The sequence below is a fragment of the Ranitomeya variabilis genome, chromosome 1 (genome assembly GCF_051348905.1).
Source record: "Ranitomeya variabilis isolate aRanVar5 chromosome 1, aRanVar5.hap1, whole genome shotgun sequence".
Lineage (NCBI taxonomy): Eukaryota > Metazoa > Chordata > Amphibia > Anura > Dendrobatidae > Ranitomeya > Ranitomeya variabilis.
The window spans coordinates 108209405-108335234 of record NC_135232.1 but is presented as its reverse complement, the minus strand read 5'-3'; the positions used below and the strand labels follow the sequence as shown (position 1 = coordinate 108335234).

At 44.3% G+C, this 125830-nt stretch overlaps 1 protein-coding gene across 3 annotated transcripts; it reads left to right on the top strand.

Annotated features, from left to right (window-relative positions):
• Positions 1–10833: 10833 nt before the first annotated feature.
• On the top strand, positions 10834–123994 carry POLK (DNA polymerase kappa). 3 transcript variants are annotated; one of them, XM_077287383.1, is made up of 16 exons: positions 10834–10960; positions 13879–13955; positions 45642–45808; positions 49451–49570; positions 53109–53261; positions 53504–53635; positions 57583–57748; positions 61121–61357; positions 70488–70612; positions 73051–73217; positions 74067–74099; positions 76220–76316; positions 78327–78498; positions 83111–84037; positions 114177–114228; positions 121953–123994. In XM_077287383.1, the coding sequence occupies exons 3-16, from the start codon at positions 45671–45673 to the stop codon at positions 122035–122037; spliced, it is 2604 nt and encodes an 867-aa protein (XP_077143498.1). In that variant the 5' UTR covers positions 10834–10960; positions 13879–13955; positions 45642–45670; the 3' UTR covers positions 122038–123994. The 3 variants fall into 3 exon arrangements, with proteins under 3 accessions (XP_077143498.1, XP_077143492.1, XP_077143507.1); XM_077287377.1 differs by lacking the exon at positions 13879–13955; XM_077287392.1 differs by lacking the exons at positions 10834–10960; positions 13879–13955 and adding an exon at positions 27872–27959.
• The last annotated feature ends 1836 nt before the right edge of the window (positions 123995–125830 follow it).

Below are 125830 nucleotides of genomic sequence, written 5' to 3'. Positions count from 1 at the left end.
GCTAAACGAGTGTGATCGACAATACTGAAGTCATTTGACGCTTGTTTCCCGGCCTCTTTACACCAACTGTGGAAGAGTGACAGGCACAGAACGATCACTAATAGATCAGTCTGTCCGCATACAGTACCATGTTATCAGTAGCATATCTGCAGTTTACACCGGCGATGTGATGCTGAGAACAAGGATTTCTGTTCCCACATAAAGAATCCAATCACTCGATGAATAGGCAGCATTTTGGTTGTTTAGCCTTCCATATATTATATTGTTATTCATAGTCTTCCATATATTATAATGTGCACCACAGTCCTCCATATTGTAAAATGCACACCCCATAGTCCTCCATAAAATATAAGGTGTCCCATAATCCTTCATATGGTATAATACACTCTCCATAGTCCTCCATATAATACACTACCCATAGTCCTCCATATAGTATAATACACTCTCCGTAGCCCTCCATATATTAAAATACACTCCTCAGTCCTCTATATAGAATTATACACTGCCCATAGTCCTCCATATAGTATAATACACTCCTCATAGTCCTCCATATACTAAAATACACTGCTCCAACCCCAACCTAGCTCTAACCGTAGCCCCAATTCCAATCCTAGCCCAACCTTAACCCTAGCTCTAACTCCAACCCTAACCCTAATGGAAAAATGGAAATAATTTTTTTTATTTTATTATTTTTCCCTAACTAACGGGATGATAAAGGGAGGTTTGATTTACTATTATTTTGATTATGATCACTGTGATAGGGTCTATCACAGTGATCAAAATTAACCAATAGGAGAAATCCAGCCAGCAGATCTCGGCGAACGCACTACACATGCGCCCGCCATTTTCATCCCGGACGAAGATGTCGGGGACACAGCCGGAGGGACCTGAATAACGGTGATCGCAACACTGGGGTTGGTAAAAACCATCCCGAATAATTTTCTCCAGGGTCTCAGCTACCCCCGATAGCCGAGACCTCGGAGATTTTCCAACACTGGGGGGGCTTTCCACTTATTTCTCAGCGCCGTTAAAAAGTGGCGCTGAGAAATAAGTACCCTTAACGGCGTATCAGTGGTCATTAAGTGGTTAAACTTAGTTACAAGTGTATGTGAGGGAAAAGCTGTGAGACGCACTGTGCATGAGGATAAAGTCATGAGGTGCAGTAGTGTGCGTGAAGGTAAAGCCATGAGGTGCGGTATTGTGCATGAAGGTAAAGCCGGGAGGTGCAGTGTACATGAGGGTAAAGTTGCGAGGTGTAGTAGTGTGCATGAGGGTAAAGCTGTGAGGTGCAGTAGTGTGCATGAGGGTAAAGCCGTGAGGTGCAGTAGTGTGCATGAGGGTACAACTGTGAGGTGCTGTAGTGTGCATAAAGGTAAAGCTGTGAGGTGCAGTGTGCATGAGGGTAAAGCTGTGAGGTGCAGTATTGTGCGTGAGGGTAAAGCTGTGAGGTGCAGTAGTGTGCATGAGAGTAAAGCCGTGAGGTGCAGTAGTGTGCATGAGGGTAAAGCCGTGAGGTGCAGTAGTGCACATGAGGGTAAAGCTGTTAGGTGCAGTAGTGTGCATGAGTGTAAAGCTGTGAGGTGCAGTGTGCATGAGGATAAAGCCATGAGGTGCAGTAGTGTGCGTGAAGGCAAAGCCATGAGGTGCCATAGTGTGCATGAGGGTAAAGCTGTGAGGTGCAGTAGTGTACATGAGGGTAAAGCCGTGAAGAGCAGTAGTGTGCATGAAGGTAAAGCCGTGAGGTGCAGTAGTGTGAATGAGGGTACAGCTGTGAGGTGCTGTAGTGTGCATAAGGGTAAAGCTATGAGGTGCAGTGTGCATGAGGGTAAAGCTGTGAGGTGCAGTATTGTGCGTGAGGGTAAAGCTGTGAGGTGCAGTAGTGTGCATGAGGGTAAAGCCGTAAGGTGCAGTAGTGTGCATGAGGGTAAAGCCATGAGGTGCAATAGTGCACATGAGGGTAAAGCTGTGAGGTGCAGTAGTGGGCATGAGGGTAAAACTGTGAGGTGCAGTGTGCATGAGGGTAAAGCTGTGAGGTGCAGTAGAGTGTGTGAGGGTAAAGCTGTGAGGTTCAGTAGTGTGAATTAGGGTAAAGCCATGAGGTGCAGTGTGCATGAGGGTAAAGCTGTGAGGTACAGTAGTGTGGGTGAGGGTAAAGCTGTGAGGTGCAGTAGTGTGAATGAGGGTAAAGCCGTGAGGTGCAGTGTGCCTGAGGGTAAAGCTGTGAGGTGCAGAAGTGTGCGTGGTGGTAAAGCCATCAGGTGCAGTAGTGTGCATGAGGGTAAAGCCGAGAGGCGCAGTGTGCATTATTATTATTTATTGTTATAGCGCCATTTATTCCATGGCGCTTTACATGTGAGGAGGAGTATACATAATAAAAATAAGTACAATAATCTTAAACAATACAAGTCATAACTGGTACAGGAGGAGAGAGGACCCTGCCCAAGAAGGCTCACAATCTACAAGGGATGGGTGAGAATACAGTAGGCGAGGGTAGAGCTGGTCATGCAGTGGTTTGGTCGATCGGTGGTTACTGCAGGTTGTAGGCTTGTCGGAAGAGGTTCAGGTTCTTTTTGAAGGTTTCGATGGTAGGTGAGAGTCTGATGTGTTGTGGTAGAGGGTTCCAGAGTAGGGGTGATACGAGAGAGAAATCTTGTATACGATTGTGGGAAAAGGAGATAAGAGGGGAGTAGAGAAGGAGATCTTGTGAGGATCGGAGGTTGCGTGTAGGTAAGTACCGGGAGACGAGGTCACAGATGTATGGAGCAGACAGGTTGTGGATGGCTTTGTACGTCATGGTTAGGGTTTTGTACTGGAGTCTCTGGACAATGGGGAGCAAATGAAGGGATTGACAGAGGGGAGAGGCCGGGGAATAGCGGGGGGGACAGGTGGATTAGTCGGGCAGCAGAGTTTAGAATAGATTGGAGGGGTGTGAGAGTGTTAGGGGGAGGCCACAGAGCAGGAGGTTGCAGTAGTCAAGGCGAGAGATGATGAGGGCATGGACTAGGGTTTTTGCAGATTCTTTGTTGAGGAATGTACGGATTCGTGAAATATTTTTGAGTTGAAGTCGGCAGGAAGTGGAAAGGGCTTGGATATGTGGTTTGAAGGAGAGATCAGCGTCAAGGATTACCCCAATGCAGCGAGCTTCTGGGACTGGGGAGAGTGGGCAGCCATTTACTGTAATGTATAGGTTCGCTGGGGGGGGGTCGCGTGAGATGGGGGAAAGATGATGAATTCTGTTTTGTCCATGTTAAGTTTCTGAAATCTAGCGGAGAAGAAGGATGAAATAGTGGACAGGCATTGAGGGATTCTAGTTAGTAGGGAGGTGATAGCTGGTCCAGAGATGTAGATCTGTGTGTCATCAGCATAGAGGTGATACTGAAAGCCATGAGACTCTATGAGCTGTCCCAGGCCAAAGGTGTAAATGGAGAAGAGCAGGGGCCCTAGGACTGAACCTTGTGGGACTCCGACAGATAGGGGGCGAGGTGAGGAGGTGGTGTGTGAGTGGGAGACGCTGAATGTCCGGTCCATTAGGTATGATGAGATCCAGGATAGGGCCAAGTCTGTGATGCCAAGGGATTAGAGGGTCTGTAATAATAGGGAATGGTCCACTGTGTCAAAGGCAGCCGACAGGTCGAGGAGGAGGAGGACAGAGTAGTGTCGCTTGCTCTTGGCGGTTAAGAGGTCATTGGTGACCTTAGTTAGGGCAGTTTCAGTGGAATGGTGTGACCGGAAGCCAGATTGTAAGCGGTCAAAGAGGGAGCAAGAAGAGAGATGGAGGTGCATGAGGGTAAAGCTGGAAGGTGCAGTAATGTGGAGCGGTTAAGACCAGGAGGTGCAGTAGTGGGGCGAGGGTAAAGCCGTGACGTGCAGTATTGTGCATCAGGGTAAAGCCATGAGGTACAGTAGTGTGCGTCAGGGTAAAGCTTTGAAGTGCAGTGTACGTGAGTGTAAAGCTGTGAGGTGCAGTAGTGTGCATGAGAGTAACAGCGTGAGATGCATTAGTGTGCATGAGGGTAAAGCCGTGAGGTACAGTGTACGAGAGGGTAAAACTATGAGTTACAGTGCACGTGAGAGTAAAGCTGTGAGGCGCAGTAGTGTGCGTCAGGGTAAAGCTCTCAGGTGCAGTGTACGTGAAGGAAAAACTATGAGGTGCAGTGTGGCGCTGCCTCCTGGTGTTCACTGCTTGACCTTGTTTCAGAGTGGCTATTCTGGGACACTGGGGTGAGAATTTTCCCACGCAGCAGTGCCGCAAGTGACAGGACGAACTCCAGTGACTTCTAGGCGGCGGAGTGATACAGTGGGGGAATATTATCTCCTGTCACTGTACACCGGAGGCCACTTCGTTATTACATGGATTGCATCAGAACAGGGAGTATACTGTTGGGTTTTTTTTGCAGGTGATCAAGGGCGTCGGGCATTAGCTGTATGGTGAGTATGTGTACTGTATGTGTGTATGTGTTTTTTTTATATATTCCACACAGTAGCCGGATGATGGGACTACTACTGTCCCATTATTGGCTAATGCTGTCACTGCAGCAGACATAGCCAGATGGGACTAGTAGTCCCATCGGACGATGCATGCCTACACACAGACACCCACACACACACACAGACAAGCACATCTTCTCCACTCACACATAGTCTCCGCCCACACGCATAGTCTCCACACACAAACTCTTCCTCTTCCCGGTCTGCAGCATTTCTCGCTCGCACATCCGCAGCAAATCCGCAGATCTTTTTTAACCTGCGGTTTCGCTGTGGATTTGCCTGACTCAATGGTAGTCAATGGGTGCAAAAACGCTGCAGATCCACAAAAAGAATTGACATGCTGCAAATCCGCACATATTTTTCCACAGCATGTGCACATCAATTCTGAATTTCCCATTGACTAACATTGGTTGTGCACCAAACTGCGGATCTGATGCAATTCCGTGCATCCAAAAACGCTTCGGATCCGCATCAAAATCTGCAACGTGTCCACATAGCCTTATAGTTTTATCTGACCACAGGACATGTCTCCAAAAATGAATGTTTTTGTTCCTGTGTTCATTTGAAAACATTAATCTTGCTCTTTTATGTTTCTTTTGGAGTAATGGCAGAGTGGCCTTTCAGCCCATGTTAATACAGTACTTATTTCATTATGGGTATTGACACAATTTTACCAGCTTCCGCCATCATCTTCACAAGGTCTTTTCCTTTTGTCCTTGATATGCACATGATGAACCAAAGCACTTTCATTTCTGGGACACAGAACCAGTCTCCTTCCTGAGAGGTATGATAGCTGGACATTCCCATCTTATTTGTACTTGCGGTATAATTGTTTGTACAGATGAATGAAGCACCTTCAGGTATCTTGAAATTGTAACCAAGGATGAGCCAGACTTGTGCAAGTCTACAATTCTCTTCCTGATATGTTGGCTGATTTCTTGAGACTTTCCCATGATGCTACACAAATAAGCAGTGTGTTTCAGGTGTGCATTAAAATACATCCACGGGTGTGTCTCTAATTAACTTAGATGTTGCAAAAAAAAACTATCAGAAGCTTCCAAACACATGACTTCATCATATGGGCAGTCAAGAATTGTTTAAATGGCATAGTAATCTTAGTGTATGTAAACGTTTGACTTTGCAGTAAGTAATTAAAATGCATTAAAACATTCTCTCATTATTCTGGCATTGGGCAAATATTAATAATTATGGTAATCCTAATTGACCTAAAACGGGAAAGGCTTATTCTGATTTCATGTAAGATATTGAGAAAAACATGCATATGTGTCTTTTTCTATAGTGTATGTAAAGTTCTGATTTCAACTGTACATACACACAATATATATGATGTAACAATGCTACTCACTTCTGAGCGATATGAGGTGTCACAGTAACTGTTTCTATTTAAAGTCTTGCTGGTTTATTGCATTCCTCATAAACCACATCACAGGAAGCTTAAATACAGCCATTGTCCAGCTCAAAGTATAATGGAGCGCCCCCAGACGCAGGGCCGCGGGGTACTCGGTACCGGGCCTCTCTCTCTCAGTTCTGGGGTTGTCACGGTGGCTAGACCCAGTCCGTGACCCTGCTAAGGGGCGTCCAATGAAAGGTGTGATGATGGTGCGTGGTGCAAGTCGCGATAAATAACGAGGACACAGGGTTGCAGTCTCTTTACCTCTTTACTGAAGGCTTCAGGATCCGCAATCCAGAGTACTGCTAACAGGGCTGGCCGAGACCGGCCAGTCCGAAGGCACATCCAGAGTTTCCTTTGCAGGTGGAAATCAGTGCCTACCTTCTAGCGCCTGTGTGTTGTAGTACCTCCCGTGTAGTATCCACCACGGGATAGTCCTCACAACTGTTGTGTCTGTTTCTGATGTTCTTCTCTCACAACTCGTATCTGTTCTGATGTTCTTCTCCGTCCCCCAGATGATATGGATAGGACGCACCCGTATGACGGGTAGGCCTGGAGTTCTTCCGGGACCCTAGCGTCGCCCCTCTCCCACAATTGCCCCCTATGTCTGCTTAGGTGATTTAGGTGAGACAGCCAACCTAAAATTAACTGTCCTGCCGTTGGTTTGAAGTATTGCTTGGAGCCTAATACTTCCTCGGCGTTCCGGCCACCGGCTACGCGCCTCAGTAGGATGTTGCCACGATCTTACGGCACGACTCCTACTGGCTTTATCTCCTTTTTGCTGCGATCTCGTTTCTCACTTCTCCACAATAAACCTCGCTTTGTTTCCTTTCTTAGGATGCCGCCGCAACGGGTGCAGGCGCGGCTCTGTAACGCTCTGTTCTGTTCGCTAGGTCACTGTCAGGATCCCACCCCTGACAGAGACCCCCCTGAATCTTCCCCTGCAACACCCTCTGCCACAGGATGTTGCCTGGATCCAACCCAGTCAGCTTCTCACTAACTTCCTATCCGGCCCCCAGTTTTACCAGATTGTGAGGAGTGGCCTAATGCATAGAACCCTTTGCTCCCCCTGGTGGCCAGAATGTGAAGTGTAATGTGTGACTGTGATACCTGGTCAGGTGAACTCCTTAAGTGCCATCAGACGTACCATCACTCCCCTTAGCGGCGGAGCGTCAGTACTGCAACGACCAGGACTCTGGGGCGCTGCAATAACATAAGGCAAAAAGTCCATATAATAGTACTGGTTAGCCTGCCTGGCTTAGAGTCCAGCTTCTTAGTCCTTTAGCAAAGTCACTCAATCCAAGAGATCTGCACACCTCCATGCACACAGCCATGTGTGAGACAAATAGGTCTCAATTTACAAAGTCAGCCACACACAAGGGTGGAGATATGGTGAGCAGCAGTCTCTCTCAACTCTTCAGGTGCTTATAATCAAACTGTCATGGCCAATAAACCCCTTTTAGTCCTATATGTGCTAAAGCATTTCTCCAGGTTTATCTCCCATCCACTAGGTGTCCTTCAGCCACCTTATATACCTCCCCCTCTGCCTAAAGACATGGGCTTGGCACTTCTAATCATGGTATTCTCCAGTGTTGCCCAAACTCCAGTCCTCACTTCAGGATTTTCATAGTGTTGCACAGGTGAGAGAATCCCTGATGCCTTGATGATACTTCCACCATCTGTGCAACACTAATGAAATCCTGAAAACATGACCTGTGGGGGGCGTGAGAACTGGAGTTTGGGAAACACTGCAAGTCTAGAGTAATGAGGTATTACCATGTCACTCCCGGCTCTATGTTCCACATGGAAGCGGAAACCCTGCAGGGCTAGAGGGGTAACCTAAGCATTTTTCCCCTTTTCTCTCTCATCCACCTGAATGGGGTATGGTCTGGCACAAATTAAAATGTTCACCCTAATAGATTGTAATAGAAAAACAAAAACATTCCAGCTCCTTAAATAAAATGCAAATCGTTTATTGTAAAAAAAAAATTTAGAATTAAAGTGCTCCGGGAAGGATCGGATGGCAAGAGATGACTAGTGATGAGTTTCGATCACATCTGTAATCTTTGTCAAAGCTTATAAAACACCAATACCCCCACAACTTTAAATAAACCAAGGACCAATTAAAATACAACATCAAATCATGTGATAAACTTCAGGTCCCAACAGGTGAAAGAAGTTCTTCAATCACATAAAAAATATTGTCGTAATACAAAAACATGGCTACATTAATGACAGACATAAAAAAATAAAAAACAATATGACAATGAAATAGCAAAATCATAAATACTAATAATGCAACATAACTTCATTTCGTTTGTTTAGACCATCAGGAAATCTTGTGCCCAAATGGTAAATCCAATACTCCTCATGAGTAAGGGGACGCCGCTACATGTCTCCACCATGCGGCGATTTCTCAATTTTCTCAATACCATAAGTACGAAAAGAGAAAATTGAGAAATCACCGCGTGGTGGAGACATGTAGCGGCGTCTGCTGAAAATTCAAGGACATTAGCATGGACAAAGAGAAAAAAAAAAACGCAGCAAAATTCGCACCAAAAACACACCTAAACCTGCGTTTTTGACGCAGCTTCTTTCCTGCCAAGAAGATCAGGTTTTGCTGCAGAAAAAAAAGCAGCAAAAAAGCCCTGTGTGAACTTACCCTTAAAGTCGGGGGGCAACCCGGACCAGCTGCTTACACAGAGCTACTCTCAGTTCTTGAAAGGCCGTTTCCCCCTTTGACGACCCTTTGGCCATGACTGATTTTGTTCCCTTAAGGAGGTTTGTCATGGGTGCGGCCACCATGGCAAAGTTTGGAGTGAACTTCCTATAGTACCCGATTTCCAGAAAGCCACTAACTTGCTTTTTTGAGAGTGATTTCATCCTGTTCTGGATTGCATCCACTTTATTGATCCGGCGTTTGATTTGCCTCTATCCACTACACATCCAAGGTATTTGGTCTCCTGTTTCCCCATAGCACATTTTTTTTTAATTTATAAAGAACCCCACATTCGTGAGAGCATCAAACACCACCTAGACCTTTCCCAGATGACTTCCCAAATCTGGGCTGAAGATTCCGATATCGTCCAGGCATGCCGCAGCGTAATCCTTATGGGGTGCGATGATCGGGTCCATGGCCCTCTAGAAGGTGGCCGGAGCTCCCTGCAGTCTGAACAGCATACAGACATATTGGAAACAACCATCGGGCGTAGAGAAAGCTGTCTTCTCATTGGCTTTTTGTGGAATGGAAATTTGGCAATATCCCTGTTAGATCCAAGGTGGTTAGCTACCTTGCCGGCCCAAGTCTCTCGATCAGCTCATCGACATGCGGCATCTGATATGCATCAAACTTGGAGACTTCGTTCAGCTTTCGATATCATTACAGAATCTCAATTCTCTGTCTGGTTTTGGATCAAGGACAATCAGGTTAGACCACGTGATTCCTCAGTGACTCCAAGATTCAGTATACGCTTCATTTCCTTGGAGATCAGTTCTTGACGAGTCTCTGGAATTCAGTAGGGCTTCGAATTCACTCACACATGGAATATATACATAGATCTTATATATAAAATAGTGCTGATTTCTGCCTGAACGGTCGGGTCACATCATTTAGCGGCTTTCAAAGCCTGATGCTGTTCAAAGAAGTTACAAAAGACATCGGAACATATGACAGCAAGTCACTTAGATATTCCTGTGCATGCATGCATTATTTTTAACGTTTATAGATCACTTCTTCATGCAGGTTTCAGGCGGATTCGGCCTGAAAAAGATGTTGTGTGCGCACCCTAACACCAACTTCTGCCTTTGCTCCCGCTATATCTGCATCCCTGTATTCATTCTCTATGTCCATACAGTACATTATTGGTGTGTACATTCATGACACGATTGTCCAAAAATATATCAACGTTTTTTGCCTTTTGGAATAAGCTGTTGGACAATGTTCTAAAAATAAAGAGCTGTATTAGTGTTCTATTGATTTACAATGTCTGTGTAAATGTCTGCTGGTTCAGAACAACATACCTTAAAGAAGCACTGCCATCAAAATTGCTATCCTCTTAATTAGAGATTAACCCGAACAGTAAATTAATCCCATAGCTGCAGGTTAACAGTGCTTTTCCACGTCACAGGCAACATCACAGTCACTCATTAAATAAGAGACATGGAGCACAATGAAGTGAGCCTGCACAGCTGCTTCTGTGTATCCCATCGACTTCCAAGGGAACCTGTCTCGTTGTACACACAGGATGATCTGTGCACGGCACGGTGTAGAGGAGGAGAAGCTGAGCAGAATGATATACGTTTGTTGGGAAAGATTCAGTATACGGGAAGAGTCACAGTTTCCTTTTAATGGAAAGTGACTAGTGATGAGTGAATATACTCGTTACTCGAGATTTCTCGAGCATGCTCGGGGGTCCTCCGAGTATTTTTTAGTGCTCGCAGATTTAGTGTTTCTTGCCGCAGCTGAATGATTTACATCTGATAGCCAGCATAAGTACATGTGGGGGTTGCCTGGTTGCTAGGGAATCCCCACATCTACTTATGCTGCTCATTGCTAAAAGTGACAAAACAAGTGTGCCCACAGAGCCCTCCTATTCAAGAGAAAAGGGTTCTACTACTACCCACCACCAGACACCTACGCCTCTAGCACTGGTATCACACTATAGTTACAGCTCAGTTACTGCCATATAAGCAATTGCCCGATACACTGATCATGGACTCCTCTAAAGGAGGCTACACCAGAAACAACACACAAAAAAGTCTATACAGTGAGATAGAGGAACAGAAATGGTCAGAATGCCAACACTGTACTACAGCTCCAGCCTCACAGTGAACCCATAGGCCTCCATCTACCTGGCCTACTGTGCTCCCTATCATCCCCAACCAGCTAATCAGGTCAGCCTCCCTTATCAAAGATGGCGGCCATGGCTTCCTGTGTGGGAGGGGCTGCAATCTTCCAGGAAGAGAAGGAGCACACAGTGTTCTGTATAGGAGGAAGCTGCGGGCACTGTGAATGGAGGGAAAAATAAAACTGAAGCTGCAGCTTATACCACCCACACCCTGGTAAGTGATCCGATGAGTGGGGGGCGCCATCATTACAGGCTGGCACGGATGGTCCTTGTATGACTGCCTGGGCTCTGTATATATTGCTGCCTCCATCTGTAGAGATGTCCAGACTTGTCCATGCCCCATACCTGTAACGTCAGGGATCAATGACAGCTTAGCTCAGATGCGGGGGCCTTTCAGAAACTACAACTCCCAGCATGCTGCAGCTATCATGGGTTGCTGGGACCTGTAGTTCCACAACCACACACACTATATGATTACTGATTATATACGTCTGAGTGTGGAGGAGACTGCAGTGCAGCAGCTCAATATTACATCCTAGGATCCTATTCACATGTGGCGGAAGTTGTATCGCAGAAAAATGGACTTTTCAGAAATCCCTGCGCAGGTTGCAGATACGACCCCATTCAGGAAGGGACTGGTGTTCTATGGCAGGAAAGTCTGCAACAAATCTTCTGTGTGTGAATTGTTTCCTTGGGGGCTTTGTTTCATGAGGGTGTTTGGGCTCATGCAAATGCCAGTGAAACTCAGTCCGTGCAGGGACCGTCCTCGGGTCTCCCCAGCAGGACGCGGCGACCTTACAGGCGTATATGAGGCTAGCTCCGGAGACATGTGGACCGTCCATTATGGGACTGAGTTTCACGACCGACTGTAAGAACTCTGTGTCTTGTGGCTTTTTAAACTGTATGTCGCCCAAATGATCCATTTATCCACTCATATAGGGGATTTCGCTTAAATCGTTTTTTAAAATAAGCACACTATTACAAATGTAAATGAGGGGTCCTCAGTGCACTGTTCCCCCTCAGTTACCATCCTCCACACCTCCCCTTATGGTGATGGACAGCACTCGCTTTTGAGCTCTGCGCACACTGACACTACAGGAGACGAGAGCGCGCACAAACAGGGTCAGTACAGACATGTTCTCATCCTTCCTGTCTGCGGTGGTTACTCGCTGCACACAGTATCAGTACAGACGTGCTCTCATCCCTCTCTCCTGTTTGTTGTGGTCGCTCGCTGCACACAATATCAGTACAGACGTGCTCTCATCCCTCTCTCCTGTCTGTTGTGGTCGCTTGCTGCACACAGTGTCAGTACAGATGTGCTCTCATCCCTCTCTCCTGTCTGTTGTGGTCGCTCACTGCACACAGTGTCAGTACAGATGTGCTCTCATCCCTCTCCTGTCTGCAGTGGTCGCTCACTGCACACAGTGTCAGTACAGACATGCTCTCATCCCTCTCCTGTCTGCAGTGGTCGCTCACTGCACACAGTATCAGTACAGACGTGCTCTCATCCCTCTCTCCTGTTTGTTGTGGTCGCTCGCTGCACACAGTATCAGTACAGACGTGCTCTCATCCCTCTCTCCTGTCTGCTGTGGTCGCTCGCTGCACACAGTATCAGTACAGACGTGCTCTCATCCCTCTCTCCTGTCTGTTGTGGTCGCTCGCTGCACACAGTATCAGTACAGACGTGCTCTCATCCCTCTCTCCTGTCTGTTTTGGTCGCTCGCTGCACACAGTATCAGTATAGACGTGCTCTCATCCCTCTCTCCTGTCTGTTGTGGTCGCTCGCTGCACACAGTAGCAGTACAGACGTGCTCTCATCCCTCTCCTGTCTGTTGTGGTCGCTCGCTGCACACAGTAGCAGTACAGACGTGCTCTCATCCCTCTCCTGTCTGCAGTGGTCGCTCGCTGCACACAGTATCAGTACAGACGTGCTCTCATCCCTCTCTCCTGTCTGTTGTGGTCGCTCGCTGCACACAGTATCAGTACAGACGTGCTCTCATCCCTCTCCTGTCTGCAGTGGTCGCTCTCTGCACACAGTATCAGCACAGACGTGCTCTCATCCCTCTCTCCTGTATGTTGTGGTCGCTCGCTGCACACAGTATCAGTACAGACGTGCTCTCATCCCTGTCTCCTGTCTGTTGTGGTCGCTCGCTGCACACAGTGTCAGTACAGATGTGCTCTCATCCCTCTCCTGTCTGCTGTGGTCGCTCGCTGCACACAGTGTCAGTACAGATGTGCTCTCATCCCTCTCTCCTGTATGTTGTGGTCGCTCGCTGCACACAGTATCAGTACAGACGTGCTTTCATCCCTCTCCTGTCTGCAGTGGTCGCTCGCTGCACACAGTATCAGTACAGACATGCTCTCATCCCTCTCTCCTGTTTGTTGTGGTCGCTCGCTGCATACAGTATCAGTACAGACGTGCTCTCATCTCTCTCTTGTCTGTGGTGGTCGCTCGCTGCGCACAGTATCAGTACAGACGTGCTCTCATCCCTCTCTCCTGTCTGTTGTGGTCGCTCGCTGCACACAGTATCAGAACAGATGTGCTCTCATCCCTCTCTCCTGTCTGTGGTGGTCGCTCCCTGCACAGAGTAGCTGGCGGCCAATGCTGATGGGAAAGGGAGATAAGCAGAGTGCACAAGCACACCGTGTCAGAGCGCACGCTCTTCGCTCTCTTCTGTCAGCCTTGTTCACTTGTTGTTGTTGTTGTTGTTTGTTCAGTGAGCGGCCGCTGCAGACAGGAGAGCAATGAGAACACTCCTGTACTGACACTGTGTGCTCTGGGCTCCTGCATTGTCAGTTTGTGCAGGGCTGAGTATTCAATTCACATCTAGCAACGTAGCGGGAGCAGGATAGTGATTGAGGGGTGAGCTCTTGGTCGCACAACAGGTGCACTGAGGACCCCAGAATTACATTTTATTTAAAATAAGTAAAATCTACAATTATCATTTGTTTAGGGGTGAAGTCTCTAAAATGAATGTATAACGGTCCTATTTGCATTTTGGGGGGTGACAGGCTCCTTTTGATGTTGTATTTGAGAGAAATTGACGCAACACTGATGGTAAAAACTGACATTGACCAAACACTGATGGAAATCGTTTTCGCTTTTTTTTTTTTTTTTTAAATATGTATAAGAAAAATCAGTGACGTCTGAGGCCTAACACTGCCAGCAATGTCTGGATGAGCAGGCATTTACTTTCCCTAAAACATAGGTATGTAATAATATGTGAAATATCCTCCTGGACAATTGAGGGAGGTGGGAACAAGGGAAGGAAATAGATCCACCAGATTGTGGTTTGATAAAATAGGGTGTAATTACAGGAGATGTGAGATGCTCATTATGCAGCTCTATGTAACAATGCAAAGAGATCCAGGTGAATGGGACGTGTCGCAATACTGTACAAATAGTACACAGTGTGCAGTGCCGCCAATGTAAAGAATGAAGAGGCCCGATCACACAGCTGATCGTCGGGATTGCCTGGAGTCTGACCCCACCCATCTAATATTGGGTAGGACATCAGTAGTAAAAACCTTGGTGACCCCCTTTAACTAGTAAGATATGCAAACAGTCTGCAGTTATCTCAATGAAACAGATATTCAAGCAATTATATTTATTGCTATCCATAAGATCACTTGGATATCATCAGCAGGGAGAAAGGAAAGGGTTTAATACCTGCCTTGAAGGGGTTGTCTATGACTTTGATATTGATGGCCTAGCCTTATGTTATCAGTGTCACATTTGTGGGGGGCTGACACCTGACATCCCCACCGATCAGCTGTGTCCACCTCCTGCTGCGGTAATGTACAACACCGCTCCATCCACTGTGCAGTGGTTGTTCTCTGGTACTTCAGTCCCCAATCACATCTACCAGGCTTGATTACTGTAGGTATGCTTTATCATGTTTTTTGTAGCCATTGAAAAATAAAAATGGCAAAAAAAGCAAACTTTTTTTTTTTACACGCTCTTACCGTTGATCTTCCATTAATACTAAATCAATGATTATTCTTGTACACTTTGATTTGTGTGGATGGTATGGGGCTATTCTTACTATCAGATTGACGACAAGCTCATGAGCCTTTTCCAGTAAAGACTTAATATAGACATGAAGCTGAAAAATATAGATTTACCATCAAGATTTCAACTTAAAAAGGACGTATTGGCAGTGCTCAGTCATGTTCAAAAGTAGAAACAAGAGTATCATTGACATACTTTACCTATGATAGAATATTTGCTTTGATTTTCCTGGATGTTTAAAAATAGAAATATAGAAACCATCAGAAAAAAAAAAGTAATCCAACCATGTTTTTCATAAGTAAATGTTAAGAGGGTTTTGACTGCAGACTTGTGAATCCTCACATCGTGCACATTGTGCACTGTAAGGCTTCTCTGGTGGCCTGCATTTATGCGTAGGTACATTGGCTATCTGACCGAGCACTCCACCCATCGGCCGTACCCATAAATGCAGGCTTCAGCCTTACAGAGGATTCACATTGGCTCCTGGCCCTTACTTCATCCTTTGGACTCAGTGGTGCTCCACAGCCACCCACACAGACGGACATACACTAGACCTCATCTTCACCTGCCTCTGTTCCTTATTTAATCTCACAACCTCTCCCTTCCCCCTATCTGACCACATCTACTCATCTTCTCATCCTTGCCCTCCTCACCCGCCCTCCATGTCCAGCCATTACCACATCCTCGCATAAACCTCGCACACCTAGACACTCTCAGACTCTCTTCTACCCGTCCTCCATATCTTCACTCCATGACACTGCTTTCTATAACTCCACCCTCACATAAGCCATAGACTCAGTCGCCCCTCTCATGCATGGGAAAGTGCGACAAATCAATAGGCAACCTTGGCATATCAATCTCACCAAAAACTTCGACAAGCATTAGGGTCGTGGAGCGGCGTTGGAAGAAAACACGCCAGCCAGACGACTTCACTGCTGTCAAACAAGCTACACTTGCCTTCAAATTAGCCCTCACCTTTCTTCCCTTGGCATCAAAGACCTTGCCCTGTCCTGGATTGCCTCATACCTTTCCGACCGCACATTTAGCGTTTCCCACTCCCACACTACCTCCTCATCCCGCCCTCTCTCTGTTGGAGTCCCTCAAGTCTCTGGCCCAGGGCCTCTACTTTTTTTCCATCTATACCCTTGGCCTAGGACAACTCATAAAGTCCCATGGCTTCTAGTACCACCTGTATGCGGACAACACTCAGATCTACCTCTCTGGCCCAGATGTCACTTCTCTGCTGTCCAGAATCCCGGGGTGTGGTCAGCCATATCCTCCTTCTTCACGTCTCGCTTCCTAAAACTCAATGTAGACAAAACTGAACTCATCATCTTTCCCCCATCTCGAGTATCCCCCCTACCTGATCTATCTATTGTAAACAGCATCACGCTCTCTCCCGCATCTGAAATCCGCTGCCTCTGGGTTACTCTCGACTCTGCCCTGTCCTTCAAACCACACGTCCAAACTCTTGCCACCTCCTGTCGCCTCCAACTCAAAAATATTGCCAGAATCCATCCCTTCCTCAGCCCACAATCTACCAAATCTCTTGTGCATACCCTCATCATCTCCCGCCTCGATTACTGCAACACCCTCTTCTGTGGCCTCCCCGCTAACTCTCTTACACCACTCCAGTCTGTCCTCAACTCTGCTGCCCGGCTAATCCACCTCTCTCCTCGCTACTCCCCTGCTTCTGCCCTCTGCAAATCCCTTCACTGGCTCCCAATTCCCCAACGAATCCAGTTCAAACTACTAACACTGATCTACAAAGCCATCCACAACCTGTCCCCTCCCTATATCTCTGAACTAATCTCCCAATATCTTCCCTCACGTAATCTCCGATCCCCCCAAGACTTAGTTCCTACTCTCCTTCACACTTATTTGTTCCTCACACAACCGCCTCCAAGATTTCTCCCGAATATCCCCCATCCTCTGGATTGCCACGCCTCAACACGTTCGATTATCCACCACCATTGGATCCTTCAGACTGAACCTGAAAACCCACCTCTTCAGGAAAGCCTAGAGCCTTAAATAACCATTCTGCTGCCTCACCACCACCCGAGCTGCGCCTCACCACCACCCGAGCTGCCGCCTCACCACCACCAGAGCTGCCGCCTCACCACCACCAGAGCTGCCGCCTCACCACCACCAGAGCTGCAGCCTCACCACCACCAGAGCTGCAGCCTCACCACCACCAGAGCTGCAGCCTCACCACCACCAGAGCTGCAGCCTCACCACCACCAGAGCTGCCGCCTCACCACCACCAGAGCTGCCGCCTCACCACCACCAGAGCTGCAGCACCCCTGACCTTCTGTCTCTTCCCCATTATCCCATAGATTGTAAATCTGCAAGGATAGGGTCCTCTCCCCTCTGTACCAGTCTGTCATTGTAAATTTGTTTACTGTAAACGAAATCTATAACTCTGTACGTAACCCCTTTCTCATGTACAGCACCATGGAATTAATGGTGCTATATAAATTAATAATAATAGGTTCCCGGCAACCGGAGATCGCCTTGTCGTTGGCTGCTGGGCATGCATGAATTACTCAAATTATGTGCCAAGCATCTCCATTTTTTTCTTATTTTCTAGAGCAGTAATGCAATTCATATGCCTTATATTTCATGTTTACATGTTATAGCTAGTGATGAGCGAATATACTCGTTACTCGAGATTTCCCGAGCACGCTCGGGTGTCCTCCGAGTATTTTTTAGTGCTGGGAAAATTAGTTTTTATTGCCGCAGCTGAATGATTTACATCTGATAGCCAGCATAAGTACATGTGGGGATTGCCTGGTTGCTAGGGAATCCCCACATGTACTTATGCTGGCTAACAGATGTAAATCATCCAGCTGAGGTGAGGAAAACTAAATCTCCGAACACTAGGGTTGAGCGACCTTGACCTTTTTAGGGTCGAGTCATGTTTTGTGAAACCCGACTTTTTGAAAAGTCGAGTCGGGCGAAATCGGCCGATTACTGCGAAAAGTCGAGGATCGGCCGGAACACGAAACCCTATGCACGTCAATTGGGAATTTTTTTTTTCTCTCTCTCTCTCTCTCTGTCTCTGTCTCTCTCTCTCTCTCTCTCTCTCTCTCTCTCTCTCTCTCTCTCTCTCTCTCTCTCTCTCTCTCTCTCTCTCTCTCTCTCTCTCTCTCTCTCTCTCTCGTCTCTCGTTACACATTGCAAATCCCTACTGCGCACAAGCGATAAAATGATGGTAGCCGTGCACGCCCCTAACCCCTATGTCATCACTCTGCCCACACTCCTTCATTGGCTGAAAAAATGGCACTAAACGCGTCATGCAGCATCTATAGTAAAAGATAGAATGTTTAAAAATAATAAAAAAAATGCTTATACTCACCTGCAGACAGCTGATCTCCTCAGCAGCGTCCGTTCCTATAGCTGGTGTGTGTGCGCAGGACCTTCCATGACGTCGCGGTCACGTGAGTGGTCTCGCGACCAATCACAGGACCGCGACGTCATCGCAGGTCCTTCACCGCACACCAGCTATAGGAACCGAAGCGGCAGCATGCACCTGAGGCGGGAAGACATCGAAGGTGAGTATATCACTATTTTTTATTTTAATTCTTTTTTTTTGACCAATTATATGGTGCCCAGTCTGTGGAGGAGAGTCTCCTCTCCTCCACCCTGGGTACCAACCGCATGGTGTGCACAGCCCCGTGCGGGAAGTAAGCAGATCAATGCACTCCTAGGTGTGCGGAATCCCCGCAATTCCGCATTTTTAATGAACATGTTGCTTTTTTTTCCGCGATGCGATTTTTTCGCGGAAAAAAATGCAACATTTGCACAAGAAATGCGGAATACACTGTAAATAATAGGAGGCATATGTTAGCGTTTTTTTCACGTTTTTATCACGTTTTTATAGCGAAAAACGCAAAAAAAACGCAAAAAATACTGAACGTGTGCACATGGCCTTACAAGCTGGCAGTATTAATGTTTCTGCCACAGTGTGTGACTTTTTTGATTTAGCTATGAGTTCAGCAACAATGTAGCTAGCTTTGAGGGCTCTCTCATTTACCTTTGTGCTTTTTCTCAAAAAAGTTGCCCCTTTCTCATTGTTTGTACGTAAGGCTACTTTCACACTAGCGTTAACTGCATTACGTTTCAAAACGTCTTTTTTCAGAAAAAACGCATCCAGCAAAAGTTTTTGCTGGATGCGTTTTTTCCCCATAGACTTGTATTGGCGACGTATTGCGACGGATTGGCATACGTCGTGTGCGTCGTACGACGGATGCGTCGAAATTTGGCGACACGTCGTCGGCAAAAAACGTTGCTTGTAGCGTTTTTTGTCTCCGCCTAAAAAACGTGTCGTGACGCATCCTGCGGCATGCGTCGTTGGCTACAATGGAAGCCTATGAGCGACGGATGCGTCGGGACACGTCGTACGACGCAATGCAGCGCTGCAATACGTTTTTTTACACTGAGCATGCTCAGAAGCTGGATTTTGTTGCCAATTGGCCAGACACCCCCAAATCTATATAAACCTGGCCTGGGCCTTCAACCCCACATATATGGCCACGTACTTAAGTGCCATGTATATAAGTGCCACGTATATAGGTGCCACGTATTTCAGTGCCACGTATTTAAGTGCCACGTACTATAAATACTATAACCACGTGGTTATACGTGGCACTGAAATATCGTGGCACGTAAATACGTGGCACTTAAATGCGTGGCACTGAAATATCGTGGCATTTACGTGAAGTACGTGGCACTTCTGTACGTGGCACTTCTGTACGTGGCACTTCTGTACGTGGCACTTCTGTACGTGGCACTTCTGTACGTGGCACTTCTGTACGTGGCACTTCTGTACGTGGCACTTCTGTACGTGGCACTTCTGTACGTGGCACTTCTGTACGTGGCACTTCTGTACGTGGCACTTCTGTACGTGGCACTTCTGTACGTGGCACCTATATGTACGTGGCACCTATATGTACGTGGCACCTATATATACGTGGCACCTATATACACGTGGCACCTATATATACACGTGGCACCTATATATACACGTGGCACCTATATATACACGTGGCACCTATATATAAGTGCCACGTACATAGGTGCCACGTACATAGGTGCCACGTATTTCACGTAAATGCCACAATATTTCAGTGCCATGTATTTCAGTGCCACGCATTTAAGTGCCACGTATTTACGTGCCACGATATTTCAGTGCCACGTATAACCACGTAGTTATAGTATTTATAGTACGTGGCACTTAAATACGTGGCACTGAAATACGTGGCACTATGACTGTCAGAAAATGTTCATTAAACGGTTAGGTGTGAGGTTAGGGGTAGGGTTAGGGTTTGGATCCCTTTATCATCATCCGTAGTTCATTAATCTGATGTATCCAGAGTCGCCTCCGTCTCCGTTGCTGCAGAAGCATCCTACGTCTTTCCGCTGCTGCCTCCTTCTCCCGCACTATGATATCCAGGCGATTCGTCTCAAAGATAACGTCGGTAACCAAGCTAGCAATCCTCACAAGAACACCTTCCATCGCTGCCACAAAACTAAAACCCTCAAAGATGGGCTGTAAAAACAGTAACTATATAGTTTTCCATATTTTCCAGTAGCCAATCAAATTTGGGAGCCTCCCATTTTAAAAACGGATCCGTCGTAAAAACGGATGCAACGGATGGTAAAAACGGATGCAACGTATGCAACGCATCCAGTATTTCGACGGAAACGTTTAGCGGATTTGCGACGGATCCGTCGAAATGCTGTATGCGTTGCATACGTTTTTCACTTTTTTTGACGCATCCGTTTTTTCGGTAAAAAACGGATTTGCGACGTAATGCAGTTAACGCTAGTGTGAAACTAGCCTAAGCGTACAAAATACTCCATCAGCTTGTTTTGAACGGAAGGGTGTTTCGTTTGGAGATGGCGTTTAAGCTTGCTTGGCACCATGGCGCTATTGGATAGCTTCTCACCACACACCAAGCACAGTGGTGTTGGTGCTGTCGCATCCCCAGTGAAAGTAAATCCAAATGAAAGATAGCTTTCACTGTATTGCCTTGAGCTCACCGTCTTGTCTTTTTTTCTTTTGTCGACCTCTCATACTAGGGCCTTCATCTGGGTTAGAATTGTGTCCAGGGTCCTGTTCGGCATTTGCCTTTTCCATTCTCAAATACTTCTCCATCACTGCTGAGATAGTGTGCGCAGCCACACACTAAAATAGAAGAGTATTACATTATCTGCCACACTTAAAGGACCTCTGCCAGGTACTAAAAGTACCAGCTCATATGCTGAGTATTCTGCCAACAGTTCATATACTCAGGCAAAAGCTCATATAGTCAGCAACAGCTGATTAACTGTTAACCCCTTCGTGACCCAGCCTATTTTGACCTTAATGACCTGGCCGTTTTTTGCAATTCTGACCAGTGTCCCTTTATGAGGTAATAACTCCGGAACGCTTCAACGGATCCTAGCGGTTCTGAGATTGTTTTTTCGTGACATATTGGGCTTCATGTTAGTGGTAAATTTAGGTCGATAATTTCTGCGTTTATTTGTGAAAAAAAACGGAAATTTGGTGAAAATTTTGAGGATTTCACCTGCGGATTCCTATTATGGAGCAGGTGTAAAACGCTGCGGAATCCGCACAAAGAATTGACATGCTGCGGAAAATACAACGCAACGTTTCCGCGCTGTATTTTCCGCACCGTGGGCACAGCGGATTTGGTTTTCCATAGGTTTACGTGATACTGTAAACGTGATGGAAAACTGCTACGAATCCGCAGCGACCAATCCGCTGCGGATCCGCAGCCAAATCTGCACCATGTGCACATAGCCTAATTCTAACCCTAATTCCAACCCTAGCCCTAATTCTAACCCTAACTCTAACCCTAATTGTAACCCTAACCCTAATTCTAACCCTATCCCTAAGTGCAGCCCTATCCCTAAGTGCAGCCCTATCCCTAAGTGCAGCCCTATCCCTAAGTGCAGCCCTATCCCTAAGTGCAGCCCTATCCCTAAGTGCAGCCCTATCCCTAAGTGCAACCCTATCCCGAACCCTACCCCTAATCCTAACAGAAAAACAAAAATAAATATATTTTCAGTATTTTATTATTGTTTCTACCTATGGGGGTGATAAAGGGGGGGTTTATTTACTATTTTTTTATTTTGATCGCTGTGATAGAACCTATCACAGCGATCAAAATGTGCAAGGAACGAATCTGCCGGCCGGCAGATTCGGCCGGCGCACTGCGCATGCGCCCGCCATTTTCCAAGATGGCGGCACCCATGCGAGAAGACCGAGGACACCGGGAGGGACACCGGGACTAGGTAAGTATGGGGGGGTGCGATCGGACAGTGGGGGGGGGGGGGCAGAGGGGAGGACGGGCGCATGTGTTATTCCGTGACTGCGCATCGCTGCGCATTGCCAGGGAACAAAACAAAGGGGGCACCATAGTTTGGGGGACTTTCCCCGCGGCACACCCGACCATGTGTCGTGGCACATTAGTGTGCCGCGGAACACTGGTTGAAAATCACTGCATTAGCCTACACCTGCTGCCACTAATAACAGTGAGAACAGGCGGCGGCTGATGGGAGTATTCATCATACACTGCCTGCTCTATAAATATGTAAATAAAAAATCCAGCGTGGGTTCGCCCTCTATTTTTTATAACCAGTCAGGCAAAACTGAATCTGGAGGCTCAGCTGTCAGGGTTAGCAAGGCTGGTTATAGTGAATATAGGGGTCCTCACGCTGTGTTTTTTTTTTTTTTTTTTTAATTATTGAAATAAATAATAAAAAAAAAAACGGTGTGGTGTCCCTCCCATTTATGACAACCAGACTTGCTAAAGCAGACATTTTGAGGTTGGTATTCTAAGGCTGGTAAGCGGCCATGGATAATGACTTCTGCAGCGTAAAAATAGCAGCCCACAGCTGCCCAGAAAAGGCACATCTATTAGATGCATCAATTCTGGCGCTTTGTCTCACTCTTCCCACTTGCCCTGTAGCGGTGGCAAGTGGGGTAATATTTGTAGAGTATTAGATATTGTCTGGTGACATCAAGCCCATGGTTTAGTAATAGGACAGGCGTCTATAAGACACCTGTCCACGGTGGCTCAGTGGTTAGCCCTTCAGTCTTGCAGTGCTGAGTCCAAGGACAACATCTGCAAGGTGTTTGTATGTTGCGTGGGTTTTCTCCGGTTTCCTCCCACATTTCAAAGACATACTGATAGGGATTCTAGATTGTGAGCCCCATCGGGGACAGCGATGATAATGTGTGCAAACTGTAAAGCGCTGCGGAATATGTTAGCGCTATATAAAAATAAAGATTATTATTCATTATATAGTTATATGGTAAAGACACAGCATGAATAAAGTATTTTATTTGAAATAAAAACAAAACATACTTTTCAATTTTTATTTAAAAATAGCAAACAGCTATACTCACCTAATGACCATTCCAGTATAATATTATATTATAGCTCCATTTATTCCATGCTGCTTTACATGTGAGGAGGGGTATGCATAATAAAAAAAAACAAGTACAATAATCATGAACAATACAAGTCACGACTGGTACAGGAGGAGAGAGGACCCTGCCCGCGAGGGCTCACAATCTACAAGGGATGGGTGAGGATACAGTAGGTGAGGGTAGAACTGGTCGTGCAGTGGTTTGGTCATCGGTGGTTACTGCAGGTTGTAGGCTTGTCGGAAGAGGTCAGTCTTCAAGTTCCAGAGTAGGGGGGATGCGCGGGAGAAATCTTGTATGTGATTGTGGGAAGAGGAGATAAGTGGGGAGTCGAGAAGGAGATCTTGTGAGGATCGGAGGTTGCATGCAGGCAAGTACCAGGAAACTAGGTCACAGATGTATGGAGGAGACAGATATGGCTTTGTGTGCCATGTTTAGGGTTTTAAACTGGAGTCTCTAGGCATACCCAGATCCCACATAGCCCTCCATATAGCATACTGCACCCTATAGTCCTCCATACAGTATCATGCACTCCCCCATGAACTATAATGCACTCCCCATAGCCCTCCATACAGTATCTTGCACTCCCCATAGTCCTCTATACAGTATCATGCACACCCTATAGTCCTCCATACATTATAATGCACTCCCCATAGCCCTCCATACAGTATAATGCACCCCATAGCCCTCCATACAGGATCATGCACTCCCCATAGCCCTCCATACAGTATAATTCACCTCCTATTCATCTCTCCTCTTCGTTCCTCCTCTGTTCTGGTTCATCTCAGTGCAGTGTCAGACGTTATCTGTATCGGCATCAGGGATTTAGATACAGTTGAATGTGCGATGACAGGTGGGGGTTCCGGTGGCAGCACTTGTACTGGGGCTGTCTTGGCTCATGGGCCCCATAGCAGCTGCGTGGCCTGCCACCATTGTCGATATGCCACTAGAATTGGAAGAAGGGGAGGAAAAACAAAAGGACCAAAACAGAAAATCACCCAGTCATGAAGAGGTTAAGCCAGACTACTCCTTTAACATTCCAGTGAAACTATTATGTTTTTACTCCTATAATTCTTTCCCCCTGAGATCGAGGCAGGTCAGGCACCTTTTAGACTTTAATGAGTCCACAGCTTTTACCTTTTTAAAGGGGTTTTCTGCAATGAGGCATTAGAGCTGGAAATATATTAAACATTGCTCTCCGACTCCATCCCCCACAGTTATGCCCTGCTGCTCTGGTGGTCGCCGCCAGTCCACCAGCAATGACGACATTTTCATTTTCTTCACGGTATCTCTGCAGCCATCAATTAAAATGTCCTAGTGCAGGGGTGGGGGGTTATTTAGATAAGTAATCATTATTATATGTTTCCAGTTGTTAGCCCTTTCTTTTTAAAGAAAATCCCGACAACCCCGTTAATATTTTTTGTGCTAGGGCTGGACAAAAGGAGTTTTTTTCAGGATGGCCGGAAACAGGAATAGATGTTCATGGATGTTTGTAGCGGTGTATCGCTTCTGAGTAAATGGATAGTCTGGAACTCTTTAATCTTAAGTGGACCATTAATCTTCCAGGACTGAGATATGGCAGGATTGCATCAGTAGTAATGTGTAGTTAAAGGCTACCACTAAAAGGGCACTTCCAGTTACATCCAATATTGACATAATTGCAATGGTAAATATTCTGAAGGGTTAAGATGTATTAAGAAATAGGTTTTGGTTAAAAAAAATAATATAAAATTTTTGCATTTCTAAATCTTCATGACATACGTTTCTAAACACACATTTGGCCACATCCTTGTTGATATTGATCCTCGACTTAATAATACGGGACATGAAACGCGCCATCCTCCAAGACCGTCTTACACCAATATCTGACCACACCACCACTGTTTCATGACCTCCTAGTCATTGATATGCCCCCTTTGCAGTTATAACAGCTTCCGATGTTCTGAGATTGTTTTCTACAACAGTTTTGAGGTGTCTGTGGAATTTTTGGCCATTCATCCACAAGAGAATTTGTGAGGCCAGGCACAGAAGAGAGGGTCTGGTCTGCAATTTCCATTCTAGTTCATCCCAAAGGTGTTCAATGGGGAGGAGACCATGGCTTTGTGCAGAAGGTCAGGTTCTTCTCCAAACCTTGTCTTTATGGACCTTGCTTGGGGCACAGTCATGCTGGAACGGAAGAGGGCTTCCCCCAAACTGTTCCCACATATTGGAAGCTACAATTTGTCCAAAATGTCTTCACAGGAACTGAAGGTCCAAGGCCGACTCCTGAAATACAACCCCAGAGCATTATTCCTCCTCCAGCAAAATTTACACAAATTTACTAAATTTACACTGCTGGCACAATGCAGTGAGACAGTTAACCTTATACTGGGATTCGCCATACCCTGACTCGTCCATCAAATGTCAGATAGAGAATCAAAGTGTGATCCTTCCACCCAGAGGTCACTGGTGGTGGCTCCATCCTATGCTTGGTGTTGTGCTTGGTGATCTAAGGCTTGCATGCCATGAAGCAGGCTTTGGCGCTGATGCTAACACCAGAGGAGGTGTGGACTCAGAGCGTTGGTGATTTTTATGCCCTCTGCTCCTTAACACTCTGTATCTTTACGTGGTCTCCTTGTTGTGGCTGTATTGCTGTGGTTCCTTCCACTTTTCAGGAATACCACTCACAGGAGATGGTGAAAATTTAGGCGGGAAGGAATCTCGTGAACTGACTTGTTACACTGGTGGCTCTTATTACAGGACCGCAATACTATCATTGAGATCTGTAAGATGACCCATTCTTTCACACATGTTATAAAGGCAACCGGCGAGGGCACTGGCGGACACAGACCGAAGGAGGCCCCTGTGCAAGAACAATGTAGGGGCCCTTTCCAGCCCAAGAGCTCCTAAAAATGCAAAATTGTACCTGCTTTGGAGGTAGAAATGGGCCCCCTTACCTCTTGGGCCCCTGTGCGGCTGCACAGGTTGCACCAATGATATGTCCGCCCCTGGGCCGATTGTTATACACATATGGCAATGGGGCTGAATTAAAAATCTGAATTAAGAGATGTGCCCTGATTATAATTGTCCATATAGTGTTATACTTACCAACATTGCTAACTATGGGACAGCACTGCAATATATATACCCTGTTCTCACTTAAAGGGGTATTCCCATCTCCAAGATTCAATCCCAATATGTAGTAGGTGTAATAATATTAGCAAATTCCTCCAATTAGAGATGTTGTATAGTTCTTCTGATAAGCTACACTGCTTACCCCATGTACAGGGCATTGCAGTAGCTTAGGTATTCATGGTTATGACCACTCATACAGTGATGGTTAGTTGTTAGTGGTCATAACCATGAATACCTAAGCTACTGTAATGCTCTGCACATGGAGTAAGTGACATGGAATTTGGATGTTTCGCCTCCAGCAGTTTGTCCCCGGATGTTTCTACCCTTGTGGTTCATGAATTCCTGCCCGTCATCATGTGCAGGGGGCGAACTGCTGGGGGCGAAACATCCTATAGCCAAGTGACATAGCGAATCAGGAGAACTATACTACATTTCTAATTGGAAGTATTTACTAATATTATTACACCTATTACATACTGGGATAGGATAGGATCTTGGAGATGGAAAAACCCTTCTAATGTCCCTTTATGCTGGATAAATGTGGCGTGCTCAGACACACAAGCAGTGTAAGACCATCGCGTGATGTTTAGTATAAGCCCAGAAAGCCCTTCATCAGCCATAATATGCTTTGGACGTAATGTCTCAATGTTACGTCCGGACCAGATCCCTTCTCTGGCACACAAGACTCGCTTTGGCGCGTCTGCCTCTATATACAACTCCATGTGTTTCTAACCTGAGAGATCCCTTTGGTTATTTTCATACTTCTTGTCTTGATTTGTATTTTCATATTTCGTCTCGTGTTCCTCTAAAGCCTCCAAGGTCTGCGTTCGGCACTACTCCTGTAGGAGCACAATTGCTTTCCTGGCATGGAAACATAGGATATGTCTGTTTACTAAAATGCGTAGGGCAGCACTTACACGGAAGGTTTGTGGAAATGTCCTGCTCGGGCTGGCTTTTCTTCAGCTACATATTTTATGGCTTTTTTTTTGTGTACTGACATGAGAACCCTATTTTTGTCATACGCCTTTGGTTCCCATCTGTTATTTTCAGGGCATAACCTTTTATGCGTTTTCCTTTCCATGTCTGTGGACCACTTGGAGACTGTTTCTGTAGATAGCTGCCACTTTCCAGTACTGATCCGCTGTTCCGAGCCGGAAACACTTGTAAAAACAGCAGTTTCCAGTGTAATTCTTCATTATGGAGTCTTTCAAGCCTCTATTTTCTGGCCGTCTCTTAGTAAAATGAGATATGATCGGCAGTTGTCACATACGTACGGTATTTCCACCATCAGCCCTTCCTATCCTTACTGCCGGCCTTAGGAATATGGCAACGAGGCTGCGTTCACACACTGCGACCTGTAGGGGGGCCAAACCTGCTGTGGCTAGAGATGGTGTGATCTTCTCAATATTGTTTTGTTTTTTTAATATATTTTCTAATATTATGTAGCAGAAGCACAAACATACATAACCGGGTGTCTGTCTCCTACAGAGAACGGTCCTATTCCTATGACGCTGTCACGTTCTGTGGCCAGTCTGTGCCTTGTGGTCCGTACACAAACCGTGTCCCACGGCCTCCTGGATTCAGCCTGTGATGGAAAATGCTTTTAAATTTACAAGAAGCCACTAGAGAAGTACAGTGTCGGATCAGGTATTTTGAGACTTTCTTCTCGGCGGTCCCCAGAACTCTAGACTGCTGCGGCCTTCTAACTGCTTCATAAGCAATCATTGAGTTTTTGTGAGGAAATGGTGGTGTCACTGTGTGGCCAAACCTTCCAGCTGAATACTGCTGCGGATATTGGCCACCTAGCAGCCAAAGCATGTGTGAACACAGCCTAATGGTTCCAGTACTGAATCAGGGACTTCTTTCGTCTCCAACTGAGATTCTGAAGCTTTCACTGCGCTACGTTCATATCCTTCTTGGGCAGAAGTGGACATAGCCTTACCAGAGGACTTTATTTTTATTACCATTTTTAAAAAAATATTCTTAAGTAAAACTCTTGTCAGTCCCTGCCTTCCTGTTTAGGGGCTGATCTGGGACAAAAAAAAAATATATATATTGTGTAGTTTGGCAGCGACGGCAGACTCCCTGTTTTGATAAACACTTTTGGCCTAAATATCCCTTTAAATTCTAAACCCTCTTGTACCCGCTGTGCCGTACTATCCTATAGCACACAAGGCCCTTATTCAGTCAAGCTTTATATAGTCTGTCATGGCCATCTAAGATTCGTCTCATTACAGCGTTATTACCCTCGGTGCTGTCATCGTGGAGCTGGGGATCAGATTAAAGGATAATATATGTATGTATTATTGGCAATCAGTGGAAGGTCAGTAAGCTGCTCAGTCTTGTTTCGTGTACTTGCCTCGCTCTTATTAATAATCATAAAAGTACTAAAAAAAGCAGAAACGTGATGTATGGTAATAGTATAAATCTAGCAGGGAAACGCTCGTATCTGGGAATACAAGCAAATTATACAATGAATGCAGATTGTAAGTTGTATTGATGAGCTGTAGACTGATATTATAAGTTAGAAACAACTTTGACAGTGAGGGTGATCAATGAGTGGAACAGGCTGCCACAAGAGGTGGTGAGTTCTCCTTCAATGGAAGTCTTCAGACAGAGGCTGGACAGACATCTGTCTGAGATGGTGTAGTGACTCCTGCACTGAGCAGGTGGTTGGATACGATCACCCTGGAGGTCCCTTCCAACTCTAACATTTTATGATTGCATTAGAAAAAAAGCAGAAAGGCAGCGGAGTATACCAAAAAAATGTAACCAGAGATATGACGGAGGAATCCACAAACGGTGGCAGCAATACTTGTGAAAGTCCTGCTTCCATTATCATTCATGTTATTAGTATATGCTCCCTCTGTCTCCAGGTGTTCGCTATCTAATTTGAGAGCAGCATCATATAGGGGCAGAGATCCTGATTCTAGTGATGTCCCTTAATGGGCGGTTTGTTGTAGTTTTGATAAAAAATCACTTTTATCAGCAGGAGATTATCACTAGAGGACTAATAAACCTGCTTATGTGTAGTCTAAGCACATCACTGATTGGAAGCTTTCTGCCTATGCATAGTGTACACAGAAAGCTGCCAATCAGTGGTGTGGGTGGGGTTATACAGAGATCAGCATAAAGAGAACTGCTATAACTGAAGCAGATAAAAGTGATTGTATCAAAACTGCAGCAAGTACCTGAGTAAGTGACACATCCCTGGAATCAGGGTCTCTGCCCCGACATCATGCCGCAGAAAAAAACCTGGTGAAATATTCCCTTTCAGGGGTCTAGCTACTTCATTATTTATACCTTGTATGCATTTACTAATATATATGTTATATATTAAATTACACTGTCTGGTCTTTTTGTACAGGCCATTCCCATTTATTTGGCTATCGTGCCACAAGACATTATAACATATTCGTCCTTAGTCCACAGTCACATGGTCATTATTTGAGTTTTTTACCTCAGGATTTGTAAGCCAAAACCAGGAGTGGGTGATAAATACAGAAATGGTGATGTGTTTCTATTACACTTTTCCTCTGATTGTTCTACTCCTGGTTTTGGCTTACACATACTGAGGTAAAAAGTCGCCAAATACTCAACATGTGAGCTTAGCCTAAGGCCGGGATCACACATACGCGAGGTACGGCCTGGTCTCGCAGGTAAAAACCAAGCTCTGGCGCCGGCACTCCTGAGAGGAGCGTGCAGCCGCACAGTAATACATGGAGCTGCACGCTCCGCTCCGGAGTGCCGGCGCCAGAGCTGGGTTTTCACCTGTGAGACTCGGCCATATCTCACGTATGTGTGATCCCGGCCTAAGGGTAAGTTCACACTGCATCTTTTGTTAAATGTGTACGGGGGGCTTAAGATCACAGCTCGGGTTCTGCATTGTACCTGATAATAATTTAGGAAATTGGAAGACGTCTTCAGTGTTGTGTATGCTGTCAAGGAAAATCTGTTCTAGATGAGCGACATGCGAGAAGCTGAAATCTGCCACCGTCATCTCCTGGAATTGAGCGCTCAGGAAGATTTCATCTTGTAATGCATGAATAAGAAAGTTACAGTGGTGTGAAATTAGTTCTGTGAGGGGTTAATGGACGGCTGAGAAATAATGTATTACTGTAATGAGCTTGATGGTAAGGCAGCGGACAGGCCTTCACATGGTATCTCCATATTATTATCTATGTCTTTTTATCTGAAGAAATGGTGGTTAAGGCGTCACAAAAGTTGCTTTTTGGTTTGTGTTGGGTCACTTGGGTGGAAAAAAAAAGGAAAATCCCTCACATTACTAGAACTATCGTCCCATGAGTTATTACCACAATATCCATTATATATGGTGTGTGAATGCCAGAAGGTGCAAAATGTAGCCCAGCCTAGCATTGCGCCAAACTTTGCGACTTTTCAAAGCTTTTTAATACTCGAGTAAAAGCTTTGATGAATTGGGAAAAGGAAAGGAAAACGCCATCCGCTCACCAACCATGATGAAATGTCCACAGATTCCAGAAATGTCCGATGCTCAGATTTTCGGCACCACTGAGCAGGCACATGTAGAAAAGACTGGTGAAATCCAGCCCCGCAACCATAAAAAGTACATACTTTATTGGATCAACATTAAAAACAAATCAAACAAGCCAAATAGGACACCTAACACCTTCCACTTTTCGGACAGTTGATGGTTGATGTCCTAAGGCTGGTTTCACATTTGCCTCTGTTCGCGCAGCGTTTGATCCGCATACATCCGCATGCCTCATGCATACATATATTTAACATGGTGTACGCATGGACATTCTTTTGCGTACGCATCCTTTTTTTTTGCGGTGTGCGGCTGGGCGCGGCAAACGCAACATGTTGCACTTTTGGAGGTGTTAAAAATCCGTCAAATATGTGCAGGCATGCGGGTGAGTGCGTTAAAAAAACCACATTACTGTCTATGGGAACGCATGTGTTCGATGCACTTGCGTACTTTGGACTGCGCATGTCCAGGAACTGATTGAGACACGCCCTCCAGGAAATATCGAACGCATGTGCATAAAAACGCAAACGCAGGCAAAAAACACATGCAAATGCATGCACATGCAGCGGTTTTTTTGCCGCCATGTGTTCGCTGATGCGGATAAAAAACGCTGCATAAACATGCGTTTTGGCATGCGTTTGCGTATGCAGATGATACGCTGCGCACATAGACGCAAATGTGAACTTCGCCTTACTACTCAGTCCTGACTAAGGACATCACTGTCCAAAACTTGTAAGGTGTTACGTGTCCCATCTGAAAACGGAATAAGAAAAATTAAAATGTTAAGGGGAAATCTTATCAGGAAACACTTTTTTTGGGGGGAAGAGGGTGGGTTGGGGTAGTGTTGTGTTTTTTTTTTTGTTGTTTTTTTTTTAGTATGAATTTTACTTTTCCTTTAGTGTTTTTGAAACTTTTTTTTTTTTTTGCACCCATTTGATTGGACAGCACCAAGTTGGAGACAATGCTGTCAGGATCCACCTCAAAAGAGTGAAATGCACTTTTTTTTCAAAAACCTTTTTCAGGAAAAAAAAATCATAAACCTAGCAAAGTTGCAAACTGGATTTCCCATTGCATTGAATAAGAGGAATTTTACAAGCATTTTTCTGTAGGATTTTTGGAGAGGATCTGAAGGAAAAAACTTCTCAAACTCCCTATGGACAAAGCCTCACTCTTTTGTGTGAATACAGTTGCGCTCAAAAGTTTACATACCCCTGCAGAATTTTTGCTTTCTTCGCCTTTTTTTCAGAGAATATGAATGATTACACCAAAACTTTTTCTCCACTCATGGTTAGTGGTTGGGTGAAACCATTTATTGTCAAACTACTGCGTTTTCTCTTTTTAAATCATAATGAGAACCCAAAACATCCAAATGACCCTGATCCAGAGTTTTACATACCTGTTATGATCTGGTGACCTTGGAGCCGCATGAGACTTTCTCTGGAGAAGGTGGAACCTGTACTGACTGCAAACCCTAAACTGTCACCGCAACTAGAAGTAGCCGTGGGGTGTACCTAACACATCCTAGACACCTCGACACAGCCGGAGGACTAAATACCCCTATAGATGGAAATGGGAATTCTATCTTGCCTCAGAGCAGAACCCCAAAGGATAGGCAGCCCCCCACAAATATTGACTGTGAATATAAGAGTTAAGACACACACAGGCAGAAAACAGGATTTAGCAAAAGAGGCACCTATAGCTAAATAGAAAAGGATAGGACAGAGTATTAAGCGGTCAGTATTAAAACCCTAAAAATATCCACAGCAGATAATACAAAAATACCACATCTAACTAAAGACATGGAATGTATATCTGCATCTCCTGAGAATCCAACATGACTGAAAAAATCCAAACACAGTCTAAGCTGGACAAAAAACACAATGAATTGCACTGAATTGTAAAGCACACAGCATGTGTGCTGCAGAGACAAAAACCACACACTTATCTTAGCTGAATTGGCAGCAGAACAGGAGGAACCAGACAGAGATGTAACACCTCCAAGAACAATGGACAACTGGCAAGGGCTAATGGAACCTGCACACCTAAATAGCCCAGTCAGAGCTGCAATCAGCAGAAACACCTGCCCAAGATTGCAACCCAGAGGCAACTGCACTACCACCAACAACCACCGGAGGGAGCCCAAGAGCAGAATTCACAACACATACCCCATTTCTTTATACCATGTATTGCCCCCTCTAACATCAATGACAGCTTGAAGTCTTTTGTGGTAGTTGTGGATGTGGTTCTTTATTTTCTCAGATGGTAAAGCTGCCTACTCTTCTTGGCAAAAAGCTTCCAGTTTCTGTAAATTCCTGGGCTGTGTAGCATGAACTACGCGCTTGAAACCTCCCCAGAGTGGCTCAATGATATTGGGGTCATGAGACTGAGATGGCCACTCCAGAACCTTCACTTTGTTCTGCTGTAGCCAATGACAGGTCGACTTGGCCTTGTGTTTTGGCTCGTTGTCATGTTGGAATGTCCAAGTGCGTCCCATGTGCAGCTTCCAGGCTGATGAGTGTAGCCCATTTTTCTTCAAGTGCCTCCTTATTGTGCAAAAGGTGGCTACTTTGAAGAACCTAGAATATAAGACATATTTTCAGTTGTTTCACAATTTTTTGTTAAGGATATAATTCCACATGTGTTAATTCATAGTTTTGACGCCTTCAGTGTGAACGTACAATTTTCATAGTCATCAAAATACAGAAAAATCTTTAAATGAGGTGTGTCCAAACTTTTGGTATATATATATACACTCACCGGCCACTTTATTAGGTACACCATGCTAGTAACGGGTTGGACCCCCTTTTGCCTTCAGAACTGCCTCAATTCTTCGTGGCATAGATTCAACAAGGTGCTGGAAGCATTCCTCAGAGATTTTGGTCCATATTGACATGATGGCATCACACAGTTGCCGCAGATTTGTCGGCTGCACATCCCAAAGATGCTCCATACAAGGCAGGATGGATCCATGCTTTCATGTTGTTTACGCCAAATTCTGACCCTACCATCCGAATGTCGCAGCAGAAATCGAGACTCAGACCAAGCAACGTTTTTCCAATCTTCTACTGTCCAATTTCGATGAGCTTGTACAAATTGTAGCCTCAGTTTCCTGTTCTTAGCTGAAAGGAGTGGTACCCGGTGTGGTCTTCTGCTGCTGTAGCCCATCTGCCTCAAAGTTCGACGCACTGTGCGTTCAGAGATGCTCTTAGGCCTACCTTGGTTGTAACGGGTGGCGATTTGAGTCACTGTTGCCTTTCTATCAGCTCGAACCAGTCTGCCCATTCTCCTCTGACCTCTGGCATCAACAAGGCATTTCCGCCCACAGAACTGCCGCTCACTGGATTTTTTTTCTTTTTCGGACCATTCTCTGTAAACCCTAGAGATGGTTGTGCGTGAAAATCCCAGTAGATCAGCAGTTTCTGAAATACTCAGACCAGCCCTTCTGGCACCAACAACCATGCCACGTTCAAAGGCACTCAAATCACCTTTCTTCCCCATACTGATGCTCGGTTTGAACTGCAGGAGATTGTCTTGACCATGTCTACATGCCTAAATGCACTGAGTTGCCGCCATGTGATTGGCTGATTAGAAATTAAGTGTTAACAAGAAGTTGGACAGGTGTACCTAATAAAGTGGCCGGTGAGTGTATATCTATCTCTCTGGGACCATCGGCGCTTCTGCCTCCCAGGCTTACTCTTCTTTATACATGTTATGGTGGTTGGCTCTGGACTGTCTCGCCCCCTAGAATAAAAAAATGAGCCTTTTGCTAATTGGATCGGATGTGTATGGTGGTACCACTAAGGACGCCTCTATAGCAGTCATATCGTGGCTTTGTGTAAAACAAGTCCTTAGTCAGTTGTCAGCATGATTTTAAAGGGATATTCCAGTTTCAGCATTGATGGTATGTTGTTAGCTAGGCTTTACCATCATTTAAAGGGAATGTGTAATCAGAAAATGACTTTTTCAACATTTTTGTCAATTAACATAAAAATCACATTCTGTATTAAAAATAAAAATGAGGAATGTTTCACATTCATACTTCCTATTTAAAAAAATCCACGTGTAAATTAGGAGAAATGAACAGACCAAGGCCCTAACTAATGAGCATGTCCAAAAGTCATTGTGAAGGAAGGGGGAGCTCTGATCTAACCCATTGTGATTGGTGGATCCTGTGCTATCAGCTGTCATCCCAATCCTGCCTCTGCTGACAATGAGCCTGCTGAAAACTCTTCCAGAAAAAAACAGGAATTATGAGTCTAAAAAAATAGCTTCATTAGCCTTGTTTTTTTTTCATATCATGAGATAGATTATATATATATATATATATATATATATATATATATATATATATCTGCAAAAAAATATGATCTTTAATTATTACTGATGGTTTGTCCTGTGCCCCCACTGATCCTGATAATGAAGGGATCTCGGCACTGATTCTGCGCTGCGCCCCAGCTGGATAGCTTGAAGCGACATTGTGCAGTGAACAGATCTTCGTTCCCTTGATCCATGGGGCTCCCGGCCATCACTAGATGATAGGATCGCTAGGAAATGCCATTACGGTACTTAGTAAGATTGGACTACCCCTTTAAATCATTGTGAAAAAGTGATTACTTGCAGTATATAATCCTGAGATCTGAGTAGCTGTGCTGAAAACCATTATGCCTGGGACAGTGACACATGTCGGACTTTGTACATTGAGCCATTGCATTGCATGTCCTCACACCCGTATCCTGGGTTGTTGATCTAATCACTGGAAATATGCTTTATACCAATATATACAAATGGCTCTGCAATAGCGTAATACTGACTCGAGTAATCTTATACGTTTGTTTTTCCTTGGTCATAAATAAAAAAATGAATAAAGGTCTAAATATAAGAAAAAAACAAGTATGGTACTTTACATCTAAATTAGGCTCCACAGTATGGCCGCCTTATTCGTGTTGTAAACAGTTTATTATTATTGGTGTCACTATTTATTTATTTTTGGCTCATTCAGGCCAATGACAGTTTCTTTTATCATTACACCAAAAGCAATTTTGACAACGGGAAATGAAAAATATTTATCAGCTACACAACCCTAGATCGCCTTCCAGCGCCGCAACAAGAAGTCGTTTCTTCTTTTCTTAGTCTGTAGTCTTATCGAACAATGAAGGATATGGATTATTTATATTTATGCAGAAGCCTTCTAAAAATACACTTTAAAGAGCTGTCGATTTTCACCTGACATTTGGGAAGAGGCAGATAAAGCATTAAAATAACAAATCCGGCGTTAGAGCTAATTCAGACAAACGAACATACGGAGGGTAATGTGCATGCAGAATAAAGATCAAGGTGGCACACGGACCAATAAGAATCAATAGGGTTCTTCAGATGACAATTTCAGTGTGAAAAAAAAGAAAACGTGCTCTAATCTCAGAGTCTTAGCTGAGAGTCACCCATTCAAGTGTATTGAGTTCATATAAAAAAATTGGATCCCATATGAACCAAACTGTATTTGATCATGTACATTTTAAAATGTTGTTGTTTGAAAAATGACAATATGGATAAACATCATCCGACTTTTCTAAATGAAAATGGTTCGATTTTTCATACATTGGTCTGAGCTTTTACCTCCCATGAGGAAGCAGGGTGAAACGCGCGTTGGGGCTCGGCACATGCGGTGACTGAATAATTGGAATGTAATGCTGGCTCTATATTAACTATGTTGAGTACAGTTCGTGACTAAGATTTATTATATGCTTCAATTGCATAGATATTTTGCACTAGCACTTTAATATTCTTATCCTAATATTTACTTTCCTACTGCTTCCTTTTTGAATAGATACTTATTAGTGATGAGCTAATGTGCTCAGCTAAGGTGTTATCAGTGTCTTCGGTGTGCTCGAATAATATGTTCGAGTCCGCGCGCCTGTGGCTGTTAAACAGCTGCAACACATGCAGCCTTGGGGACTCGGACATATTATTTGAGCACACCTAAGACACTCGGTTAGCACACGAGCATGCTCAGATAACACCTTATCCCAGCACGTTCGCTCATCACTAATGCTTATATTATAGGATCAGCCCTAGGTCACACTCCTGTCTTATATGTTTATGTAGACGCCTTTAGACATCTGTCACTTCTACACATACATTACATCTATTGTATATATGCCTGAGCTGGATTTCACTATGTCCCTTGCATTTCTCGTTGTTTATTTTTCCCATCATACTTTATTTGCTTCTGATCATTATAGTATTCATTAGTTGGATGACCCCCACTATTCTATAGGGAGCCCATACTAGCACTTTTCATATGATTACTTTCTATAATGTGTCGCTCATTGTTCTTTGCACATCCAACCCTAAAATATGTATGGGTTTTGATCTTTCCATGACTTGGAAAGTACCGTAATGGTCCTTTCATACCACTGTGCCCGATATCTATGAGTAACTTTTGCTTTTTTTGATTAATGGAATTTATATTTTAATGTTTTCTAAATAAACTTTGTTAATTTATCTTGTAGTTGTATTGCACTATTTTGGTTTCCCAGGGTCTTCCCTAGGGTTCCCATGTTTGTGTTCTATGATTTTGTGCATCCATAGTACTATAATTAATATGCATCTTTATAAGGATAATTGTTGAATAATTTTTCATAACACTGGTGTGAACTTGACCCTAAGGTGTATTCACACCAACCAATGTGTGGTGTTAACTGACCTCCGATTGGGTACATGTTTACGGGTCAATGGTTGCTTAGTAGCCTGTTTACACAGGTAGACCACTCACAGAACAATCAGTAATAGATCTCTCTGAGCACATATGCTATTGAACTCGGCAGCACAAGCTCTGTTTACACAGGAAAATGTGCTGCCGAGAATGAATTTATTTTATTTTTAGGCAAACCAAAAAATTATTTCATCTAACAGGCTAGCATTTAGCTCAGTTGACGTGACTGGCAGCCAGTTTACACGCCATGATTTACATGAAATTCCTAGGAGCGTGTATGCCAGATATTTGTGTATGCTGATATTGGCAGTATCGTCTGACAGTCTAATATGTATTCCTGACAGACCCATGTCAGATGATGTAGGGGGAAACTCATGGATCCGGCCTGATGGATTTTGTTGGCAGAGGAGCACTCCTGTGTATGGGGTTTTTGGCAGATCCAGTTGTCAGCCAAGCGATCCTTCACCTGACAGCAGTCTAATGTGTATGGGGACCTAAAGACTTTGGCGTGACTAGCTATGATCTTTATTTTCAGCAGCACTTTGGCCCCCTCCAACGCCATTCTGCTCCCTTCTCTCCTTCTGTCTTTTCGATGCCTGACTGCTGCAGCCAGTTCGTTATTCTATTTGTGGGCAGAGTTTAGTGATTCCAGATATTTTCGGCTAGTTCATAAATTACAACTTAAGTCGCCAAATTTAGGACAACTTTAAAGGGGTTGTCCACTACTAGGACAACTCCTTAATAAACTAAATGTTTGGCCCAGATAAAATAGTAAAGCCTATACTCCCCCTTCTGTACCAGTGCCGCGTCCCCGGGGAGAGCGAGTGCTGACACCGCGGGAACCGCGTCGGCACGGAAGTATGGGCTTTATTATTTTATTGGGGCCGAACATTTAGTTTACGAAGGACTTGCCCTAGTAGTGGACAACCCCTTAAATGCTGTCCTCCTCTTCCCGGTGTAGTTTTTGCTTATTTCCTCTCATTTTAAAAAAGTTACTACATTTTTGTTCAAAAAGTCACAAAAATGGCTGTCAGGAAAATAGCCAAATTTTGAGCAGAAAATTTATGAACCTCGTGTACAGTTTTGATTTCCTTTTGCCTCATTGAACTTCAACAAATACCACAAGACAAAATAAGGAAAAAACAAAACCTAAATGATGAAGCAACGCTATTGACTAATAAATGAGAGGAGACTGGCGGGTACTTGGCAAAGAAGAGTAATGAGAGGTTCAGTAAGTATCAGCTATTGATTGATTTTTATTTTTATAGCACACTTGGGCCATACATTGATTGATAGTGTGGAGAAGCCTTTTATCGGCAGATGTATAGTGCTTTAATGGACCCCGTAACATGGAATGATGGTATGGCCCAGAGCCTCCTGAGATGGCGGACCACAGCGAGTACAGAGTAGAGACCCCTTCTGTATTCTGTTCCTGGCCATCTCGATTTTGCAGGTGCAGCGTCCACAATGCAGTAATAAAACCCTGAAATGTGACCGCCATACTGCTGTCTGATCCAACCTTGCTGTTTAACTCCTTTTACCCTCTTCCCACATGCACAAATAATGTGCTCGCATTAAGAAGGACGTTTTGCACATAAAACCTGACACTGCTGCTCGGATTTGATTGCGGAGACTCTGGATGTCTGGCTTTGCTGACAGTTCTCTCTCTGAAATGTGCATGTTGTGTGGAGGCTGAAGTGTCTAAATTGATCTTGACGTGAACCTCCGCTGCGAAGACACGGTTCCCTGCAGTGCCGAGACGCGCTTCCAACAAATCTCTCTCCTCATTCAAAGAGTAATCAGATTGACTCGTGCGCCTTCTAATAGACACATGAATGCCCCCTAGAGAAAAACAATATGGCGCACTCGTTTTGATGAATGTTTAGATTCGGAAGTGAACTCCATCTTCTGAAGAACTGCAAGTCGCTGCCAAGAACCCACTTAAACTTTACTTTTATATAAAGGACCCACTAGGCTTTGTAACCCCCAATTTAGTTTGTCCAAAGCAAAACACCACTCTTAAAGGAAATTTGTTAGCAGGATTTCACTCCCAAATTATTTATATGTGCATGCAGCTCTTTGTGTCCAGCAATACCTTTACATGGCCAGTCCATTCCTCCGTTACTGAGAAATCCGTGTTTGACTTGATATGAAATGAGTTTGATAGATTGGAAACCTCTGTCACTCCAGCTCTATTCCCTGCCCATCGCCACTGCCTTTATTCTCCACTGACGACCACTATGCTGTGTTACTTCAGGCAAAGGAGTCATCAGTCAGGCAGGAGGAGGCTGCGCTGGGCTCAGTATAGAGCTGGAGTGACAGAGGCTTCAGATCTATAAATAGTTCTTCAGCTTAATTTGCATATTAATTGTTTATAGACCTGAAGTATCTGTCATTCAATCTCTGTTCCATGCCCAGTGCTGCCGCCTCCTGCTTGACTGATGGGCTCAATGCTGTGTTCCTTCAGGCAAAGGAGACCTCGTCAAGTAGGCGGAGTTAGCACTGGACGGGGAATAGAGCTGGAGTGACAAAGGCTTCAGATCTATAAATAGCTTTTCTGCCTCATTGGCATATCAATTCAAACGCTGATTTCTCAGAAATGGAGGGTCGGACATATGATGCAAAGGTATGGCTAGATTTGTCGTTGAAATAGCTACATGGAAATGTAAATAGTTTGGGGTTGAAATCCTGCTGACAAATTACTTATATATCTCTATAGAATGATTGTTTTCCTTACCTCTACTAAAGATCTGTAACAATTTGTAAGAATGTTATTATGAGCAGGTTGGCTATATCTACTACCGCTATTTTGGGGGTATTCCTAAATCCAGTTGCGGGTTGTGCACTTTTTTTCCATTAGCAGTGGATAAAGAGAGCACATACATGCTGGACAACCCCTTCTTTCATTCTCTGTTGAGAGGCACCATTTGACATCCACCATTCCAGGGGGTTGGGGGTCATAGGTGCCAGAGGTGGTCCCACAAGTGAAAATAAGTTTAGAATATACTTATGTTTACTCCCAGTGATTTAGGTCTATTATGACACGGGCAAACATTATTAAGTGGCTGCAGTTCTCCTTATTTTTATGTTTTCCATGAAAACTCATACTTTTGTTAATCAAATGAGTTGCCAAATGAATTAAAAATCTAGTCCAGACATTGACAAGGTTCGAAAAAAATATTTTTATTTGAAATAATTAATTTTCTCCTTCAAACTTTGCTTTCGTCAAAGAATGCTCCCTTTGCAGCAATTACAGCATAGCAAACCTTTGGCATACTAGCAGTTAATTTGCTGAGGTAATCTAGAGAAATGTCACCCCATGCTTCCAGAACCCTTCCCACAAGTTGGTTTGGCTTGATGGGCACTTTTCGCGTACCATATGGTCAAGCTGCTCCCACAACAGCTCAATGGAGTTGAGATCTGGTGACTGCGCTGGCCACTCCATTAGGCCGGTTTCACACGTCAGTGGCTCCGGTACGTGAGGTGACAGTTTCCTCACGTACCGGAGACACTGACACACGTAGACCCATAAAAATCAATGCATCTGTTCAGATGTCCTTGATTTTTTGCGGACCGTGTCTCCGTGTGCCAAACACGGAGACATGTCCGTGTTCGTGGGAGCGCACGTATTACACGGACCCATTAAAGTCAATGGGTCCGTGTAAAACACGGACCTCACACGGACGTTCTCCTTCTGGGGTCCGTGTGCGTGCAGGAGACAGCGCTACAGTAAGCGCTGTCCCCCCAACATGGTGCTGAAGCCGCGATTCATATGTTCCCTGCAGCAGCGTTTGCTGCAGAGAAAATATGAATAATAGTGTTTAAAATAAAGATCTATGTGTCCCCCGCCCTCCCACCCCCTGTGCGCCCCCCCGCTTTTCAGAAAATACTCACCCCACTCCCACGTTGGCTGTCACTCCTTCCTCTCTGCCCCGCGCCTCCTACTGTATGCGGTCACGTGGGGCCGCTCATTTACAATCATGAATAGTCGGCTCCGCCCCTATGGGAGGTGGAGCCACATATTCATGACTGTAAATGATCGGCCCCACGTGACCGCATACACTAGAAGCTTCGGCCAGACCAGGAAGCAGCGAGGGAGGCGGGTAAGTATTTTCTGAACAGCGGGGGGGGGGCGCACAGGGGGTGGGGGGGGCGGCGGACACATAGATCTTTATTTTAAACACTATTATTCATATTTTCTCTGCAGCAAACGCTGCTGCAGGGAACATATGAATCGCGGCTTCAGCACGATGCAGGGTACCACACGCGTGGGTACCACACGCTCCGTGTGGTACCCACTCGCCATACGGGTGGCACACGTGTGCCGCACGTATGGCCTACGTGAGTTCCCAGGCACACGGACACGGATAACTCCGGTACCGATTTATTCCGGTACCGGAATTATCTGGACGTGTGGGACAGCCCTTACAGATAGAGTACCAGCTGCCTGCTTGTTCCCTAAATAGTTCTTGCATAATTTGGAGATGTGCTTTGGGTCATTGTCTTGTTATAGGATGAAAATGGCTCCAATCAAGCGCTGTCCACAGGGCATGGCATGGTGTTGCAAAATGGAGTGATAGCCTTCCTTATTTAAAATCCCTTTTACCTTGTACAAATCTCCCACTTTACAAGCACCAAAGCAACCCCAGACCATCACATTACCTCCACCATGCTTGACAGATGGCGTCAGACACTCATCCAGCATCTTTACAGTTGTTCTGCGTCTCACAAATGTTCTTCTGTGTTATCCAGACACCTCAAACTTAGATTCGTCTGTCCATAACACTTTTTTTCAATCTTCCTCTGTCCAATGTCTGTGTTCTTTTGCCCATATTAATCTTTTCCTTTTATTAGCCAGTCTCAGATATAGCTTTTTCTTTGCCACTCTGCCCTGAAGGCCAGCATTCCGGAGTCACCTCTTCACTGTAGACGTTGACACTGGCGTTTTGCATGTGCTATTTAATGAAGCTGCCAGTTGAGGACCTGTGAGGTGTCGATTTCTCAAACTACAGATTCTAATGTACTTGTCTTGTTGCTCAGTTGTGCAGCAGGGCCTCCCACTTTTCTTTCTACTCTGGTTACAGCTTGTTTGTGCTCTCCCCTGAAGGGAGTAGTACACACCATTGTAGGAAATTTTCAGTTCCTTGGCAATTTCTCGCATGGAATAGCCTTCATTTCTAAGAACAAGAATAGACTGTCGAGTTTCACATGAAAGTTCTTTTTTCTGGCCATTTTGAGAGTTTAATGGAACCAACAAATGTAATGCTCTAGATTCTCAACTAGCTCAAAGGAAGGTCAGGTTTATAGGTTCTCTAATCAGCCAAACTGTTTTCAGCTGTGCTAACATACTTGCACAAGGGTTTTCAAGAGTATTCTAACCATCCATTAGCCTTCTTACACAGTTAGCAAACACAAAGTACCATAAGAACACTGGAGTGTGATGGTTGTTGGAAATGTGCCTCTATACACCTATGAAGATCTTGCATTACAAACCAGACATTTGCAGCTAGAATAGTCATTTACCACATTAACAATGCATAGAGTGTATTTCTGAATCAGTTAATGTTAGCTTAATAATAAAGGAAATTTCTGAGTGACCCTAAACTTTGGAATGGTAGTGTGTGTGTATATATATATATATATATATATATATATATATATATATATATATATATATATATATATATATATATATATATATATATATATATATAGCACATATATATTCTCCAAATTGCTGCCATCTGTGGGCAGGCATGCCTCGATTTCATGCAGTAGGACAATATGACAATGGAAATGTGGATACAAATTTCTCCAAAAGTTTAGATTGTGTAATAGAAATAGGTAATATATTAAACAGGATTTAATTTAGTGATAGCAATCTACTGGCAAAGGCCGTAAAAACCTGAAGTGCTTGGACTGATTTCCTAACTAAGGAAGTTCATTGCTTGGGGCTCTAATATGGAGTGTTAATGCTGGACACGCTGTTAGGCCGGCGTCACACTAACGTAGAATACGTCTGAGTATTATGCGATAAAACATCACATAGCACTCGGACCAGTGTTAATCTATGGGGCAGCTCACATAAGAGTTTATTTTCTCAGCCAGTATTCGGCATTCGTGTAATATCGCAGCATGCTGCGACTGTCACTGAGACTCGGCCAAGACTCGCCAATGCAAGCCTATGGGTGTGAGAAAAAAACGTCCAGCGCTCGGACCATGCGATTGCTGTCCGATTTTTATGCATCGGTGTCCTTTGAACAGCCAGCAATTCATCTGCCGCATACAGTAAAATCAAAGAGTGACAGGTTGGAATAGAATAGATATATACACATAGTATACTGTATATAGATGTCAGTGACACACACATGTATATATGTAAATATATTACATAGATAGATGGAAAGTCGGTAATTCAGCAGCCTCGTAGTGTAAAATCACAGCAGGAACCGACAGGATAGAAGAGATGGATTACACTAAGTAAATACACATAGAATAGGTAGATATACAGATGTGTGTGACAAATACAATTAGTACAGTATTCGTGCAGCTTAATGTACATGTATTTAATTAATTTAAGATTATTTTTGTGAAAAAAAAAATGGTGTGGGCTCCTTCGTTATTTTCGTAACCAGCAGAGGGAAAGCCGACGGCTGGGGGCCGATGTTTATAGCCAGGCAAGAGGGTAATACCCACGGAGCTTACCAAGTTATTAATATCAGCTCACAGCTGTATACTTAGCCTTTACTGGCTATTAAAATGGGAGACCATAAAAACAAATGATGTAAGGTCCCCCTATAATTAATAACCAGCAAAGGCTATGCAGACAGCTGTGGGCTGATATTAATAGCCTAGGAAGGGGGCATGGATACTGCCCCCCCAGTCTAAAAACATCAGCTCTCAGCCGCCCCAGAAAAGGCGCATCTCTAAGATGTGCCAATTCTGGGACTTAGCCTCACGCTTCCCACTTGCCCTGTAACGGAGGCAAGTGGGGTGATAGTTGGGGGGGTTTGATGTCACCTTTGTATTGTCAAGTGACATCAAGCCCCGAGGTTAGTAAAGGAGAGGAATCAATAAGATGCCCCCATTACTAACCCCATAGTCACATTGGAAACACAGACACCCAGAAAAAAGAAAAAAAGAATGACACAGACTCCTTTAATAAATGTTAATTAAACCATACTTATGACCTCGCCCATTCCCCTGACTCCCTCGTCATCTGCAAAAGTTTAAAAAAAAAACAATATTCCTCACCTTTCCGCAGAGATGCTGCTAATCCATTTGTCCCACGGTGGGGTCTAGCTCTGCTGCATCTAGATGGCAGGCTGCATTGTTGCATGATGCGACCATATAGCCTGTCATCTAGCAGAGACACTTCTGCCATGTTCATCAATAGAGCAATATTTGTAGTTGCACATCACTGATCAGTCAGCAGTAGGCAACAAACAGCTCAACACCTCTCCAGAGACTCTTTATATATATATATATATATATATATATATATATATATATATATATAGTGTGATCCAACAGAATATCTCGCCTCTCCGCTCAATCAAGCATTATATCACTCCTCTAAGCCCCTGTAAATGCAGCCTAATCCTGCAGTATATCACTGTTCTCACCCCCATCCTGCTGTACATTTCTTTTCTCAGCCCTCCTATACATAGCCCCATCCTGCAGTACATACTACCTTTTAGCACCTCTATATACATCGCCATCTTGCAGTACATCTCTCATCTCAGCCCCTCTATACAGCCCAATCCAACAGTACATATCTCATTCTAATTACCAGCATATTGCTTTCTGGTATGAATCTGTTTTCTAATGTTAGAAACTCCGCCCCTTCAGGTGACATAATCTTTTTTACCAATAGAGTCCAAAGAGTCTCCATTGTTTGGCATTTAGGGGGCAGGTTATGGCCATGTTTTACAGAAATGGTGCGTTTTAAAATATGACATGAATGTCACTTTTTTTGTTTTTATAATTTGTCTCTATATGATTTACGTTTTGTTAATGTCTCCACCTGTACTCATTTTCTATTATTTTAAAGTAACCTGGTGTGAAGAACATGCTAATAATTGTTTGAGAACTGTCTTCATCACAGGTGGTGACCCACAATCTGAAATTCAGAAAATGGATCACCAAGAAGAGAAAGACACTGCTCCGAGCAATGAGGGCTTTCAGTTCACAATGGGTCTTAATGACAACAAGGCGGGAATGGAAGGTTTGGATAAGGAGAAGATCAATAAAATCATAATGGAAGCCACAAAAGTGAGTAAATATACAGTCATGGCCAAAAGTATTCACACCCCTGCAATTCTGTCAGATAATACTCAGTTTCTTCCTGAAAATGATTGCAAACACAAATTCTTTGCTATTATTACAGTATCTTCATTTAATTTGTCTTAAATGAAAAAACACAAAAAGAATTGTCCTAAAGCCAAATTGGATATAATTCCACACCAAACATAAAAAAGGGGGTGGACAAAAGTATTGGCACTGTTCGAAAAATCATGTGATGCTTCTCTAATTTGTGTAATTAACAGCACCTGTAACTTACCTGTGGCACCTAACAGGTGTTGTCAATAACTAAATCACACTTGCAGGCAGTTGACATGGCTTAAAGTTGACTCAACCTCTGTCCTGTGTCCTTGTGTGTACCACATTGAGCATGGAGAAAAGAAAGAAGACCAAAGAACTGTCTGAGGACTTGAGAAACCAAATTGTGAGGAAGCATGAGCAATCTCAAGGCTACAAGTCCATCTCCAAAGACCTGAATGTTCCTGTGTCTACCGTGCGCAGTGTCATCAAGAAGGTTAAAGCCCATGGCACTGTGGCTAACCTCTCTAGATGTGGACGGAAAAGAAAAATTGACAAGAGATTTCAATGCAAGATTGTGCGGATGTTGGATAAAGAACCTCAACTAACATCCAAACAAGTTCAAGCTGCCCTGCACTCCGAGGGTACAACAGTGTTAACCCGTACTATCCGTCGGTGTCTGAATGAAAAGGGACTGTATGTTAGGAGACCCAGGAAGACCCCACTTCTTACCCCGAGACATAAAAAAGCCAGGCTGGAGTTTGCCAAAACTTACCTGAAAAAGCCTAAAACGTTTTGGGAGAATGTTCTCTGGTCAGATGAGACAAAAGTAGAGCTTTTTGGGCAAAGGCATCAACATAGAGTTTACAGGAGAAAAAATGAGGCATTCAAAGAAAAGAACACGGTCCCTACAGTCAAACATTGCGGAGGTTCCCTGATGTTTTGGGGTTGCTTTGCTGCCTCTGGCACTGGACTGCTTGACCGTGTGCATGGCATTATGAAGTCTGAAGACTACCAACAAATTTTGCAGCATAATGTAGGGCCCAGTGTGAGAAAGCTGGGTCTCCCTCAGAGGTCATGGGTCTTCCAGCAGGACAATGACCCAAAACACACTTCAAAAAGCACTAGAAAATGGTTTGAGAGAAAGCACTGGAGACTTCTAAGGTGGCCAGCAATGAGTCCAGACCTGAATCCCATAGAACACCTGTGAAGAGATCTAAAAATGGCAGTTTGGAGAAGGCACCCTTCAAATATCAGGGACCTGGAGCAGTTTGCCAAAGAAGAATGGTCTAAAATTCCAGCAGAACAGTGTAAGAAACTCATTGATGGTTACCGGAAGCGGTTGGTCGCAGTTATTTTGGCTAAAGGTTGTGCAACAAAGTATTAGGCTGAGGGTGCCAATACTTTTGTCTGGCCCATTTTTGGAGTTTTGTGTGAAATGATCAATGTTTTGCTTTTTGCTTCATTCTCTTTTGTGTTTTTTCATTTAAGACTAATTAAATGAAGATAATAATACCAAAGAATTTGTGATTGCAATCATTTTCAGGAAGAAACTGAGTATTATCTGACAGAATTGCAGGGGTGTCAATACTTTTGGCCATGAATGTACATGATGTACGTGGTGAATTATCCTACAGCACAAATGTTCATCACCTTGTAGCATCAGGCTGTAATTCACTGCACCTTGCCATTGCCATATCCAGTAATTGTGCTAATGTTTAATTGCCACTTTACAGTATTTCAAAAATAATAGAAATTAATTGAAAAAATAAGGAGTATTTCCTGTCTTTGCAAGTTCATGAAAATTGAATGCTGCTGTCGTCACATACATTATTTCCACAATCCTAACTTTTTTTTTCTGGGGTGCACAAGTTACTGGAGATACACCAGCATATGGCTTATGTTTGTATGTATGTATGTATGTATATCAACATTGAAACTGCAAAACTAAGATGGATGAGACATGGAATGATGGAAATAAAAGGTTGGATAGACCTGCAAAGTAAAAGAGAGTTGAAACTAAATGTTATAAACCTCTCAATTAATTTAGTATCGAGTATGAATGCCACACACAGAAGTACCTTATTTTTCAGACTATAAGACGCATCGGATCATAAGACTCACCTAGGTTCTAGAGGAGGAAAATTTTAAGCAAACAATGTGGTCAATTCTGTACTAATATCTCCTATTCTAGTATATATATCTCCCCAATCCACGTATACACGTAATGAGTTTGGGCATCTTTAAGGAGTTGTCCAATCTGAAAAATGTATGGCATACTAAAAATGCCCAGTGCGTGCAGGTCCCATCCCGTGACCCACATCTATTTTACTACTGGGGCTCGTACTTTCAGGAATGACTGCAGATATTTAGTTCTCTTCATTTATTTATTTTGGAGCTCTCATAATTTTTAAGGCGTCCATAGAAACAAGTGAAAGGAACCGTTCTCATGATAGATTTAGGTCACAGTGATGGGACTAAAATGTATTAAACCTTTAAGGTACTTATCGATATGCCATAAATGTCCCAGATAGGACAGCCTCCAGAACCGTAAAACATCTTGTTAAAATTTACATGCGTCTTATAGTCTGCAGCTAGTAAGGTCTACAGGGCCAGACCTCCTTAAATCATACAGCATTGATGTACTATCTCTGTGTTTTCGGAAATATATCTCCCATAAATATTGGATCAATGCAAACCCCAATCTTAATCACTGACCACTGGCTCCAAAAGGTCTGGGAGCTGTGCCTTGATCGGAGGAAGCTCTTTGGTTTGGAAATATACTTCTCTGCCTCTGAATAAATGAATCCTGGCAGATCTCCTGTTATTACCTGGTCACTGCAGGAGGTCCTTACTTCAATGGAGGTTGAAGTGTCTGCTCTCTCTCACTTCCCCAGTTATAATTACCATAACACACACACTTTAGCCAGCTGTACACTTTAGTAAAAGGAGTATCCATGGCATACTGTAAATGAAAGACCTTACACGTGTAAGGCATCAAGCACATGGTTGATTCCCAGAATAAATGCACTTGTGCTCTTTATGAACTTGTGTACAACTAAAGTGACCTTATGTCACAACTGGGAAAGTATGAGATCTTGTAGATTATGCACTTTATTTTTTGGCACAACCCTCATTACCCCCTCCCTATTTTTACATTTACATCACCTGGGTAGTTTTAATATTAATATTTTGTTTCTTAATTTTTATTGTCCAAACCTGCGTGCGTCTTATAGTCCAAAAAATATAGTAGTTACCTGTGATTTCATGCCATTCAGACTTGTCTCAGCACCCAAAACAAAAATGGCCACGGTTAGCAGTAGCTATATTTAGTAAATATTCTTTATTCACTGTATTGAAAAGTTATTATCGAGGTTAAGATTTTTGATAAAATTATAACGTTATCTGCAATTGGATGGTCCCGTTTTTTTTTCATTTTTGTACAAGTTTTGAGAATGTAATAGTCTGATAACATAATTTAATAAAATCCAGGATGAAGCACGCCAGTTTCAGTGTAAAAGGAGCACATTATGGAGAAACGCAGACACACAGGAACCCTATTTTTACAGTGATGCCTTGATCTGTGTATTACAGGGTTCCAAATTTTACGACAATGAACTAAAGAAAGACCAACAAGTAAATCAGCGCATCGAGAAAATGCTGCAACAAAAATCTCTGCTGACCAGTGCACAAATAAAGACAGCTCAAATGCAGGTACAGTAATGCTCCAACTTCTGCATCATCCTGGTGAACAATTCATAGGTTTTAAAATTAATTTTTAAGTTATTTTTGTTTCTGTTTTCTGACCCCTGTGCTGGCAGATCTTTCACCTTCTGTGCACACATTGCATAGTGATGATGATTTTGATTTTCTGCACCAAAAACTAGAGTGTTGGCTGGAAAAACCTTGTGAAAAATAATTTTAGTTTTTACATGCATTTTTTTAATGCGTTTTACTTACATTTTACCCTATTTATTTGAATGGGTTGAATATGCGACAAAAACACTGAAAGAATTTACATGCTGCAAATGTGGAAAAAGACTCTGTAATTGTTCAAATCTGCAAGAAAAAAAATCTGCATCATGTGCATGAGACTTTGATGTGAACAAGTCCTTAAATAGGTGTCCATTAATCTCTGTCCATTGCCTTAGAGCAGTGTTGCCCCAACTCTGGTCCTCAAGAGCCTCCACCAGAGCATGTTTTCAGGATCCCCTTTGTATTGGCCGGGTGATAGTTCCATCACCTGTGCAATATTAAGGAAATCCTGAAAACATGATCTGTCGGTGGCTCTTGAGGACCAGAGTTGGGGAACCCAGCCATAGGGTATCTTCACACGTCAGTATTTTGCATCAGTGTATGCCAAAACCAGGGGTGAAACTTAAACTTGAAACCTTGACACCTGATCTGTATTGTGGAGATACTCCTGGTTTTGGCATACAAATACTGATCAGAAATACGGGTGTGTGAATAAAACCTTAGAAGATCCTGTAACGTTTGTTTCCAAGAATAGTGCACCATTTTGTACTATTCATGCTTTGGTCACTTGCCATCTTGCTTTTTTTTACTTCATGTTTTGACTCCGATGGCCCAGTTGTTGGAACTTCACATAAAGGGGTTTGTCATTGTGCACAGGATAGGTGGTAACTTGCAGAACACTAGGGGTGGGGGTCCCACCACTTGGACCCCTACTGATCCTGATAAGATTCACTGCCTGAACCCATCAATGACCATTCATGTTCCCCATCAAGTTCTTCATTGCCTATGTCACCACCGGAGATGGTACAGTGCTGTGAATTTATGCTTTTGTGCCTTTTTTTTATATTCTCCAGGTCTTCTGGGCAAAAATGAATTTTTAAGTTCCAATCCCTTTCCCTTCAGAATATTGTGACAAGGACAAAAATGTCTTTAAAATTTGAAGGCCTCTGTTGCCACCATCTTGGTGGCTTCACAGGAGATCATTATTTGTATCTTATATTGCAATGCTGAAGTATTACAGCATATAGTACAAATGATCAAGTGATCACAGATTCAAGTCCCCTAGGGGAACTAAAAAGTAAAAATAGAAAATAATAATAATTAAAAATAACATTAAAAAAATCAAACAAATATAAAAGTTTGAATCTTCCCCCTTCTTTCATCTATCCTAAATTACAGATATTGAAACTATTTAAAAAAAACATCTAGTATTGCCATGTCTGTAAAAGTCTGATTTATCAAAAATATTAAATTTAACCCAAAAGTTAAGTGCCCTAAAGTGGAAACCCCTCGCCTCACCCCACCAAAAAAATTAAGAATCATCACTTTTTGGTTGCCGCACCCCTTCCTGTAGATAAAAAAATAAATAAATTTCTGTTCCCCAAAGCATAAATTAAAAAATAAATATATATCATATATAAATTTTGCAATTGCCAGAATTATACTGGAAAGTTTACCACATTTCCATTATGTACTTCTTCTAAATCCATGTTACTGATTATTTTTTTTTACCTTTTTAATAACGTTTTAGTTTCACAACTTTTATCTTGAAAGCGACAAAGTCCTCTTTACACGTTTGCCTTTCACACTTGATAACACAAGGACCGGATTGTACTTTGTTTCAAACCTCAATTTATCCTGTGTTTCTTTTTTTTTTCCTGGTTTGCTGAAAATCTTGAAGGTCAAGGTTTCACAGTGCTTGACCGGCAGCTATTAAATAATGTCCTATTGTTCGTCAGACGAGTGTGTTGTAAGCCAGTCATAGGTTCTGGTCATGCCGGGATCAAGAGTTTTATGAGTTTTGAAAATCATAAGACAAAGCCGGAATGCACTCAATCATTAATACCAGCGTGAAGAAGGTCTCAAAAACAAACACGCAGCTTTCCACAAATTGTCTCCAACTGTGTACGGAGTGTAAAAAAAAATGTAGAATTATACATTTTTATGTTCATCTTTTGATACTTTATTTGTCCAGCATTCATGAAGGACCTGGGCACAGTGTTCGTATAAAGGCGTTGGTCACCTTTTGAGTACTTTTTTTTTTTTTTTTACTTTGTATAAAAATTTTTTTGTGTGAAACATAATTTTCGAAATTGGGATTCATTACACGTTTTGCATTATTTTTGCTTTTACGAGCTCTGTTTTTCTGTACATTCAACTATGGTCTGTGTCCATACATCTTCTAAGAGGAGCTAAAATAAGACGGTCACAGACTCTTTTGTTAGGCCTTCAGAACGAGCTCACTGACCGGCTCACAGGCAAAGAGGTCGGCCACTTTCTCTTGTGAGTGCAGCTTTCCTCGCATGCTGGAAAACAATTCTGTCCATACAGTGTCCACCGATGGAGGAACACGCGACCAGACCCGTCCAGCAGCCTCATCCACTAGAAAAGCGGGTTTCCTATGTAGGAGTTTTTCTTGTGGAGGAGGCTTCTAAAAGCAAAAAAATGTAAAATATGCAGTGAATCCCAACTGCAAAATTTTTTTTTTCTTCTGTGCTTCAAATGCATATATTTAATTAAAATAAACCTGTCCCCAACCCCTTTAAAAAAGCAGGTCAGTGAATTTTTGTTCTCATCCATGCAGGCAACTAATTGTCTATCACATTATGTACCTCTTTTACTTATGGTGTGCTTGTTTCCTGCTGTCCAGCCTTCACTTTGCTTCTATTCAAACTCCATCTTAATCTCCAGATTTCAACCTGCATTTTATTCTTTTAGGCTCTGCTAAAAATTCTATAATGCCTCAGAGCAACATCGCACCAGAGCCACTGCCATCTCTGGCTTCCTAGATAACACTGATTATCCTTTCCTATATATTCTTTCTAAATGAGGCAATATATCTTTAGTATAAAGTCATTATGACACTGCAACAGGAGCTGTGTAAACATAATCAGTAACTGTGATAGAAGTCCGTTTTTGTGTCCTACGTTGTGGAGAACTTCAGTGGTACAGTCCAGGCAGTTTCATCATATGGGCACTTTTGGAGATTGGGAGGGTCACCGGGGGTAATGGTGCCGTTCCCATGAGAGTAAATGACTTAACTGAACAGAGGTATGCCATGATTTTCCAGATCGAAAGGAACAAATGTAAGGAAATACTATCTGAATTAGATATATTGGTGATTAGTTACTGCAGAATCATCAGCACTTAGACACTATTTTACCTGAGACATACAGCAACCATTATTTTCATTAGCAATGTCTCATTTTTATGGAAGATTTATAAGAGAAGTGTGTACACCTGTTCAGCAATTTTCTTCAATGACCATTTTACATAGGTGGACAAACTGGCTTTGGAACTTGAGCGGAGTCGTGACCTGAGTCGTGTCATTGTACATGTTGACATGGATGCATTTTACGCAGCAGTGGAAATGCGAGATAATCCTGAACTGAAGGACAAACCCATGGCTGTGGGATCCATGAGCATGCTGGTGGGTAGAGGTGAAATCTCTAGCACTATTGTTAGTCATTGGTTCTCTATACATAAATCATATTCATGGTTTTCTTTAAATTGTGTTGTTGTGTTTGCAGGCGGGAGCTGGCACTCAAAGTAACCACAGAATATGAATATATATATATAATACATACATATATATATATAGAAACTATATATTGCCCCCTGATCTTAACAAACGCATTCATTTATGCCTTTTCATTTTTTTTTTCTATGAAGTCCACATCAAACTATTTGGCAAGAAGATTTGGTGTACGGGCAGCTATGCCAGGATTCATTGCAAAGAAGTTGTGTCCAGCTTTACATATTGTTCCACTAAACTTTGACAAGTATCGGGCAGTAAGTAAAGAGGTATGTACCAGAATGGGAGAAAAAAACATTTGGCTCAGATTACCGTAATAGGAAAACTTATAACTTCTTAACTCATTACTAGACCTCTTTAAGGATTTCTGACTAAATTGGAACTTTAAAGATAAATGAACTCCGCTGCATTCTGCATGCACTTAGGTAATTGTGAACAATAAGTATATGAATTTTGAAATACAGAATTCCTAGATTTGTTTTTGTTTTTTTAAGCTCAACATTTTAAAAGGGAATCTGTCAGTAACATTAACCTTTCACCCAAACCGCATATAGGGGCATTCAGGTCTTTTAAATGTAGATCCATCAACGTCTTTTATCTGTTGCTGCATTTCTGAGAAATTGCTGTTTTAATTAAAATGCAGATGAAACACTAAGGCTACGTTCACATTTGCGTTGTGCGCCGCAGCGTCGGCGCCGCAGCGCACAACGCAAACAAAAACGCGGCAAAACGCACGCTAAAACGCTGCGTTTTGCGCCGCATGCGTCCTTTTTGGCCGAAAGTTGGACGCAAAAAAAATGCAACTTGAAGCGTTTCTTGCGTCCAACGCTTGCGGCCATGCGGCGCAAAACGCAGCACAACGCATGTCCATGCGCCCCCATGTTAAATATAGGGGCGCATGACGCATGCGGCGACGCTGCGGCGCCCGACGCTGCGGCGCTGACCGCAAATGTGAACGTAGCCTTAGTCCTGAGGATAAATAAGCTGCAGATGGGGAGGCAGAGGCTCCTTAAGTACTCTATCACTCCCAGAACACATGGAACAACAGTTTACGTATTAATTAAAATTACTTAGGAGTGCAGCAACAGATATCTACTATATAATTGTCTAAGGGTCACTTCCGTCTTTCTGTCTGTCTGTCCTTCTGTCTGTCACGGATATTCATTGGTCGCGGCCTCTGTCTGTCATGGAATCCAAGTTGCTGATTGGTCGTGGCAAAACGCCCACAACCATTGCCACGACCAATCAGCGACGCGCACAGACCGGAAGATAATGGCCGCTCCTTACTCCCCGCACTCACTGCCCGGCGCCTGCATACACCCCTCCGGTCACCGCTTACACAGGGTTAATGCCGGCGGTAACGGACTGCGTTATGCCGCGGGTAACTCACTCCGTTACCACTGCTATTAACCCTGTGTGACCAAGTTTTTTACTATTGACGCAGCCTATGCAGCGTCAATAGTAAAAACATCTAATGTTAAAAATAATAATAATAAAAAAAAAAGATTATATACTCACCTACGCCGCTTTTCCCGCTCCTCGCGATGCAAGCGGCACGTTCCGGTGGCAAGGATGGTCTGGCAGAAGGACCTGCCGTGACGTCTTGGTCATGTGACCGCGACGTCATCACAAGGCCTGCGCGGAAAGGACCTGCCGTGACGTCACGGTCATGTGACCGCTACACGGTCATGTGACAGCGACGTTATCACACCCTGGGACCGGAAGCTGCCGCCTGCATCCCAGACAGGCGACAGAGCTACAACGCGCCTGCGGAAGGTGAGTATATGTTTTTTTTTTAACCTGTGTCATACGTGGCTGGGCAATATACTACATGGGCTGTGCAATATACTACGTGGCTGGGCAATATACTACGTGGCTGGGCAATATACTACGTGGCTGGGCAATATACTACGTGGCTGGGCAATATACTACGTGGCTGGGCAATATACTACATGGGCTGTGCAATATACTACGTGGCTGGGCAATATACTACGTGGCTGGGCAATATACTACGTGGCTGGGCAATATACTACGTGGCTGGGCAATATACTACGTGGCTGGGCAATATACTACGTCACTGGGCAATATACAATGTAACTGGGCAATATACTACGTGGCTGGGCAATATACAATGTAACTGGGCAATATACTACGTGGCTCTGTGCTGTATGCTACGTCACTGGGCAATATACTACGTCACTGGGCAATATACTACGTGGCTGGGCAATATACTACGTCACTGGGCAATATACAATGTAACTGGGCAATATACTACGTGGCTGGGCAATATACTACGTGGCTGGGCAATATACAATGTAACTGGGCAATATACTACGTCACTGGGCAATATACAATGTAACTGGGCAATATACTACGTGGCTGGGCAATATACAATGTAACTGGGCAATATACTACGTGGCTGGGCAATATACAATGTAACTGGGCAATATACTACGTGGCTCTGTGCTGTATGCTACGTCACTGGGCAATATACTACGTGGCTGTGCAATATACTACGTGGACATACATATTCTAGAATACCCGATGCGTTAGAATCGGGCCACCATCTAGTAATACATAAAGGTGTTGATGTATTTGCATTTCAAAGATCTGCATGCCCTTATAAGCAGTTTGAAGAGATTGTTCTTACTGACAGATTCGCTTCAATGTTCACCAACTTTTTTAGCTCTGAATTTTCTTGTTTGCATGCTATACTATTACAGCCACATCAGCCGACACCTGAATATTTGTTATTCATTTTGCTAAGAGGTGCTGGCCATCTTGTATTTTTATAGCATACAAAATAAGGCTTTAAACTGAGCACACACACCCTAGGTTATGTTTGTTTTTGGAGTATGTCTTGGAATTTGGGACTGAACTCACAACAGGGAGAGAGCGATGTTTTTCCATTTTATTCTTTCATATTGATGAGCACTGCACACCCTGTGAAGCATTTTCCTGCTTTTTTCCCTCTATTTTCTGATATTTAAAATACTGTTCTCCTTTAAAAAAAGAAAATGTGCAGAATGTACTGTTTTCACAGTGGCAAAAAGGCGAAGACGACTGATGATGCTCTAGAGTAGTAGTTTGTAACAAGTGTCAATTCAGATACATTGGACCGCAATACCCACTATGCTGGGAGCTGTAGTTCTGCAACAGCTGGGGAGTCACAATTTTGAGAGCTCTGCTGTTAATTTTACAGAGACCACCATCACAATATTTTTGCTGCTTTATCTGAGTGTTGCATGATGTAGTGGCACAGACCCTGATTCCAGCGGTGTCATTTACTGGGCTGCTTGCTATGATTTTGATAAAAATCACTGTTTTATCAGCAGGAGATTATTACTGAGAGGCCGAAACCTGCAGCATTGTAGTCCTCCATATCAATGAGCTCCATTTGTCTGCCCTCCAACACTGTTTTCTGCCTATGCACAGGCTATACGCTATTAATGCCCATCTTATCATTGTCCACTAATTACAGGAAACCTAATCAAAATATAGTTAAAGGAGTTGTCCAGTACTACGACAACCACTTCTCATTCCCCTACTGTTGGCCCCAATAAAGTGAAAAGAAGTCTATAGTTTCCTCTTGTGCTGGCACAGTTCATGCTGTGTCGGCATTCATGGTCCCGGGACTCTCATGCGGTTGTATGACATGTGGTATCCGGCGCCCAATCAGCGCTGGCGTCACTGTCCGCGCTTTCAGATAAATTGCACATGAAGAGGAAGTCCGGGCTGCAGCTGATCTCACTTCCTTTTCATGTTTAATTTGTCTGAAGGCGGGGACAATGACGCCAGCGCTGATTTGTTACCGTTTTGGGCATCAAATTCATCAAATTGGCACATACAAATCACAAATTTGACACAAAGTATAAAATGGGCTTTCTTCCTGACTTGGTGCCAAAAATTGTGCCAAAATTGGACAATACTAAACAAAACACCAGGGCGACTGGAGAGAAAATTGCACCAAATTTTACAACTTCTTAAACAGTCACATCTGAAATTGCTAGACTCCAGACAACAAAGCGAGAAACAAAACCCAGGCGAGCAAATAGAATAATGAGTTGGGTGCAACAACAAAAAAAAGGTGAAAAACACACAAAACTAGAGCAAAAATAGACACAAAAACTATGATGAGTTGGGGTCTTAGTTTTAAAAAAGATGCAAAAAAGATACTATATATATTATTTTTTTATTTTTTTATTTTTTTTTTAAGGTTCGAGAAATATTTTCTGTGTATGATCCCAACTTTTTACCCTTGAGCCTTGATGAAGCCTATCTGGATATCACCGACCATTTAGAAGAACGTCTGACGTGGCCTGAGGAACGGAGAAGATTTGTTGCTAGAACTGCAAACCATGACGATGTAAACTCTCCAGCAGGTATAAAGCCTTAGAAATACATCTAGTGATGCTCTCCACTTCCAGATTGATTGGATAGTTTTATTTTTCTTATTTTGGAACGTGATTATTTTACATGTGTCTTGTACTAATTGTATTTTCGTGGCTTTCTGTTATCTTACAGATCGCAAATTATAATGTGTTGTTTTGTGGCCATCAAATAGTGCAGTGTCAATTAATGTCTTTCTGTAAATCGGTGATTCTCACCAATTGGCTGTGGACCAGGGCCGGACTGGGAATTAAATTCAGCCCTGGCATTTGACAGCACACAGGCCCACTTGCTATGAAGTGAATGTGGAATATGTTCGTCCATTTGTGATTACATGAGATGTATGTCACATTACAGAATCCAAGCTGCTGTGCGGCCAGAACAACATTATGCAAATTTAAAGAGAGGAAACTGTCAGTTCAGATAGTTATTTATCTGCAGAATTACAATTGGGCTGCATGTTAATAGCCTCAAGAAGGTGCCCGTCTGCTGTACTGACTGTGCGGAACCCAGGAGAAAATGAACTTTATTTCTCTTAGGAGCCTCCTGCTTTCAGTCATGCAGGCGTGCCTGAAGCAGCTACAGTCACCCCTTACAGCAATGAGAGCCACAGCTGTAAGCTCGCCCCGGCAATGACTGACTGACAACAAGAAGGCGGTAAGCAGGAACCAGACTCGCCCACAAAAGTGACATCACACATCGGGTACGTAGCTGGTCTCTGCTCTCACCGTTTTCTCCTTACAATGTGCACTGACAGTGCGCTCTCTTGCCGGCTAGTCACTTCTAATTGCAGCAGGCGAGGGAGCGCACTGTCACTGTGCACTGAGAAGAATATTGCACAGTGACCAGGTCTGACTGAGCATACGCTGGAAATGACAACTGGAGCATGCTCAGTGCAGGTGGGACTAACCCAGCCCCTGAAACCGATTATTACTGATCACTATTTATTTCACGGTGCGGGACAGAGGCTTTGACAGTGACCGCAGACCGTGCCCCCTGATGACATCTTGTTTGAGTATCCCAGCAAGCACTGGGGCTCTCAAACAAATAATCATCAAAACAGAAATGGGTAAAAAAAAGTTGAAAAGTAGAAAGCCATTATATTAGAAAGTGAGGAACTTTTTAAATAAAGCACATTAGAAAAGCTGTTAGTGTTACAATAAATAGTTATTTAGGATGAAAATTATTATTAGTTTCGGACCATCCCTTTTAAGTTGCGTCGGATGTAACTGACATCCTGTGGTTGTTGAACAGCCGCAGCTCACATCCTCTGGATGTGTCCAAAGGCAGGGAGAGTGAAGGGGCCGCTGATTGGGCGCAAAGTGGTGAGTATAGGGGTAATTATTTTCCTAGGGGGAAGCATAGGTTGTCTGAACAAGAGGTTGTCTGAATAGTGGACAATTCCTTTAACTTTACACCTGCGCTTGATCTATGTAAATCTGATGGTGATTAGTCATGGGGCATTGATTTTCCTGGACTAATCCCTCCCACTTGTTCAGAAGCAATGTTACCACCACTCTTCACTGCGTTCCGAATACAATGTCCTTGCCATTTTCCTGGCAGGATGCCAATGTATCCGGCGTCCAGCCAACTTCATTGCATGTTCCCAAGGAAATAGAAAGTTGTGTCCATGGGTAAAATGTCAGCGGTGATGCCTGTTCAGGGGGCTGGGGTAGCAGTCAGGTTCCATTTAATGTATATTGGGGGCTTTTGTGAGCAGGACATTGTGGGCAGTTTCATAGACTACAGTGGGGAAAACAAGTATTTGATACACTACCGAATTTGCAAGTTTTCCCACCCACAAAGAATGGAGACGTCTGTAATTTGTATCGTAGATACACTTCAACTGTGAGAGACAGAATCTAAAAAATAAAAACCAGAAAATCACATTGTATGATTGTTACATAATTAATTTGCATTTTATTGCATGAAATAACTATTTGATACAATAGGAAAACAGAACTTTGTAATTGCCAACAAAAGGTTTCCGTGCCAAATACTGAGGTCAGACGTTTCCTGTAGTTCTTGACCAAGTTTGCACACACTGCAGCAGGGATTTTGGCCCACTCCTCCATACAGATCTTCTCCAGAGCTTTCAACATTGAATTTCAGCTCCATTCAAAGAATTTCTATTGGGTTCAGGTCTGGAGACTGGCTAAGCCACTCCAGGTCCTTGAAATGCTTCTTATGGAGCCATTCCTTAGTTGCCCTGGCTTTGTGTTTCGGGTCAATGTCATTCTGGAAGGCCCAGCCACGACTCATTTGAAATGCTCTTACTGAGGGAAGGAGGTTGTTGGCCAAAATCTTGCAATACATGTCCGCATCCATCCTCCCTTCAATATGGTGCTGTTGTCCTCTCCCCTTTGTAGAAAAGTACCCTCAAAGTATGATGTTTTCCCCACCATGCTTCACGGTTGGGACAGTATTCTTGGGGTTGTACTACTCATTCTCCTTTCTCCTAACACTGCGAGTGGAGTTGACGCCAAAAAGTCCTATTTTGGTTTCATCTGACCACATGACCTTCTCCTGCGCCTCCTCTGATTATCCAGATCGTCATTGGTGAACTTCAAATGGGCCTGGACATGTGCTGGTGTGAGCAGGAAGGCCTTGCGTGCCCTGCAGGATTTGAATCCATGACGGCGTAGTGTGTAACTAACGGTAATGTTTGAAACTGTGGTCCCAGCTCTCTTCAGGTCATTGACCAGGTCCTCCTGTGTAGTTATGGGCTGTTTCCTAACTTTTCTCAGAATCATCCTTACCCCACGAGATGAGATCTTGCATGGAGCCCCAGGCCGAGGAAAATTGACAGTCATCTTGTGTTTCTCCATTTTCTAATAACTGTGCCAACAGTTGTTGCCTTCTCACAAATCTACTTGCCTATTGACCTGTAGCCCATCCCAGCCTTGTGCAGGTCTACAATTTTGTCCCTGGTGTCCTTAGACAGCTCGTTGGTCTTAGCCAGGGTGGAGAGTTTGGCGTTTGGTAGGTGATCACTTATTTAACGCAATAAAATACAATTTAATTATGGAAAAATCATACAATGTGATTTTCTGGATTTTATTTTTACATTCTGTCTCTCACAGGTGAAGTGTACTTATAAAAATTACAGACCTCTCCATTCTTTGTAGGTGAGAAAACGTGCAAAATCGGCAATGTATCAAATACTTATTTCCCTCACTGTAGGTCCTCACTATGTGTGTGCTGCAGCTCTCACACCACTGACTGAACACTATCTGCCTATATCCATCAGTTGGGGGATAGGGGAGCATCAGATAACCAGGATTAAAAAAAATAATAATAATTTCTAGACTAAAATGGCGCTGGAATCGTTATCCTATTCACCTCGTCATGTTCTCCTTGTCTAGGTGTGGAGAGTGCTAAGGCCGAGTGTCAGCGAGAAGAAAAAGTTTGCACGTCACCAATTCTTTTTGAAGACAGTCCTACGTTTGTGCCAGACCATTGCCACGACACTGCCAGACAAGACACAGAGTGTCAGAAGAAAGATCAGGAAAATGTGATTGTCTTTGGAACGTCAGCAGAGGACGCTGTAAGGGAAATGAGGTTTCGCATTGAGCAGAAAACCACGCTGACCGCCAGTGCAGGTAAGGGTTAACTACGCTGTATTGTCTGCAGCTACGTGGACACAGCTCCTGCTTCACAGGTCACTGATGGAATCCTTCATCTCTGCTTGGATCGTTACAATGTTGTTGTTCCTCTTACTTGAGTTAATTTCTCTACAATTATTCTTCTTTTTCTGAATCTGGACACCATGCCTGGACACTTGCGTGCAGAGCATAATTGGTCTGCGTACAAAGAAAAGATTCTTACAACCTTCTTGGTTTTCACACCAAATTCTCTGCAAAATGATTAAATTCTGTGTATCAGGAGCCACTACTAGAGGGCGCTGAGGAGCTTGCAGCATAGCCCAAAAGTTTTCACGCTGACGGAATTCTATTATATATAATTCTTTGTCGGGGCAGAAAAATTAGATTTTTGTGTCTAAAAACACAGAATAATAAAACTGTTAATGATATAGAATAAAATTAAAGGGGTTGTTGGTTGACTCAATAAGTCCTTTAAGGTTTGCCAATGTTAGTTAATGAAACCTACTATTATATTTTAATTCTGAAAACTGTACAGGTAGCCTGATTTCAGTCTTTCGTGTAGTCCCAGAAGCTTCTTCTATGTAAGCTTCCCCTCCCTACTTGTCTGACATAATAGAGACTTCCTTGCTTCACATCATATCACCATACCAGGGTAATACTTCCCGTAGCCTTAAAGGGGTTGTCCCATGTGGGACATTTATTGTATATCCACAAAATGCCATAAATGGTAGGACCTGCCTCTCAAGAACAGGACCTTGCTGTGTGGTGTCCAGGATGGAGAATTGGCCTTGCACGTGCAACTATGTTCAATAATTTGTATCGGAGGTCCAAAAATTACCCCTCATGCATTCTTTGCAATTTTTGGACCTCTTATACAAATAAACGAACATATCTGCCCATGTGCAGCCTTTGTCCTGCTGACAGCTGCACAAATAGACGTTGTTCTTTTAGGGGATATCTGCCAGATTTCTAAACTCTACAGTTTCATATCGGAATACCCCTTTTTTTCCCGTCTCCCATGACAGCACACCTGAGAGAGGGGATGCGCCCAGTCAGGACAGGAAACCTACTGAAATAAAAGGGCGGTACCTCTCCCTCGCTTCAGTTGGGTTTCCTGTCCTGATGGGAGCCCTAGTTCTGGAATCACGGCGGTTTTGAAGACTCACCCACTCCTGTCCCGGCACTGGAAGAACAGGGAGAGAACCTGTATGCCGGCCTTCAGCCTGTGGAAGCGCCGTTTGCAGGTCCTGGGGCCTTCACGCACGTGCGGGCGTCGGGTCAGCGCAGTCCGGAGTCCTGTGGCTCTTCTGCGGCTGCCACGCCGCTCTGCCCCCTCTGCTGCTGCCTTCGGCCCTGGGCCTAGCTTCCGGGTGCATGGCAGGCATTGCGCGCAGGGCATGCTGGGAATGGGCGTGCCCGCGTGACGTCAGTGCTACGCGCCAGATCCAAGATGGCGGCGCCCAATAGACAAACGCTGGCAGGGTCACAGGGATCTTCTGGCGGTCTCCTGGTGGGCGCAGAGGCGGGGGAGGAGCAATTTCTGAACCGGATGAGGCGGTGAGCAGAGTGGATCACCCTTCAAAAGGTGGTGAGTCCACAGTGGAAGTGCTCACATCTACAGAGCTCCACTATGGAGGATTATATGGAGCAGCACCCACAACAGCCATTGCTGCAGCAGCAGCAAGAGATCTTACCAGGTGCTATGTCATACTAAGAGGAGAAGCGGCAGTCGTCCGGATCGAGAGTCGCAGGACTCCTCCGCTTCTAGGAGGGACGTTGTCCGTACTCCAGATCGGCCTCAAAATCCGGTACCCTTGAGTGTCAGCGGGTGGTGAGTGATCTTCGTGAATGTCACATTGGTGGTAACGGGCTACATTTCTCTGCTTACTTGTCAGGCGCCGAGGAAGGCTAGTGCCAAGTCAAAGAACAAAGAATGTGCCCTCTGTAAAGTCCCGCTAGCGGTCCAATGGCAGAAAAGCCTCTGTGCGGACTGTATTCAAAAGACTATTCAGGCTGAATCCCCTGGCTTTGCCTCTAGCCTCAGGGCCATGATTAGGGCAGAGGTTAAAGGGTCTTTAAAATCAGTCCTTAAAAAGAAAAGTAGCAAAAGCCTAGAGACTGTTTTGGATTCTGGTGCCTCTCAGTCTGGCGAGGAATATCAAGAGGAACCTCTGTCTCCCTTTTCATCCTCTTCTTTGTCCTCTGGCTCCTCTTCAGATAGCGATGTTGGGGGTCGACCATGCTTTCTAACTGAGAACACCGATAAACTGGTGAAATCAGTTAGGGCTACAATGGGCCTTAAGGATGAGAAAGCGTCCAGATTAGTAGAGGACGTTATGTTTGGTGGTTTGGAGGAGAAAAGGAAGCGTAATTTCCCAGGTAATTCTAAAGTAAAAGCCCTTATAGAAAAAGAGTGGAAGAAGCCTGAGAAGTCTGATAGCCTTCCCTCAGCTTCTAAGAGATGGTATCCTTTTGAGGAAAAGGATTCAGAAGTATGGAATAAAGTCCCTAAGATTGATAGTGCGGTGGCTATGTCATCTAAAAAGTCATCCCTACCCTTAGAGGATTCGGGCGTCCTAAGAGACCCTTTAGACAAAAAAGCGGATGCTTTTTTGAAACATACCTGGGAGGCAGCCGCAGGAGGTCTAAAACCGGCAATAGCTGGAACATGTGTTACCCGCTCCCTTATTGTCTGGCTGCAACAAATTGAGGATCAATTGAAATCTAAAGTGCCGAGAGAAGAGGTCCTAGCCAATATGGCAATGACACAAGGAGCGGCAGCTTTCATAGCAGATTCCTCAGCAGACTCTGTAAGACTAGCAGCTAGGGCAGCGGGATTGTCTAACGCAGCAAGACGTGCCTTGTGGTTAAAGGGGTGCCCAGGGGACTTACCCTCAAAAAATAGACTTTGTTCCATTCCGTGCGACGGCAAATTCCTCTTTGGTCAGAAGCTGGAGGACATTTTAGAAAAAGCAGGCGACAAGAAAAAAGGTTTTCCTCGCTTTCCGGTGGATATCAGAAGGCCTTATTTTCGGAGAGGAAAATTTAATAGAGGTCGCCCTCCGGGAGATAGAAGGAACTGGGACTATAGAGATAGAAAAGGATCTGGGTACATGTTTAAGGGACCCTCCACATCGGCAAAAAAGCCCTCCCATTGACGCCAAGCCAGAAGTGGGGGAAGGCTCTCTTCCTTTCTTCACGCCTGGATAAGTATTTCCCCCAGTCATTGGGCGTTAAGTGTCGTCAGCGACGGACTAAAAATAGAATTTATTCATCCACCTCGACAGACTTTTGTGTTGACACCACACAGAAAACTTCCGGAGGAACAGCTAGCTCTGGAAACAGAGGTATTGGGGCTAGTTCTAAAACGGGTCCTAGTAGAAGTTCCAAGGGAAGAGGAGGGAAAAGGTTTTTATTCCCCTCTCTTTTTGATACGAAAACCAGATGGCTCGCTAAGGACTATTGTCAACTTAAGAAAACTCAATCGGTCAGTAATAAATTACTCCTTCAAGATGGAGTCGGTAAACACAGCAATAAAGATGCTGTTCCCGGACTGCTTCATGGCAGCTATAGACTTAAAAGACGCTTACTACCATGTCCCAATTCATCGGCACTATCAAAAATTTCTGAGGGTAGCAGTGTTTGTCCAAGGGCAACTCAAACACTACCAGTATGCTGCCCTTCCTTTTGGTCTATCGATAGCGCCAAGAATATTTACAAAATTAATGTCAGAGGTCATGTCCTTCCTCCATTCCCGGGACATAGTCATTGTTCCGTACCTAGACGACTTCCTTGTAATAGGCAGATCAGTGGATCACTGTCTTGCACAAATTAGAAGAGGTGACTACGACCCTAGCAGTGTTAGGTTGGAAAATAAATGTCGCCAAGTCGAGATTAACACCAGAGAAAGTTCAGTCCTTCCTGGGGTTGGTTCTGGACTCCACGCGCCAACTCTGTCTCCTGCCGGAGAGCAAGGTATCCAAAATACAAAGTCTTGTGGAATTGGCGATACATCAGCCTGTAATAACACGGAGGAAGGCGATGTCTCTGCTAGTGTCACTAACATCCTGTATTCACGCTGTAAAATGGGCACAGTTTCACCTGAGGCAATTACAGTGGGAGGTCATGTCAACACAAAGATTGTTAGAAGGGCGTTTGGAGGGAAAAGTTCACCTTTCAGTAGGCGTCAGAGATTCCCTAATCTGGTGGTCAGTAAGGGATCACTTGAGCTCAGGGGTTCAGTGGCTAACTCCGATACAAGACGTGATCACAACGGACGCGAGTGGTACAGGATGGGGTGCACATCTAGGGACCCTTTCGATACAGGGATCCTGGTCCCATACAGAAACACATCAGACATCCAATGTAAAAGAGTTATGGGCTGTAGAACGGGCAGTAAGACATTTCCTTCCTATCCTTCAGGGTCGTCATACCAGAGTTATGTCCGACAATTACGCAGTAGTAGCCTATATCAACCATCAGGGGGGAACAAGGTCCCTTTCACTTATGGGGGCAACATCTGTTCTTCTTCAGTTAGCAGAATCTCACCTACTGTCCCTCACAGCTCTGCACATAAAGGGGGTCGAAAACACGAAAGCAGACTACTTAAGTCGCAAAAAGCTAAAACAGGGAGAATGGTCGCTGAGTCCCAGGGTATTCCAACAGATAGTGCAGGCCTGGGGCAAACCGGTAATAGACTTATTTGCCACTCTTCACAACAGGAAAGTGGAGAGGTTGTGGTCGTTATACCCGAGGGGGAACCCGGTTGCAGTAGATGCCCTTCAAATACCGTGGGAATTCAGCCTCGCTTACGTGTTTCCACCGATAGCATTAATTCCGGTAGTAGTAAGGAAGATCAGAATGGAGCAGGCGAGAGTGATTCTGATAGCTCTATTTTGGCCGAAAAGACCATGGTTTTCTCTCCTAAGACAAATGTCGGTAACCGATCCATGGATTCTACCAGAGGTTCCGGACCTGCTTACCCAGGGACCAGTATGCCACTCTCAAGTGAAGGGCTTCCATCTGGCAGCCTGGAATTTGAGAGGGCATTACTAAGCCGACAGGGATTCTCGCCAGGGCTAGTCTCCACCCTGTTGAGAAGTAGGAAGCTGATTACATCGAGAATTTATGGTAGGACATGGAAGAGGTTTCTAGAGTTTTTAGGACCACCTTTGTTGGAGGAGGCTCCTGTGGGTGCTATTTTAGAGTTTCTACAAGCAGGCTTACAACTAGGGTTGGCAACCAATACACTTAAAGTTCAAGTGTCAGCGTTAGGAGCTTTATATCATTGTAATTTAGCCTCCAATAAGTGGGTAGCTCGTTTCATTAAATCATGTAGTAGGTCTAGACCTGTAGTAAGTCAGAAAATTCCTCCCTGGGATTTGAATCTGGTTTTAGATGCTCAAAAGGACTTTTAGTTAGAGCCTTTGCAAGAATTATTGGTAAAATTTCTCACTCTAAAAACAGTGCTACTGGTAGCTTTAACGTCTGCACGTAGGGTGAGTGACTTGCAAGCCCTGTCCGTTTGTCCTCCATACACACAGATATATGACGACAGGGTGGTTCTAAGACCAGATCCGGCTTATCTACCTAAGGTAGTTCTTAAATTTCATAGGAGTCAGGAGATTGTATTACCCTCATTTTGTGTTAATCCTAGAAATCCAGATGAGGAAAGGTTTCATACTCTTGATGTAAGGAGTTCTATGTTACAGTACATATCCTTAACCAGTCAGTGGAGGAAAGATCAGTCTCTATTTGTAGCTTTCCAGGGTAGCAGGAAAGGTCATGGGGTGTCCAAAGGTACTATTGCCAGATAGATTAGGGAGGCCATTAGCTTATCCTATGCTGCATGTGGCGTTCTGATCCTTGAAGGCATCAAGGCTCACTCCACGCCGTGGCTACTTTCTGGGCTGAAAAAGCAGAGGTATCGATTGATCAGATATGTAAGGCCGCTACCTGGTCCTCACCGTCTACCTTCTTTAAACACTACCGACTGAAATTATCTTCCTCTACTGACCTTACCTTTGGTAGAAGGGTGCTGCAAGCGGTGGTCCCTCCCTAAGGTGTTCCTTTATCCAAAAATCTCTCAGGTGTGCTGTCAAGGGAGACGGGAAAACACCAAGGTTACTTTCCGGAGCCCATGACAGCACCTGTATATTCCCTCCCTTCTTTTTCACCCTTTGGTGCGCAATTTTAATTGGGTGATTTTTGTTATTATTATAATGTGGTGGTAGATTGCCATGTGAACTAACCAAGGGGGCCTCTCATGCTCTGAAAACCAACTGAAGCGAGGGAGAGGTACCGCCCTTTTATTTCAGTAGGTTTCCTGTCCTGACTGGCCGGATCCCCTCTCTCAGGTGTGCTGTCATGGGCTCCGGAAAAACCGGCTACCGGTAAGTAACCTTGGTGTTTTTTTTTTTTTCAGCTTTCCCTATTCTGGCCTGATTCATGGACCAGATTAGTGCATGTAAATCATAGGCTGCTCCTCTACCTACAGATGGACACATGGAGCTGCACACAGGGCCAGTGGTGTCCGCATATTGAAAGTGTGACTGGTCTGTGAAATTCAACGCCTATGTGAACTCAGCCTACCTCTATCCATGAGCTGCAGACATGTACATATTCTTCTAATTAGCTGCCTTTAAGGAAATATCTTGGTTTGGCTTTATTACCTGCCAACAAGTGCTTGTCATCTTATGCTTCACTTTCTTAACCGTCTGAAAATTTCACCACTGACTTAACGAAGGTGCCAGTAACACATTCTAAGCAAGTTACTTGAGACGGCTGTCATGTTGTAGGTTACATTTTCATCAGTGAATTCCACTGTGAGCGGTGTCTCGTACAATTACTTCAGGCTTATTGCTCATTTCTCACTTGTATTTGTGGCACAATAGTTATAAATATACGCAAAATAAAATTAATCAGGAAGGCTCAATGTTTTTTGGTTCAAAGGCCACATTGTCATACTGAGCCAATACAAAGGGCCACCAACATTTTTTAAATGGTTACTTAAATGAATACATCACCAGAACCAAAGTCAGCACATGAATGCATGACTATAACTAAGTTTCTGAGATGTTTTAAGATTATGAGGAGCATTTGGAGACTTTCTACTCCAAAAACAAACCCTAACTTTCATTTTTTAGAACAAAAACTGCAAAAACTCATCAAATTCTACTGCTACTAAAACTAGTTTTGAGATTTGTGTTTTAACATAGCTATATAGCATACCATGTGACGAGTTAAAGGGACTCTGTCACCCCCTCCAGCCGTTATAAACTAAAAGAGCCACTTGTGCAGCAGTAATGCTGCATTCTGAGAAGGTGGCTCTTTTAGTTATTGGTGCAGTCAAAGCAGAAATAAAGCGTTTTAAAATTTCGCAAACATACCTGTCTTTAGCCCTGGAGGCGGGTCTTAACCCCCCTGCTGCACACGCCACACTGCCGTCACTCAAGGCTTCTTCGGCGCCGGGCGCCGCCCCCTCCGCGCTGTTTTCAAATCAAATCCGGCGCCTGCGCTGTTTTGTTCTGCCTGGGGCAGGCGCAGTGAGTGCTGCCCGTCTGACCTCAGATGCAGTCTCGCAGACTGGGCCTGTGCGGCCACCCAGCTTGTGAATCCCAGCCCCGCAGTGTGTTATGCATTATGCACATTGCGGGGCTGGGATTCACAAGCTGGGTGGCCGCACAGGCGCAGTCTGCGAGACTGCATCTGAGGTCAGACGGGCAGCGCTCACTGCGCCTGCCCCAGGCAGAACAAAACAGCGCAGGTGCCGGATTTGATTTGAAAACAGCGTGGAGGGGGCGGCGCCCGGCGCCGAAGAAGCCTTGAGTGACGGCAGTGTGGCGTGTGCAGCAGGGGGGTTAAGACCTGCCTCCAGGGCTAAAGACAGGTATGTTTGCGAAATTATAAAGCGCTTTATTTCTGCTTTGACTGCACCAATAACTAAAAGAGCCACCTTGTCAGAATGCAGCATTACTGCTGCACAAGGTGGCTCTTTTAGTTTATAACGGCTGGAGGGGGTGACAGAGTCCCTTTAAGATCATAGTCATCATCGATACATGAATGCAGAACCACAAGCGGTACAAGAAAGCAGCACCGGAACGACATCTTCTCTGATTGAAGTCCTTTCCATTCCTTTTGTCTCCATGTAGTACATATACCGTGATGACTTTGGACATCCACCGTTCATCCCTGTAGCATTCACTCTTGTTTGGTCTTCGTCAGCCAGCTCAGCTCGACATGGTGCCCTTTAAAAAAAAAAAAAAAAAAAAAAAGTATTATAATTTTTTCTCTAACACAGCCCCCCTTCTTTCTAATATGTCCTCCCCCATACTCCCCACTATCCATAATATCATATGTCATATGTCTCCTCCCACAATGCTCCTTTTCATAATATCCACTTAATTAACATTGCTACTTTGCACATTATATTCCCCCCACACTGCTACTCTCCATATTCTGTCCCCTTCATACTGCCCCTCTCCATAATATCCCCTTCACACTGCCCCTCTCCATAACATAACCCCCCCCCCCCACACGGCCCCTTTTCAGAATACCCCCAGAACTGCTAACTTCTTCATACAGGTGATGTAGCAGGTGATGGTAAGCACTTCACAGAGGACTTGAAGATTCAATGTACGGATTATTCTGTTAGGGTGGTATGGTGAGGGGCAGTGTGGGGGGATATTACGGAGAGAATCAGATGTGGGGGATATCATGGAAAGGGGCAGTGTGTGTGGAGGATACATGGTCAGCAGCAAATCCTCTGTATACAGGGATGGATGGGCTGCCAACCAGCTATCGTTTTTAGGCGAAATAAAAGATTTATCTGTTCGGTTAATGAAGGAATATTTGCTTGTTGGTCAGGTGGTTGCGTCCATGTTTATTGACCCCTGTAAAAGAGCCTTTAGTTGGCGATGCTCTAAACTTGATGGATTTTGCAAAACAACTTGAGAGCTTTGAACACTTGAATTGTTAAGCTATTACAGGGCAAGTGTCGTACTTGGCGGCTTAAAAAGCCCTCACGTGTCCTCTGTCCCAAATGTTTCCTGAGCCAGTAATTTAACCATTAAGCCTCTACTGGGCTCTTAGGACATAAAGGTCATTCTCAGTGATTTTGTGTTTTCAGGCATTGCTCCGAACATGATGTTGGCCAAGGTTTGCAGTGACAAGAACAAACCTAACGGGCAGTATATAATTCCACATGAGAAACAGGCGGTCATGGACTTCATCAAAGACCTGCCTATCAGGAAGGTAGGATGCGGCTGATTATCCACCTTGCGGGATATTTCTGTTACTAGCTCACACATGAATGATCTGTTGGCAGATGAATAGGGTTTTACATTCTGCAGAAAAGTGAAATGTACACACCTTTTTAATGTAGGTGTTATGTATGCACAGTTTTATTTTTCTGCAGATAACCGTCAATTGTCCCAGACTAGAATTTTTTCTAGAACAGCACCCCACTCATCCATGGGCTGTCCAGGTATTGCAGCTTAACCTCACAGTCCATTGAGAAAAACTGGGAAAAATTAAAGAGGATATCTACTACTCTGAAAACCCTTCTCAATTATTTTTTCCCCTAAGTAAAATAATACCTATACTTGCGGTCACTGCTGTTCCAGTGGTGTCAGCACTGGTTAACCCGGGGCTCACGTGACATAATGTCACACAATCCCTGCTGCCGATCAGCAGCCGTTTAACTGTGTCCTGTCCTTAGGATGTAATTGACATCTGAAGGAAGTTTGAGCTGCGAATGCTCTCACTTCTTCTGGATGGCTGAAGGAGAGGAAAACAGATCAGCCACTGATTGGCCGCAGGGATCATGTGACCTAATGGCACAGGAGGTAAGCAGAGCTGTTATTTACTTGGGGAAAACCTAGTGATTGAGAAGGGGGTTGTCTCAGTAGTGAACAACCCTTTAATCATTTTCATATAACGGCTGTTCATATTTCCCTTTCATGTCTACTTTTTACTGTTTAGTGGAGATCCTCTGCGCTGCTGAATGGTAGAAAATACGTCAGTCCAAATAGAATTTAATGATAAAGTGTGGCTTTATTCTATGCATTTTCAAAGTTACAGGTACTTCTTCTTCAGAAAAAGGAGAACCACAAGGGAACACTAAAATACCACTTCCTAGATATCACTGAATGAAATATTCCAGTTGCAAATCTTTATTCATTACATAGTGGAATGTGTTGAGAACAATAAAAGACAATGATCAATGTAAATCAAAATTAATATCTCATGGAGATCTGGATTTGGAATGATACTCAAAATCAAAGTGGAAAATCAAATTACAGGCTGATCCAACATCAGTGGAAATGCCTCAAGACAAGGATATGATGCTCAGTAGTGTGTGTGGCCTCCATGTGCCTTTATGATCTCCCTACAACGCCTGGGCATGCTCCTGATGAGGCGGCGGATGGTCTCCTGAGGGATCTCCTCCCAGAACTGGAATAAAGCATCCGCCAACTCCTGGACAGTCTGTGGTGCAGCATGGCATTGGTTGAAGGAAGGAGACCTGATGTCTCACATGTGCTCGACTTGGATTCAGGTCTGGGGAACGGGTGGGCCAGTCCATAGCACCTTTATCATGCAGGAACTCCTGACACACTCCAGCCACATGAGGTCTGGCATTGTCCTGCATCAGGAGGAACCCAGGGCCAACCGCACCAGCATATGGTCTCACAAGGGGTCTGAGGATCTCATCTCGGTACCTAATGGCAGTCAGGCTACCTCTGGCGAGCATATGGAGGGCTGTGTGGCCCTCCAAAGAAATGCCACCCCACACCATTACTGACCCACTGCCAAACTGCTCATGCTGAAGGATGTTGCAGGCAGCAGATCTCCAGACTCTGCCACGTCTGTCACATGTGCTCAGGGTGAACCTGCTTTCATCCGTGAAGAGCACAAGGCGCCAATGTTGAATCTGCCAATCTTGGTGTTCTCTGGCAAATGCCAATCACTTTGCACGGTTCAGAATAATAACGAAAATGGTGTCAAAATAAATTAGGCCATATTACAAGTTAATCTCTCTGAAGAATCGCTGCTGTAGTTTCCATGCGCATTCTCTACAATCAGTGCGGACATGACGAACTCCATCACGTACGTGGTAGAGAATGACATACGCCGGACCTCTGTCTCCAAACCTGTTCTCGCGTGAACCGACTGACTGTGGAGTTTGTCATCCAGTGATCTGGAACATAACTGAAAACCACTGCAAAAACCACATTGTGTGAACACAACCTTAGATAGTGGCCACACTAAAGACCATGGGGCACAATGAGAAGCTCTGCACTATAGAATTTACAGCAGGCTCCCTATAGCTAATGTTTGTTATGGAAAGACCTACGCTAAGCTTTCTCCGAGTGCCGGGTCATCATTCTTCTCTTTATATTGGAGCGGTGGGGATGGATTAGGGCAAATTGTTTATAAGTTATCATAAGATCCCCTCCTGTTACAGACACACATTTTTTAGACCACAGCACATCGTGTGTTCCTGGCACATATAGTAATGAATGGTAATAAAACCCAAATTATTCATTGTGCATGTTAAGAAAACACAGCGGGCCTTAACAAATCGGCTCTTGGAAGAAGTAGTGCTTGTCAGCAGTAAGTGCGTGCTACACCCCATGTAATGCCGCCAGCTCTCTGTATAGTGTTACTGACATTTGTGTTTATGGCTGCAGGTCCCAGGCATCGGGAAAGTCACTGAGAAAATGTTACGAGCGCTGGGAATTACAACGTGTACCGACCTTCACCAGCAGAGGGCGCTGCTCTGTCTCCTGTTCTCCGATATATCCTGGCACAACTTTCTGCACATTTCCATGGGTCTGGGCTCAACGCGCTTAGAAAGGCGAGTGGATATTTACTGTGCACATAGATTTAATTTTTCACCGTGAGGTCACATTTAAGATGAAAGGGTTTTTTTTTTGTTATTTTTTTTTTTTTTAAAGAACATTGAGTTTATAGCAAAGCTTGCTTTTTAAATGGTATGGCCACCTTTGTGTCTTTAAAGGGGAACTTTTGTGAACCAAAACGCTATTTACCTGCACATCTAGGGTTGATCTGCACTAAAATAGTGTTAAATTACTGGTGCCTTTAATGGAAGCTCAGCTAATGGAGGAAATTAATTTGTTTCCTCCCAGGAGGACCTCGCTCTTAGATGAGAGCTAGACTCCGCTATTTCCAGCAGTCCCATGTACAGTACAATGAATGGATCTGAGGCTTGGCATGCACACCTCCATTCCATTCGGGTATGCGGAGCTGGCACAAGGTCCACCATCCAGCCGATCACTGCTGTCAGGCACTAGTTGGAACTAGAGATCAGGGAATCCCCATTGGGGAGATGGATGTGGTTCTCACTTGTATTAGATCTTTATGGCAGATCCTACAATACAGCTCTTGTTTTCTGAAGATGGTTCCATAGACAATGAATGGAGCAGAGGCTGAGGATTCGCACCTCCGCTAAACCCAAGAAGAGGCTGCAGAGCCCCGATCTTGGCATCACAAGCCTCCATGCCATCTGACCCTCAGAAATCAGCAAGTTATCTCCTTTCCAATGAATAGGGGCTTATTTATGATTTGGGCAATAACCTTTTTAAGCCTCAACAAAGTGTAGTGTATGTTGAAACATTTTTGATAAGTTGTTAAAATATATTTTTCAAACACATATATATATATATTTTTTTCTTTTCTATATCAGAGATGGAGAAAGAAAAAGCATGAGCACAGAAAGGTACTGTACGTTCATGCCCTATATATGCATGTATGTGTATATAATATATATTTATAATGTTACTCTTTTTGTCACTGGAGGTCCTCACATGCCCTATTGGCACTGTGCAATTACAATTGCTCATTTTGCTTCTCTACCTAGTTAATTCTTCTCTTTTTTTTCTCTGCTCTATGTAGAAACAGGAAGTCTCTTGTCTCTGCAAAAAAATTATTCCCCTCTTCAATTCCTGACTGCTGCTCCCTCCTCCGCCCTGCCAGGGACTCTTGCAGTGACTGATGAGTGGTACAGGGAAAATTGTCCTCCTGTTTCTACTTAGAACTTAGAAGGATTCAGTTAGTCAGTTATTAATCATGTGATCTCGTAGACCTAATGGAAAAGAGGAGAATTAACTGGGTAGAAAGACTAAATGAGCAATTGTAAGTACACCGTGCTACATAATATGATGACTGCAATATATTAAGAGGATAGCAATGTTGATGGGAGAAGGAGGGCTTCTTTAAAGAGTCAACATAGGGTGAGTATCTTCAGTAGGTGGCCCTAGAGAGCCAGATCCGCTCTTTTGGATGAGGCTATTTGCATAACCTTTTTCCCAGGGAGCACTACCTGGCCTATAGGCTTTGCTCCCTAGATCTAGGTGTAACGCCATAACTTTATATTACTTTCTATTGTTTCCAGTTGAATATATTGTATTATAGATATTACCATATATACTCGAGTATAAGCCGACCCGAGTATAAGCCGAGTCCCCTAACTTTGCCACAAAAAACTGGGAAAACTTAATGACTCGAGTATAAGCATAGTATAGGGTGGAAAATGCAGCAGCTACCGGTAAATGTTAAAAGTAAAAATAGATACCAAAGAAAGTAAAAGTAGGTTGTGTTTTTGAATATCCATATTGAATCAGGAGCCCCATATAATGCTCCATACAGTTCATGATGGGCCCCATAAGGGTATGTCTCCACGGTACGTCTGGGGGCCTGTATCGCCGCAGCGGCGAAGCCGCTCGGCGCTAAGCCCCGCCCCCTTTCTGGGACGCGATCATGCCGGATGTGTTAACTCTTCAAATCCGGGATGATCGCTCTCTCCCATAGGGCCCTGTGATATGCCTTGCGGGGACGCTGCGTCCCCGCAAGGTGTACGGGCATGCTGCGATCTGAGAAGACGCGCAGCATGTCCGTAGTCGCAGGGCCGCCGCGTGCGGGTTTCCACGCATAGTGGAGACGGGATTTCATAAAATCCCCTCCACTATGCAGGAACATCTGGACGCTGCTTGTTTGACGCTGCAGCGCTGCGCAGCGTCAAACAAGCAGCGTTTCCTGAACGTGGAAACATACCCTAAGATGCTCCATACAAAATACGCCCCATATAATGCTCCATAAAATTTATGATGGGCTCCATATGATGCTCCATATTAAATTATGCCCCATATAATGCTGCACAAAGGTTAATAATGGCCCCATAAGATGTTAATAAGGGCCCCATAAGATGCTCCATAGAGATATTTGCCCCCATATAATGCTGCACAAATGCTGATTATGGCCCCATAAGATGCTCCATAGAGATATTTACTCCATATAATGCTGCACAAATGCTGATTATGGCCCCATAAGATGGAGGTGGAAGACTCAGCCCGGCGGTGGAACGAGGAAAGGTGAATATCGCGCAATGCTGCTCACCCTCCCCATTATACTCACCTGCTCCCGGCGCGGTCCCTGGCAGTTCCCTGATGGTCTCTCCGGGCGCTGACAGCTTCTTCCTGTACTGAGCGGTCACCGTTACCGCTCATTACAGTAATTAATATGCGGCTCCACCCCTATGGCAGTGGAGTCGTGTCCATATTCATTACTGTAATGAGCGGTACCATGTGACCACTCAACGCTGGAAGAAGCTGTCAGCGCCCGGAGACCATCAGAGATGCAGGGACCACGCCGGGAGTAGGTGAGTATGTGACAGCCGCCGCTGACCCCCCTGGGACAATGACTCGAGTATAAGCTGAGAGGGGCACTTTAAGCCTAAAAAAATGGGCTGAAAATCTTATACTCGAGTATATACGGTACTTTGAATAGTACATGTGCATCAACTATAACAAATGATCTTTTTTTCATTCTGACCAATTTCAGAACCTTCAGTGAAATGAGCTCCGCCGAGGAGCAGTATGAGCAGTGTCGGGAGCTTTGTAAGGATCTTGCAGAAGACCTCAACAAGGAGGGATTAAAGGTTTGTGGGACTTTAGAGAAAGGCCACCTATAGTAATGGATGTCATGGGAGAGTGCACCCACTTTACAAGACCTGCTACTTGGGTGCTTCTTTAGTAGCAGCCTTATAGGTAAGGTCATCAAAAAGCCAATGTTTGAGGGAATAATAGAAGTATTTGCTACAGTTTGCAAAAAGAATCAAACGAACGCAGCCCCATACTGTAAAGGTCTTTAAGTCTGACCCCAAACATTGTCCCAAAATTCTCTGTTTGACTTTACATTACTAAAAACTCACTGTCCCCACCATTATCATAGCACCATTATAAGTTGTGTTTTTTTTCTCTGTGCAAACACTTTAATAAAGAAGGAACAATAATGGGGTCTGCTGAAAAAGAGGTGGACAGCACTTCTGAAAATCCTACATTGATCTAATGCCGCTAGGCAAAAATAAACATGAAGTTCTTCGTTTAACATTCTGATCAGACTGTATGAAGCCCACTAGCCTTAACGGAGCAGAGTCGTGCGCTGACCACCGGCGCAGCTACAATGCACTGGCATGGCAGATGGCCTGGTGCCTCACATCGTCCATGCAGCAAGATGGAGTCCCCACGGCTCCAGACCACACCGCCCCACCAGCACAAAACCACAGCAACAATGATAATAATGGGGTCTACTACTTTGATATCGATGACCTATTTTAACACTCCTCTTTTTCGATTCTCTTTTATATAGTCCTAAAGTTAGACTCTCTTATATACAGAACCCAGACCTGAACCCGCTATTAACAGGCCCACCAAGTATATAACCCCAAGCCAGACCCCCTCTTTATATAGAACCCTTCTGTATACCAACATTAGCAACTCTCTCACTTGATGGAGAAACCCTCCTTTCTACAGAAACATATCTGGGGGACACGTGTGAAGCTGCTGAGTGACCTAATTGCTGACATGGTGACATTTTGGCTGTTATTGAGGCATCTGTGGCAAGAATAGGGAGCATTATGGCTGCACTCTTCGGACGCTCCTCTTTTTCGATTCCTGCACTTATCTTCACACCTGCCTGCTGCTGTCCACAACGTCCAGATGTTGGGGGATTTCATGATGACCCCAAGTACATTTTCAGCATTTGTAAGTAACAGGGGAATGAAAAAAAATAGTTTCTGCCCTGGAAGAAAAGTGTGACTTCAAAGGAATGCAAGAAGAGAAGAGAGAAGACATCCGCAGTGGGTTTTTTGTTTTTGTTTTTTTTACTTCTTTAATGCAGAAAAATACCAAGAGTTTTTTTTTTGAAAACCTGATGCAGAAAATCTTCAAAATGGGAGAAAACTTCCAATTAAAAAAATTCCCATGTCTTTTGCCAGACTCACCCTATTTATTTATTTTACTCATAGCGCCATTGATTCCACGGCGCTTTACAGATATTATCGGCACTGTCCCCATTGGGGCTCACAATCTAAATTCCCTGTCAGTATGTCTTTGGAGTGTGGGAGGAAACCGAAGGAAACCAATGCAAACACGGGGAGAACATACAAACTCCTTGCAGATGTTGTCCTTGGTGGGATTTGAACCCAGGACCCCAGTGCTTCAAGGCCGCAGTGCTAACCACTGAGCATCGGCAATACAGAGTAGTGAGTTTGTCCCAGCACCCACCTGATGCCTCCATCCATTCTAACGTTGACCATCTTTGTTTCCACACTTGAAGGATACTTCCCTGGTTGTCCTCCAGAACTGTGTTTATATTGTTCTTGCTTCCCGCTTCCTCCATAAGTTGTTTTATAGGCGTCCTTGTCCAGTTATTTCCTGCTTTCTACTTTGAGGGTAGAACGTTTGTGCTTCCTAAGGATTTATTAAAGTGAAATAATAATATTGTGGCATGTGCTTGGAGCTGTACGAGTTCAGAGTGGGTGGATCTCGCTGGTTCCATTATAGCTGGAATTTCTTAACCTGTATGTGAACTTTCACTGTGCGGCCAAAAGCAACACAATGGAGCCTCTGTAGGGTTATAAATGGACTTCTGCTTCCTTTTATTATAGGGCCGAACTGTTACACTGAAACTGAAAAATGTCAAGTTTGAAGTCAAGACCAGGGCATCAACCGTTTCCTATGCGGTCTCTACAGAAGAGGAAATTTTCTCTGTTGCCAAAGAAATTCTGAAGGCAGAAATTGATTTGGCCTCACCGGAACCTCTACACCTCAGATTGATGGGTAAATCTAGAATTCCATGCTATGAAACTTAATTACTTATATGAACCGATGTATTAAAACATAGCTGTCATTTTCAGAATTAGGTGTCATGTGGAATTTCTCTATTTATGGCCATTAAATGACTTGTATTCTGTATTTTTCACCACTTTTCCCCTCTGCACACTATCTCTCATTTCCAGTTGTCTCTAAGCTAGTGGATGGGAGACTAGTATGAAGTCTCTCATAGACCATAAACACAGACATAAGGAATTCTTGCTCTCCTGTCTCTATGTAGCATATTCTCAGAAACCATAGCAGTATGAAGGTCAATATACAGCAATAATGAGCAGTGTAGCTGTGACTGCAGCTCTGTCGTGAGATAAAACACTTGCCTGAAAGCTGCGGCACAACCTATTTGTCTTTCTTTACCTCTGCTCTCACTTTTACCCTCTCGCATAAATTGGCCAATATATGAGAGCCCTCCTGCCACGTCAAGGCGTCCTTCAAAGTTGGGTCCCTGTCCTGATATGTCCTCTCTCCTGGGCAAAAAAAGCCTACAATTTATGGGGCAGGAATTGACCAGCTAACTACTTAAAGTCTCTAGTGGCTGATGGGAGTAAGAGTGCATATGTCCAAAAAGAGTTTGATACAAATAGAAAAAAAGGACAAGCTTATCTAAGCTAGTGTTAACAACTGTCAACCAAAACATATAACTTGAAAAACTATGAGGTTGCATCATGAATTCCTAAGAATGATTACTCTAGAACATTGAAAATGCATTACTGCCATGGTAAATGGGGGGGAAAAAAGCTATATAATGTAATATATAAAATATTTATCTGCAAAATTACTATGAAAAATACAGAAAAATCTGCTACTGCCAGACACAGTCTGTAGTTTAATGAGCAAAATCCTGCTCACAGGTTCCCTTTAAGGCGATTAAATATATAATTTAACATTGGGCTGCTCTCGATCCACGAATCCACATTTCCATTTCTCGACTTAACCTTCCATGCTACCAGGGCTGGTTTCTGACCCGATATAACCCTGTAAACGTACTGGGCTTTTATCTAAAGAGGAACTGCTGGCAGTCCAACCAGGCACTGTTTCCCTGGTGCTAGTGAAAGCGGCCTCTCGGCCTGTCAGGGTTGTGGTCGAGTGTGGTGCCACGTCAGTGACTGGAGGCCACAACCTCTCACTCCCCGCTCCTCCTTAGGCCTGTGTGTACAGGGGGGTGTCTGTGTAAAACTGTACTAAGCGTGTCCCCAGGGGGGGGGGGGGTGGAACATCTTGTTGGTGATAGTGGGAAGAACGCATTACGTGATCCTTCTGACGTAATAGTGACATCAGGCTGGGAGGCAAGGTGACGGCTCTTCACATCATATTCTCATACCCCCTAAGCAGCCAGGGACCCAAGGGGTCGATCTCCTTTTTATACACCCATTTACTAAGCAGGAGATGCTCCTCATCACCATTGATGGTTGAGGCCAAATGGAGGACAGAAATTCTCTCCCTATCCGAGGAGGATTGGGATGAAGCCTTGACCTCCCCCACAACATCTTTCACTGGCAAATAATTACAAGCTAGTCCATATGTATATACTCCATCAATGCTATCTGACTCCTAGCAGGTTATATAAAATGGGTAGATCCACCACTGCAGATTGCCATAGGTGTGGGGAAGAGACAACAGATTTTATACACCTGATGTGGTGTTGTCCTCCTATTGCAGACTTTTGGAAAGAGGTCATCCTCATTGAGATCATACAATCCCCTGTACCACTCTGCTATAAGGTGTGTTTATTAGGAATCCATGAAGAGGAGACCTGGCTAGTGATGATCGAGTGTGCTCGTTACTTGAGATTTTCGAGCATGCTCGGGTGATTTCCGAGTATTCTGGGCGTGCTCGGAGATTTAGTATGTGTCGCCGCAGCTGCATGATTTGTGGCTGCTAGACAGCTTGAATACATGTGGGAATATCCTGTTTGTTAGGGAAAATCCCCACATGTGTTCAGGCTGTCTATCAGCTGTAAATCATGCAGCTGCGGCGACATACTAAATCTCCGCGCACGCCCAAAATACTCGGAGATCACCCGAGCATGCTTGGCAATCTCGAGTAACGAGCACACTCGCTCATCACTAGGCCTGGCTTCACTACCGTCGCACTCTTCTCAGGGAAACATCGGTTTTTGGCTCGCAAGGCTATCACCATGAAATAGATGGATAGAAGACCTCCACGAATTTCTCACTGGGTCAGCATGGTAAATGCTACAGCGTCGAATGAGAGGGTGTTATATAAAAATATACAGTTAGGTCCATATATATTTGGACAAAGACAACATTTTTCTACTTTTGGTTATAGACATTACCACAATGAATTTTAAACAAAACAATTCAGATGCAGTTGAAGTTCAGACTTTCAGCTTTCATTTGAGGGTATCCACATTAAAATTGGATGAATGGTTTAGGAGTTTCAGCTCCTTAACATGTGCCACCCTGTTTTTAAAGGGACCAAAAGTAATTGGACAATTGACTCCAAGGCTATTTCATGGACAGGTGTGGGCAATCCCTTCAATATGTAATTCTCAATTAAGCAGATAAAAGGCCTGGAGTTGATTTGAGGTGTGGTGCTTGCATTTGGAAGGTTTTGCTGTGAAGTAAACATGCGGTCAAAGGAGCTCTCCATGCAGGTGAAACAGGCCATCCTTAGGCTGCGAAAACAGAAAAAACCCATCCGAGAAATTGCTAAATTATTAGGAGTGGCAAAATCTACAGTTTGGTACATCCTGAGAAAGAAAGAAAGCACTGGTGAACTCATCAATGCAAAAAGACCTGGGCGCCCACGAAAGACAACAGTGGTGGATGATCACAGAATAATCTCCATGGTGAAGAGAAACCCCTTCACAACAGCCAACCAAGTGAACAACACTCTCCAGGAGGTAGGAGTATCAATATCCAAATCTACCATAAAGAGAAGACTGCATGAAAGTAACTACAGAGGGTTCACTGCACGGTGCAAGCCACTCATAAGCATCAAGAATAAAAAGGCTAGACTGGACTTTGCTAAAAAACATCTAAAAAAGCCAGCACAGTTCTGGAAGAACATTCTTTGGACAGATGAAACCAAGATCAACCTCTACCAGAATGATGAAAAGAGAAAAGTATGGTGAAGGCGTGGTACAGCTCATGCTCCAAAGCATACCACATCATCTGTAAAACACAGCGGAGGCAGTGTGATGGCTTGGGCATGCATGGCTGCCAGTGGCACTGGGTCACCAGTGTTTATTGATGATGTGACACAGGACAGAAGCAGCCGAATGAATTCTGAGGTATTCAGAGACATACTGTGTGCTCAGATCCAGCCAAATGCAGCCAAACTGATTGGTCGTCGTTTCATACTACAGATGGACAATGACCCAAAACATAAAGCCAAAGCAACTCAGGAGTTTATTAAAGCAAAGAAGTGGAATATTCTTGAATGGCCAAGTCAGTCACCTGATCTCAACCCAATTGAGCAGCATTTCACTTGTTAAAGACTAAACTTCAGACAGAAAGGCCCACAAACAAACAGCAACTGAAAACCACTGCAGTGAAGGCCTGGCAGAGCATCAAAAAGGAGGAAACACAGCGTCTGGTGATGTCCATGAGTTCAAGACTTCAGGCAGTCATTGCCAACAAAGGGTTTTCAACCAAGTACTAAAAATGAACATTTCATTAAAAATTATTGAATCTGTCCAATTACTTTTGGTCCCTTTAAAAACAGGGTGGCACATGTTAAGGAGTTGAAACTCCTAAACCCTTCATCCAATTTTAATGTGGATACCCTCAAATGAAAGCTGAAAGTCTGAACTTCAACTGCATCTGAATTGTTTTGTTTAAAATTCATTGTCATAATGTCTATAACCAAAATTAGAAAAATGTTGTCTCTGTCCAAATATATATGGACCTAACTGTAATTTGGTAAGGTATGGAAGCCATGGTTTAATTCCCCTTTAACTAACATTAGTCCCCAGGTGATAAACATTCTCTTGTGATAAATTGTGATATTTGATGCCTGACATGGGTCTTATGGTTTTGGTTAAGATATTGAATGAGAAATTCTGTTTGCTCTTTTGTTCTGTGATGTAACCTTATGTTATATTGTATAAAACTAATGTTTGGAGACATGACAGGTTCCCTATAATTTTAGTGATGGTGGAAGCTGTAAATCAGTGTTTCCCAAACTCCCGTCCTCACAGCCTCCAACGGAACATACTTTCAGGATTTCCTTACACAGGGGAGAGAACCTGTGCCAATTTCTGATGCCTTAATAATAATCACTCCATCACCTGTGCAATACTAAGGAAACCCTGAAAACATGACATGTGGGGGGCCGTGAGGACTGGCGTTTGGGAAACACTGCTGTACATGATAGATTTGATAAGGTGGGTGACAACATGGAGAAAAGTTCCTGTGTTCCCTCTGTGACCCTGGAGGACACTGTGTAGAGGATGGGAAGATGACAAAGGATAAATTCACTAATCACATCTAAATCCCAAGAGTATTTTCCCAGGATGAAATGCAAGAATGTTATTTAGATACTTGCAGCACTCCATTTTGACTTTTTGCTTTAGCTACTGTCATTTTTTTTTCAGGTGTAAGGATTTCTGGATTTTTATCAGAAGATGACAGAAAATATCAGAAAAGTATCACTAGTTTCCTGGGCTTAAGCAAAGCCGCAAAACCAAAATGCTCAGACATGGCAGACAGTTCTGGCCAAGTAACTCAGACTCCGGCCCCACAGAGAGAAAGTTTCTTTAATCAGAAACGTGCAGCCAGACAACTGGAGCTGGAACAAGAGAGCCGGGAGCAAGGGTCCACGAGCAATGCAGTCACGAGCAGGGAGCAGAGCGTGACACCGGCCCCATGCGACCAGCAAGAGGACATAATCCAGGTGGGCCAGATTTGCCAAGAACCTGATTTCACATGCCCTATTTGCACGATGAAGCAGAGTGATTGGGATCTGGAGGCATTTAATAAACATATTGACCGATGTCTCAGTAAATCTCCTCCTTCCGATAACACTGAAATAATAGACAAATGTGAGAACGTACTTGGGGCAAATAATGATAAAGGTAAATTGAGTCATGAAGACTTTTCTGACGGCTTTGGGAAAGATGTCCATATAAAGAACCTTAAAAACAAAATGGTGACCATGACACCATTCGAAGACATGGACGACTTTGTCATTGATAAAAACACAATGCGCACCATCCATGACCAACAGGTACAGAAGGACCCCTGCCAAGCTGAAATTAATGGTAAGAACCCTATGGAAAATCATGGAATAAAAAGCGATGTGAAAAGGGACGAGAGTAAAGCAGCGTCACAACCAAGTTCTTCACTGACGCCTGGAGAAACGGTGTTCATCTGTCCAGTGTGCAACATTCTGCAAGATACCTCTGACCTCGCAGTGTTTAATAGACATGTTGATGTCTGCCTCAATAAGGGTATTCTAGATGAGCTCAAGGAACATCCTGCCAAACTGGATCTAAGACCCCCGAAAAATGATCATCAAAATGGTGAGTGCATTGTAGATTATAGACCTTGTATAATAAAAACCAGTTTAAATCCTAAAAACCTTTCTAAAATAAGGTGACAAAACAGCTAGTAGGGTTTGTCTTGTGTTTTTTCTTTTTTGGACATCACAAAGGTGGTGTAAATAAGACAGATATTTCTTATGCCGAACAGCAGCTGACATATGTGCCAAATTTATTGGGAGGCAGACAGCTCTTTTTTTTTTTTTTAATCAGATACATTTTCATTAAATATAACAAAATAAAACAGAGATATTACATAACACATATCCTTACTCAGTTTACATTTTTATGGTAAATTACCGCTCCCTCACCCATTCGCCCCCCATGGAGACCATGCCAAAAGCGAACAATATTTCTTACATTGTTAACAATGTCAAACATTATTCCAATTCACCACAAGTCTAACACTGTAGTATTATACACTGGTATCACAATACTAACTCCAGTCCACCACGGCTGCCATAGTTTGTGAAATAATTCCAGTTTGTTTCTCTTGGTGTAGATACTTTTTTTTTTTTTCCAAGTACAATTATATGGTCCATTTTTGCAATAAATTCCCGTCTGGATGGAGGCTCCTCTCTGATCCAGAATTTTGCAATCCATTTCCTTGCAATAAATAACAATCTTGCAATTACTATTTTGGTCATATTGTCCGTTGTTATTTCGTTCACATATCCTATTATACATATCAGCGGGTCTCTAAGGACGACACACCCATACACCACTCCAATATGGTTCAGCACTACAATCCAGAAGGATGACAGTCTGGGACAATGCCAGACATATGTAATATACCTGCCTGTAATATACCTGCCTGAGATAATCTCCCAGGCTCACTCATAGATATCTTAGGTACATACTCGAATATAGATTCCACCTATCATCATTTATCTCTCCCAGTTCAGCCTCCCATTTCCCTCTAGAATTAGTAGGGTGATCACCTAGGAAGGCATGTAGCAGGTCTCTATAAACTTCCGATATTGCCCCCCTCGTTCCACTATTTTTAAGAATAAAGTCCATTGTGAGATCCGCTTGTATCACTATAGGCCCTCTTCTACTTTGTGCCTGATATGCGTGATATGCGTGTTGAACCCGTTTATAGTGATACAAATCTAGACGTGGTTACTGAATTTCCTCCTGTAGCATTTCAAATAATTTGAGCCTACCTTGGTAAATCAACTGACATATCAAGCCAATGCCCGCCTCTTTCCAGACCCCAAAACCTTCCATTTGCCTAAACTCCTGAAAGCATAACTGCTCTGACCAAAATTACTAACGACTTACTCACAGCCAAAGCTAACAGACAGTTCTCCATCCTCCTCTTTCTCGACCTGTCCTCTGCTTTAGACAGTCGACCACTACCTACTGCTGCAGATTCTTTCTTCCCTCGGCATCAAAGACCTTGCCCTGTCCTGGATTGCCTCATACCTTTCCGACTGCACATTTAGCGTTTCCCACTCCCACACTACCTCCTCACCCCGCCCTCTCTCTGTTGGAGTCCGTCAAGGCTCTGTCCTAGGGCCCCTACTTACTCTGTCGCCTCATTGGGGGACACAGGACCATGGGTGTTATGCTGCTGTCCACTAGGAGGCGACACTATGCATAATCTGAAAAAGATTAACTGTGGCTCCTCCTCTGCGGTATACACCCCTGGACGGCATCAGCCTTCTCCAGTTTTTGCTTAGTGTCCCATAGGAGGCACACCTAAGATTTTTTCTTTCACTCCGTTGTTTTCCGACGGATTACAGATGAAGAAAAGTGGGTCTCCTGTGAGACTCCCGGCATGGCTCCTTCCTCGGCCCCCTATTATGGGGTGCCCGGTTGAAGTAGAGATGGCTATTCCCCATGTTGCTCCTTCCCCAGTCCCTTGGGAGCTGATTCGAAGTCGAGACCCCCCCCCTCCTTCCCCAATTCCTTTTGGTTTCCGGGTTGAGGTCGAGGCGAGGATAAAGGCCCTGAAGGTGACAACAGCACCCTCCCTAATCCCCCTCTGGGGGTATTAGGTTGAGACGCCTCATGTAGGGCCTGTATAGGCAGCACTCTGCAGCTCCCAGCAATGGGCCAGCACACTGCGCCTGCATCCAGGGACCCCAGCTCAGCTGCGGGCTCCTGTTGGGTCCGGGGGGAGTGCAGGCAGGCATGCACAGACAGACACAGGGCTCCCTGCGCCCCTGTCTCTGCGGCAGCACCAGCTCTATACTGCCTCAGGGGGACCCCTCACCGGGCCCCCCTTCCGATTTACAGCCCCACTGCTATCCTGCCTTTAAATCCGGAGGGGTCCGGTTCAGATCCGACCCCCTCCCGGACTTTCGCGCCGGCCTGGAGCCCTTCTGGGCATCAGACATCTAATTTAGGCCCCGGCTTCGGCCTAGCTGAAGCCGCTGCCTCCTCTCCGCCCCCCGGATGACAAATATGACACTCTATAGTGTCATAGAGGGGGCGGATCGAGACAGAAAGGGCGCTTGTTTACACAGCTTTGCCGCCTTTTTCTCAGCTCTCCGCCCCCTTCTCCCCCTACCTCTTCTCCTCGGCGGCCATTTCTACTGCAGCAGGGATTAACCCTGCATCTCCCAGTCACCAGGCCAGCCAGTCTCCGGGGGGCACAGGACTGTGGATCTTCGGCGCTGGACCTAGGGGCAAACAGGTGGGGTAATATCACAGCTGGGTTGTTTTACTCGGCTGTGAATCCATATTCCCTATAAGGCTCCCCTATAGGGTTCTCTGCATAGATACCCCTGTAACGTCCTCTGCATAGAAGCCCTTCTGCACTCTGTGCACTATGCCGGGCTCAAGGTCCAAGAGAACCAGGCAGGACTGCTATTATGCATTCTGCACAGCCTGCAGGACCGCTCTCCCCAGTGGCAGTATCTACCCACACTGCCAGGACTGCACTCAGACTACTGTGTCAGAGCCCCAAGAGGCCCCTGCCAATGCTTCGGTGTCTAATGCCACGCCGGAATGGGTCACTTAGATGTCGCAATCTATGATGCAGTCTATAGATAACCTAACCTCCACATTGCTTCAGGCTCTGCAGAGTCATGCCTCGGCTATGACCGTTACCCAGCAAAGGGAGAGCTTGGCTCAGGGACAGGACGACCCTGGCACATCCACGTCTAAGTCAGGATGCAAGCGGACCCACAGTCCATCTAAGTCATCCAATAGCACTCGGTCATCCCCTTCTAGGGAGAGACACCGTAGTTCCAGGTCAGCTAGACCGTCCCCTTCCGGGGACAGACAACGCAGATCTCCGCAATCCCCAACCAGAGAAGGCCTCCTCCGCAGCTCACCCAGCAGGGGACGCCTCAGTGATACACAGGATTCGGAAGACATCTGTGACTCCGACTCAGACAAGGAAATGGAGGGGTCCCTGATCCCAATCCCCCCTAGCAATACTGCGCTAGTTGAGGACTTAATCTCTTCCATCCATCGGGTGCTGGACATTTCTGATCCGCCACCAGAGGCCCCAGAACACAAGATTTCCTTTGAAGGACCTCTGAAGCCGCCTAAGGTCTTCTCTAACCACCCAGAGTTTAAGGCGATCCTTAAAAAGCAGTTCTCACAGCCTGAGAAAAAATTTGCTAATCACAAATATCTGGAGGCGAGGTACCCCTTCCCGCAGAAGGATACCAAGGAGTGGACAGACCCACCCGAAGTGGACCCCCCAGTCTCTAGACTAGCAGCACAGACCCTCCTTTCACTGCCAGATAGCTCAACCCTCGGACGCAGCAGACCGGCAGGTAGAACGCATGGCTTGTTCAATTTTCAAGGCCGCAGGGGCATCCCTGGCTCCCGTTTCGCTTCAGTTTGGGCTGCCAAGGCCATTCTGGCCTGGGCCAAAAATTTACAACCTCTCCAAGCATCCGCTCCTGAGCTGTCGGACCAAGCGGTTCAAATAGCAGTCGTAGCAGATTACATGCTTCATTCAGCTCTGGATTCAGCAAGGGGTGTAGCGGGGATAGCATCAAACGCCATCACAATTCGGTGTATCCTCTGGCTGCGGGAATTGAGAGCCGACCCAGCCTCAAAGAAGTCCCTCACGCACCTCTCCTACCTCAGTGGGCGTCTTTTTAGTGAACAGTTGGACACAATGATATCCAACGCCACCGGGGGTAAGAGTACCTCTCTTCCCCAACTAAAACCTAAACACACTTACAAGAAGCGTAACCAAACTCGATTCCGATCCTTTCGGAATTCTTCGGGCTGGTCCGTCTCGCGTCCAGCACAAAATCGTAAACGTTCCCCACGCAGGAACAACTCACGATCAACGCAAAGGTCGGACAAGACCTGGCAGTCAAAAGCCACCCAGTCTAAACCTAGAGGAGGAAAATCTCAGACTTTCTCCTCATCATGACTCACGGACCCCGGAAGACACCACACCCGTAGGCGGCCGACTTTTGCTCTTTCATCAAGTCTGGTTGCCTATTACAGAAGACAGGTGGGTCAGGGAACTAGTGTCTTCCGGATACAAGATAGAGTTCACCTCCAACCCACCGGACCGATTCTTCCCCTCTGTCCCCCCAAAACCACCAGTCAAGGCTCGTGCCTTCCGGAAAGCGGTCTCCTCGCTTTTTCAAGCAGGAGTCATAGTACCGGTCCCCATGGCCGAGCGCTTCTGAGGGTTCTACTCCAATCTATTCGTAGTTCCCAAGAAAGGAGGCAGCGTTCGGCCCATACTGGACCTAAAACAACTCAACAAATACGTACGGGTCCGTCACTTCCGCATGGAGTCCCTTCGGTCCATCATTGCGTCCATGGAGAAGGGAGAATATCTCGCCTCCATAGACATACAAGACGCATACCTGCATATACCGATTGCACCTGCTCATCAAAGATTTCTCAGGTTCGCAATCGACCAGGACCACTACCAGTTCGTGGCTCTCCCGTTTGGACTCGCCATGGCTCCCAGAGTGTTTACCAAAGTCATGGCAGCCACCATGGACGTCCTGCACTCCAGAGGCATAGTAGTCGTTCCATACTTGGACGATCTACTCATCAAGGCTCCCACCTTCAAGGACTGCGAGCTCAGCGTCTCAATCACAACTGACACTCTGAGTCGCATGGGTTGGTTAGTCAACCTACAAAACTCATCACCAACCCCGAGTCAGTCTCTGACCTTCCTGGGAATGCTATTCAACACCTCCAGGGGTCTAGTGCTCCTTCCCAAGGACAAGGCACTGGCTCTCCGTCTAGGAGTTCGCACCCTCCTCCGCAAACCCCCTCGATCTCTCCGGTTTGCCATGAGAGTCCTCGGCAGGATGGGGGCAGCAATAGAAGCCGTCCCATTTGCCCAGTTTCGTCTCAGGCCTCTCCAACTAGCCATCCTCAAGTCCTGGGACAATAACCCTTTCTGTCTCGACAGGGAGTTCCGGCTAATGTCGTCAACCAAGAGGTCCCTGCACTGGTGGCTCAAGCCAACCTCGCTAGCAAAGGGGAAATCCTTTCTCACAGGTCATTGGAAAGTTCTGACCACCGATGCGAGCCTGACGGGTTGGGGTGCAGTGCACCTACACCACAGGGCACAGGGCAAGTGGTCCCCAGTGGAAGCGACCATGCCAATCAACATCCTGGAAATTCGTGCCATTCTCCTGGCATTGAGGGCTTTCCATCACTTACTTGCAGCCTCTCACATCAGAATACAGCCGGACAATGCCACGGCTGTGGCATATGTGAATCACCAAGGGGGGACCCGCAGTACCCAGGCGATGCGAGAAGTGTCACATATCCTCCACTGGGCGGAGAACACAGGGTCGGTTCTGTCGGCGGTCCACATTCCAGGTGTGGACAACTGGGAAGCAGACTTCCTCAGCCGACAAGAAATAGACTCGGGAGAGTGGTCTCTCCATCCCACAATTTTTCGCCAGATCTGCCATCGCTGGGGGACCCCGGATGTGGACCTAATGGCATCCCACTTCAATGCCAAGGTCTCCAACTTCATAGCCAGAACACCCGATCCGCGGTCGCTCGGAGCAGACGCTCTGGTTCAGGACTGGACCCAGTTCCAGCTTCTGTACATTTTTCCACCTCTCCCCCTGATATCCAGAGTGGTGAGGAAGATCAAACAAGAGGGAGTTCCAACCATCCTAATTGCACCGGACTGGCCCAGACGTACATGGTACGGCGACATCGTACAACTTACAGCAGACACCCCCTGGCGTCTCCCCGACCACCACGATCTTCTATCACAAGGCCCGTTCTACCACCAGAACTCAGGGGCTCTCAATTTGACGGCGTGGCCCTTGAGACCTGGGTTCTAACCCAGGCAGGTCTCTCGCCGGACGTCATTGGAACCATGATCAGGGCACGGAAGCCAGCCTCTGCCAAGATTTATTACTAAACCTGGAAAGCTTTCTTTACGTGGTGCGAATCTCGTGGCCAGACCCCACTCCGTTATTCCCTACCCAAACTACTTGGCTTTCTCCAATCGGGTCTGGAGGCCAGGCTGTCATTAGGCTCGCTTAAGAGCCAGGTGTTAGCCCTCTCAGTGCTTTTTCAAAGGCGCATTGCTACCAAGCCGCAAGTAAGGACTTTTCTTCAGGGGGTTTCCTGATTGGTTCCCCCCTACAGACGACCACTAGAAACGTGGGACCTCAACCTGGTCCTGACAGCATTGCAGGAACCACCCTTCGAACCCCTTAAGGAGGTCCCGCTCCGCCTTCTCTCCCAGAAGGTGGTTTTCCTGGTGGCAATCACCTCGCTACGCAGGGTGTCTGAACTGACAGCACTCTCCTGCAGACGGCCCTTCATGGCCTTTCACCAGGATAAGGTAGGTCTTCGTACGGTCCCATCCTTCCTTCCAAAGGTTGTGTCCAACTTCCACCTCAATGAGGAAATTTCACTACCATCCCTTTGTCCGGTCCCGGTTCATAGAGTGGAGAAGGCTCTGCATACTCTTGACCTCGTCAGGGCATTGCGTATATACGTGTCTAGGACTGCGTCCTTCCGGAGGTCTGATTCTCTTTTCCTCCTTCCGGAAGGCGGCCACAAGGGTCTGCCAGCTTCCAAAGCTACCCTTGCCAGATGGATCAAATCTACCATACAAGAGGCCTACCGCCTTAAGAATTCTCCTCTTCCAGCCGATATTACGACACGGGCGGTAGGGGCCTCCTGGGCCATTCGGCACCAGGCTTCGGCACAACAAGTGTGTAAGGCGGCCACTTGGACTAGCCTACACACGTTTACTAAACACTACAGGGTTCATCCCCAGTCCTCAGCGGACGCGAGCCTGGGTAGATGTGTTCTGCAGGCGGCGGTTCCCTAAGTATAGGGGCCTGTCTGCACAATATTCGTCCATTGCTTCCCACCCAGGGACTGCTTTAGGACGTCCCATGGTCCTGTGTTCCCCAATGAGGCGACAGAGTAAAGGAGATTTTTGTGTACTCACCGTAAAATCTCTTTCTCTTAGCCTCTAATTGGGGGACACAGCTCCCACCCTGTTGCCCTTTCCGGGCCGTTGTAACTGTTGAGTTCTCATATTGTTTTCTTGAGCTCGTACATAGTTGCCTTCTTACAGGCATAATTATGTTATTCATGTTACGTTCCTCCTACTGCTTTTGCACAAAACTGGAGAAGGCTGATGCCGTCCAGGGGTGTATACTTCAGAGGAGGAGCCACAGTTAATCTTTTTCAGATTATGCATAGTGTCGTCTCCTAGTGGACAGCAGCATAACACCCATGGTCCTGTGTCCCCCAATTAGAGGCTAAGAGAAAGATTTTACGGTGAATATGCGTAACCACCTCCCATAGGGGTGGAGCCGCATATTCATCACTGTAATGAGCGGCACCACGTGACCGCTCATACAGGACAAGCTGCGGCGCTGAGAGGAAGCATCGCGGGAGCTGAGTGAGTATTTTAATGCCAGCGGGCGGGCGCACAGGGGGTGGGAGGCGGGAGCTGACCGGGAACTTTATTTTAAAAACAAAAAAAATTTAAAAAACATGATTTTTCATTCCTTCTCTCCAGCGAACGCTGCTGGAGAGAAGGAATGAATGGCGGCTTCAGCCCCACACGCTGGGGACAGCGCTTAACTCTAGTTCTGTCTCCTGCACTGTCCATGTGGTCCTCAGTCGGCACACGGGCGGCACACGGACAGCATCCGTGTGCGGTACGTGTTTACACGGACCCATTGACTTTAATGGGTCCGTGTGATCCGTGCGCTCCCATGAACACTGACATGTCTCCGTGTTTTTCAAACGGACACACGGTCCGTGAAAACACGCTGACATGTGCAGAGACACATTGATTTTAATGTGTCTATGTGAGTCCTTGTCTCCGGTACGTGAGAAAACGGTCACCACACGTACCGGTGCTACTGACGTGTGAAACCGGCCTTACGCATATGCAATTTATTAACCTCTTCTTGAGCCGCCTTCATTCGGTTTTGTGTATCACTTGAACATTGATTACTCAACGCCTCCTCTGCCGCCCTCAATTCCTCCATCACTGCGTTATCAGAGTTTCTAGATGTAGTCTTATGTCTTGATACATCCCTAAACAAAATCCCCCTTAGGTACGTCTTCATAGTGTCTGAAACTACATGTCCCGGTCACTACCCTCATTTATTCTAAAAAAATTCCGTTAGCTCCTCTCCAATGTTTCACATGTCATGTATCCAAAAGGGGTGAATTTTCCATCCCAGTCCCACCAAATTACCCTGATCTTCGAACTATAATGACACCAATAACGGACTGTGATCCAATAAAACTCTTGGCAGATACTCCACCTCTTGCACTATATTATCCATCCATTTCCCAAGGCTACATCAATACGGGACAGAAAGCCATATGTTGCCGAATAACAAGAGTATGAGTACTTGTCTATATTACGTACCCTCCATAGATCTATCCATGCTGTCTCCTTCAAATAATTACCAAATGGCGTCTCATTCTCTTCCCTTCTTAACAAAGCATGTCTACCCTTATCCCAGTGGTCGTTAGCAATATTATTCACATCCCCCACTATAAGTAAAGGAACCCCCTACCCATCTACCCGATATTGCTAACATTTCTTATAGCTGTTTTCCTGGAAAACGGCGGAGGAATATATATTGACACAATACACATTAATCTATTAAAAATCTTACACACTACAAACACAAATTGACCATCTTTGTTTTGTATTGCCTCTGTCTCTTCAAACGGGACGCTTATATGTACCAGTATTAACACTCCCCTGGCATAAGCTGAGATGGTCGAGAGATACCTCACCCATCACTTCAGCAGCACAGCTATTTTTTCCCCCACCAAGTGTGTTTCCTGAAGGCATATCTTCCCCACCTCACCCCTGCAAGAACTTTATCAACTCTTTATGTAAATACCTAACTCACGCTCTCTATACGAGATATGGAAATGCTGTTTTACAACCCAGCAATACCAAAGGTCCGAAATTCCCAGACACTTAACTCTTTTGTGCTAAACTCTCCACAACTACATCCCTCCCGCCCACGTATACCAAAATAAAATGTCTGTTGCGCTGTTGAACACAACTCACTCTGAGCATACCATCACACCATAACATAGCATATTCATCACATAGCTATTCAATTTTAACAAACTTAATAACAACTAAATGTTGTCAACTGTCAAACAAAGAGCCAGCTTCAGCGGGTCCTCTCTGCTCCAGTATGTTCAGCCATTATGTCGCCTCCTCAGGGATTTGAAATAAGTGCACCCTATCCATGGCCACCACCCTTAATTTGGCTGGATAAATCATTTGAGTAAGCCAAGCCCAATCCACACAGTCTCCTCTTGACCTTTCCGAACTTCATCCTGAGCTTTTGGACCACCGCAGAATTGTCCGGATAAATGGATATCCAATTGCCATCAGTAGTTAGTTCATTACAATTCCTGGCTTTCCTAACTAGAATATCTTGGTCTCCATAGTTCAGAATTTTGGCCAAGATAGCTCCCAGGGGGCAGAGGTCTAGTTGGTACTCGGTGTGCCCTTTCAACAGCAAATACGGTAATTTGGTGAGGCTGTCTCCTCCCACCATATTTTTCAGCCATGACTCAATATAATCCGTGGCGTTACTCCCCTCCACTTTTTCAGACTCACCAATTATTCTCAAATTGCTCCTGCTGGAACAGTTTTGAAGATCATCGGTTTTAAACTTCAACTCGATGGACGTACTTTTTCTCCCTTTTTAACAGTTCGTAATCTGATCCTCAGCACCACCCACACGCTCCTCCACTCTCTCCTCAACTTTTTCCATAGCCGAGCGAAAAGTAGCCACCTCGCCCTTTAAATCATCCACCTGCAGGGTCAAAGCTGTGAGCGTAGTTTTGCAAAATATCACCTCTGAGAGTGTCTGTTAGAGTTGGCTCCTCCATATCTGTTGCACAGACATCTATAGACTGATCAGCGTGCATAGGTTTTTGTGGGGCCATTTCGCAAGTGATGTGTCACCCATATCAAGTGTCTTATCAGGTCTCATAGGGGACCCCTGCGCCATCTCACCGCCCTGTCCCAGGCTCTTCCTTCCAACTGCTCCCCTGGGTCATCTAATCCTCCAGCCCCCATCCGCAGCTGCTCAGCCTCCTCAAATCTGGCAAACCTCTCCAGCTTAGAGATCACCTCTAGCTTTCTTCTATATGCGGCGCTTGTCTTTAGCCGCCGTCTCCTCTGCTGACTCGGCACTATCTTGGGCCCGAGAGCTTCTCGCCGTCCCTGGCTCCTTCTGCCTCCTGCTCGTCATCCCAAGACCAAGGCTCTTCACCACCGGGCTACTCCTGCTCACTGGATCCACGTGTACTCCTGCAGCTGTAGCAGGCGTTCGGCGGCGCCTCTGATTAATCTTTATACCAGTAAGTGTGGCGGGAGAGATCTACCGCACGTCTGCTCACATTGCGTGCTAGGCCACGCCCCTCAGGCTGACTCCTCTTAGTGGATATGGCGCATCTTACTCTAATGCACCCTTCATCAAAACTTGGCCCAAATGTTTTGGATTGTTTTTGGTGCTGTATTTGTACATGGAATTTTTTAAATTTTTTTGCTTCAGTTAATTGAAGTGGCCTGAAGCGAGTTTCACACGTCCAATACAACGCGATAGACTCAAACTTGAAAGCCTCATGTATTCCCATGATGCTGTTCAATTCATGCTCAGTCCATACATCGCTTCCTTATTTGGAGCATTTTTCTAGGAGGAACACCTTAAAGGGCACCTGTCACCTGAATTTGGCGGGACCGGTTTTGGGTCATATGGGCGAGGTTTTCGGGTGTTTGATTCACCCTTTCCTTACCCGCTGGCTGCATGCTGGCCGCAATATTGGATTGAAGTTCATTCTCTGTCCTCCGGAGTACACGCCAGCCTGCGCAAGGCTGTACTCATATGACCCAAAACCGGTCCCGCCAAATTCAGGTGACAAGTTCCCTTTAAAGATTGATGTGTTGCTTCTTTTCTTCTACGTGTATGTAGAAAGATATTTTTATGCCTGTGGGTGGGAACATGGTTCTCCTAGTCTAGGTGGTTTGATTCTACAGAGCAGTGAATTATGGGCCTAAATACTAAATTGCTTCCAATGTTTAAAGGCAATAAATAATAAAACAAACCCAAAATGAAAGAAAACAATATAAAGTTCTTCCACATGCTCACAGCCACAGTGGGGGAGTCTACCAGGAAGACATTTTTAATAGGATAAGGACACTCCTAAAGCCAATATAATAAAACAGAAGAAAACGGAGTTCATGTCCAAAAAGTTATATAATATTTTATTAAATTACAGAAGTATCAATAATTACCAACAACATATAACAATACACATAGATAAAAATCAAGATAGTTAGAGATGGAAGGTAGCACAGACAAAAAACGGTGCAGCACTCAGGCTGATGCCCTATACATGAAAAATCACCTGCATAGTGCAGAGTCTAGCGCAGGTATTACACCGGGGGGCATATGGAACGGTATATATGAATCTCATGAGCCCTGTACACTGGCTCATTTCTTACTACTTAGGCCATAAAACCCCACCCCGGATTCTTACCCACACGCTGGCACCAGGACCGGACCAACGGTGTGGTCCGGTCCTGGTGCCAGCGTGTGGGTAAGAATCCGGGGTGGGGTCTTATGGCCTAAGTAGTAAGAAATGAGCCAGTGTACAGGGCTCATGAGATTCATATATACCGTTCCATATGCCCCCCGGTGTAATACCTGCGCTAGACTCTGCACTATGCAGGTGATTTTTCATGTATAGGGCATCAGCCTGAGTGCTGCACCGTTTTTTGTCTGTGCTACCTTCCATCTCTAACTATCTTGATTTTTATCTATGTGTATTGTTATATGTTGTTGGTAATTATTGATACTTCTGTAATTTAATAAAATATTATATAACTTTTTGGACATGAACTCCGTTTTCTTCTGTTTTATTACAATGTTTAAAGGCAACCAGTCAGCTGATTCGTGCTGCCCAAACCATCGCAGCGTGCATCAGAGCCTAGCTGCATGATTGCAGTCTGTTATATTTTTCCTTGAAACATTCCAGCATTTCAGAGAAAATTTAGTTTGAAGATCTGGATGGTGACCACAGTTAGACTGTCCAGCCAGCTTCTCCCTGCACCACACTAGTTGATTGACAGGTTTCTTTCATGTGTATTCTTCAGGTGAGATCTGTCAATTTACTTAGAGCAGTGCTAGGAAGAGGCGGCCAGGGGTGTAGCCAGAATAGTCTTCTGGTGTCTGGTTATGGTTCTCGGCCGGATCTTCAAACTATATTTTCTCTCAAATGTAGATTTTTTTTAGATGACAATCTATCTGGCTACAATCGTACTGCCAAGCTCTGGTTCTTGCTGCCTGCGGTTTGCGCAGCATGAATCAGCTGACCGGTTCCCTTTAATTCTGGTATTCTTATTTAACAATACACATGCTTCCGTGATCCATTAGTTTCCATGTTATCTCTCGGGACCACATTACATATGTATTATTCATGGTCTTAAGGCCCCGTCACACATAGCGAGATCGCTAGCGAGATCGCTGCTGAGTCACAAAATTTGTGACGCAACAGCGACCTCAGTAGCGATCTCGCTATGTGTGACACGTACCAGCGATCAGGCCCCTGCTGCGAGATCGCTGGTCGTGTCGGAATGGCCTGGGCCTTTTTTGATCGTTGAGGTCCCGCTGACATCGCTGAATCGGTGTGTGTGACACCGATCCAGCGATGTCTTCACTGGTAACAAGGGTAAACATCGGGTTACTAAGCGCAGGGCCGCGCTTAGTAACCCGATGTTTACCCTGGTTACCAGCGTAAATGTAAAAAAAAAAAACAGTACATACTCACCATCTGATGTCCGTCAGCTCCCTTGCCGTCTGCTTCCTGCTCTGACTGAGATCCGGCCGTACAGTGAGAGCAGAGCGCAGCAGTGACGTCACCGCTGCGCTCTGCTCTCACTGTACGGCGGCTCAGTCAGAGCAGGAAGCAGACGGCAAGGGACCTGACGGACATCAGATGGTGAGTATGTACTGTTTGTTTTTTTTGGTAACCAGGGTAAACATCGGGTTACTAAGCGCGGCCCTGCGCTTAGTAACCCGATGTTTACCCTGGTTACCCGGGTGCTGCAGGGGGACTTCGGCATCGTTGAAGACAGTTTCAACGATGCCGAAGTCGTTCCCCTGATCGTCGGTCGCTGGAGAGAGCTGTCTGTGTGACAGCTCCCCAGCGACCACACAGCGACAAAACAGCGACGCTGCAGCGATCAGCATCGTTGTCTGTATCGCTGCAGCGTCGCTGTGTGTGACGGGGCCTTTAGCCTTGTCCACCCATCAGTAGTCACTGCAATAACGACTGTGTGAACAGATCCTGAATGTGTCGGGAGCTGCCAGTGACCTTTGGCTGCACCTTCCTGCTCTAGGTGAATGAGCCATTAGAAGTACAATCTGTACACATGGCACAGTGCCCAGCACACAGACAAAAGTCCTCTGGAAAATAATAAATCCTGCCAGGACTTTTCTATTTACGTAAAACTTTTACTGCCCACTAGAGGCTTACAGTTCAGCTAGCAAGTTTTACAGCCGACAGTAGGAGTATGAGAGAGCTATTCTCGGCATATATTATTGTATATTACTGGTATTTGTGTACTGTGTATTATTATTATTTATTATTATAGCGCTATTTATTCCATGGCGCTTTACATGTGAGGCGGGGTATACATAAAAAAACAAGTACAGTAATCTTAACAATACAAGTCACGACTGGTACAGAAGGAGAGAGGACCCTGCCCACGAGGGCTCACAATCTACACATGTATGTATAATATAATTATTTATTTTTAGACCACCATTCATTCCATGTTACTGTACATGAGAAGGGGTTACATACAAGATGCAAATCTAAAATACAGTGTACAAACTAACAGTGACCGCTTGGTACAGAACGAAGATGGCCCTGCCCTTGCGGGCTTACAGTCTACAGGGTATGGTGAAGGAGACAGTAGGTTAAGGGATTGTGGCAGCTTTGGTGGTGGTGAGGTGGCAGGGCGTCATTGCAGGCTCTAAGCTTTCTTGAAGAGGTGGGTTTTCCATTTCCATCTAATTCATTGCAGGCTCTAAGCTTTCTTGAAGAGGTGGGTTTTCCATTTCCATCTGAAAAATTAGAGTATGGCGGATAATCAGATGTGTTGAGGCACAGAATTCCATAGGATGGGGAATACTGTCGTGAAGTCTTAGTGGTGTTTGGGAGAGGAACGTATGAGTGTGGATGAGAGATAGAAGTCTTGCGAGGATCGGACGTTGTGTGTTGGAAGGTATTGGGAGATTAGTTCAGAGATATACGGAGGAGACAGATTATCGACGGCTTTGTAGGTCAGCGTTAGTAGTTTGAACTGAATATGTTGGGGAATTGGGAGCCAGTAAAGGGATTTGCAGTGGAGAGAGGTGGATTAGTCGGGCAGCAGAGTTGGGGACAGATTGGAGAGGTTAGTGCATGGAGAGCATGCACTAACATTTTAGTAGATTCAGGGTTGAGGAAAGGACAGATTCTGAAAATATTTTTGCATTTGAGGAGGCAAGAGCTTGTGTGTTTGGTTTCAAGGACAGGGCAGAGTTGAGGGTTACCCCAAGGCAGCAGACTCCCAGTACTACGAAAAGCGTGGTTTCTTTGTGATAGATCGGGTAAAGGGGTTGGTAGAGATGGAGGAAATATTGAGTTCAGTTTTGTCCACACTGAGTTTTAGGAAGCGAGATGCAGAGGAGGATATGGCTGATACCCTCTGGGATTCTGGACTGTAGAGAGGTGACGTCTGGGCCAGAGAGGTAGAGCTGAGTGTCATCAACTGATATGTGGTAATGGGACCTTATGAGTTATCCCAGGCCAAAGGTATAGATTGAGTAGAGGTCCCAAGACGGAGCCTTGAGGGACACCAACAGCGAGATGGTTTGATGAAGAGGTCTTATTGAAGTCGGCAACGCTAAATGTGCGTTAAGAGAGGTATGAAGCATTCCATGAGAGGGCAAGGTCTTTGACGCCAAGGGAAGAGCGGATTTGCAGTAGGATGGAGTGGATGACTGTGTCGAAGGCAGAGGACAGATCTAGTAGGCAGAGTATAGAGAATTGTCTGTTAGCTTTGGCAGTAAGTCGATAGTAAATTTTGATCAGGGTAGATTTGGTGGAGTAGTGGGAGGAGGAGAGTGGCCGGCTTGTTTTGTGTTTTAGTAGAAGAGATGTGAGGTTGAGGAGAGCAGGTCTGCAGATAAGTTCAGGTGGGGAGATAAGAGTGATAGTGAGATAAACCTTCTGTTTGGAGAATGATTGGGTTTGTGGATAGTGAAAAAGTTTGGATTAGTGGAGTAAAAACTCCTATCTGTCGGAGTCGCGCAAGGTTCAGTCCTAGGGCCCCAGCTTTTCTTCATTTACACCTTCGGCTTGGGACAGCTCATAGACTCTCACAACTTTCAGTATCACTTCTATGCTGATGACACACAGATCTACATCTCTGGACCAGATATCACCACCCTACTAACCAGAATCCCACAATGTCTGTCCCCTATTTCATCCTTCTTCTCTGCTAGATTTCTAAAACTTAATATGGACAAAACAGAATTCATCATCTTTCCCCATCTTACTTGACTCCCACAATGGACCTATCCATTACAGTAAACGGCTGCCCACTCTCCCCAGTCCCACAAGCTCGCTGCCTTTGGGTAATCCTTGACACTGATCTCTCTTTCAAACCACATATACAAGCCCTTTTCACTTCCTGCCGACTTCAGCTCAAAAATATTTCACGGATCCGTACATTCCTAAACATAGAATCTGCAAAAACCCTAGTCCATGCCCTCATAATCTCCCCCCTTGACTACTGCAACCTCCTGCTCTGTGGCCTCCCCTCTAACACTCTCGCACCCCTCCAATCTATTCTAAACTCTGCTGCCCGACTAATGCACCTGTCCCCCGCTATTCCCCGGCCTCTCCCCTGTCAATCCCTTCACTGTCTCCCCATTGCCCAGAGACTCCAGTACAAAACCCTAACCATGACATACAAAGCCATCCACAACCTGTGTCCTCCATGTATCTGTAACTTCGTCTCCCGGTACTTACCTACACGCAACCTCACAAGATCTCCTTCTCTACTCCCCTCTTATCTCTTCTTCCCACAATCGCATACAATATTTCTCTCGCGCATCACCCCTACTCTGAAACTCTCTACCACAACATATCAGACTCTTGCCTACCATCGAAACCTTCGAAAAGAACCTGAAGACCTACCTCTTCCGACAAGCCTACAACGTGCAGTAACCACCGATTGACCAAACCGCTGCACGACAGTTCTACCCAGTTATACTGCCCCTATTGGACAAACAATCAGTAGATTTGGGTTCCAGTACCATCTCTATGCTGATGACACCCAATTATACACTTCTCCTGCTTTCACTCCGACCTTCTTAGAAAACACCAGTGATTGTCTTACCGCTGTCTCTAACATCATGTCCTCCCTCTATCTGAAACTGAACCTGTCAAAAACTGAACTCCTCGTGTTCTCTCCCTCTACTAACCTACCTTTGCCTGACATTGCCATCTCCGTGTGTGGTTCTACCATTACTCCTAAGCAACATGCCCGCTGCCTTGGGGTCATCCTTGATTCCGAGCTTTCATTCACCCCCCACATCCGATCACTGGCTCGCTCTTCTTATCTGCATCTCAAAAACATTTCTAGAATTCGCCCTTTTCTTACTTTCGACTCTGCAAAAACTCTTACTGTTTCACTTATTCATTCTCGTCTGGACTATTGTAACTCTCTACTAATCGGCTTCCCTCTTACCAAACTCTCCCCGCTCCAATCTGTCCTGAATGCTGCTGCCAGGATCATATTCCTCACCAACCGTTACACCGATGCCTCTACCTTGTGCCAGTCATTACACTGGATACCCATCCACTCCAGAATCCAGTACAAAACTACTACCCTCATCCACAAAGCACTCCATGGCTCAGCACCACCCTACATCTCCTCTCTGGTCTCAGTCTACCACCCTACCCGTGCCCTCCGCTCCGCTAATGACCTCAGGTTAGCATCCTCAATAATCAAAACCTCCCATTCCCGTCTCCAAGACTTTACACGTGCTGCGCCGATTCTTTGGAATGCACTACCTAGGTTACTACGATTAATCCCCAATCCCCACAGTTTTAAGCGTGCCCTAAAAACGCATTTGTTCAGACTGGCCTACCGCCTCAACGCATTAACCTAACTATCCCTGTGTGGCCTATTAAAAATAGAAAAAAAACAAAAAAACACATAATCAGGTTCCTTGCATCATGTTCTCATACACTTTATACAGTTAATAGCCCTCTGTGTCTGTACTGCTACATACTTAGGCTGTTAACTGGTTCATGCAGCTTTACATGAACACCCGAGCCTTACACTATGGCTGGTCCCAATAACTAAAGCAATTGTTACCATCCACCTCTCGTGTCTCCCCTTTTCCTCATAGTTTGTAAGCTTGCGAGCAGGGCCCTCATTCCTCCTGGTGTCTGTTTTGAACTGTGATTTCTGTTATGCTGTAATGTCTATTGTCTGTACAAGTCCCCTCTATAAGTTGTAAAGCGCTGCGGAATATGTTGGCGCTATATAAATAAAAATTATTATTATTATTATTATTACCCTCACCTACTGTATCCTCACCCATCCCTTGTAGACTTTGAGCCCTTGGGGGCAGGGTCCTCTCTCCTCCTGTACCAGTCGTGACTTGTATTGTTTAAGATTATTGTACTTGTTTTTATTATGTACACCCCTCCTCACATGTAAAGCACCATGGAATAAATGGCGCTATAATAATAATAAATAATATTAATGTAAGCAAGGTGAAAGAGTAACTGTTGAGGAAATAAAGAGGTAAGCACAGTTAATAAACAGTGGTAGCTTTTACCTTCTATTTCACTATTTGGACATTTCTGGTATATTTCTGCTGTGCATGTGTGAAAATATATTTAGATATATATATATTAAGATGGCTACCGGACAAGTCCTGGAGGGGAGATATGCATCATCGATGTTAGTAGCCTCAGTGATGTAAATCTGGAAAAATCAAACAGTTAACAGGGCGTGTCCAGGGTCGTGTTTACAAGCAGTAAGAGAGGTAGATGGGTAGGACTGGCTGCTCACATATCCCCAACCTGACAGGAAGTCCATCTGCATCATTAGTATGTGTGTGTGCAAGATGAAAAGACATTTGCTTGTGTGACTCTGTGTCTGCTAGAGGCTGACTGAAGGTCTGACATTTTAAACGTGTGAACCCGTGATTTAAATGGACTGTTTGTTTTCCATTTTGGTGCCGTTATACCTTTTTGTTTGTTAAGCTAAATGGTTTGTGAACATTTAATAAAATGCATGTTTGTTTTGAGCCAACTAATCAGACCCCTGCGTCTACCTGAGAGCTGATCCCTTCCAATTGGTGCTTTGAATGCGGGCAAAAATCCCAGAGGACACAAGCGATTTCCATCTGGAAACTATGTTCTGGGAAGGCAGCTATAGCAGTGCAAGTGCCCCACCCCCAAGTCAAATTGAATGTTCACACATCAGGAAAACTGTAGGTTCCTACAGACTTGTTCAATGTGCAAATAGCCCATGTGTTTTTGGTTCTATAATTGTTCTCTTGTTTCTACAAGACTGGGGAGTCCACCACTCCTCTGTGGGTCATTTGCATTTAACTGCTCCATCCTGCATGTCCACATGGATAGTCCTTCTCAGAACCCTGCTTATACAGGTACTATACAGATGATCAGGTTTTAAATACATCAGATAGGGATTCTATACATTAGTTAGGACTGCTCTATAAGGGTATACCTTGACAATTTGGTGGAGCAGCTTAGTATACATTTTTTTTGCAAAAAAACGTATCAACTAAATACCCTGTTTTCTTTACATCTTTTGACTAGCACTTGCTGATTACTGTGATTTTTTTACAACAGAGTATTTTTGACCTCACTGTGCTCTTTTGTGTCTTCAAGTATTCTGATGGTGTGAACAGGTTCCTACAGACTTGTTCAATGTGCAAGTGGCCCATGTGTTTCTGGTTCCAGCACGTATAGTGCTGAGACAGTTAATAGGGTGTGTCCAGGGCCGGGTATAAGAGCATTCAGAGAGATTAGTGGGACTGGCTGCTCATATATCCCGACCCCAGGGGCATGATACGGCAGATATAAGGATGTCCAGCTATATCATTAGGGTGGTGTGTGCAAGGTGAAAAGAAAGGTGAAAAGACCTTGCTTGTGTGGCTCAATATCCACTAGGTACAAAGTGAAGGTCTGACATTTAAACGAGTGAACCAGTACTATATATGGTGTTTATTTTCTGTTTTGGTGCTGTTATACCTTTTTGTTTCCAGAAGAGGCTTTTTTGTTTAAGCTGGATGGTTTCTGGTCATTTAACCGTCACGGACATTTAACAGCAGTACATGTACGGCGCATTGATTGCGGGGGCTCACATTGAGCACCACCTTGATAGGGTGCGGGTGTCCGCTCTATGTGAAAGCATCGCACACAATGAGATCGCGTTGTGCTGATGGTTTCCATGGTGACCCCTGGCTGCAAAATGGCCTCAGAGTCTTTCAGGAATGGTGGCTTGTCAGTTCCTGCTAAGAGCAGGAGCTGACAAGCCTTCTTCCCTGCATGTCAGACGCTGCTCTGATGCTCTACAGTGCAAAAGCACTGCAGAATATGAGATCAGCTATCTGTCACTGTACAGTGATATCCTATCCTGGGACAATGTAAAAAAGTAAAAAATAAATAAAAAAATGTTAAGTATAAAAATATAAAAAAAATAAATAAATCCCCAAATAAAGTACAAAAAAGAAAAAATAATAGTCCAATAAATACATTTATGTTAAAAAAAAAATATATATAAAAAAGTACATATTTTTGGTATCGCTACATCGGGAACGACCCGCTCTATAAAACTGTCCCACTAGTTAACCCCTTCAATGAACACCGTAAAAAAAGTAATTAAAAACAAGGCAAAAAACAAAGCTTTATCATCATAAGGCCAAACAAAAAGTGCAATAAAACGTGACCAAAAAGACAAATGTACATAAAAATGGTACAGCTGAAAACGTTATCTTGTCCCACAAAAAACTGAGCTGTATGGCGGCTAATCAGCAGAAAAATAAAGTTATAGTTCTCAGAATAAAGCTATGCAAAAAAATTTTTTTTTTCTATAAAATAGTTTTTGGGGATAAAAGCGCCAAAACATAAAAAAAAAATGTAAATCAGACGCTGTAATTGTACTGACGCGAAGAATAAAGCTGCCTTATCAATTTTACCACGTTGGAACAGTGTAAAAAACAAAGAACAATTCCTGAATTGCTGGTTTTTGTTGATTCTACCTCCCAAAAATCGGAATAGAAAGCGATCAAAAAATATCATGTGCCTCAAAATGGTACCAATAAAAAACAGTAGTTTTCCTCCACATATTGGGTATTGGCGTACTTGTATGGTGCTATTTCTCCTGAAACTTATGAAAATGCAAGGTTTGGAGCTAAAAATAAAAAAATAAAATTTTGTTTAAAAAATGTGGGTTTTTTTCACGGCTCAATGTTAAAAACGTCTGTGCTCCATGCACATCACACATATATTTTGTAAGTTATCCGCTCTCAGATACTGGTGCACACACAAGGGTCTTGTTCGTTTGTTAAAAAAAAAAAAAAAAGTGGTTTATTAATCCTTTAACCCCAAAGGGGTGTGTGTATATTTGTATATTAGTGTTGCCTCATATATAATATACATTAGTGGATGCATTTTTTATGTTATATGAAAGAATCCTCTTCCTTGTTCTTGTACATTAGCCTGTTTTAGTAAGCATCCCCACCTTGACCAATTTAATTAAGGAGAACCTGTCATCGGATCAGGCAGGATATACTAAAGATATTATATGTAAATAAACCTGGCACTCAACTTTCTTATCTGGAGATTTATTTTATTATCAGCAACAACAAAACGTTTCGGTCTCAAACTGGACCTTCCTCAGTTACTGAAAGTGCAAAAATAATAAAGAAACAATATACAAAAAAATAAAGTATATACAATACTGGACATCCAGTGTATAAAGAACATGGCAATGCAGATATTGCAAAGGTACAAAAACAGTACAGAACCGACCAATATTGGCACAATTTTACTTTGGAAGGTGAATGGTTAATCTGTTGTGAGTGAAGTGGTAAGTTACATACCGTGCTATGCAGAGGTTAGAAGAAAAAATGTGCCCGTATAGGCAAATGATTGATAGTTTCTGTAAAAAAGGAATTAACCTATAAGTGGTGGGCCAGGGGGGAAGTGGTTAATAAGAAGCGAGTCATACCCATGAAGATGCAGATTATTGGTCTGTAAACTGCTGACTAGGCAAAGCCCTATTAGGTATAGAATGCAGGGAGGATTAAGAAATAAGGCATGCACCTATATGTCCAGGATATGTTAGAGATGAGCTTACCGTGCAGGGATGGTGTGACCGACGCGGTGTCCACCGCTAGTCTGTCGCCATATGTGCCGCTGTAGTGTTAAATACACGCTGGTGTCCACATGAGCCCGTATGCCGCCAACCGGAAGTGGGCGTGTCCGGCGCGCAGAGCTGTGAGGCCTGGAACGTCATCACCATTATGGTGGTTTCCAGGGAGCCTGCGTGTCACGCTGGGGGTCGTGTCAGATGGAGGGAGGTGCCGCCCTGCACAGCCTGGGAGCTGCAGACTGAGGGATGGGCGTGTTAGGAGCAACATAGTGTGGGCTCCAAGCTAGCAATGCAATCACCAGCATGATGATGCGTTCCAGGGAGCGATGTTTGCGTGTCATATGACATGAAGAGTGGGAGGAGGTGCTCCCTTGTTTATAGTAGTGACATGATGGGTATAAGTTACATTGCCCAAGACAAATGTCTGATCATAGATGGGTATGAATGCTGGGTGACACATGGATATGGAGATCCACATGGGGAAGTACAGTGAAACCATGGTGATTGTCAGATATATATCAAAGGGTATATATATATATATGTGTGTCTACATACACAGAGCAGATGAATAACGTGGAACTGAATATGTGAAAGGACATTTTAGGAAGGCAAAGTTACGTTCACTTTACTGTGGCAGTGCCGGTGTGCAGAATGTGAGCTGTCATATAGAAGTGAGTGCCACATGGGGAGATTCTGGATCCAGGGGTCAATATAGACGATTCTAAAATAACAGAAAAAGAATAATTAGCATACATATGGCAAAAGGAGGCAATAAAGTTAAACAGTGTCACTGCAAATGATGGTAGTATAGTTATTCAGATAAACGCCAGCAAGTCATAGTCCCTGTTTAACCCTTTTGGTGTTAGGGTTTCTAGGGTGTGTATCCAGAAGGCTTCCCGTTTTTTTAGGAGTGCAATCCTATCCCCACCTCGTCGTTGTGGGGGGATTGAATCAATCACCTGGTACCTCAGTTGTGAAATTGTATGACCATGGGTGGAGAAATGATGGGAAACTGGCAAAAGTAAATTATTGCAGCGTATAGTGGATTTATGCTTGGATATTCGATCTCGCACCGGTTGGGTGGTCTCCCCGATGTACAGTAATCCGCATGGGCATTTGATGAGGTAAATGACAAAAGACGATTCACATGTATAATAATTTTTAATCTGGAAGCTTTTGCCAGTGTGGGGATGCTGGAAAGTGTTACCCTTCTGTACATTCCCACATTGTGCGCAGTGTAGACATGGGAATGTCCCCATTTTGGGATGTGACAGAAATCTTGATTTGGTTGTCTGTGTAGGCCCAAAGTCCGCCCTGACCAAAGTGTCCCTGAGGTTCTGTGGTCTCTTGAAGCAAGGGAGGAAAGGGAGTTTGAACTCTGGAACCGTAGGATACGCTGTGGAGAGTAAAGGCCAGTGTTTTCTGATGTGTTTATGGAGGATGGAGGAGATCGGGTGGTAGACATGTACAAAGGGGACTCTTTTGCCCTGGTCATTACTCCGGATGCTAGTAGGAGGACTTAATTGTTCCTGTAAAACGCGTTCAGGGTAGCCACGTCGCTGAAACTTCGTGGTCATATCCCGTAGGCGCTGGTCCCGTAAGGCCTGGTTAGAGACAATACGGCGTACACGTTGGTATTGTGATCGAGGGATACAGCGTTTAACTGCCGGAGGATGAAAGCTATCGTAATGCAGGATGCTATTACGATCAGTGGGCTTCACATGGAGGTCCGTGGTTAGACGACCCTCGTTATCCTTCACAACCATGGTGTCTAGAAAACTTACGGACCCAGTGTCGTGGGTTATGGTAAACCTAATGCCCGGCCATGCTCCATTCAAAAAAGTAAAAAATGTTTCCAGGGATTCCAACGTGCCCCCCCCATAGGCAAAATATGTCATCTATATAACGTGTCCAGTACAGGACGTTTGACGTGAAGAGAGGATGTTTATAGATGATGGATTCCTCAAAGTGTGCCATATAGGCATTAGCGTACGGGGGCGCGACGTTGGAACCCATGGCGGTCCCACGTATCTGGAGGAAAAACTGGTCCTGGAAAAGAAAATGGTTATTGAATAAGATCAGGGTGAGAAGGTCCACACATAGGTTTATCTGGTTAGAGTCTAGACCAGCAGATATCAGTAGATGGTGGACTGAATTGATACCCTCTATGTGGGGAATTGAGGTGTATAAGTCCTTGACGTCCATAGTTACTAGAATTGTCTGGATTGGTACAGTGCCTATAGATTGGATTTTGTTTAGGAATGCCCCTGTGTCCAGGAGGAAAGCATCCTGCAGTATGATAGCTTTCATCCTCCGGCAGTTAAACGCTGTATCCCTCGATCACAATACCAACGTGTACGCCGTATTGTCTCTAACCAGGCCTTACGGGACCAGTGCCTACGGGATATGACCGCGAAGTTTCAGCGACGTGGCTACCCCGAACGCGTTTTACAGGAACAATTAAGTCCTCCTACTAGCATCCGGAGTAATGACCAGGGCAAACGAGTCCCCTTTGTACATGTCTACCACCCGATCTCCTCCATCCTCCATAAACACATCAGAAAACACTGGCCTTTACTCTCCACAGCGTATCCTACGGTTCCAGAGTTCAAACTCCCTTTCCTCCCTTGCTTCAAGAGACCACAGAACCTCAGGGACACTTTGGTCAGGGCGGACTTTGGGCCTACACAGACAACCAAATCAAGATTTCTGTCACATCCCAAAATGGGGACATTCCCATGTCTACACTGCGCACAATGTGGGAATGTACAGAAGGGTAACACTTTCCAGCATCCACACACTGGCAAAAGCTTCCAGATTAAAAATTATTATACATGTGAATCGTCTTTTGTCATTTACCTCATCAAATGCCCATGCGGATTACTGTACATCGGGGAGACCACCCAACCGGTGCGAGATCGAATATCCAAGCATAAATCCACTATACGCTGCAATAATTTACTTTTGCCAGTTCCCCATCATTTCTCCACCCATGGTCATACAATTTCACAACTGAGGTACCAGGTGATTGATTCAATCCCCCCACAACGACGAGGTGGGGATAGGATTGCACTCCTAAAAAAACGGGAAGCCTTCTGGATACACACCCTAGAAACCCTAACACCAAAAGGGTTAAACAGGGACTATGACTTGCTGGCGTTTATCTGAATAACTATACTACCATCATTTGCAGTGACACTGTTTAACTTTATTGCCTCCTTTTGCCATATGTATGCTAATTATTCTTTTTCTGTTATTTTAGAATCGTCTATATTGACTCCTGGATCCAGAATCTCCCCATGTGGCACTCACTTCTATATGACAGCTCACATTCTGCACACCGGCACTGCCACAGTAAAGTGAACGTAACTTTGCCTTCCTAAAATGTCCTTTCACATATTCAGTTCCACGTTATTCATCTGCTCTGTGTATATAGACACATATATATATATATACCCTTTGATATATATCTGACAATCACCATGGTTTCACTGTACTTCCCCATGTGGATCTACATATCCATGCGTCACCCAGCATTCATACCCATCTATGATCAGACATTTGTCTTGGGCAATGTAACTTATACCCATCATGTCACTACTATAAACAAGGGAGCACCTCCTCCCACTCTTCATGTCATATGACACGCAAACATCGCTCCCTGGAATGCACCACCATGCTGGTGATTGCGTTCCTAGCTTGGAGCCCACACTATGTTGCTCCTAACACGCCCATCGCTCAGTCTGCAGCTCCCAGGCTGTGCAGGGCGGCACCTCCCTCCATCTGACACGACCCCCAGCGTGACACGCAGGCTCCCTGGAAACCACCATAATGGTGATGACGTTCCAGGCCTCACAGCTCTGCGCGCCGGACACGCCCACTTCCGGTTGGCGGCATACGGCTCATGTGGACACCAGCGTGTATTTAACACTACAGCGGCACATATGGCGACAGACTAGCGGTGGACACCGCGTCGGTCACACCATCCCTGCACGGTAAGCTCATCTCTAACATATCCTGGACATATAGGTGCATGCCTTATTTCTTAATCCTCCCTGCATTCTATACCTAATAGGGCTTTGCCTAGTCAGCAGTTTACAGACCAATATTCTGCATCTTCATGGGTATGACTCGCTTCTTATTAACCACTTCCCCCCTGGCCCACCACTTATAGGTTAATTCCTTTTTTACAGAAACTATCAATCATTTGCCTATACAGGCACATTTTTTCTTCTAACCTCTGCATAGCACGGTATGTAACTTACCACTTCACTCACAACAGATTAACCATTCACCTTCCAAAGTAGTATTGTGCCAATATTGGTCGGTTCTGTACTGTTTTTGTACCTTTGCAATATCTGCATTGCCATGTTCTTTATACACTGGATGTCCAGTATTGTATATACTTTATTTTTTTGTATATTGTTTCTTTATTATTTTTGCACTTTCAGTAACTGAGGAAGGTCCAGTTTGAGACCGAAACGTTTTGTTGTTGCTGATAATAAAATAAATCTCCAGATAAGAAAGTTGAGTGCCAGGTTTATTTACATATGGTTATGGTGTTGGAACCTACCTGAGCACCGCTAATACTAAGGCAGTGCACAAGTTTATCTATCTATACTAAAGATATTGGTACAAAGTGGCAGCACGTGCGCAGATTGAGATCTCTGCTTGTTATTGAGCCGAGATCTCAATCTGCACATGGCGCCATTTTACGGAAGCCTGCAACCAGATCGATCTGTGCAGCTAGGACAGCGCCTTACACCAGAGGCAGCTAAGGAACCGTGGCAGAGATGAAGACCCTACCCATAGTCCCACCCCACTGGCCTGCTCCGATGCATGAACAGCATATTGCACCAAAACTTCCATTGGTGACTAAAGAATAACCAGGCTGCATATTTCTACAATGAAGGTACCTAGTGAATCAGCAGAACTGTGAATTTATGCCCCTGTCTTCAGTTTATCATGCCTGATCCTGATGGCAGGTTCTCTTCAAATGTTCGTACACAATGCCAGTCTGCTGCATCTAAAGCATGACATTGACTTGTATTAGGAAGGTGCTTGTCTTCTCTAAATAAAAAAATAATTACTTTTCTCCTTTGTAAACTACCGATGGAACCACATTGTAATTTATACACCATTTACAGGGTCATATTGAGCTTTTGGCCTCAATTGAATCCATGTATAAATTAAACGGAGGCATCCATCACCCCTATGCTGTAATGGTATCAGTGTACTGTATGCCAGGAGCTTTTCATGACTCTATTAATATATTAATTATATTAATAACTATTTGTTAAACAGATGACATTATAGCCTAGGGTGATGGATGCTACCACTAGGCATGCGTCACCCGTAGGCTGTAATGACATTGGTATACTGGATATAGCTATTAAAAACTCATGATGATTTTATAGAGCAGATGCTTGGGATGGATGCCATACAATGGCAATAATCACCCATAGACTCCCCCCCCCCCATGTACAAGTAAGGAATACCGTATAGTGCATGCATTTTGACTGGTCTTTGCTGGCCACCAGGACTCTATTACAGCCTCGGTTACTAAACGTGCCCATAAGGCTCAATTAGTGTAAGTACATTGTGAACTTCCCCTGTACATACACTAAACCATGATACATAGGCTCACTGGTGGTAAATGGCATCTTCAGGCTAGGAGACCATGATTAAGGATAGCTCTGTGATCGAAACACGTCAGTTTTTACCATCATGCAATATTTTTAATGTACTTGAAACTTTTTAAGCTGTACTAATACATTGATGAACTTGACACTTCCCCTTCATAAAGCGAGGCTTACGAGAAGCGAAACGCGCGTCGGGGTGCGTGCTGGAGCGTCCCTATATTTGGTGAGACCTGCTCTCCATATGTTCAGCTTGTAAAACCTTTATATTCAGTATTACCAACGTTATGAGGGTCCACAGGGTTATGGTATCTAGGACCTTACTGTAGGATTAGCGTTTGGGTATTATTACTTATTCTGTTACTCTGGCCCATACCTTTTAGAATATACTAAGGGCGATTTGAGATATCAGAAAAATTCTTCTGTTTAGTTATAACAGCATATGGAGTTAAAAGCTTGGCTGCACCGCAGTAATTGTATACACAAGGACATATACAGCTCATGATTTATGTGGGACGTTCCATTAGTCCTGGTGTCTTTTTTACACTTTTGTGTTATATGCACAGTTATTCACAAATAATGTGCTTGCATCTTTGTACTTAGTGTGTTTTTTATAAGTGTTTTTATGGAGTGTTTTTGTAACCAATAAATTCATCTATTTTATATATCCAAACAAAGCTTCCTTTGGTTCTCTTTAGTAATCATTGATGAACTTTTATATGCAAACGACTGGACATCTTCATTTGCTGTCTGTATCTCAAGCCTAGCAGGGGCTTCTACTTTCCATGCCATGCCATGGATCTTCACAGGTACTCTACGGGAGCTGGTGAACTTTGTGTTTCTCTCCAGGATAGCCCCAACGTGTTCAGTAGTGGTCATCCGACTGTCGGCACAACAAAGGGTCAGCGGCAGACGCTTCCATTGCTTTACACGTGCACTATGAATCAGAATGGGAGGTTTATTCCCTCTGCATTTCTGGTTCAGAAAGCGCCACCATGTTTCATCAGTACCTCGTCCTCCGTGCATCACACAGAACTGCACAGAAAGGAATGACATTACAGATTTATTCTCTGCCCCTGAGCTAGATGCACGGGGATGACTGATGTGCGGAGACAGGATGAATACAGGAGTTGAACCCTACCTTCCTGCTTAATAACCTCATGTCGCCATCAATCACCGTCTTCCTGTAAATGTATATTGGTGGAGCTTTGTAGTGATTAATATCTGTTTGGACGGTTACGTTTTGTTTGCAGACAATTCTTTTGACGGAATATTTGTCCTTTGTAAAATAGCCATTTCTTTTTATGAATCATATGACATAAATTTATCTAGACGATACTGTGTATGACAAATGGTGATTCGGCGGAATCTTAAAAGAAATATATCACCTAAAAAAGAGCAAAGTACAGATATAGTCTGCGTAAAAGCTTACAATGCTTTCTAAATACTTTGCGTTGCTAATGCTGCGTTATATGATGTTTCTCACATCATTCATGTTCGGAAGGGTTCTCCTCTACTAGACAACCGCTTCTTAAGGGGGTTGTCCGGTCACAAAATATTGATGACCTATGCAATGGATTGGTGGTCACCAGATGTAATCATTTGAGCGGCATTGCAAAGCGGAGATCCTTTCAATGTGACAGTGTGAGGGGACTGCTGTTTGGTACTGCAGAACAGCTCCTATTTTTTTTTTATTTTTTTTTTTTTAAAGCAGCCGCTACACATAAAATGGAGCTGTTTTTTCATCTTTGTTTAGTCTTTTACATTTGACAGCCACTGGAGCAAAAATTGCACGATCGCAGGGGTCTCCAGATGTCGGATGTTATGATCGGACAACCCCTTTTAACTGCTTAAATAACTATTTTAAAGTTGATAAATTGCTTTAATTAGACACCATGAAAATAACCAAGTTTGCAACTGACTTGGTTTTTCTATCTCATGTCACACTCCTACAGTGAGAGCTTTTATCTCATGCAGTGTACAGCTTGTTTCTGTAGTGCTCGGTCACTGGAGACTGGCCTAGTATGTGCAGTAGTTACATTCCAGGAGAGGAGTTAACTACTAATATCCCAGTCACCTCTTTCCAGCAGGTTGCTGCTCACCTTCCCCCCCCCCCCCCCCCCCCTCTCAAGCTGCTCCCATCAACTTTTGTGTAATCACAGTTCTCCAGCAATCAGCCTCATGGCGCTCACTTTCCCGAGCCTTGTGCTTTTATAATGTACTATTATCTCCTATATGCACATACAGCTAGAGCAGAACAAATGACTAATAGCTGAATGTGTTACAGCAGAACTTGTGCTGAGCTTTATAGTTCTAGGAATACTTCAGCTCTGCTACTCACCAGAGCTGTCACTCAATGAGGAGAGCCCGCCCTGCTAGAAAAAAGAAAGTGCGGAAACTTCAGAGTTCTGAGATGCTGAATAGACCACTTGAGAAGAACGTTTCAGTTTCAACCCTATGTTGAACTCTAAACAATGTTGATTTGTGTCTTATTGGAATATGGGACATACAGTATTATTTGTTGTAAATGCTCTTTTTTAATTTGATTTTTTTTTGTTATCATCAGGAACCACAGTCAGAGGGAATGCCAGGAATAAATCTACTTCACGAACTAAACGGTAGGTTTAGTTATCAGGGGTCTGTTGGTGTGGTTGTCGGCGTTTATAGCCTGAAGTAGATCCCCGGATTGTGACCATGAACACTCATCATCATCAAATAGTTATACTTATTATATATATATATATACATATTATTTATTGTAATATGGGGGTAGACATGGAAGAGGCATTTACACACTTCACAGTAGCAGAATTGTGGAGGATGCTGACCGACACTGCTGATTTAAAATCTGCGGAATGTCAATAAATTCTGCAAGGAAATCCACAGCAGTTTTGGCAATCCAGATTTGTAGCAGAATTTCTGCTGCTAAAATTCTGCAGCAGATCCCTCCTGTGCGAAACCTAACCTTAGGATTTTTGATGCACTAAATAAATCAGAATATGAACAGTTAAACATCGGATCACGCTCTTCACTTAAAGGGGTGTCCTAGATTGGGACTGTCGCTATTCATCAGTCTGTAGTTTCTTAGTGTCTGCAGACGTTTGTCCCAAGCCTGGAAATTCCATTTAATCAGGTCGATTATCAATATGGAGACTAAACCTGGCCATACACATTAGATGGCTCAGTCTAACGATGTTTAGGTCGATCTTTCGTCTGACAGTCATCCCAGGCGACTCTCCCAAACACCAGAGCGTGCGGTTGACTGAGCCGTCCTGTGTTCTCTATGAGAAAGCAGCCAACTGACACGACAGCCGGTGGCTTATCTCCGGGAGAGCAACGTTGATAGCAAGTCTGAAAGCGGCCATGCGTGATGGACATCTCTGCTGACCATTAGTCGCCCAGCGCCCACATACACGTTATAGCGTCGAGAGCTGCCGAAGGTTATGTTCTGCAGGCAACACCTGTTCTCTTGGCAGTAAAGAAGCTGTCGACACACAGCAAGTTTTATATTTTTTTCCCCTTTTTTCTGCATTTTTACAGCATTTTTTTTGGTGTGTATATTGTACATTTTTAATAAGGTTAGTTTTAACCATGCGTTTTGCTTTCTGTGTTTTTTGCACTTTGTCATTGCTTTATTGGTGAACAGATGCAAGAATTGACAGGCTACACATTAAAAAAAATGCTTTAGTTTTCCAATTCAGTCAGGAAATAAAAGCGTGTGTATAAGATTTCTGAACTCTCATAGCTTTTACTGGAACTGTAGAAAGCAGCTTTTAATTAAAATAAAAAAAGTTTCTTTTCAAAACCTTTTATAGTAAAGCATATACGTTATTTACACAACATTACACTTTGATGTAAAATGTAAAAACGTTCAATGGTTTGTCCATTATTACTTTATCCTGCTTATATAAAGCTCTTGCTGAAGACAATTTGCCATGACCTCTATTTTATACCTTCACACGCTGACTGCAGGAGACACTTTGTTGTGTTCTTCTACATTATCCCCATTCATCCTTTATGGATTTCTATTAACAATACATTACTGGTGTTTGCTTAGGGATTCAGTAACCATTTGGGGAGTCTGTCATACAAATAGTGAGTTGAATTGAGGCTCATTTTCACATCAGTTTTTCATAAGTTTTTCATAACACCCCTACAGCAGGCGCGCTGTCTGGGTGTTACATTTGACTCTGACCTCTCCTTCACCTCCCATATACAATCTCTTTCCCGATTGTGCCGCTTACACCTAAAGAACATCTCTAGAATCCGTCCTTTTCTCACCATGGAAACAACAAATACCCTCACTGTCGCCCTGATCCACTCCCACCTGGACTATTGTAGCGCTCTATTAATTGGCCTCCCCCTCACGTGACTTTCCCCTCTCCAGTCTATCCTTAACCCCTTCACCCCCAAGGGTGGTTTGCACGTTAATGACCGGGCCAATTTTTACAATTCTGACCACTGTCCCTTTATGAGGTTATAACTCTGGAACGCTTCAACGGATCCCAGTGATTCTGACATTGTTTTCTCGTGACATATTGTACTTCATGATAGTGGTAAAAATTCTGTGATAGTACCTGCGTTTATTTGTGAAAAAAACGGAAATTTGGCGAAAATTTTGAAAATTTCGCAATTTTCCAACTTTGAATTTTTATGCAATTAAATCACAGAGATATGTCACACAAAATACTTAATAAGTAACATTTCCCACATGCCTACTTTACATCAGCACAATTTTGGAACCAAAATTTTTTTTTGTTAGAGAGTTATAAGGGTTAAAAGTTGACCAGCAATTTCTCATTTTTACAACACCATTTTTTTTTAGGGACCACATCTCATTTGAAGTCATTTTGAGGGGTCTATATGATATAAAATACCCAAGTGTGACACCATTCTAAAAACTGCACCCCTCAAGGTGCTCAAAACCATATTCAAGAAGTTTATTAACCCTTCTGGTGCTTCACAGGAATTTTTGGAATGTTTAAATAAAAATGAACATTTAACTTTTTTTCACAAAAAATTTACTTCAGCTCCAATTTGTTTTATTTTACCAAGGGTAACAGGAGAAAATGGACCCCAAAAGTTGCTGTACAATTTGTCCTGAGTACGCCGATACCCCATATGTGGGGGTAAACCACTGTTTGGGCTCATGACAGAGCTCGGAAGCGAAGGAGCGCCATTTGACTTTTCAATGCAAAATTGACTGGAATTGAGATGGGACGCCATGTTGCGTTTGGGGAGCCCCTGATGTGCCTAAACATTGAAACCCCCCACAAGTGACACCATTTTGGAAAGTAGACCCCCTAAGGAACTCATCTAGATGTGTGGTGAGCACTTTGACCCACCAAGTGCTTCACAGAAGTTTATAATGCAGAACCGTAAAAATAAAAAATCATATTTTTTCACAAAAATTATCTTTTCACCCCCAATGTTTTATTTTCCCAAGGGTAAGAGAAGAAATTGGACCCCAAAAGTTGTTGTACAATTTGTCCTGAGTACGCTGATACCCCATATGTGGGGGTAAACCACTGTTTGGGCGCATGGGAGAGCTCGGAAGGGAAGGAGCGCCGTTTGACTTTTCAATGCAAAATTGACAGGAATTGAGATGGGACGCCATGTTGCGTTTGGAGAGCCACTGATGTGCCTAAACATTGAAACCCCCCACAAGTGACACCATTTTGGAAAGTAGACCCCCTAAGGAACTTATCTAGATGTGTTTTGAGCGCTTTGACCCACCAAGGGCTTCACAGAAGTTTATAATGCAGAGCCGTAAAAATAAAACAAAAATTTTTTCCCACAAAAATTATTTTTTTAGCCCCCAGTTTTGTATTTTCCCGAGGGTAGCAGGAGAAATTGGACCCCCAAATTTGTTGTCCAAATTGTCCTGAGTGCGATGATACACCATATGTGGGGAGAACCACTGTTTGGGCGCATGGGAGGGCTCGGAAAGGAAGGAGCGTCATTTGGAATGCAGACTTAGATGGAATGGTCTGCAGGTGTCACATTGCATTTGCAGAGCCCCTAATGTACCTAAACAGTAGAAACCCCCCACAAGTGACACCATTTTGGAAAGTAGACCCCCTATGGAACGTATCTAGATGGGTGGTGAGCGCATTGACCCACCAAGGGCTTCACAGAAGTTTATAATGCAGAGCCGTAAAAATAAAACAAAAATTTTTTCCCACAAAAATTATTTTTTAGCCCCCAGTTTTGTATTTTCCCGAGGGTAACAGGAGAAATTGGACCCCAAAAGTTGTTGTCCAATTTGTCCTGAGTGCGCTGATACCCCATATGTGGGGGGGAACCACCGTTTGGACGCATGGAAGGGCTCGGAAGGGAAGGAGCGCCATTTGGAATGCAGACTTAGATGGAATGGTCTGCAGGCGTCACATTGCGTTTGCAGAGCCCCTAATGTACCTAAACAGTAGAAGCCCCGCACAAGTGACCCCATTTTGGAAACTAGACCCCCCAAGGAACTTATCTAGATGTGTTGTAAGAACTTTGAACCCCCAAGTGTTTCACTACAGTTTATAACGCAGAGCCGTGAAAATAAAAAATCTTTTTTTTTCCCACAAAAATTATTTTTTAGCCCCCAGTTTTGTTTTTTCCCAGGGGTAACAGGAGAAATTGGACCCCAAAGGTTGTTGTCCTATTTGTCCTGAGTACGCTGATACCCCATATGTTGGGGTAAACCCCTGTTTGGGCACACGGGAGAGCTCGGAAGGGAAGGAGCACTGTTTTACTTTTTCAACGCAGAATTGGCTGGAATTGAGATCGGACGCCATGTCGCGTTTGGAGAGGCCCTGATGTGCCGAAACAGTGGAAAACCCCCAATTATAACTGAAACCCTAATCCAAACACACCCCTAACCCTAATCCCAACAGTAACCCTAACCACACCTCTAACCCTGACACACCCCTAACCCTAATCCCAACCCTATTCCCAACCGTAAATGTAATCTAAACCCTAACCGTAACTTTAGCCCCAACCCTAACCCTAACTTTAGCCCCAACCCTAACTGTAGCCTTAACCCTTGCCCCAACCCTTGCCCTAACCCTTGCCCTAACCCTAGCCCTAACCCTAGCCCCAACCCTAACCCTAATCCTAGCCCTAACCCTAGACCTAGCCCTAACCTTAACCCTAGCCCTAACCCTAGCCCCAACCCTAACCCTAGCCCTAATGGGAAAATGGAAATAAATACATTTTTTTTATTTTTCCCTATTTCCCTAACTAAGGGGGTGATGAAGGGGGGTTTGATTTACTTTTATAGCGAGTTTTTTAGCGGATTTTTATGATTGGCAGCCGTCACACACTGAAAGACGCTTTTTATTGCAAAAAATATTTTTTGCGTTACCACATTTTGAGAGCTATAAATTTTCCATATTTTGGTCCACAGAGTCATGTGAGGTCTTGTTTTTTGCGGGACGAGTTAACGTTTTTATTGGTAACATTTTTGGGCATGTCACATTTTTTGATCGCTTTTTATTCCGTTTTTTGTGAGGCAGAATGACCAAAAACCAGCTATTCATGAATTTCTTTTGGGGGAGGCGTTTATACCGTTCCGCGTTTGGTAAAATTGATAAAGCAGTTTTATTCTTCGGGTCAGTACGATTACAGCGATACCTCATTTATATTATTTTTTTATGTTTTGGCGCTTTTATACGATAAAAACTATTTTATAGAAAAAATAATTATTTTTGCATCGCTTTATTCTCAGGACTATAACTTTTTTATTTTTTTGCTGATCATGCTGTATGGTGGCTCGTTATTTGCGGGACAAGATGACGCTTTCAGCAGTACCATGGTTATTTATATCTGTCTTTTTGATCGCGTGTTATTCCACTTTTTGTTCGGCGGTATGATAATAAAGCGTTGTTTTTTGCCTCGTTTTTTTTCTTTTTTTCTTACGGTGTTTACTGAAGGGGTTAACTAGTGGGCCAGTTTTATAGGTCGGGTCGTTACGGACGCGGCGATACTAAATATGTGTACTTTTATTGTTTTTTATTATTATTTAGATAAAGAAATGTATTTATGGGAATAATATATATATTTTTTTTCATTATTTTGGAATATTTTTTTTTTTTTTTTTTTTTTTTTTTTACACATTTGGAAAAATTTTTTTTTACTTTTTTACTTTGCCCCAGGGGGGGACAATACAGATCGGTGATCTGCCAGTTTGCATAGCACTCTGACAGATCACCGATCTGAGAGAAGTGCAGGCTGCTTCACAGTGCCTTCTCTGAGCAGGCTTCTGTGAAGCCACCTCCCTCCCTGCAGGACCCGGATCCGCGGCCATCTTGGATCCGGGTCTGGAGCAGGCAGGGAGGGAGGTAAGACCCTCGCAGCAACGCGATCACATCGCGTTGCTGCGGGGGGCTCAGGGAAGCCCGCAGGGAGCCCCCTCCCTGCGCGATGCTTCCCTGCACCGCCGGCACATCGCGATCATGTTTGATCGCGGTGTGCCGGGGGTTAATGTGCCGGGAGCGGTCCGTGACCGCTCCTGGCACATAGTGCCGGATGTCAGCTGCGATAGGCAGCTGACACCCGCCCGCGATCGGCCGCGCTCCCCCCGTGAGCGCCGCTGATCGCGCTGGACGTACTATCCCGTCCGTGGTCATGGGGGCCCACCCCACCTCGACGGGATAGTACGTCCGATGTCAGAAAGGGGTTAATGCAGCAGCCAGGGTTGTCCATCTGGCTAATCGTTACTTGGACGCGTCCGCTCTTCGCCAGTCATTACACTGGCTGCCCATTCATTATAGGATACAATTCAAAGTACTTGTTCTCACCCACAAAGCTCTCCACAGTGCGGCAACCCCTTACATCTCCTCCCTAATTTCTGTCTATCGGCCTAGCCGACCGCTGCGCTCTGCAAACGACTTTCGACTAACCTCTACACTAATCCGTACCTCCCACTCCAGGACTACTCCCGTGCTGCGCCAATCCTCTGGAATGCTCTACCCCAAGATATTAGGACCATCCACAATTTGCATAGTTTTAGGCGCTCGCTCAAAACATATTTGTTCAGAGCGGCCTACCACATTAACTAATCAGTCATTTTATGTTTGTGTGTGTGTAGCCCATTCACTACTTCCATCTATCCCCCACCCCCTGAAGATGGCTGGACCATCATTGTAAATACATCATTGTAAATACACACCTGTACTTTGTATCTCCCCCCACCTCATTGTAGATTGTAAGCTCTCACGAGCAGGGTCGTCTTATTTTGCTTTAACTATTGTATTGTTAACGTTGTTACTTATGACTGTTGTGTTGAAACTGTAAAGCGCTGCGGAATATGTTGGCGCTATATAAATAAAGATTATTATTATAGTACGAGTGCTATCTATTCTTTTCACAGATGACACTTGTACCTGTGATCGTCTATGGACCTGTTCACATGTCAGTGATTTTTTTTTTTTTGAGCACCGAGTGGTTAATGCAAAGTCATGGAGATATTGGCCCGAGAGTCTGCAATGCAAATCTATGGGTCCGTCAAACAATCAGGCTGCCCTTGGATGCCATCTGTGTGCTGTTCAGTTTTTCACTGACTGATAGGAGAAGGTGGAAAAAATGTTTTCCCACATCAGTGAAAAAACTAATGAAACTTATCAAAATTTGATGAATCTCAGTCTGTTTTCCTCTTACTGCAAGAAAACAAACTCCTGAATTTGGCCTTAGGGTATGTGCACACGTTGCGGATTCTCTGCGGATCCGCAGCGTTTTTTGCGGTGCAGAAACGCTGCAGATCCGCAATTGATTTACAGTACAATGTAAATCAATGAGAAAAAAAAAATCTGTGCACACTTTGCGGAAAATCCAGTGCGGAAACACTGCGGATTAAAAGAAGTAGCATGTCACTTCTTTTTTGCAGATCTGCAGCGTTTTTGTACCCATTCCATTAAGGCTGTGTGCACACGTTGCAGATTTGACTGTGGAATTTTCTGTGCAGATTCTGCATTTCTTGGCAGAAAACGCAGGTCAGAATCTGCGCCTTTTTTTGGTATGTGCACACGTTAATCCGCAGGGGTAAAAAACGCAGTAAATCCGCCAAAAATCCGCAGTAAAACCGCACAAAAAACGCTGCGGATCCGCACAAAAAAAAGCGACAAATCCAAGGCTGCGTTTTCTGCCAGGAGAGGCAAAATCCGCACCAGAAATTCGTAAGGCTAATCGGCAACGTGTGCACATACCCTTAGAAAGACTTTCTAGACGTTGTACAACTGGACTATGGACATTTTGTACAGCAATTGTTATGGAGCGATGTCTATACCTGGCTCAATCCTTGGTATGATGTATTTGATTTCTGACTTTTTGTTGATTTTTTTTTTTTTCCCAACAGACGCGGAACCGCACAGCAGAACCCGGCTTCTAAAAAAGCCAAGACAAATCGCTCCAGTCTGACAATTGATGCTTTTTTTAAATGATTCCTATTAAACAATGTGATATTTGGAAGCACAGCAATTACATTGCATAATTACTATTTTTTTAGATCTTACTTTTTCAGTGAAGATCCATCTTCCACCCATGGTGGCCTAGATTACAGGTGCCATTTTGTTAATACTGGTTTGCATCGGTACAGATGAAGACAGTTTCCAGGCTCTTCAGACATTAATGACTGCGCACATGGGATACCTCACCAGAACTGTGACCAGACTATGAAATGATGGCCATTTTATTTTTTTTTGTAATTAACGTTACACACGGTCATCTTAATCCAATCCTAAAATCTTTATCCAAATCTTATATAATAATATATTTGAATTTTCTAAGTTATTTTATTGGGAACGGTGTTGTGATTTTTAATATTGTTTATTTAAAAATTAAGTAAAAGAAAAAGTATATCTGAATAAGCCACACGTTGACCTTGGTAAGACTTCCCTGACCACAACCAGATTACTTTCCAATTGAAGTGTGACCTGTGATGGCTGCCAGTGACAGGACAGGATCGAGCTCTATAACTGGTGTATTACTTAGCCATTGCCTACTTCTGCTCAGACTGGTTCCAATTGAAGAATAGAATTGGTATGGGCTGAAGACATCTCAAATTTCTTAGAAATGACATAAACATTTTTTTTATGAATATGGAGATCACACTGCTGAAGTTTGTTTTCCAAGCCTTTCACTGATTTCCAGAATAAGGACACATTCAGAGAACTTGGCATCCCTTTGGTAGTGTTTAGAAACTTTTTTTTAGGATAAAGTGAACTTACGCAAAGGTCAATAATATCAATAGTATAGAGTTGAGCAAGATCAATTTGGTGTCCAGTTTGGGCCTTGGTGGCAGCTGGACCAGGGCAGTCTTCCCTTCTGCATTGGGAATCCTGGATGCCTCTTGTGCTTACTAGGCCCTTTGCTGTTGCCCAAGGCCTCGTGAAGTCATGACCTAGTAAGTGCAAGAGGTGCCGAGGATGCCGGCATACAAGTAACAACTGCCTTTGTTCAGCTGCCATGGAGGACTGGACTGGGTGCTGGGCCAGGGCATCACAAATCTTTGTGTTAAACTCTAAATACCATTAGTCTCTAAATGTGTGGGATTTTGTGAGTTGTAGCAAAGGGGTTGCAGAGCTCCATAAAGCCCTGTCATTGTGGAAATCAAGGGTGGACAAGTCTGCTTCTACGACATATCAGAGGACCATTTTGACTTTACGAGATCTGTCCACCTAGACTTTCACTCGGCATCGCCTGCTGGCTGAAGGTGACCACAGAGCTCCATGTGGATTGTTCATTGGACTGATAAATGCTGAGAATTTACTTCTCAACTGCTTTTCAAGCCTGCGCTAAAATAATGTCCTATATTGAAGCTTTGCAATTAATATATATTTTTTAGAAGTTAAGTTAATTTTTTTATTTATTTTAAATGCATATATATTTTTGGAACATGGTTTTCTGAGCCGTAATTTTTTTTTCTGGCTACCATGTGAATCTGCAGAAGGTTGAGACTAACAGTAGAAGAGACACATGGCATACCTATAAAACAGTGCTGTACCGGTCTATATATCCTCATTGAACTGAATGGAGCTGCGCTGCACTACCACACACGACCTGTGGACAGGTATGGCACTGTTTGTTTGTAAGTACAAATAAAAAAAGCTTTTTTTCCTCTTCTTTCTATCATCTATATATTTTATAACAGTAAAAGTTATACACCCTTTGGAACTTGGGCGATTATATATATTTTTTATCAGTGCAATCTACAAGGTACCGTACTCCTGTTATAATCAATCTTGACCTCCTTAGGTTATTTATTTCCAGTAATATTTTCACAAAATACTTTTAATATTGTGTATTTATTATATTTCTAATTTATGACAAAACAAAAATGTGAGCTTAAAGTCTGTTTAATTTTTTTTGTTATTTTGATATTAAAAATAAATGTTACACAAAATGTCTTGATTTTGTTTTGGTACTGCTCCAAAATTACCAAATTTCACATTTTTTTTTTTGCACAGGCATATAATTTACAAGCCATGATCTATACCTTTTCAATCAGTAATGTTATGTTGAATTAAGTCTTGCATGTAATCCAGCAGGTTATTTTGTTCATAGAGAAAAGCTTCAGATTTGAGGAGGAATAGTCTCCTGCTTCTATTCTATAGGTGGAATTTATGAATGATGATGGCAGTATCAGGTTGGCGGGGTCTAAGAAGTTTCTGGAACACTATGGAACAATAATTCAGGTTCTATAAAAAATCACAAAAATAAGTAGCTAAAAAAAAAGTCATAAATTAATTCCTAATTAACTTTATTTAGCAAATCTTAGTTTTTTTTGTCTAGGGAGGCAATCAGTCTAGGACTAAAATGGGTGCTGCCTGGTTCCACTGACAGAAATCTGTCCTAGCATGTCAGAAGTCTGTGAGCATGTGCAGTAGGACGCACCGCTTTCTCCCTCGTGTAGGATGATATGCTGCCACATGATCTAATACTGGACATACCAATGGTGCTGAGGTAAGAAGAGGCTGCTCCCACTGCTGTCCAACCTAGCTATTTGATCTAATATGGGAAATACAAGGGGAGCTGAGATAAGACTGCTCACACTGCTACCCACCCTAGCTATATGAATTAGTACTAGAGATACCAGGGGTACTGAGGTAAGAAGAGGCTGCTCACATACAGGAAATACAAGTGGCGCTGAGGTAAGAAGAGGCTGCTCACACTGCTGTCCACCATATCTATGTGATCTAATAATGGAGATACCGGGGGTACTGAGGTAAGAAGAGGCTGCTCACATACAGGAAATATAAGTGGCGCTGAGGTAAGAAGAGGCTGCTCACACTGCTGTCCACCCTGTCTATCTGATCTAATACGGGAAATACAAGGGGAGCTGAGATAAAAGGCTGTTCACTCTGCTACCCACCCTAGCTATATGAATTAATACTAGAGATACCAGGGGTACTGAGGTAAGAAGAGGCTGCTCACATACAGGAAATACAAGTGGCGCTGAGGTAAGAAGAGGCTGCTCACACTGCTGTCCACCATATCTATGTGATCTAATAATGGAGATACTGGGGGTACTGAGGTAAGAAGAGGCTGCTCACATAAAGGAAATATAAGTGGCGCTGAGGTAAGAAGAGGCTGCTCACACTGCTATCCACACTAGGTATACAATTTAATACTAGAGATACCAGGGGTGCTGAGTCAAGAAGAGGCTGCTCACGCTGCTGTCTACCCTACCTAATGCTGGACATACTAGGGGTGCTGAGTAGGGGTGTACCACCTATAGTGGTGGACTATGAGGCTGCTATGGGGCCCATGATTTGGGGACCTGATGCTGCATAGTACATAGCCTCTCACCCGTCATCCCAATTTCAGCGGCATGTGCATCAGGATGCGGATACCATTGCAGTGGATCAGGATGCCAACGGACTCCGCACATTGCAGGCATTATAACGTCATTACATTACACCTGCTGCGTCAGATAAAATGAGGGTAGGTAAGTAGTGAGTGTGGGCTATGGAGGCCTTGATCCTGAGTGGGGGGTGGGCTGTAGGGGCCATCATACCGAGTGGGGAGTTGTAGGGGACCATAAAATTGAGTAAGGGACTGTGGGAGCATAATACTGAGGGGGTGGGATATAGGGTCCATCATACTGATTGAGGGTCCGCACTGCCCTCCAAACATTATATTGTACCCCCCCTCCCCTCACACACACATCTCCAAGCAGTGTAATGGTCCCAATTAGTATAATGTCCTCCAAGCCGTATGATGGCCACTATACAA

What these genes read in the sequence shown, in the direction of transcription:
- POLK (XM_077287377.1), top strand. Translation starts at nt 45,671, where the DNA reads ATGGATCACCAAGAAGAGAAAGACACTGCTCCGAGCAATGAGGGCTTT. An exon ending in AAGACCTGCCTATCAGGAAG is followed by an intron (nt 70,613 to 73,050) that starts GTAGGATGCGGC and finishes TTATGGCTGCAG; the next exon opens with GTCCCAGGCATCGGGAAAGT. An exon ending in TCTACTTCACGAACTAAACG is followed by an intron (nt 114,229 to 121,952) that starts GTAGGTTTAGTT and finishes TTTTCCCAACAG; the next exon opens with ACGCGGAACCGCACAGCAGA.